The sequence below is a fragment of the Bufo bufo genome, chromosome 2 (genome assembly GCF_905171765.1).
Source record: "Bufo bufo chromosome 2, aBufBuf1.1, whole genome shotgun sequence".
NCBI classification, from domain to species: domain Eukaryota; kingdom Metazoa; phylum Chordata; class Amphibia; order Anura; family Bufonidae; genus Bufo; species Bufo bufo.
Genome location: NC_053390.1, coordinates 56,653,719 through 56,795,369, shown reverse-complemented (window position 1 = coordinate 56,795,369; position 141,651 = coordinate 56,653,719). Strand labels below are relative to the sequence as shown.

Below are 141,651 nucleotides of genomic sequence, written 5' to 3'. Positions count from 1 at the left end.
CATACAGTGAATCCCCCCAAGAACGAGACGAGGCTCCGTGTTGAGGGTCAAGCAGTGGTCAGCCAGAGCTGTGCGTTTATTGATCTTATATAACATTGTTACACACTAGTACCACCGACAGAGTTTTGTAAAAACAACCAATAAACACATACAATACAGTAAAACACTCCCACACAAAATCCTCCCCTCTGCCTGTGATACAATTACCTTACACAATGGGTTGATGTAATTATCACAGGCAGGAGAATACACAATGTCTTCTGTCCTGGAGACAACCGAGGAGTAATTCAATTATCTCTCAGGACAAAGGGAAATCGCCAATACACACGTGGGGACAATAGGACAGACATCACTATTTAAATATACAATGTCCCAACTATTAAAGTAACATAGACATTTAACATATCCCCAGATGGCTTGGATCTGAGCGCTCAAAATATCCAAACAGCGCTCAGATGCCACAAACACAGTCAAATCGCCATGGGGTTTTAGTTTAGCATGGGCTGATGAGAGGGCCCATAATCCTGGGGCAAGAGGCTGGCAACCAGGCCCCTCCAAAACCCAGTGGCGAAGTTAGTTTCGCCACAATGTTAAACATAATTTTTATAGAATGTTAGGTGATATATATTTTTTTAAATATAGTGACATGGAAAATTAAAAATAACAATATTAGGCACCACTTCTTGGTCTGTATAGATCACTTTTCAGCAGTCATCTCCTTATCATTACATGCAGGATTACAGTGACAGATATCACCTCTAGATAGATGCATCCAGATTCACAATAAGTGATATCACAGCTTATCTACTCCCTCCTGACCACCGCACAGGTCACAGAGCATACCTAGTAAACTCTCCCATAGAAGTCAAAGAGGTCTCCTCTATTCTATTGTGTCTATGCCCCGTGGAGGCTGCTGTAAAGTATTTCTCTAAATGCTGTTAAGAACAGACAAGATGGCCACCCCCATAATCATGTTCAGGAAATAAAATAAAAAAACATCTATAATAGGAAAAATAAGAACAGCTTAGAAAAAATTATAGTTGTCACATTCCCTTTTAATGGTGGAGCTACAGGTTTTTTTGACATCATCGGTCTTTCCTGAAGTTGCAGATTTCAGCTGATCGGGCCATGTTTTGGCAAATTCAGTATCTCAATCATAAGACAAGAAGTGGAGAACAGCGGGGATCGGTGGAGGGGAGTAATGAGTCTTTTTTTTAACAAAAGATTCTCCTTAGAAACCTCCTTTTATAAATGAAAAGTTCTACAACTTTCCAATATAATTTATGTTTGCCGTCAGTGAATGAAGCTACACAACCTGTACGTACCTAGTCCTGTTCCCATCTGAGGAATTCCATGCCTATACATGGTAGCAAACTACCAGAGAGATTAGTGCTGTGGATGTATTCACTTCTCAGCTGAGAGCAAGGCTAGTTATGTTCTGGTTTACTGTCCCTGAATGCACACACAAGTGTTTCCATTCAGTGACAGCAAACAAGTATCTGAAAATGGTGAAGAATTGAAACAAAGAGGGGCATTTACTAATTCTGTAGATGGCGTAAATGTAGACAGGCTCTCTAGACTTGCTCCAGATTTATTACAGGCAAGGCTGGATGATTCATTTGGAGCAGGGCTATACACTGTTGGTTTATGCCAACTATTGCAAATTTTAATTTTGGTGCAAAATTTAGCATTTTAGGCCATGCCCCTTATAATCTAAGCAATTATAAAACTCCCTACAAACACAGTTTTTTTTTTTTTGGGGGAGGGGGGTTGTGGTGTATCCTGGCGTGTTTTAGTCATTTGTCTTTTTTTTTCCACAACATGCTGCCGGTATTTGGCTTTTTTTTTTCAGGCTTTTCCAATAGACTGTTAATGGAAAATAAAACTTGGAACTAATGGAATTTTTTACAAGCCAAGGAAATGCACCACACCACAAAGAAAAAAAAATGTGTTCAAGCACATGTGCTAAAGGGGTTGTGCACCTTTTGGGGAGAGGGGATTTGGCAAACCCCCCTCCAGAGCAGACCTGTGAAGGGAAGCATACTAAGGGCTCATGCACACAGCCATTGGGCAACATCCGTGTGGATTCCGCAGACGGATCCAGACTCATTCAACTTGAATTGGTCCGTGATCCATCCACGGAAGCACTCCATAGTTTCGTGCTAACGTTCTGCACAAAACCTTCTGGATTGCGGACCTATTCAAGTGAATGGGACCGCATCCGTGAAGCGGGGTGCACACGGCCGGTGCCCGTAAATTACAGACCCGCTGTCTGCAGGCCGCAATACAGGCACGGTTGGTCAACGGCCACGTGCATGAGCCCTAAGGGAGAGTTCACATCTCCGTTTCATTTTCCGTTCTTCTGATCCATCAGAAGAAGAGAGAAACTTTTTTTTCAGTCTAAAAAAAACGGATCTCAGATGGAAATGGCTTAAACGGATGCCAAATGATGCAACAGGATTGAGTTTTTTCTTTACAGGGTCCTGTTTTTTTTTGTGTTTTTTTTCATGGAAAATTAAACGGTGACGTGAACTCCCCCGTGATTTAAAAATGTGCTAGTTACACCATTCTCTATTAAATGAAATTGTGTGAAAGGACAGCAACTCTGTCAATGGGCAGATTTCTCGTCAGGTCTGGTATTACCAGACATTGCGTACATGGCAGGATCATCGGATTTTGCTCCAGGACGGACTTCTTCTGGTAAGTAGCTATGATATCAGTGACATAACGGAAATCCCTCAGTGCAGTTCTGCATTGCAGAGAACGAGGGATGAATCTCATCACAGCACGGCAAATAAATCAATGTAACCTTCAGGAAGAGGTGAAATGGCTGATGTTGCCAGGGATCGATGTTCGGTCTCCCTCCTCGGACTGTTGAGTTAGCACTGCCACATTTAATCACAGAGGTCCTGATTTCAAATCTGACACGGGGCCGTGTTCTTCCCCATACCCCAAAAACATATGTAGGTTAACGAACCTCCAAAATATTAGCCCTGTGGAGAAAGCTCCAGTGATGGATGTGAGCTGCACTGCAGACACAACGGCTCTATAGGTTTATCGGGAGGACACATTCACCTGGGCATCTTGAAGAGAGGTGGAAGAAGACCCTGACCGTATTATGAGGACACTATGGCTGGTATTGTTATATGGGCACTATTAGTGGTAGCATATAGCAGCCAATTGTTCCATCCAGTAGGCAGATGAATAAGGGTATGGTCACATGTTCAGGTTTTCTGATGCAGTTTTTGAAGCCAAAACCAGGAGTGGATTCAAAAACGAGGAGATGTCGTATCTGTGTTTAAAGGGTTTCTCTGGGATTTACATATTGACCTATCCTCAGCATAGGTCTATGAGATAGTGGGGTTTCCGATTCCTGGAACCCCCACCAATCAACTATGATGGGGCCACGGCGCTCTGTGAGCACTTAGGCCTCTTCCTAGGCCATCTGAAGTCACGTTCATCGGTCACATGTCCTAGGTGCAACTCAGCCCCATTGAAGTGAATGGAGCTGCAATACCAAGCACAACCACTTTAGAATGTATGGCGCTGTGCTTAGTAAGCTGATCGGCGGGGATCCCAGGAGGATAGGTCATCCATATGTAAATCCTGGAGAACCTCTTTAATACTTTCTCTCCTTTTATGATCCACTCTTGATTTTGGCTTCCAAAAACTTCATCAGAAAATCTGAACACGTGGAAGCACACTAAAGCCATCAGAATAACTCCCTGGATCAACGACCCCTCTCTAGTAGCTATAGCCTGTATTATTATTACACTCCAGAAATACATGAACTCTTCTAGTGAACTCACCATCACCTCCTCCTCAGGCAGAGAGCTCCATAGTCTCACTGCTCTTACCTTAAAGAATCCTCTTCTATGTTTGTGTACAAACCTTCTTTCCTCCAGACGCAGAGGATGTCCCCTCGTCATAGTCACAGTCCTGGGGATAAATAGATGATGGGAGAGATCTCTGTACTGACCCCTGATATATTTATACATGGTTATTAGATTAGGGGAGCCTCAGTTGTCTTTTTTCTAAAGTGAATAACCCTAATCTTGATAATCTTTCAGGGTACTGTAATTCCCTCATTCCAGTTATTACTTTAGTTGCCCTCCTCTGAACCCTCTCCAGCTCTGCTATGTCTGCCTTGTTCACAGGAGCCCAGAACTGTACACAGTACTCCATGTGTGGTCTGACTAGTGATTTGTAAAGTGGTAAGACTATGCCCTCATCACGGGCATCTATGCCCTTTTTGATGCAACCCATTATCTTATTGGCCTTGGCAGCAGCTGCCTGACACTGGTTTTTACAGCTTAGTTTTCTGTTCACTAAAATTCCTAGATCCTTTTCCATGTCAGTGTTACCCAGTGTTTTACCATTTAGTATGTACGGGTGACTTGCATTATTCTTCTTTCCCATGTGCATAACTTTACATTTGTCAGTGTTAAACCTCATCTGCCACTTATCTGCCCAAGCCTCCAATCTATCCAGATCCATTTGTAGCAGTATACTGTCCTCTTCCATGTCAATTACTTTACACAGTTTAGTGTCATCTGCAAAAATTGATATTTTACTGTGCAAGCCTTCTACAAGATCATTAATAAATATATTGAAGAGAATAGGGCCCTATACTGACCACTGAGGTACCCCACTAGTGACAGTGACCCAATCTGAGTGTGTACGTTAAAGGGAACCTGTCAGCGGCAAAACCCATCCCAAACCGCCAGCAGTACCTTCAAGTAGCCGGCAGTGAGTTTCGAATTATGATTTTCTTACTGCATTCTGATGAGGCAGAAGTATGAAAAACTATCTTTTATCCTCCGTCCGCGCTATTTTCAAGTCAGGCTTGAAGTCAAGGAGGCAGCGGCCTCCTTGCTGCAATCAAAGTAACCGCGCCCCCTTCCCTGCCCCTTCTCCTGTGACTGACAGCCGCCTGTTCGGCAAAGCCAGCCGGCTTTCGGGCATAAGAGCTTTCAGTCACAGCGAAGGGGCAGGGAAGGGGGCGCGGTTGCCTTGACTTGAAGCAAGGAGGCCGCTGCCCCCTTGACTTCAAGCCTGAAGCCTGAACAGCTCGGACGGAGGATAAAAGATAGTTTTTCATACTTCTGCCTCATCAGAATGCAGTAAGAAAATCATAATTCGAAACTCACTGCCGGCTACTTGAAGGTACCGCTGGCAGTTTGGGATAGCTTTTGCCGCTGACAGGTTCCATTTAATAACCACCCTCTGTTTTCTATCACTCAGCCAGTTACTTACCCACATACAGACATTTTCTCCCAGTCCGAGCATTTTCATTTTATATACTAACCTTTTATGTGGTACAGTGTCAAATGCTTTGGAGAAGTCCAGATATACGACATCCATTGATTCGCCGCTGTCAAGTCTAGAACTTACCTCCTCATAGAAACTGATTAAATTAGTTTGACATGACCGATCCCTTAGCCATGCTGATATGGCGTTATTTGCTTATTTCCGTTGAGATGCTCTAAGATAGCATCTCTTAGAAAACCTTCAAACAGTTTACCCACGACAGATGTTAAACTTACCGGCCTATAGTTTCCGGGCTTTGCTTTTGGACCCTTTTTGAATATTGGCACCACATTTGCTATGCGCCAATCCTGTGGAACACTCTTTGTCAGTATAGAATCCTTAAATATCAGAAATAAGGGTCTGGCTATGACATTACTTAATTCTCTCAGGATATGGAAGTGTATGCCATCTGGTCCTGGCGATTTGTCTGTTTTAATCTTTTTAAGACGCCGCTGTACTTCTTTCTGGGTCAGACAGGGCACTTTTCATGGGAATTAACTTTTACATTCTGCATTTCATCTAATAGTTTATTTTCTTCAGTGAATACAGTGGAGAAAAAAAAGATTTAATAGCTTTGCTATCTCCTCATCGCTCTCTGCAACTCCCCCCTCATTACTCTGTAAAGGGCCGACACCTTCAGATTTAGACTTTTTACCATTTATATAATTGAAAAACATTTTAGGGTTAGTTTTGCTCTCTTTGGCAATTAATCTCTCGGTCTCTAGTTTGGCTGCTTTTATTTGATTTTTACATTTTCAATTTTTTTCCTTATAGTTTTTCAGTGCTTCCTCGCTACCCTCCTGTTTTAGTGATTTAAATGCAGTCTTTTTATCCACATTGATTTTTTCTTGTTCCTTAAACTTTTATTCTCAGCATGTATATGGCAAATATGCTTCCTTATTTATCACCTATAAAATGAATATGACATGCATTGGTGGGACAACCCTTTACACCACACTCACCTACAAGAGGGCATGCTGTGGGATCTCCCTGTATTCACCTCTTCCAGGTTCACTGCACTGCCAATTATATTACAGATCTATGGTTTGCATCAAACACTGTTCAGTATTTCAAAAGTCTAATCCTACTATATGGACCCAGGGTAACCTTATTTAGGATGGGGCTTGGTTATTGAAGGTCGGGGGTAGCAGCTTGGGAATCTACTGGCCCTTCTTAAAGGGGATATCCCCCCCAAAAATTTTTTGCAATTATTATGAAATCTGCTGGGGTGTGATATCCGGGACCCCGTCCATCAGTTGTTAGAAGCCTTGAGTGCTGCAGCCTCTTCCTAGGCCAGTGATGTCACCGTACATGAGTCAAATGGCCTAGTTGCAGCTTAACCCCACTAAAGTCAATTGGGCTGAGCTGAGCTGTAATACCAAGCTCTGCCACTATACGATGTACGGCGCTGTCCTTGGAAAGCTGCTGGAAACCTGCGTCGTTCACCGTAGCTCAGGTGAGCGCAGCGGGGGAACCGTGACTTGGACCCCTGCTGATGTGATAATGATGACCTATTCTGAAGATAAATCATTATCTTTTCCAGGACAACCCCTTTAAGGAGACCAGCTATGTATGGAAACTTGGTGGCAATGCTCAATGATAAAATAATATGCAAAGACGTATGTGCCAAAAAAAACATTTCACTAGCGCCACCTTTTGGAAGTGTCTCCCTATATCCTCTGTTTTCATAGCAGTTCAATATTCACTAGTACAGGAGCTTTACCCACCTTACTTTTGCTCACAATTGCACACATCGCATCAGGCCAAGTGTTTGGAAAACCAGTAAGATCCAGAAAAACCAAACTATATTGGATCCAGTGCTTCCAAAGTTTAAATATCATTCACTGAAAGTCCATTTAAAATGGTTGTAAAATGCTAAAAAAAAAAAAAACGCTTACAGGATTCTAACATCAAGTAATCATCTAGTGTAAGTAATTAGATGTGCATCAATTGAAAAGCATAGCCCTCCAATCTCCGCGGTGACTCACAACATGAATCCAAGCAGTAAATCTGTTTAGAAGGAGGATATTTCCAGATGACTGCACTGAGCGGAATTTGGCAGCCAGACTCCATGTGAATAATTAATCGCTTTATTTTAATCTACAGTTCTGTTCTAAGTGTCAAATCCAGGGAAAAAATCTGATAAACAACAGATTTATGTTTTATATGGTATTTCATTTAGTAATGTATGGCCTTTTGCTTCCATTAATTTTATCATGAACTACTATAACACTGCCCACAATGTACAAGAATACATCTACTAAAATACTGCCTACTATGTACAAGAATATAACTACTATAATACTGCTCCTATGTACAGTAATATAACTACTATAATACTGCTCCTATGTACAAGAATATAACTACTATAATACTGCTTCTATATACAAGAATATAACTGCTATAATACTGCTCCTTTGTACATGAATATAACCTCTAAAATACTGCTCCTATGTACAAGAATATAACCTCTATAATATTGCTCCTATGTACAAGAATATAACTACTATAATACTGCTCCTATGTACAAGAATATAACTACTATAATACTGCTCCTATGTACAAGAATATACCTACTATAATACTGCTCCTATGTACAAGAATATAACTACTATAATACTGCTTCTATGTACAAGAATATAACTACTATAATACTGCTTCTATGTACAAGAATATAACTACTATAACACTGCCTCCTATGTACAAGAATATAACTACTATAATACTGCTCCTATGTACAAGAATATAACCTCTATAATGAAAAAATGTGGGTGATTGAGTCAGCACAACCCTGTATGTGGTGCACATCACTATGGCGAAATACATATACAAACGCAAAATACAAATGTGATAGCATAACCTCTATAATATTGCTCGTATGTACAAGAATATAACTACTATAATACTGTCCCCTATGTACAAGAATATAACTACTATAATACTGCTCCAATATAGAAGAATATACCGTAACTTCTATAATACTGCTCCTATATACAAGAATATAACTACCATAATACTGCAACAAATGTAAACGATTTCCAGCCACCGGTATTGGTTAAATCCATTCAGTTTTATTTATTCTCCATTAAAAAGCAGTTACATCAGAGAGATGTAAGGCCTGGTTTGTACCCACCATTTTGTAACTGCTTTTTAATGGAGAAGAAAAAATAAACTGAATCGATTTTACCAACACTGGTGGCTGGAAATCGTTTACATTTGTTACTATAATACTGCCCCTATGTACAAGAATATAACAACTATAATACTGCCTTCCCTCCTATGTACAAGAAAATAACTACTATAATTCTGCTCCTATGTACAAGAATATAACTACTATAATACTGCTCCTATATACAAGAATATAACTACTATAATACTGCCCCTATGTACAAGAATATAACTACTATAATTCTGCTCCTATGTACAAGAATATAACTACTATAATACTGCCCCTATGTACAAGAATATAACAACTATAATAATGTCTCCTATGTACAAGAATATAACTACTATAATACTGCCTCCTATGTTCAAGAATATAACTACTATAATACTGCTCCTATGTACAAGAATATAACTACTATAATACTGCTCCTATGTACAAGAATATAACTACTATAATACTGCCTCCTATGTACAGGAATATATCTACTATAATACTGCTCCTATGTACAAGAATACAACTACTATAATACTGTTCCTATATACCAGAATGTAACTACTATAATACTGCTCCTATGTACAAGAATGTAACTACTATAATACTGCTCCTATGTACAAGAATATAACTACTATAATACTGCCTCCTATATACAAGAATATAACTACTATAATACTGCTCCTATGTACAAGAAAATAACTACTATAATACTGCTCCTATATACAAGAATATAACTACTATAATACTGCTCCTATGTACAAGAATATAACTACTATAATACTGCTCCTATGTACAAGAATATAACTACTATAATACTGCTCCTATGTACAAGAATATAACTACTATAATACTGCCTCCTATGTACAAGAATATAACTACTATAATACTGCTCCTATGTACAAGAATATAACTACTATAATACTGCTCCTATGTACAAGAATATAACTACTATAATACTGCCTCCTATGTACAGGAATATATCTACTATAATACTGCTCCTATGTACAAGAATACAACTACTATAATACTGTTCCTATATACCAGAATGTAACTACTATAATACTGCTCCTATGTACAAAAATGTAACTACTATAATACTGCTCCTATGTACAAGAATATAACTACTATAATACTGCCTCCTATATACAAGAATATAACTACTATAATACTGCTCCTATGTACAAGAAAATAACTACTATGGGGGCGGAGTCTGACTGCCAACCTGAACAGTCGCATGTAGGAGAGCTCCTCTCACTGCAACCCTGCAACCTGGTTAATTCTGCACTTTAACCCAGCAAAGCATGGGGAAAGTCGGCAGATACATCCCTAAAGACAAGACAGACTCCCCGAAACTGGATAGAGGGGTCTCAGATATGGAGAGATATCTAAACAAGAAGCCCTCAGGCAGCATGAGCGGCATGGCCAAGATGGCGCCGCTGGCACCGGACGACTGGTCCCAGGAATCAGAAGGGGCTTCAGGAGTGATTCCTGACCTGGATGAAGGGGCTCCGCTTCCAGGTACTGCCCCGATATCGAGGAAATTCCTACAACAAGCCCTCTCCTCAGCTATCGCTCCAGTGCTCCACGATCTACAGGGGATTAAAGGCGATGTTAAACAAATCGGACAGCGGGTGGAGACGCTGGAAGGCAATCAAGCTGCCTTACTTACATACGCCAACAATCTGGGGGATAATGCCGCGGCTTGTGTGGCTTCTCTGGACTCTGCCTTCTCCCTAATTGAGGACCAGGAGAACCGCAGCAGGCGGAAGAATATTCGGCTGCGCGGTCTCCCTGAGCTGATACCACATGAGGAGTTGCCAGAAGTAGCGGCCGCCATCTTTGCTAGCCTCTTGGGGTCGGAGAACGCCACTGAAATCGAAATCGAGCGCATCCACCGGTCACTTAGGCCGAAACCGAAAGAAAATGAAAATCCTAGGGATGTAGTGTGTGGCCTTTTAAAATACACCGATACAGCGGCAATACTAAGGGCAGCAAAGGATCAGAAAGAGCTCATATACAAAGATGCCAAGATCCTCATGTTCCAGGATTTGGCGCCAACAACGCTGAATAAACGGAGGGCCCTCCGACTACTTACGGATCACCTGCGCACATCAAGACCCCTTACAAGTGGCTGTTTCCCTTCGGCCTAACGTTCGCCATAGGGGGCAGAAGATGCACCATCAGAGTTCCAGGAGACCTAGCAGCAGCGTCGGGATTGCTCCAGATCACCCCTATGGACATACCGTCATGGCTGCCCTCAGCGGAGACCGGGATCCCACTGACAGAGTTACCGGGAGTTCAGAGGTGGAACAAAGCTGCACCAAAGAGGAAGACCGGTTCCAGGCTCCGGGACACTTGAGCACCTGTGGTTCTAAGGTTATTTGATAATTTTGTGTCGGTGTTCATGGTAGTGGCTTCTCCTAAGTTTCCATGATAGTTTTTTATGTAATATGCCGGCTCTCTGTTCTCTGTTCTTTCTCTATTATACAGCATATTATCTCCATATAATGCATGTAAGCCCAGTTGGGGCTGTCAAGAAATGCTATTTTATGCTTTCTATTTAATCTGGGTTATACCATATAATTTATTCTGTATTGCACCAGGTCTAGCAGGGTGAGCTGGATACCCAGGATCTTTCTTAAGATCTTGTGCTTTTCCCCCTGCATGCACCACATCAGGGCACTACTTGTGCAGCCCTGGTGCAAGCACACTAATAGTGGGGCATACACGCTGACCACACTGCTCGTTTGGGGTGTGCTCGGATGTGTTAACCCTCACTTATGTTATCTAGTCACAGTTCTGGGTTCTATAAGGATTGTGCACTATGTTAGTGTTTTATGTTACTTGGAATCTCCAATGAAATGGCCGGTCAGGCTGCTTTATGCAGATGCTTATAGATATGTACAATGTCTAAGTTAAAGTGTACCTCATTCAACGTTAGGGGCTTTAACACTCCCCAAAAAAGATCTCAAGTTTTACGACTAATGAGAAAATCCCATTCTGATATATGCTTTTTTCAGGAATTACATTTTAAAACCAAAAATATTCCTACCCTTCAAAAAAGTTACTATAATAATTGGTTTATTAGCACATTTGATAAGGCCAAAAGAGGGATGGGCATTGCCATTGCTAAGCGAATCCCTTTTAAAATGACAGACTCTCAGTCAGATTCTGAGGGCAGATTTGTGTTCGTGAAGGGCTTCATTGGCACGCAGCGGATAACTTTAGCCAGTCTGTATAGCCCCAATAGGGGACAAAAGTTATGGATTTCCCAAACCTTACAAAAATTCACACTTTTTGCTGAAGGAATTTGCCTGGTTGGGGGAGATCTAAACGTGCCTCTGAACCCCTTCGTGGACACATCAGATGGTTCCACACAGCAAACACAGACGACACTGGGTCACATAAACGCCCGCTTAGCGGAGGCAAAATTAACAGATGCATGGCGCCTGGTACATCCAAATGGTAGAGACTATACCTTTTTTTCTGCGGCCCACAATGTTTATAAGAGACTGGACTATCTTCTAGTTTCAAACACCTGTATAGATATGATTGAACAGGCAGTTATAGATCCCATCACAATTTCGGATCATGCCCCGGTATCGATGTTGGTACATTTGGCCAGTTTACCCCCCCAGAATAAACAGTGGAGACTGAATGAGACATTGCTAGATAAGAAGGAAGCAGTTGAATCACTGTCACAGAAGCTGTCGTGGTTTTTTAGGGAGAATTTAATGCCAGACGTCTCACAAGAGACTGTGTGGGAAACACACAAATCAGTAATGAGAGGAGAATTAATATCCTTAGGGAGTAGAGTTAAGAAAGAGAGACAACAATTGCTCCATTCTCTTCTTAAACAGATTGCTGATCTGGAGACTATACATAAGAGGTCGAAAGCCTTGAGGACACAGCAGGAACTTCTTCTCCTGAGAGCAAAACTGAAAGATCACCTCAATGCCTGCCACGCCAGGGCATATCAGTATGCTCAGTTTCGCTTTTTCTCTCATGGTGACAAAGGAACGAAGCTAATGGCTTCCCTCATTAAGCAGAGGAAAGACTCTATGTATATCTCCAGTATTAAGTCCACTGATGGTAAGCAGTTACACAGGACGGCAGACATAGCCAAAGAATTTAAAAAATTCTATCAGGAACTATACGGGCTGGATAATCGAACCTCCCAACCAGACCCAACTGTGGACTCAGTGATAACCAATTTTCTACACCGCCTAAAATTACCCCGGCTTAGTAGTGAGGAAGGGAATTCACTGACGGTACCTGTCACTGACTCAGAAGTAATGAAGATCCTGAAATCCATGCCCTTAGGAAAGTGCCCGGGTCCAGATGGATTTCCGGTGCGCTACTACAGAAAATTTGCGGATATTTTATGTCCACATCTTACAAATTGGTGCAATGCTCTTCTTACAGGGGGGCAGCTGCATAGTCAATCCCTAGAAGCTACAGTAACCATCTTGCCTAAGCCTGGGAAGGACCCTACGCTCTGCGGGAGTTACAGGCCCATATCTCTCTTAAACGTTGACATTAAGGTCTGGGCTAAGCTCTTGGCCTCTCGTCTAAGCTTGTTCCTCCCTAAGCTAATACATCCTGACCAAGCTGGATTCGTGCCAGGAAGAGAGGGGAACCATAACTCCTGCAGAGTAGTTACGGCCATTCAATGGGCAAAAAGACAAGGTTTCCCCCTGGTCTGCTTGAGCGCGGATGCGGAGAAGGCCTTTGACCGGGTGAATTGGAACTTCATGAAGGGGACGTTACACAGTTTTGGTATTCCAACACAATTTCAGGACGCGATTATGACCCTGTACACCAACCCGAGCGCTAAAATTAGAGTCAATGGCACTCTGTCGCCTTCGTTCCCTATTCATAACGGCACCAGACAGGGCTGCCCCTTATCACCAGCTCTCTATATCTTGGTAATGGAGACTCTCCTTCAAGTCATTAGGATACATCCTGATATCAGAGGGGTCAGAGCCAAAAATGACATGATTGAATACACCAATGTCGCCTATGCTGACGACCTTTTGGTGCTAATTTCCAACCCGGTCGAGGCCTTCCCGCATCTTCTCTCTCTGTTTGACTTATATGGTAAGATCTCCAATTATAAGGTAAATTACTCTAAATCTGAAGTTATGAATATATCAGCTCCCTCAAGAAGCGTTCTCTCCCTTAAAACCACAACACCTTTAATCTGGCAATCCTCTCATATCTCCTATTTAGGTATCAAAATCCCGTCAGATTTAGGGAATATTTTTCAGCTGAATTATAAACCACTGTTATCCGAGATACAGAGCCAACTTGGTTCTCTCCGCATTCCTTTTGCTTCTTGGATGGGGAGGAAAAACTTGTTAAAAGCTTTTATACTTCCTAAAGTACTGTACGTCATGCAGATGTTACCTGTTCTCCTCCCTTCCTCATTTTTCACACAGATACGCAGACTTTTCTCTAACTATTTGTGGGGAGGAAAGGGTGCTAGGATTTCACATGGCAGACTGATTTTACGGAAGAATCAAGGGGGATTCGCTTTACCGGATGTTCAGCTCTATTACAAGGCAATTCATCTCAGAAGATGGATGCAGCTACATGTACCTAGTTGCTCAACAGTCGGTAATGAGTTAGAATTGTTTCAGTTATCTCAGTCTCAGAGGGCTGCGTTATGGGGTTTGAACTCAACTTCGTTGCATACACATATACTACTCAGGGGCACAGGTCAGGTGGTCAAGCAACTCAATAGGGACCATGATTTACTACGTAATCCTTCTTCAGTCATGCCAGCAGACCTGATCCCTTATTCAGTTAGGCCGACGGCAACACACATTCCTCCTGGGTGGGGTTCCCTGAGAGACTTCTCAACAAAGGAATTTCTAGAAAATGCCTTAGGCAATTTACCAGATGAGCACATTCTCAGGAACACCATGAAATCTTGCAACTTCCTAGACGTGGCAGATTTTGGGTCTGTTGGTAAGGCCCTATTGGATAAAAAAGCTCAGGATCTGGAACAAACTTGGTTTGAGAAGATTATAATTCACCACATAAGAGATTAATCTCATTGCTCTACCTAGCACTGAACATACCAAGACCCAATGTTCGCCCGCAGTTTCTGAAAACATGGGAAACTGAGTTGAATAGAACCTTCTCTGAAACAGATGTCCTCAGGCTATACGCGCACTCACATGGCTTTTCCAGATGCGTCAAGGTGCAAGAGCACTCCTTTAAAGTACTAACCCAGTGGTACATGACGCCCAAACAGATGTTCTCAAGAGGGCTGTGTTCTACTGACTCAGAAGAGGGCAACCTCTCACATATTCTGTGGTACTGCTCAGGGATAAGACCATTCTGGGATAATATCTCTAATGCTCTGAAATCGATTTTTCATACTGATATAACATTAACACCTGATCTGGTCCTTTTGTGGCTACCTACAAAGGCGCTTTCCCCATCTAGAGGTTGCCTCGCCACCCAACTAATTCAGGCAGCAAGGCTGCTAATCCCCCAGAGATGGCTCAGTACTGAACCCCCTACCATTTCTCATTGGATACATAAGGTTGACCTCATCCAACGCTTAGAGGAACTAGCCAGCTGGGAATCCAGAACTCATGAGAAGCATGCTAAGATGTGGAGACCATGGTTGCAATTTAGGGCGTCAACACTATTAGCAGTCTAATAAAGGTCTATTGACCCAGTCATAGCTTACTATACTGCATACCTGACCTAATGCCACAGAATGCCTTATCTACATGAATAACTAGAGATTTGTTTTGTTTTGTTTATCATTATTATTGTTTATGTATGTTCTTGAGGTCGGTTGCCTCAAATCTCAGAGGTCTTTGTAGACCATATACAAGTAGTACTTGCACTTTATAAAATCTTAACCAATGTGAAGTATCACAACAAAGTAATACGTGTACTATCTGACCACCTACTAAAGACCTTAACTATGCTATATATATGTCAGACATGTGGTTTTATGATATGCGCACATTTGTATTACAGACTTAAAAAGAGGATGTGCCTATCCTCAGATGTGTTGTTATACGCTGTATATCTTTATACCTACGAGTATGAAATGTCAATTTTGTATTTTTTGATCTTGACCTTTTTCAATAAAAAGATAATTGACAAAGAAAATAACTACTATAATACTGCTCCTATGTACAAGAATATAACTACTATAATACTGCTCCTATGTACAAGAATATAACTACTATAATGCTCAGGGGCGGGCTGGGCCGGGGGGCAGGGAGGCAATTGCCCCCCAGGCCGCCCTAAATAAAGGGCCGCTGGGCCGCCCGTCTTTAAAAAAAAATTATTTGTATTTTTTATTCTTCAGGGCCGCACCGCCGATCACCACAGGCGGCGCGGCCCTGGATGTAAATGCGGCCGTGCTGTGTGATGTGGGGCAGGAGAGGGAGAGGCGTGTCCCTCCCCTGTTCTTCTGATAGGCCGCAGGCACTAATGCCTGCAGCCTATCAGAGGCCGGCTCAGGCAGTGCGATGACGTCATTATCATCGCGACGCCTGAGCCGGGCAGCACACAGCAGGGACACAGGCCGGAAGAGGCTTGCATCGCTGCTGATGGAGGTAAGTATTAGTGTTTATTTTTTTTCTTCTTTGCGGGGGGCTGGCACTATGGGGGGGGGGGGGATCTGGCACTATGGGGGGGGGATCTGGCACTATGGGGGGGGGATCTGGCACTATGGGGGGGATCTGGCACTATAGGGGGAGCTGGCACTATGGGGGGGGGTCTGGCACTATGGGGGGGGCTTGCACTATAGGGGGAGCTAGCACTATGGGGGTCACTATGGGGGGAGCTGGCACTATAGGGGGAGCTGGCACTATAGGGGGGGCTGGCACTATGGGGGGGCTGGCACTATGGGGGAGCTAGCACTATGGGGGTCACTATGGGGGGAGCTGGCACTATAGGGGGAGCTGGCACTATAGGGGGGGCTGGCACTATGGGGGGGCTGACACTATGGGGGGCTGACACTATGGGGGGGCTGGCACTATAAGGGGGCTGGCACTATGGGGGGGCTGACACTATGTGGGGGCTGGCACTATGGGGGGGCTGGCACTATAAAGGGGCTGGCACTATAAGGGGGCTGGCACTATGGGGGAACTGGCATTATAGGGGGGGCTGGCACTATGGGGAGCTGGCACTATGAGGGGGCTGGCACTATAGGGGGCTGGCACTATGGGGGAGCTGGCACTATAAGGGGGATGGCACTATGGGGGGCTGGCACTATGGGGGGGGGAGCTGGCACTATGAGGGGAGCTGGCACTATGAGGGGAGCTGGCACTATTGGAGGAGCTGACACTATGGGGGAATTTCTTACTGGCACATTATGGGGGGGCACCATGGGGGAGAGGAGCACTATGGGGGTATCTTGGGGCTCTAAAGGGGCTTTTTTTTTTAATTATTGGCACATTCTGGGGGGCACTATAGGGGAGAGCAGCACTATGGGGCATCTGGTGTTACTATAGGGGCATTATTTGGGGGCACTATGGAGAAGTGTGGGCTCTAAATGGGCCTTTTGTATTGGAACATTATGGGGGGGGGACTATGGCATTTGGTGGCACTAAGGGGGCATTTTTTACTGGCACATTATGGGAGGCACTATAGGGGAGAGCAGCACTATGGGGCATTATTTGGGGGCACTATGGGGGAGTGGAGCACTATTGGAGCATATGGTGGCACCAAGAAGGGGCATTTTTTTACTGGCACATTGTGGGGGAGAGGAGCACTATAGGGGCATCTGCTGGGGGCACTAAGGGGCATTTTTTTACTGGCATATTATGGGGGACACTATGGGGGAGGGGGAGAGGAGCAGTATGAGGGCATTTACTGGGGCACTATATAGGGGTATTTTATACTGGCATACATTATGGGGAAATTAGCTCAACTGCGGGCACTAAGCGGGGGTATTTCATGTACTGTCATATTATAGGGAAAATTATTACTACTAGGGGGTATTATGGGGAGCTTTACTACTACTGGGGGGCTATGAGGAACTTGATTACTAGGGCACTATAGGGGCATTATTACTACTAAGTGTGCTCTGGCAGAGTATTATTTCTATTGGTGGTATTTTGGGGAGCACTGTTACTTTGGGGGCACCCTGGCATAGTATCAGCTTAGCACAATTATTTTTGGGGGACATTATCTTTATACTATTAGTGTCTGGGTGCAGTTATTTTTTAGAGCACTGTGTGCCAATAATTGTTTAAGGGGGCGCTATCTGTGTGGTAGTAGTATTTCCAGGGGTACTGTTTCTGCAGTATAGTATTGGGGGCATAGCGGGTACAGTATTGGGGGCACTATCTGTGTGGTAGTAGTATTTCCAGGGGGACTGTTTCTGCAGTATATTATTGGGGGTGGCAGGAAACTAATGTCTGTTTCTCAATCTCTGCAGAGAAGGGAGATGGCAGAAAAATCATCATGGCGGTCTGGTCTGAATGGAGAAGATGAGGAAAGAGAACGTCTACAACAAAGGTGACATCACTGGATGTAAGAGATATGTGGTGCGATGTAGGAGAGGAGATGCTCCGGCTCCTCCCCCTGCCATTTGCAGAAGGAGGATTCAGAGCTGGGTGAGGACGGTCAAGGGGGGCAGCAGGCCACGGGCGGGTGGCAGATGGTGGGGGGAACCACAGGCCTTGAGCAGGATCAGGGGAGGGAGGAGAGCGGAGGAGCTTCCTAGCTGTAGCTTGTTGTATGAGCAGGCAGTGCAGCCAAGACAGGCCCCCCTCTCCGTATGATGTGTAGAGACAGGCCTCAACTATAGAATGTCAGCTGTACAGTGTGTGTTGGGAGTGGCCTATTATATGTAGGAGGAGCTTTTAATAATGGGCGGGGCTAAAAATGGGCCACTTGACTGGATTTGCCCCCCAGGACTCAGGCTGCCAGCCCTCCCCTGATAATGCTGTCTCCTAGTTGTGAGGACGTGTGTTGGTGGTTCTCCTGATGCCTGGAGCAAGCCCAGGGAGGGGCCTCCCTGGACAGGGATGTTCTCCAAGCAAGGCCCAGGCTTACAGGCCTACAATGGGAGAAAACTCCCAGGCTCTTTCCAGTATGGATACAAGTCCCAAAGTGAATCCCATGATAAGGAATGACCAGAATAGAAAAAACACCAGTGCATTAAGTGCAAGTAAGATGGAGGAACGGCTGTGGTTCCAGCAGAAAAGAAAGATTCAGCAGCAGTGAGTACACCTAAGAGATGTCAGGTGAATCAGACCTCCAGCCAAGGCCTGCAGCGTCCAGTACAGCATAGTGACTCCCAAAAGGTATCCTCTGTAAAAAGTGGCAATCCAAACCTGCAGGGTGCACAGTAGGTGAGGCAGGGCACAGCACATGCATCAGGTGTGCAGCTCACCCCTCCAGCACACAGCCAGCGGAGGACATCTCTGGAGTGGCTGAGTTCAAACAGCCTGAGAAGCTGCCCGAGACTGGACACCAAACGAAAGAGACCTGCGCACCTGAGCTGCCGCTAGCAGAGGAGATCCCTGCCCTGGTAAGGAAAATGGAGGAGCTAAAGGGAAACAAACAGATGCTGCAAATGGAGATTGACTGTGTGTACAAGCTCAAGACTGCAAACCCAAACTGTACAGCCGTATAAGTCCGTAAGCTACACTCAGTGGCGGATTACAATAGGGACGTTCGGGTCGGCAGCCCCGGGCCCAGCACCGCTGGGGGGCCCAACGCCGACCCGAACGCCCACATACTGCAGCGGGGCACGGGAGTGCATAGCTCCCTGTCCCGTCGCCGATCACCGCAGCACTGCCTCATCCCGCCTTCCTCTGCGAGCAAGCGCCTGGCCCTGGACATAGTTGAGTATTTAGCTTTTCATTTTTCATTTTTTGATTTCATGTGCCTACTTTGGGGGACATGTGGGGGGGGGACACACTGTAGGACATATTAAGAGACATCGAGTACATGGGGGGGAATGTGGGGGCTGTGGGGCCAAATTTTTATGGGAGGGAATACTATGTGGGGGCAAATTACTATATGGGGCAGTGTGGGGGCAAATTACTGTGTGGGGGCAAATTATTATGGGAGGGACTACTATGTGGGGGCAAATTACTATGTGGGGGCAGTGTGGTGGAAATTACTATCGGGGACAGTGTGGGGGAAACTATTGTGTGGGGGCAGTGTGGGGTAATTTCTATGTGGGGACAGTGTGGGGTAATTGCTATGTGGGGACAGTGTTGGGTAATTTCTATGTGGGGACAGTGTGGGGAAATTGCTATGTGGGGTAATTTCTATGTGGAGACAGTGTGGGGAAATTGCTATGTGGGGGCAGTGTGGTGGAAATTACTATATGGGGGCAGTGTGGTGGAAATTACTATGTGGGGGCAGTGTGGGGGAAATTACTGTGTGGGGGGCAAACTACCATATGGGGGCAGTTTGTGGGAAATTACTGTGTGGGGGCAAATTACTATGGGGGGATTACTATATGAGGGGTGTTGCTATTGGGGAGGCACTTTATTGGCAATTCTATTATTTTTGGGGACACCATACAGGGATTATTGCCTGGAGCACAATAGAGGGTGTTATTATAACTGGGGGTCTCTAGGGGACATTATAGCTGCTGTGGACACTATAGGAACATTTGGGGTAATTTATCAAACTGGTGTAACGCAGAACTGGCTTAGTTGCCCATAGCAGCCAATCAGATTCCACCTTACATATTTGACAGCTCTTTTGGAAATCCAGTTCTACTTTACACCAGTTTGATAAATGACTCCAATTATGTCTATTAGGGTCACTATTTTTTCAGCAGTATAGTACCTGGGGCATTGTGGAGCAAAACGGGCACAGTATTGGGGGTGGCAGCAGGATGACACTGTGGGGACACCAGGATGAGGAGGTTGATGGATAAATTAAGAAATCTAACATGTCTGTGTTACAAACTGTAGAGACGAGATGTGGCTGAAAGAATTTGCCATGGTGGTCTGGGTCAAATGGAGGAGAAGAGGAAAGAGAAGGTTTACATGACAGGAGATGTCACTGGATGTAAGAGGTATGTGGTGCTGTATTCTCCTCCATGTCTTTTTTATTATAATTATATGTATTTTAAATTTGGCTACCAAATTTTTCAGTTTAGGACCCAATTTGGGGTATTTTTTTTTAGTCTGAAGATGTCATATGGCCTAGGAAGAGACTGTGGCGCTCATGAAGCACCGCAGCCTCTTCATACAAAAAAAAAACTAAACTAAAATGGAGGGAGGGAATAAGGCATCTGCGTAGACAGTTATATAACCGAATAAAATATGATGGGGCCAGCCATAAGGATACTTAGTTGGAATGTGAGGGGAATGGCGGATGCCACCAAACTACAGGGTATCTTTCAATATTTGTCACGATTTCAACCTGCGATCTGCTGTTTACAGGAGACGCACATGACCAAGCAAAGAATACATTTAATGAATAAGGCATGGATGGGGTACTCTGTGCATTCTGTCTTCTCCTCATATTCCAGGGGGGTTAGTATTTTGGTCAATAGAAATGTGAAATTTGAGTGTCTGAAAGAATGTGTAGATTCAGAAGGTAGATTTATAGGAGTCACTGTATTTTGCAGGGAGTGAGAATGGTACTAGCGACAATCTGCATACCTCCTCCTTACTCTTCGGTACCTCTGAGATTGTTGCTGGAATTTTTGGCAGACTATCCAGAAATTCCAGTGCTGATAGTTGGAGATTTCAACAATGTATTAAGCGAAGCTTTAGACAGATGCCATGTAGCAGTAAGAGATGGAATTAATAACGAAACTCCCTTTGGAAGGCTAATAAAGGAAGAAGGGCTGACAGACGTGTGGAGAGAGGCACACCCTGGAGACAATCAGTACTCGTGTTGCTCATCGACCTATAGCTCCCTGTCGAGAATAGATATGGGTCTGGCGAATGCCCACATGTACCCACTTGTCCGGAAATCGGAGTATTTAGCCAGGTCTTTATCAGACTATTCTATATTTAGTGTAGAAATTGATATTTCTGGGGAAGCCAGGCCGGGGATGAAGTACTGGCGTATGAACGCTTTTTGGTTGACACTGATAGGGGACACTACTGATATAGCACAATCCCTGAGGGAATATTTTCAATATAATGAAGGTTCGGCCTCTATACATACAGTATGGGAGGCTATGAAAGCCTTTCTTAGAGGAACTCTGATTAAGACCATTAGTAAGATTAAATTCCGTTCTAAAGAAAAAGATATACAAGCACATGCAGATATGAGGCTGGCAGAGGAAGCCTTTGTAAATGCACCTTCTACGGAGACGAGCAATCAGTTAAAAGCCAAGCAGCAGGATTTGAGGTGTCATCTCCTGCAGGTGGCCGAGAGGAAGCGTCTCTTCTATAAACAACAATTTTTTGCGGAAGGAGAGAAAGTGGGACATATGCTCTCAATGATAGCCAAAGCGCAGCAGGGTTCTCCGTTTATTACAGGTCTGGTTGACTCTAGTGGAGTCTTGAGAAGAGATACTGGGAGTATTCTAAATATATTAGGAGACTTTTACTCTTCCCTATACTCATCTAAGACAGCATGTACTGACTCCGATATTGACGGGTTTCTGCAGGGTTTGGATCTTCCTCGGTTGTCGCAGGAGGATAGGTCGTTACTGGATGCCCCGATTGAATTAAGGGTAGCAATGGGTTCCATGGCCAACGATAAAGCGCCAGGACTTGACGGTCTCCCTGTGGAGCTATGCAAGGCTTTCGCGGACACATTGCTCCCTGAGCTGTTGAAAGTATTAAACCACTCTTTAGAAGTGGGTAAGCTACCGTCCTCCATGCAGGAAGCGTTGATAGTGGTCATTCCCAAGCCAGATAAGGACCATTCGCTGCCCGACTCCTATAGACCGATTTCATTATTATCAACAGATGTTAAGATGCTGGCGAAGGTCTTGGCCAATCGTCTCTCTAAAGTTATATTATCCATTATACACCCAGACCAGACTGGTTTTATGCCCCAAAAATCGACTGCAATTAATATAAGAAGAGTCCTTACTAGTCTACAAATACCCACTGATAATGTGGGGGACAGGGCGATATTTTCTTTGGACGCGGCCAAGGCCTTCGACAGTATAGAGTGGCAGTTCCTGTGGCGTACTTTAGAGCATATGGGATTTGGGGGCACGTTCATTTCATGGGTGAAAGTGTTATATTCTAACCCCAAAGCGAGTATTAGGGCGAATGGAGGTGTGTCCGCTAAATTCCATTCGAGGAGGGGCACACGCCAGGGTTGCTCATTGTCACCCCTGCTATTTGCAGTGGCGATAGAACCTTTGGCAGCGGCAATACGCAAATCCCCTAATATCCAGAGCTTTAGGTATGGGGAGGTGCAAAACAAAGTGGCGATGTACACGGATGATACTCTGCTATTTTTGGGAGACACTGAATCCTCTCTGGTTACAGTTATGTCGATCATTGACCAGTATGGCAAACTGTCTGGCTTGACCATAAACTGGCATAAATCTGCGCTAATGCTCATTGATGGGCAGGCTTAGTCGCGTGTGATAACAGACAGTAACATCCCCTGCGTGGAATCTTTTAAATACTTAGGAATATATATGTCTCCCAAGATTAAGGAATTTGAGCGACTCAATTTTGAGCCTCTGCTGCTTAAATTTCGGAACAAAATTAAGGCATGGTGCAAACTGTTCTGTCCCCACATGAAGGCGATTGAAGGTGTAACTGATAATGACTTTGTGACTGGCCTACCTTCGTATCCAAGCAGTGGAGCAGACCGGACCGGCAGATGCTCAGGTTAGATGGATCCAGACGTAGACATGAGGATGCAATCAAACGGGGGTTTATTTGATCCAGAGCAGTGACATACAGTGGTGTAATACAGGAATACAGTAGATGCTGTGGTGTGGATGTCTTTTCTGAGGCTAACTGCTGAGGCAACTGCTGAGGCTACTGCTGAGGCTACTGCTGAGGCTACTGCTGGTCAAAAACTGATGCCTTCACAAGCCGAGGTGTGTGTCTCCAGTCACAAAGGAATGCAGCACTGAAAAAGGCTACAGGAAGTGACCAGGCCCAAGGCTGCTAAAACCACGCCCAGACATAAAACTTTATAGACAACGAACGAAGCGTGCAGCATACAAATTCCGGCCAGAAGATGGCAGCAGAGAACAATAGATTTAAACAACATAGGTAAAACAAGAAATAATACAGTGCAGAAATTCAATATGAAAGGAACAGCACACTCCCCGTCTGAAATTCACTTAGGGGATTTCACTATGACGAATGTCCATAAAATATAAACAACCTGTAAAAGAAAACATGTTAGAATGCAAACATAGATAGTCCTGTTTTCCAACTTGGAATGGAGAAGATCTGCGAAACTAGATACAGTCCTGTTCACCCATCAGGGACGTTCTCGATGGGTCTCATCCAACTGGAGAAACGTTCAAAGCGCTGACAACTGAAGCTGGCGGTTTGCTTTGTTCCAGTGACTAATGCACTAACTTCAGCGCGGATTTCTGGATCATTATCCGGATCCTGAATGCTGAAAACTTCCTGTACACATTCGTCCGCCTCTTCAAGCAGAAACTCTGGACCTGTAAGCCAAGTAGAGTTAATAAAGGAACCTATAGACATAGGCCTAGTGGCATGATCTGCCGGATTAAGTTCGGATGGTACGTAGTGCCATTGTTCAGGTTTGGAGGACCTCCTGATTCTCTCTATGCGGTTACACATAAAATCGCTTGGTCCGATTGTGGATGTAACCTAAAACGACCTTACTGTCGGTGTAATACTGGACTTCAGCTATGTCGACAGCCAGTTCTTGTTGTATGAAATCCGCAATCTCCACTGCCAACACGGTCCCACAAAGTTCGAGTCTGGGAATAGTATGATCGGGCTTGGGGGCTAACTTAGCCTTACCAAAGACGAATCCAACGTGGTTTTGGTTGTTGGGTTCTGTCACCTTCAGATAGGCAACCGCTGCGATGGCCTCCGTGGAGGCGTCCGAGAACACGTGGAGTTCTTTCTTTATGCTAGAGGAAAGTGAAGTTTTAATATAGCATCTCGGGATATGGATCTCATCCAAGGCACACAAGGATCGCTTCCAGGCTTCCCATTTTTGCTCTTTCTCGGAGGGAAGTGGGGTATCCCAATCCTTGACTGTTTCAGAAAACTGTCTCAGTAGAGATTTACCTTGTATGGTAATGGGCGCTACAAATCCCAGCGGATCAAATAGGCTGTTTACTACTGATAGGACGCCTCGTTTTGTGAATGGCTTGTCTGCACAACTTATCTGAAAACCGAAGGAGTCAGCCGAGAGATCCCATCTGAGGCCCAAGCTCCTCTGCACAGGTGGACTGTCCAGTCCCAAGTTAATGTCCTTGAATCCTGGTGCATGATCGCCTGATTCGAAGGCCCTCATAACGGCCAGGCTGTTTGAAGCAATTTTGTGTAGTCTAAGTTTAGCTTGGTACAACATACTTTGAGTCCTTTTGAGCAGATCGATAGCCGCTTCTTCAGTGGGTAGTGATTTGAGTCCATCGTCTACGTAGAAGTCCTTTTCTACAAAGTCTCTGGCGTCTTTACCGTACTCGGATTCTCCCTCTAATGCAGTGCGCCGAAGGCCGTAAGTTGCCACGGCAGGTGAAGGGCTGTTTCCAAATACGTGTACCCTCATACGATATTCTGCCATCTCTGCGTTGGTGTCGTTATTCTTGTACCACAGAAACCTGAGGAAATTCCGGTGGTCCTCCCTGACTACGAAACAGTGGAACATCTGTTCAATGTCGGCGGTGATGGCAACGAGCTCTTTTCTGAACCTCATCAGCACTCCAACTAGGTTATTCGTCAGATTAGGACCTGTGAGAAGGACATCATTAAGAGATACACCTTGATGTTTGGCACTTGAGTCGAAAACAACCCTAATTTGATTAGGTTTCCGTGGGTGATACACTCCAAATGAAGGCAAGTACCAGCACTCGTCGTTCTTCCCTAAGGAAGGAGCTGGTTCTGCATGGTTGTTGCGGAATATTTTGTCGATAAAGGCAACGATGTGTTCTCTCATCTCAGGCTTACTGTTCATGGTACGCTGAAGAGAGTTAAATCTAGACAGAGCTTGTTCCCTATTGTTCGGGAGTCTCACCCTGGTAGCTCGGAAGGGTAATGGAGAAACCCAGTGATTGGTTTCGTCTTTAAGGAACTCATTGTCCATTATCTTGATAAATTCTCTGTCCTCTACTGACAAAGCTACTTTATCATCGTCCTTGCTTGTGTGAAAGACTAATCTTCCCAAGTTGTCAGCAAAGGGAGGAATGTCGTCAGGTGGTTGTATGAGGTCTGGAGGCTTCTCTTTCACCTCATAGTGATGAGGGCAAGGCTTAATGCAAGTCGTGCGTCCATCTCCACGCACATACGTTTTGAATGAGCGGATTTTTGGTTGATCCAAGCATACATTTCCTATGACTACCCATCCCAAGTCCAGTCTCTGGGCATATGGTGCATAGTCGGGACCATTACACTGTTGACGCACCTTGTGTACCCTTAGATTGTCTCTGCCAAGCAGGAGTAGAATCTCGGCGTTGTTGTCCATAGGTGGGATAACGTTGGCTAGGTGCCTTAGGTGTGGATGGTGAAATGCAGCTTCCGGGGTAGGAATTTCATCCCTATGGTTGGGTATTTGATCGCATTCGATCAGCGTCGGTAGAGGTATTTCTGTATTTCCACTGACGGAACAAGCGATGAATCCTTGTGCCCTCCTGCCGCTAGTCTCTATGCGACCCGAGCAGGTGTTTAAGATGTAGGGTTCTGACGGTCCCTTTATTCCAAAGGCTTCAAAGAATTTAGGTCCTGCTAGGGAGCGGTTGCTTTGGTCGTCAATGATGGCATACATTTTTACTGCCTTTTCTGGTAGCCCCTCCGGGTAGACCTTGATTAGGCATATGCGGGCACAACATTTCTCACTCTGGCCCTCCCCACATACGTCCAAGCATGAGCAGGAAACAGCAGTGGCTGTGTTAGCGTGGTTCTGGGGCTCCCCGCCATGACTTGGAGCAGGACTGGTGGTGACGGCAGCAGGTGAATCCCTTGTGAGTGGAGTTGGGTGCATAGCTGAGGCATGTCTATCACTATGACACTCCTCACACTTGATAATGGATTTGCAGTCCTTAGCCATGTGCTCCAATGAAGCGCAGCACTTGAAACATACCCCAAGCTCGGTCAGGACTTTCCTGCGCTCCTGTATTGTTTTGGATCTAAATCCTCTGCATTTGTTCAGTGAGTGTGGTTTTTTATGAATGGGACATTCACGATTGAAGGCCTTGTCTCCTGATGAGGTAGTGTACTGTCTACCAGTGGGTACTGCAGATGATGGTAGGTTAGTCTTTCTAACATTCACGCTGCTCTTAAAGTCTCTGTGTTTATGTACAATACTTTCATACCTTGATGATGGTGTCACTGAGGCTGTAGTATTGAACTCCAGGAAGTCGAGGCTGGGGTCATTCCTCATCTGGGACTGTTCATCGATGAATCTACAGAAATGAATAAATGGGGGAAAGGTGACGTCATGCACTCTTTTGTACCTTGAGACTGATGCCGCCCACTTCTCTTGCAGGCTGTATGGTAGCTTCACGACAATTGGGTTCACCCCATGGGCTGTATCGAGGTAGCACAGCCCAGACAGACGAGGGTCTCTTTTGGCGAGCTCCAGTTCCATGAGCAAATCACTTAAATCCTGAAGCTTATGGACATCCTTGAGACTGATCTTGGGGACGTTCTGCAGTCTCCTGAATAGTGCCTTCTCTATTGCTTCTGCGCTGCCAAAGGTGCGTTCGAGTCTCTGCCAGGCTGCAGCGAGACCTGCTTCTGCTTGTCCCACATAGACAGTTCTAAGGCTCTTGATGCGATTTGTGGAGCCTGGGCCCAGCCATTTGATCAAGAGGTCGAGCTCCTGCTCTGCAGTTAGGTTGAGGTTGGCGATGGCGGCTTTGAAGGTTGCCTTCCAGGCTCTGTAGCTCTCCGCACGGTCATCAAATTTTGAGAGACTGGTGTTAATTAGCTCTCTGCTCACCATAAACCTGGCAAACTCAGACATATCTGATTTCTCACTGCTTGTTGCCATGACAACTTGTGATGCCCCTGGGGCGTATAGGCTGCGTGGCGTGAAAGGGTGAGATGCTTCCGGGTAGAATGATGTTGCTGCAGGGTTGAGCTGTGGTCTAGCCTCTGTAGATTCTGATGACTGCTGCTTGAGCTGTGGAGGTAGGCCAGGAAACACCTGGTAGCCATCTTGCTGTAATAACTGTCCTTGAGAGGGTGCGTCTGGGCGACTGTTATTGGATTGCTCAGGTGCTGTGGGTGTCACTGGCACTGCAGGTAGAGCTGACTTGGAGGTTTCAGTGTTGTTGGCTTGGACAGTACTGCACACTGGGGGTGGTGCAGGTAACTGTTTCAGTACGTAGTCGCTGGTGCGATCAGCTGGATCGTCTATCTCCTCTGGTGGTAAGCAGACTGAATCAGGGCCTTGGCTCAATGCTTGCTCAAGTAGTCTTACTCTTGCTAATGCGATTTCCTCTTCCCTCTCTGATTCAAGGATCTTTATTCGAGCCTCTGCTTCTGCTTCTGCCCTCTTGGCTTTTGCCTCCGCTTCTGCTTCTGCCCTCTTAGCTTTTGCCTCCGCTTCTGCCCTCTTGGCTTCTGCCCTCTTGGCTTCTGCCTCCGCTTCTGCCCTCTTGGCTTCTGCCTCCGCTTCTGCCCTCTTGGCTTCTGCCTCCGCTTCTGCCCTCTTGGCTTCTGCTTCAGCCCTCGCAAGGACTTCTTTTTCGGTGAAGGAACGCCTCACTTTGGATTGCTCTGCATTTATGCGGGCCTCTAGTAATCTTTCGCTCAGGGTGGAGCTTCTAGAGCATGATGATCTGTAGGACCGCGAGGAATGTTTGGATGAATGCGATCTGTGTGATCTAGTTTCTTGCAAATGAGAGATACGGAGTTCCACTTTATCTTTAGCATCCAGCACCATGGCGTCTCTTTGTCTGTCTATTGATTCTGCCTTGCACAATTCTGACGGGGCTTCTTCAATATTAGAGTCTTTTAGAAAGGTTATATACCTTGTGGACAGTCTCTTGTATCTTTCATGGGCTGCGTTCAGCCGCCCGACGGCAACTTGTAAACTGGTGGCATCGCCTGAGGAGGACTTAAATCCTGATATGAGGGAGGAAACTCGTTCCCATAGCTCTTCCAGGTTGTCACATAGCTCATCTTTCCTGGTGTGATAATTTTCTGTGATCTTTATAGTTGGTTTGAGAGAGCGCGTTGGTCGCGTGACTTGGTCTGCTGGAAGTGTGGGTTCTACCTCCAGCTCTTCATAATGATCAGTATCAGGTAGCATTTGCTTTGTTTCATCACTGGGGAACTGTACGAGGTCCTTTTCGGCCATTTTGATTTAAGGTGCGCTGTCTCTTTAAGAAATCGAACTTTTGAATTGGGGGCTGAAAATTGCAGTGCGGCTCAGATGAGGCACCCCGATGAGTTTCCCAAAGTCCTTTTAGTGAATTGCGGGGTTTTGGTATAAGGGAGGCCCCGCGTGCGTGAACAGTTCTTATATCATGCGAGCAAGGGTTAATATAGGATGTAGAAAGTGGCTTGGCGAGTAGTGGAGGACTTCCAGGCGAGAGTATATCTACTGCGGACACGCCGTGCTTCCCCTTAGGCTTATGGGACATGCACTGTTGCAGGGGAGGTTCCTGAGTGTGGCACTGGGCTCTGAGGGAACCTGTAGCCGGCATTGGACATTCAGACGGGTATTTACTGGGGTATAAGGCTTTAAGGCAGTTTTTGACTGTTCTGTCCCCACATGAAGGCGATTGAAGGTGTAACTGATAATGACTTTGTGACTGGCCTACCTTCGTATCCAAGCAGTGGAGCAGACCGGACCGGCAGATGCTCAGGTTAGATGGATCCAGACGTAGACATGAGGATGCAATCAAACGTGGGTTTATTTGATCCAGAGCAGTGACATACAGTGGTGTAATACAGGAATGCAGTAGATGCTGTCATGTGGATGTCTTTTCTGAGGCTAACTGCTGAGGCTACTGCTGAGGCTACTGCTGGTCAAAAACTGATGCCTTCACAAGCCGAGGTGTGTGTCTCCAGTCACAAAGGAATGCAGCACTGAAAAAGGCTACAGGAAGTGACCAGGCCCAAGGCTGCTAAAACCACGCCCAGACATAAAACTTTATAGACAACGAACGAAGCGTGCAGCATACAAATTCCGGCCAGAAGATGGCAGCAGAGAACAATAGATTTAAACAACATAGGTAAAACAAGAAATAATACAGTGCAGAAATTCAATATGAAAGGAACAGCACACAAACTATATCTGTCAGTGGCGGGAAGGACGAATCTTCTCAAGATGGTACTAATGCCTCAATTGCTATATATTTAGCAAAACTCCCCGGTATGGCTTCCAAAGAATAGATTTGACAGGATTGACTCTATTTTTCGGGAGCTCATTTGGCGCAAGGGCCAACCTAGGATTAAACTGGAAACGCTGCAGTACGCTAAGTCAGAGGGGGGACTGGCGGTGCCGAATCCCTGGTTATATTATTTGGCTGCTCAGAGTTGTATCATGATATACTGTATGCTAAGGGTCTGAGTTCAGACCAAGTTTGTATGTGTTATTAGGAAAACATGTCATTGCTATACTATACTGTAAGATTGTATTATTACGGTAATTGGCGATGTTAATAAAAAGGATCTGATTAAAAAAAATAAAAATGGAAGGAGGGGCCCAAGTTGGGTAGACAGCCCCGGGCCTATCATGCACTTAATCCGCCCCTGGCTACACTCACTCAGTTTGGAACTTGGTGACCTGGTGAAGCAGATGGACACTGTCCTGGACAGGATGGGACCACTTGCTGAATCTTACAGAAACCAGGAACATTTTGCCAGCCATGGATTGAGCTTTGAATCTGGATTTTCCAGTGTTATCCATGAGGAGGCCCAGCAGGCAACAAGACCTGTGCTGCAAGCTGCAAAGTTTTCCTTTAAAAAAGGAGAGATCCATAAACAGGAGAGTGTGCAACAGCGGCCAAAAGAATCTGCAGCTGTCCCTGAGGAGACACATAGATCTCAGAAACCAGCACTACAAGTCCCAGGAGGCACGGGTCAGCAGCAGCAAGACAATGGACATGTATCCATCAATCTAGGTGATGGGGTAGCAGAACAGATCTCTACTGCTGGGGCAGAGACTGGGAATGATGGTGGACATGTACCTGAGGGGTCAGTGTCTGGAGGGAATTAACAGTCTGTATGGGAGATATCTGAGGATGGCATAGAGGTGCATGGGCTGGGGGAATCTCTGCAGAGTAATAAGGGTGATTTTTCACCTTTACCCTCAAGAACAGAAGGTTTGAGTGGCCCCTCTAGTGCAGACACCCCCCCCCCCCCCCAGTAAGTCAGGGCCCTGAACCTCGCCAGGTTCCCCCCAGTAATGCCTGGAGCCATCTTTTTCCTCCGGCGCTCACTATACAGGTCAGGCCTTTAAAAGGAGGAATGTAGTAAGATTTAAACATCGAGGCGCCAAAGAAGACCTCCCAGATCGGAGACTTGTGGTCCGGGAACTCATGTGTCACCAGATGGGGTTTGTGCCAGCTGACATCTTGGCAGTCATTAATCTACCAGATAGACAAGGCTATGATGTCAGCTTCAAGCTTATGTCTGATCTGGATAGATTCTGGGCTAATTTCCCCAAGTTCAGAGACACTGACGATTGGAGTAAATTTATTTTTATTCCAGTATCCGGGCCAGATACCGTTACGGTTAATATTATCTTCTGGAATGAAGCCGTCCCTCCTCAGAATATTGTGGTGTGGCTCAGGAGGCACTATGACATGGTCTCTGATCTCACCAAGAACAGAGATGATGATGGTATCTGGACTGGTGGGTGGAAGGTTTTGGTTAAGCTGTGCCAGCATAATAATGTCACGTGGCATCTACCAAACTCCTTCATTGGGAAAGATAAAGGCGTCTGCTTCTACCCAGGTCAGCCCAGGAAGTGTTTTAAGTGTGGCAGAGCCGGTCATGTCGCGAGTGTGTGCACTGTGGTCAAGTGCAACCTGTGCAGTGAGGTAGGCCACATAAGTGCAAACTATCTAACATTAGATGTAATCTATGTGGCACTATGGGTCACCCTTACAGGGATTGTCCAGATGCATGGCACAATATTTGTAAGGAGGTTCCTGATAAGGAATTGTTGGAGGCAGATGCTATAGAGGAGGAGGCCTTAATCTCAGGGTCCATTCTAACCAGACAAGAAGTCCAGCAGGGATCAGGTACTGCAGCTCCAGAACATGAGGTCCCAGATACTGTACTGGGAGTATGGAGGTTGTCCCTGAGGGTCAGCAACAGTCAGAGGTAGCTTCTTCTTCTTCATCACCAGCAGTATTTGAGGAAAGCAAAAATAACAAGAGGAAAAAAGACAAGTCCTCCCGTAAATCTGAGGGTGAGTATAGCATGCCCGAGAGTGTCAGAAAGAAAGTCCATAAAGGGTCAGAGATAATGGTCATATCCAACAAGTACCTGATACTAACAATTTGGACTTTTGTCCTTTAACATCAGAATTGACAGTGGAGGAGGTTAAAGTGGCCATTGATAAATTATATCTGAAGAAGGCACCAGGTCCAGATGGTCTAACAGCAGAATTCTACAAAAAATTCAGAGACCACTTAGCTCCAATCCTCGTGGACGTGTACAGAAATTGTCTACAGTAGAACATCACCTGATGCCTCCATCCATGAGGGTGTCCTCGTTATTTCTGCTGTCTAAAGGTAAGGAGCCTAGTGACATCAAGAACTGGAGGCCGATTGCCCTCTTGAATGTCGACAGGAAGATTCTGGCAAAAATTCTGTTTTGTAGATTAGTCTGTTTGTCCCAGACACTGTTGGCAGGCTGTCAGTTCGGCAGAGTAAAAGGGCGGAACATCTCTGGAGTAGTCATCTCAATAAGGGAGATGTTTGAGAGATGTAAAGCTCTATGGTGTGGGAGATATTGTGTTGGTCTTGACCAGGCTAAAGCCTTCGACAGAGTAGACCACGAGTATCTATGGGCCACTTTGTCAAAGTACGGCATTCCGGGACAATTTGTTTATTGGCTGAAAACCTTGTATAGAGAGGCAGAGAGCTTTCCTCTGGTCAATGGTTGGCAGGGTGACACGTTCAGGGTTGAGGCAGGGGTGAGACAGCGTTGCCCCTTAAGTCCACTACTGTATGTGTTTGCCTTAGACCCGTTCGTGAGGTCACTGCAGGAGTGTGATTTTCAGGGGGTACCGGTCCCCCACTGCTTGCCTCTGAGTGTTCTTGCCTACGCAAATGATGTGACGGTGGTGATATCTGATCCTCGTTTTGGTGCAGATGTTGTCTGCAGCCATCAGAAGCTACTCGGACGCCTCAGGGTCTCTGGTCAACCTTGAGAATAGTCAAGCTTTCTGGACACTGAATTCTAATCCAGACTTTGATCTGCCACAATTCTCGAAAAGCCTCCACCTATATTAAGATCTTAGGGGTTAAATTCGGGAGGGACGATAACGGCAGGATAAATTGGGAAGAGAAGTTGGAACCCGGAAATGAAAGGTTCAGCGATGGAAGAACTGGAGGCTGAGCTATAGAGAAACGGTTACTATGTTAAAGACTTACCTGGTTCCTGTCTTATATGTTTCTGTCATTTTTCCTTTGCCAGAATCTTTCTCAGCTAGGCTCTTTAGCCTGTTCTTTCAGCTTCTTTGGGGAAACAGGTTGAACAAATAATATAAATATACAGTCGGAGCACCACGGCGGTATGCCAAACAGATGTAGATAGTGCCAAAACCAAATATACACCAATGTAAGATGCTCGGCGGCACCAAGATAATAACAGGTTGGTCCTACCGCTCAGATGGGGTGTTCCAGGAACAGCAATTGTCCGGCCGGTGTTAATAGATATGCACACCGTTGCTGACGGCAATTGCGTAACACAGGGTGGTTTGCAGAACTGGCTGGCCCTAGAAATACCCTAGAACCCTACACTGGCCTATGTGACCGGATGACGGTAACCCGCCACCAGTCTCCTGCAGGAACCTCACCCTGGAATTGTGCGCCCTAGAAAGCCCTTGCTTACCTGGTCCCTACATGCATGTTTCGCTGGAAGAGATGAGTAACAAGCTCATCAGGGGAAACACGGGAGCTTGGGCTGAACCTGTGCAGGGTGCACTGACAATAATGTCAGAGGTGCGCTCTGCACAGAGACAAAATACACCACGATCCAGATATTGATCTAAGTGGGCAAATTAGCTGTGAAGGGAAAGGGGAGTCAGGATATAGAGCCCTCTCCTAACAGCTCACTGAGACGCATGGGCTGATGTAGCCTAGGTAGCACTTGAGAAACGCTACCTTTTGAAGTAAAAGCCAGCCTCAGAATGAGGCTTGGCTAAAACACGCCCACCTCAGTCTGAGTGAGCGGTGGACGCCCGCGCATGCGCGGAGCGGTACAACGCACAGAGAGAGGAAGGCAGGGAGGCGGACGTGAGTGACAGGGATGACGTCACCGCGTCCCATCTCGCAAGTACACGCGAGATGACGCGACGGTTGCCAAGCAAACGGGACGCTATTCCCAGGCACCGTCGGACCGCACAGCTCCGGATATGTTGCTGCGCTTGATATGAACATGGTATTAAGTGGCATAAAGATAAAACAATATATGAATCAAGGCTATGTTGGCAGTATATGGACACATGTAAGAGGAGCATAAGGGGAAATGGTGAAATATGAGGGAGGGACAGGTAAAAGAGGAAAGGGCAGAGGGGAAGGAAATGGTATACACTTAAATAAGAAATGTAACTATAAATATGCATATATAACTTTAAATATGCATAGGGGCACAGGAAGGCACCATAGAGATATACAATGGGTGACCCATCCTTGAGCTATATGAAACAGCTAAAGTTGAGCTGTTCATTAAGCCCCGTGGGTGAGACTGTGCCCAGCGTAAAAATCCAGCGGGATTCTCTCTGGAGTAGCGTGCGGTCCCAGTCTCCACCACGGGCCGGACGAACAACTTGCTCAATTCCTTTTGCCTTAAGGCAATTTGGATTCCCCTGATGGTGATCGTGGAGCAGTTACGCCTAAGGCGCAGATATTGACCACACGGAATACCCCTTTTCAGAGGGGTAGGGTGGCTACTGCTCCAGTGAAGGACCGAATTAGTGGAGGTGGGCTTTCTAAAGATAGTAGTAGAAAGCTCATCACTACCCTTCCTGGATATAGAAACATCAAGGAAAGGGAGGCTCACTGGATCAGATTCGTGCGTGAACCTCAGTCCTATGTCATTACAGTTTAATTTGGCGACAAAGTCGGAGAAGGATGACTTTGAATCGTTCCAAATGAGGAAGACGTCGTCGATGTAACGGGCCCACAGGCCTATGGGCCCGGTACTCGACGACATCTCCTCAGAGAACACACAAGTGGACTCCCACCAGCCCAGGAGCATGTTTGCGTACGCCGGCACACAGGAGCAACCCATCGCCGTGCCCCTGAGCTGGTGGTAGAGTCTCGGGCCAAAAAAGAAGAAGTTGTGCGTCAACAGATACTCAAGAAGTCTCAGGACAAAGATGTTATGCTGAGAGAACTGACAGCCCCTCATACTTAGGTAGTGTCCGACTGCCTTGAGACCAACTGTATGAGGGATGGATGAGTACAAAGCCTCGACGTCGATGCTACCCAGAATGGCCTGTGGTTCGATGCTTACCCCATCCAGTCTCTTAAGCAGGTCCATGGTGTCCAGCTCAGGGGCACGGCGATGGGTTGCTCCTGTGCGCCGGCGTACGCAAACCTGCTCCTGGGCTGGTGGGAGTCCACTTGTGTGTTCTCTGAGGAGATGTCGTCGAGTACCGGGCCCATAGGCCTGTGGGCCCGTTACATCGACGACGTCTTCCTCATTTGGAACGATTCAAAGTCATCCTTCTCCGACTTTGTCGCCAAATTAAACTGTAATGACATAGGACTGAGGTTCACGCACGAATCTGATCCAGTGAGCCTCCCTTTCCTTGATGTTTCTATATCCAGGAAGGGTAGTGATGAGCTTTCTACTACTATCTTTAGAAAGCCCACCTCCACTAATTCGGTCCTTCACTGGAGCAGTAGCCACCCTACCCCTCTGAAAAGGGGTATTCCGTGTGGTCAATATCTGCGCCTTAGGCGTAACTGCTCCGAGGGATCTGATTTTAAAAAGAGGGCCAATGACCTAAGGACCAGATTTCTTAATAGGGGGTACCCCGATGATGTACTTAGATAGGCCTACCATAGGGCGAACGGCACGGCCCGTTCGGACCTCCTGGTGCCTAGGGTGAGATCGCCCCAGGATCAGAAGATCCGACTACTAGGTACTTTTGATGGCTGTGCTGACAAGATAAGAGGGATCCTCAATAAGCACTGGCCCATCTTGTTGATGGACCCCGATATTAAAGAAGCTGTACACGACTACCCCCAGGTAACATTTAGAAGGGGCAGCAATTTGAAGGGTCTTCTTGTTCACAGCCATTTTACACCTGTCCCTAGGCAAGGCACATGGCTTGACCGTAGGCCAATGGGCTGCTTCAGGTGTAGTGGCTGTGTTGCCTGTGGGTTCATTCAACCAGGCAAAACCTTTTACAGCTCCAATTTGTTAAAAACGTTCCCCATCAGGGATTTTATCAACTGCAAGACGCAGGGCGTTATTTATAAGATCACCTGCGCCTGCGGTTTGGAATATGTGGGAAAAACAAAACGTGAGCTGCGTAGACGCCTGGGAGAGCATCTTGGCGATATTGCCAATAACAGGGACACAGCAGTGTCGAGGCATGTCCACGATCACCATCAGGGGAATCCAAATTGCCTTAAGGCAATAGGAATTGAGCAAGTTGTTCGTCCGGCCCGTGGTGGAGACTGGGACCGCACGCTACTCCAGAGAGAATCCCGCTGGATTTTTACGCTGGGCCCAGTCTCACCCACGGGGCTTAATTAACAGCTCAACTTTAGCTGTTTCATATAGCTCAAGGATGGGTCACCCATTGTATATCTCTATGGTGCCTTCATGTGCCCCTATGCATATTTATAGTAATATATGCATATTTATAGTTACATTTCTTATTTAAGTGTATACCATTTCCTTCCCCTCTCCCCCTTCCTCGTTTACCTGTCCCTCCCTCATATTTCACCATTTCCCCTTATGCTCCTCTTACATGTGTCCATATACTGCCAACATAGCCTTGATTCATATATTGTTTTATCTTTATGCCACTTAATACCATGTTCATATCAAGCGGTCGAGCTGTGCGGTCCGACGGTGCCTGGGAATAGCGTCCCGTTTGCTTGGCAACCGTCGCGTCATCTCGCGTGTACTTGCGAGATGGGACGCGGTGACGTCATCCCTGTCACTCACGTCCGCCTCCCTGCCTTCCTCTCTCTGTGCGTTGTACCGCTCCGCGCATGCGCGGGCGTCCACCGCTCACTCAGACTGAGGTGGGCGTGTTTTAGCCAAGCCTCATTCTGAGGCTGGCTTTTACTTCAAAAGGTAGCGTTTCTCAAGTGCTACCTAGGCTACATCAGCCCATGCGTCTCAGTGAGCTGTTAGGAGAGGGCTCTATATCCTGACTCCCTTTTCCCTTCACAGCTAATTTGCCCACTTAGATCAATATCTGGATCGTGGTGTATTTTGTCTCTGTGCAGAGCGCACCTCTGACATTATTGTCAGTGCACCCTGCACAGGTTCAGCCCAAGCTCCCGTGTTTCCCCTGATGAGCTTGTTACTCATCTCTCCCAGCGAAACATGCATGTAGGGACCAGGTAAGCAAGGGCTTTCTAGGGCGCAGAATTCCAGGGTGAGGTTCCTGCAGGTGACTGGTGGCGGGTTACCGTCATCCGGTCACATAGGCCAGTGTAGGGTTTGTTACGACACTCACCGCCAGGTAGATGAAGCCGCCGTTTAGTGAATAAGCCCCTTTCTCCAGAAATGCAGTTTTTAATCCAGCCGATCGTCAAACTCCCGAATGGAGCATACGAAGTGGCAACTCCCGATCAGCAATTCAGTCGAACTCCTTCCACAGCTAGCAATATACGAAAGCGCTGTCCCAATAATAAATCCCTCCACAAACGAGACCAAGCTCCGTCTTGAAAGTCAAACAGGAATCAATTTTATTGAGGGCTACCCACCCGTATTTATGCAGGTCTCCATCTGGTGGACACGCCCCTAGGGGACCAGAATGGAGACTGACACAGGACAGACATGCAGCACTACAGAGACAATACATCCCCCACAATGCATCATGGTCTCCTCCTCTCTGCCCTGGAGACCTGAGGAGTAATCCCATTATCTCTCAAGACAGAGGGTAACCACAATACACATGTGGGGACAACAGAACAGACATCACCATTTAAACATACAATGTCACAACCCTTTTCAATACACAGACATTTAACATCCCAAAATGGCACGCATTAGACCAGGAGTTCAAGTTAGTTTAAGTCCTTTGTGAACAATGAGGCCATTTGGGTTAACTAGCAGCACACTCTTCTCCTGGGTGGCCGTCCGTTCAGTAGTTCCAATCGGTATTTGGGGAAACACACGAACAGGGGCATACGGGCAGGAAATCCAGCGAAATGAAGGCAAACAGACGAACCAGCAATATAGGCCTATACAGATGGATCTGTCACACGGCTCCCCCCTTGTGGGACACTCCGGCAGACCCGGCTTGACCCTTTAGCGGGTCAACTTGGGGATGACCGGACTAGGAGGTAGCAAGAACGTCGGTTTGCCGGGACAATCCATCTGCATTCCCATTCTGCTTACCGGGTCGGTAGCTGATGGTGAAGTTATACGGTTGTAAAGCTAAACTCCACCGCAGCAGTCTACCATTGTCTCCTGAGACCCGGTTAAGCCAGACAAGGGGATTGTGGTCCGTCACAAGGGAAAATTCCTGTCCATACAAATAAGGGCTTAACTTTTTCAATGCCCAGACCAGGGCCAAGCATTCATTCTCCACTGCCGCATAACTCACTTCTCGGGGTAACAGCTTTCTACTGAGATATGCGACAGGGTGCTCTCCTCCATCTTCCCCGACCTGGCTCAGCACAGCCCCCAGTCCATACATGGAAGCATCTGTATGGACGAGAAAACGTTTGCTAGGGACTGGGGCAGCCAGGACAGGGGCATTTACAAGAGCCTGTTTGAGTGCTTGAAACGCAGCTTCACAAGCCGGAGACCACAGGACCTGCTTAGGGAGATTTTTCTTAGTCAGGTCAGTCAGGGGCTTAGCAATAGTGCTGTAGTCTGGGACAAAGCGTCTGTAATACCCTGCTGTCCCTAGGAAGGCTAACACCTGGGTCTTAGTGATAGGTGTGGGCCAGTTAGCTACTGCCTCTATCTTAGCCGGCTCCGGTCTCTGGCTCCCACACCCCACTCTGTGACCCAGGTATTGCACTTCAGCCATGCCTAGATGGCACTTCTCTGGCTTCAATGTCAGGCCAGCAGCCCATATTTTGTCCAAAACTACCCCTACATGTACTAGGTGTTCCTCCCAGGACCCACTGTAGATCGCAATGTCATCCAGGTATGCACACGCAAATTCCTGGAATCCATCGAGAAGTCTATCCACCATACGCTGAAAGGTAGCCGGGGCATTCTTCATCCCAAATGGCATGACCTTAAATTGGTACAAGCCAAATGGGGTGACGAAGGCCGACTTGGGGATAGCATCCTCGGCCGGGGTAATCTGCCAATAGCCTTTACACAGGTCTATGGTGGTCAGATAGCGTCCCCTGGCAATACGATCTAATAATTCGTCTACCCGGGGCATCGGGTAGGCGTCAGTGGTGGTCCGCTCGTTGAGTCGCCTGTAGTCTACACAGAACCGCGTGGTCCCATCTTTCTTAGGCACCAGGACTACAGGCGAAGCCCAAGGACTATCGGAGTGTTCGATGACCCCAAGCAGGGTCATCTCCTGTATCTCCTTCCGCATTCCTTCTCGGACTGCTTCAGGGATACGGTAAGGGGGCTGTCGCAGGGGGTTCTGTCCAGGGGTCTCTACCTTATGTACAGTTAGGGTAGTGTAGCCAGGCTCTTGGGAGAACGTCGCCTGCTTCTCCCACAGAAGCTGTCTTGCCTGTCCCTTCTCTGTGGGGCTTAATCTATCCCCTAGCTGTACAAGACTAGTAAGGTCAGTCTGGGAGTCCCTCTCTAACAAATCGGGTAAGGGTAAACTCTCTGTATCGTCTGCAGCAGGGGCACATACTGCAGCGACATCCTCCGGTCTCTCCTGATACTCCTTTAGCATGTTCACATGAAAGGATCGCTGGATCCTCTCATCTGAACAGCTGGCTATGAGGTAGGTAGTATCACACACCTGAGCTACCACCTTATACGGGCCCTGCCAAGATGCTTGCATCTTGTTCGCCTTCACAGGTTTGAGCACTAGCACTTTCTGCCCAACCTGGAAGACTCGCTGCCGGGCACCCCGATCGTACCATCTCTTCTGTCTCCCCTGGGCCACCTGGAGATTCTCTCTTACCATCAGGGACAGTTTCTCCATGCGGTCCCGGAGTTCCAGGACATACGGTACTATGGGGGTCCCTTCCTGCTCTGTCTCCCCCTCCCAGTGGCCTCTAATGAGATCTAGGGGTCCGCGGACCCTCCTCCCATAGAGCAACTCAAAGGGGGAGAACCCAGTAGATTCCTGGGGCACCTCTCTGTAAGAAAACAACAGATGAGGCAGGAATCGCTCCCAGTCTCTGCAAGTGTCAGAAAAGGTCCTCAACATCTGTTTGAGGGTGCCGTTAAATCGCTCGCAGAGGCCGTTAGTCTGTGGATGGTACGGGGAACTAAGTATCGGTTTAATGTCGCACACCCTCCACAGTTGCTGGGTGAGCACAGCGGTAAATTGGGTTCCCTGGTCAGAGAGAATCTCCTTAGGGAACCCGACCCTAGTAAAAATTCTAACCAGGGCATCAGCAACTGTCTCTGCCTCTATATTAGACAGCGCTACTGCCTCTGGATAGCGAGTGGCATAGTCCACCACGGTGAGAATATACTTCTTACCGGATGGACTAGCCCTGGCCAGTGGACCCACAATGTCAACGGCTATGCGGGCAAAGGGCTCCCCAATGATAGGCATAGACATAAGCCTAGCTCTTGGGTGGTCCCCCCGCTTTCCTACCCGTTGACAAGTGTCACACGTACTACAATATATCCGCACAGCCTGATTAAAATTTGGCCAAAAGAAGTTCTGCATGATCCTATAGGCTGTGCGGCGGGACCCTAGATGTCCGGCTAATGGAACATCATGCCCTATCCGCAGAATCTCCTGCCGGTATTTTGCGGGCACCACCAGCTGTCGATTCGGCGGATGGGCAACACTTTTCTGGGACGGTTTAGGGATCCTATATAACCTGTCCCCCACCCATTCATACCGCTCCCCATCTACTCCTACCTCTCCAGTATCTGCTCTGTCTCTATACTTCTGGAGAGTCGGATCTGCCTGAGTTTCCCTCCCAAACTCCTCTGGGGAATCCCAGCTAGCAAAGGTCTGTCCTAGGGTATCAGTCGGGGAATCGGGTCTTACCTGGGTCTCAGCAGCAGGTGGGCTGGTTCCAGCAGCACGGGTCTGGGCCCGGGTAGTCACTGGGTTGACATCAGCAGGTCCCATTGGAGCATAAGCAGAAACCAAAGGGGCCAGGTCATTCCCGAGCAAGACATCAGCAGGCAAGTCTTTCATAACCCCCACATTCACATGTCCAGAGCCCACTCCCCAATCCAAATGAACCCGGGCAACAGGTAGACGGAACACGGCGCCTCCTGCTACCCTCACTGCCACAGTATTTCCAGTGTGTTGGTGTTCCGAAACAAGGTTCTTTTGGAGCAGGGTCATAGTGGCTCCGGTGTCTCTCAGACCAGTGACCACTTTGCCATTTAGTCTAACGGTCTGCCTGTGTTGCTGCCGGTTATCCTGCTGGGCTGCTTGTACTGGACCCGCCTCATGTAGTATACCCCAAAATTCCTCCTGCTCAAGACAGTGAGCGGAAGACTGGGGTGGCTGCTGATGTCCGCCGGCTGGTTTTCTCCACGACTGCGCTTGGTTGTTATTGTTCAATGGGCACTCCGGTCTCTTGTGCCCCAACTGTTTGCACCCATAGCACCGGATAGGCTGAGAGTAATCTTGGGCGTTGAACCGAGCTGGCTGAACATAATTGTTCGCTGGTGGTATTGTGGGGGTGCGTTGCGCTGGGGGGTGATACACAGTAGTGGTTGGAGGTGCTGCCGGTTTGTACTCCACTCGGGTAGGGACCTTGGCTGCTGTCTGGTCTAGCCTTCGTGCATCTGTGTATTCATCGGCCAGACGAGCAGCTTCAGGTAAGGTAGCGGGTTTGCGGTCCCTAACCCACTCTCTGACTCCTGCAGGTAACCGATCAAAGCAGTGCTCCAACAAAAATACTTGCAGCACCTCTTCCCCAGTTACCGCTTGACACCCTGCCATCCAGTGGGCTGCGGTGCGGTGTACCCTGCATGCCCACTCCACATAAGAATCGCCAGCCTGCTTGTTAGTGTCCCGGAATCGCCGCCGGTACGCCTCAGGGGTGACAGCGTATCTGGCCAAAAGGGCATCTTTTACTGCCCGGTAACTTGTAATTTCCTCCTCTGGGATGGCCCGAAAAGCCTCACTGGCCCGGCCGGATAATTTCCCAGAGAGGATAGTGACCCATTCCTCTGTGGGTACCTGGTGTAAGGCACACTGCCTTTCAAAATCGGCCAGGAACCCGTCAATCTCTCCCTCCGTTTCCACAAAATGTCTAAATGCAGCAAAAGGTACCTTTCTCCTTCCATTATTATTATGGGGTACCTCTGCTGCTGCAGCTCCTCTTCCCTGGAGCGCCTGTTGTGCTGCTACTGCTGATTGCACCTGGATCACAATATCTGCTGCAGGGTTGGGGCCAAGGTGTGCCAGCCTTATCTGGACTGCCCGGTTAAATTGTACCTCCTCGGGTGTTAAATCCAGTATGCCAGGCACATTAGCTCTCTCCGTTCCCTGTGCTGCATCCATCTCCAATAATATAGAAATAATCTCTCTCTTCTTGAGATTACTCGCTGATCGTCCTCTGCGTTCCAATATATCTTTAAGGGTAGCACGCCTTAATTCCTCATACTGCATTTCCACCCTGGGATTTGTAGCTGGCCTTCTGGGCGGTGGGATTCATCCCGTTGCTTGCCACCAATTGTTACGACACTCACCGCCAGGTAGATGAAGCCGCCGTTTAGTGAATAAGCACCTTTCTCCAGAAATGCAGTTTTTAATCCAGCCGATCGTCAAACTCCCGAATGGAGCATACGAAGTGGCAACTCCCGATCAGCAATTCAGTCGAACTCCTTCCACAGCTAGCAATATACGAAAGCGCTGTCCCAATAATAAATCCCTCCACAAACGAGACCAAGCTCCGTCTTGAAAGTCAAAAAGGAATCAATTTTATTGAGGGCTACCCACCCGTATTTATGCAGGTCTCCATCTGGTGGACACGCCCCTAGGGGACCAGAATGGAGACTGACACAGGACAGACATGCAGCACTACAGAGACAATACATCCCCCACAATGCATCATGGTCTCCTCCTCTCTGCCCTGGAGACCTGAGGAGTAATCCCATTATCTCTCAAGACAGAGGGTAACCACAATACACATGTGGGGACAACAGAACAGACATCACCATTTAAACATACAATGTCACAACCCTTTTCAATACACAGACATTTAACATCCCAAAATGGCACGCATTAGACCAGGAGTTCAAGTTAGTTTAAGTCCTTTGTGAACAATGAGGCCATTTGGGTTAACTAGCAGCACACTCTTCTCCTGGGTGGCCGTCCGTTCAGTAGTTCCAATCGGTATTTGGGGAAACACACGAACAGGGGCATACGGGCAGGAAATCCAGCGAAATGAAGGCAAACAGACGAACCAGCAATATAGGCCTATACAGATGGATCTGTCACAGGGTTCTAGGGTATTTCTAGGGCCAGCCAGTTCTGCAAACCACCCTGTGTTCGCAATTGCCGTCAGCAACGGTGTGCATATCTATTAACACCGGCCGGACAATTGCTGTTCCTGGAACACCCCATCTAAGCGGTAGGACCAACCGGTTATTATCTTGGTGCCGCCGAGCATCTTACATTGGTGTATATTTGGTTTTGGCACTATCTACATCTGTTTGGCATACCGCCGTGGTGCTCCGACTGTATATTTATATAATTTGTTGTTATCTCTTATCTTGGGACCTATTTTTCTAAATATTCTAATTAAACGTTAAGTTTTATTCTGACCACTTACTACATAATTTTTCTGTTTGACTCAGGTGGTCACCCTCATTATCTAAATTGCTATTTTGAAACAGGTTGAACCCAGTAAAAAGAGGGATCTCCTACCTACGGAGGAGAGAGGGTGGGCTGGATATGATAAATCCAAGGGTGTCCTTTGACTCCTTGTTCCTAAAAGTTAATTTTGGTTGCCTGGACTCAGAGAACAGCTCCCTGTGGGTAAACAGTATCAGGGACTGGATATTGCCTTTTGCAGGGTCTTGGGTGTGCGGCGGAAGTCTCAAGAGGGGTCGGTTGACTCGTGGCTTTCTCCCTCAGTAGTGGAATATGGTCTTAGATGCTTGAGATTGAGAAATTGGAGGATTGATAAAGCGTGTATTGAGAGTAAGACCAGGAAAGAACTGTACCTGACCATATGTAGGACTTAGGATGTCAACAGGAGGAAACCATGGCACATTTTATATCTGAGTGCGAGGAAGGGCAGAAAATATGGCAGGAAGTATCCTCCAGGTTAAAGATTCCAAGTCTGCGGTGTCTTACATCCCCAGACATCATCTATGGGGTACCAACTAGTATACCTGACATTGGCAGGGGGACAATGTACCTGATTATAACAATCATTAAATACTACCACTGGCATACCAGAACAAAAGTGTCCGTACATAACGAGCCGTTCCATCACAGGCGAGCGGTGAACCTGATCCTGTCAGAGCTGAGGTGGATAAGGAACTTAGAATGTAGGAAAAAGGAGAGAAACAGGATGCTATGGAGGAATGTACATATGGTGGATGTGGACTTATCTTAATAATGGACTTGTGTTTATTGCTGATTTATTTACTTTTTTCCCTTTAACCCTTTCAGGACCAAGCCATTTTTCACCTTTCTGCCCAGGCAATTTCTAGCAAATCTGACATGTGTCACTTTATGTGATAACTTTAAAACGCTTTTACTTATCCAAGTCATTCTGAGATTGTTTTCTCGTCACATATTCTATTTCATGACAGTAGTAAAATTGAGTAAAAAAAATATGATTTTTATTTATAAAAAAAATACCAAATTTACAAAAAAATTTTAAAAATTTGCAAATTTCTGTTCCCTTACGTCTTACCAGCAGCACAGATGGGGTTAACCACCCCCCATGGACTGGTAGGATCGGCAGAATTTTAATGAGCCCAAGTAATAATTAAACACTTAAACCTCCCCTATAAAGGAGGGAATCACCTCCAGCCCATTGTGTTATAGCAAGAAAAAAACTAGTCTTACTAGAGTGGGAACATTGTGTGCTGCTGTTAGGACTAAGGGAAAACAAATTATCGTTAGAAATTAACGATTCCCTTACGTCCTACAAGCAGCACAGATGGGGAGATAGCAAGAAGAACCCCTAGGGAGGGCCATCATGCCTGGCAGAACTAAGTATAGTCTGCTAGGCATGAATCACCTCCAGCCCATTGTGTTTTTTTCTGTCCTCCGGACAGGTGGACTGGTCGGTAATTCCCCCTCTCTTAGGGGGGAATCTTTTTTTCATTTTATCTGCGGGCTTTGCCTCCGCTTTTACTATGGTTTGTCCGGCTTACCTGCTGCCGGCGCTGCGCAGCAATGCTTCGCTGTGGTGCGTTTTTCGGCGTCCTCGGTCCTCTTCCTTGCGGCAGCTGGGAGCTGCCATCTTCCGGAAGTGATGTTGGAATCTCTGACGTCACTTCCGGAATTTTTCCTTGCGACTCGATTTTGCATCCTTCTGCGATTTTTTTTTTATATATAATTCGCGATTTATTGTATTCCTTCCTAGGGGGGAAACTTTTTATTTACTGATATGTGTTTTCTCCTGGGGGCGGGGACTCTGTTCTGAGCCCATCTCCTCCCCTATTTAAGGAAGCATTGTGCACCAGGTCATTCTCTGGCTGCACATGCTTTTTAAGCTAGCTCCCAGAGTCCTATAAGCTGGTGAGGATATTCTCTTCTTGGTGTTCCTCAAAGGAGGTGGCGTCTCCAGATCCGCCCCTCCCCATCATCTTTCAGTTTTTGCAAGATGGCCTTGACAAAAGCCTTGCTCCATCTACCTTGAGGGTTCAAGTTTCAGCCATTTCAGCTTGTCTCAACAAGTCTTTTTCTCAGGACCCGCTCATCAAATGGTTCCTTAAAGGAGCGGAAAGATTAAAGCCTACAGTACTGAAACCAATTCCCCAGTGGGATTTATCGGTAGTTCTCAAGGGGTTAGCATCTCCCCCCTTTGAGCCTTTGGAGGAGGTAGATTTCAAGTTTGTCACATGGAAACTTGTCTTTCTCCTTGCTGTGACTTCGGCCAAGAGGGTCTCTGAGCTTCAAGCTTTATCAGCGCACGAGCCCTATACCATTTTTTTTTTTTTTTGCAAGACCGGGTCCTTTTAAGATTTCTCCCATAGTTTAGGCCTAAGGTTCCTTCTTTCCAGAATATCAACCAGGTAATATCCCTCCCGGTTCTTTCTAGACCTTCTACCTCCTCCGAGGAACCTGCTATACATCCTTTGGATGTCTCAAGATGCCTCCGGATCTATGTGGATAGATCAAAGGAGTTCAGGAAAGATGAAAATCTAATCCTGTTTGCCGGTAAGTTTAAAGGCTGTAAGGCATCTAAACCATCCATCAGCCGATGGATTAAGGAGGCTATTAGGGAATCCTTTGTTTCCCAATCTCTAGACCCTCTGGGGTTTGTAAAAGCCCATTCTACGAGGGCTGTAGCTACTTCTTTTGCCGAGAGGAGTCTTCTTCCACTCGACATGATTTGCAAATCTGCCTCCTGGAGTTCTGAATCAACATTCATCTCCCATTATAGACTAGATGCCAGATTAGCTGAGTACTCGGCCTTTGGGCAGACTATACTTAGTTCTACCAAGCATGATGGCCCTCCCCAGGGGTTCTTCTTGCTATCTCCCCATCTGTGCTGCTGGTAGGACGTAAGGGAATCGTTAATTTCTAGTAAGACTAGTTTTTTTCTTGCTATAACACAATGGGCTGGAGGTGATTCCCTCCTTTATAAGGGAGGTTTAAGTGTTTAATTATTTCTTGGGCTCATTAAAATTCCTCCGTTCCTACCAGTCTACGGGGGGTGGTTAACCCCATCTGTGCTGCTGTTAGGACGTAAGGGAAAACAAATTATCGTTAGAAATTAACGATTTCTCTACTTTTATAATAGATAGTAATACCTCCAAAAATAGTTATTACTTTACATTCCCCATATGTCTACTTCATGTTTGGATCATTTTGAAAATGACATTTTATTTTTTGGGGACGTTAGAATTTTTAAGAACATTTCCAAATCCAAATTTTTTCACTTTCTGTGGCTTACATTTTAGAAACCACCTATAAATCCCCCCATTTTAGAAACTACACCCCTCAAGCTATTCAAAACTGATTTTACTAACTTTGTTTACCCTTTAGGTGCCCCACGAGAATTAAATGAAAATGGGAATGAAAATTCAAAATTTCACTTTTTTTTAGCAGATTTTAAATTGTAATCTATTTTTTTCTGCAACACATCAATGTTTAACAGCCAAACAAAACTCAAAATCTATTACCTTGAATCTGGAGTTTACAAAAGCACCCCATGTGTGCTCAAAAACTGATGTATGGGCGCACAGCAGGCTTAACCACCTCCGGACCGCCTAACGCAGGATCGCGTTCCGGAGGTGGCAGCGCTGCGCACAGTCACGCATATACGCGTCATCTCGCGAGACGCGAGATTTCGCTCAAAGCCGGCCCGCGCATGCGCATCGCGGGCCGGCAAAATTTAAAGAACAAGTTCGTCACCAGCCTGCCAGCAACGATCATTAGCTGGCAGGCTGGCGATTTTCAAAAAATCCAATCACAAGTCATATAACAGATCATATTAGTAAATATGATCTGTTATATGGCTTGTCTGCTCCTCTGCTGGTCCTTTTCGTCGGTTGGATCCAGCAGAGGAGCAGACTGAACTGTGAGTACACCAAACAGTACACTTTAGCCCCAGATCACCCCCCTGCACCCCAATTAACCCTTTGATCACCCCTTTGATCGCCCCTGTCAATCACTAGTGAAAGGAAAAAAAGTGATCAGTGTAAACTGTCACTTTTTTTTTTCCACTAGTATTGGCTGTTAGGTTTTAGGGATAGTTTAGGCCCCTTGGTTAGGTAGTTAGCGTCAGTTAGCGCCCAGCCCACCGCACCGCAGTCACTTTTATTCGCTGATTAGCGTATCGCTAATCAGCATTTGTACTTTTATAGTATCTGTAAGTGATCAAAACTGATCACGGTCAGATCTATAATTGTATTAGTGTCACCTTAGCTCGCCCTCCACCCAAAACGCAGTGTTTGCCCGATCAGGCCTGATCGGTCGCCCACACGTGCGTTCACCCACGCCCGCCCCACCGCAGTGACAAAAAATATATATTTTTTTGATCACTGCACATTCATTTTACACGCACTGCGACGATAAAAAAATCAGTTTTGATATTTTTTATCAACCGCAGCAGCCTCCGGTACTTCGCTAGCCTCCCCTTTGTAAGACAGGTTTGCTTTTTTTCTTGGGTAGTCTCAGGGAATACCCCTAAATTTAGTAGTCCAAAATGTCAAACAGGGGGTATTCTTCTGAAGAGGCCTACAGGATTCTGACCCAGTCGGATGAGGAGTGGGAACCCTCATCTGACGAATCTAGTGGGTCAGAATATGAACCTGTGGAAAGCATTGGCTCTCTGACCCAAAGTTCGGACGAGGAGGTGGAGGTCCCTGATAGCACCAGGCGTACCAGGCCCCGTGTCGCTAGACCACAGGTTATGCAGGATCCGCTTCAAGAGCAGCAGAGTGGGGCTGGCGCTGTCGGATCACGTGGTGAGGCATACACCAGCAGCGCAGCCCTCCCTGGACCTAGTACCAGCACTGCCGTACAACATGGTGACGTGGCGAGCACCAGAAGGGCAGTTGAAGCTGGTACGGTGGCACGTGCAGTAGTTACCCCGTCGCAGCCACCGCACAGACAGGCCCGTAGAGCCCCTAGAATCCCTGAGGTGCTGGCAAACCCTGATTGGCAGTCACCAACTTCAGCCGCACCTGTAGTTCCCCCTTTCACCGCCCAGTCTGGAGTTCGGGTTGAGACGGCTCAAATCGGTTCGGCCCTGGGATTTTTTGAGCTGTTCTTGACTGCGGAGCTCTTGGACTTAGTCGTGGCAGAGACAAACCGGTATTCCACACAATTTATATCCGCCAACCCGGGAAGCTTTTATGCCCAGCCTTTCCGGTGGAAACCAGTCCAAGTTTCCGAACTTAAATTTTTTTTGGGCCTTCTCCTCAACATGGGCCTGACAAAAAAGCATGAATTGCGGTCATATTGGTCCACGCACCCGATTTATCACATGCTCATGTTCTCTGCTGCTATGTCCAGGGCACGATTTGAGGCCATCCTCCGTTTCTTGCATTTTAGCGACAACACCACCTCCCGTCCCAGAGGCCACCCAGCTTTTGACCGGCTCCACAAAATTCGGCCCCTCATAGACCATTTCAACCAGAAATTTGCAGATTTGTATACCCCCGAGCAAAACATCTGCGTAGACGAGTCCCTAATACATTTTACCGGGCGCCTTGGCTTCAAACAATACATCCCAAGCAAGCGTGCCCGGTATGGGGTCAAATTGTATAAGCTCTGTGAAAGGGCCACAGGCTATACCCACAAATTTCAGATCTATGAGGGAAAAGATCAGACCCTGGAGCCGGTCGGTTGCCCTGACTACCTGGTGAGCAGTGGGAAGACAGTCTGGGACTTGGTGTCACCCTTATTCGGCAAGGGGTACCATCTTTATGTGGACAATTTCTACACAAGTGTGGCCCTCTTTAGGCATTTGTTTCTAGAACGGATTTGCGCCTGTGGCACCGCGCGAACTAGTCGCGTGGGCTTCCCCCAACGGCTTGTAACCACCCGTCTTGCAAGGGGGGAGAGGGCTGCCTTGTGTAACGAAGAACTGCTCGCGGTGAAATGGAGAGACAAGCGTGACGTTTACATGCTCTCCTCCATTCACGCAGACACGACAATCCAAATTGAGCGAGCAACCCGTGTCATTGAAAAGCCCCTCTGTGTCCACGACTATAATGCGCTCATGGGAGGGGTGGACTTCAATGACCAGATGTTGTCTCCGTATTTAGTTTCCCGCAGAACCAGACGCTGGTATAAGAAGGTGTCTGTATATTTAATTCAATTGGCGCTGTATAATAGTTTTGTTCTCTACAGTAAGGCTGGGAGAACACGATCTTTCCTCAAATTCCAGGAAGAGATCATCGAGAACCTCCTTTACCCAGGAGGTTCCGTGGCCCCATCCACCAGTGTAGTTAGCCGTCTACATGAGCGACATTTCCCCAGTGTCGTTCCTGGTACCTCAACCCAACCGTCACCCCGAAAAAGATGTCGTGTCTGTAGCAGGAGTGGAATAAGGCGTGACACCCGCTATTTCTGTCCTGACCACCCTGCCCTATGCTTTGGTGAGTGTTTCCGGAAGTACCACACACAGGTACACCTAGCATAGGGATTGCATCTCACAGGACAGGCACACAGGGCTATTAGGGCCCTTTTACTCACAGCTGCTGCAAACCTCTCCTTTCACCTGGGATAAAGTGCATAACGTACTTCGCCACATCTTTGGGCGATTTGCGCTTTGCACATTGTCCCATGGGGAAGGAGAGGTTTGTTCTATAAAGGTAAAAAAAACTAAACAAAAATAAATTACCGGTAAGTAAAAAAGTTAAACGTTCAGTTAAAAAAGTAAAAAAAAAGTTTCTATGTTCTGTTCAACAGTTAATAAATTTATTGCGTTGCGGCCTGGTTTTTTCTTTTTTTTTTTTTTTTTTTTTACCTTCCAGGTGGACCAACCGATCGACTAGCTGCAGCACTGATGTGCATTCGGACAGAAGCATTGCGCTGCTGTCAGATTACACGCAAGTCGGTGTATGCGGCGCTGCAAGACGAGATTTCTCCTCTGCAGTAAAAGATACGTTTGACGAGGCATATGAGCTGAGGAGGTGGCGGTGTTCATATACTTTGGCAAACACTTTGTATATATAAAAAAAAAATCCCGGCAATGATTTATTCATCCACATCGATTGATGTGAATGGAGAAATCTGGTTTGCCAGGGCATACGAGCTAAGTGGGTATGGATGTTGGGCGGAGCTCCTATGTCCTGGCAGACGCCTTTCCCCTCCTTATTCTTTTTTTGGCAGAGATTTTTTCATCCACATTGATCGATGCGAATGAAGAAATCTGTGCCGTTCATTTTTTTCTTTCAGCCCAGAGGCTGAACGGAAAAAAAAAATCTCATTACCTGTATGCTCAATATAAGGAGAATAGCAGAAACTCCTAATGCTGGGCATACATGTAATGATTGCGGAGACCCTCAAATGCCAGGGCAGTACAAACACCCCACAAATAACACCATTTTGGAAAGAAGACACCCCAAGGTATTCGCTGAGGGGCATATTGAGTCCATGAAAGATTTCCGCTAACTTGTGCCAAAAATTTTTTTTTTCTATGAACTCGCCATGCCCTTCATTGAATACCTTGGGGTGTCTTCTTTCCAAAATAGGGTCACATGTGGGGTATTTATACTGCCCTGGCATTTTAGGGGCCCCAAAGCGTGAGAAGAAGTCTGGTATCCAAATGTCTAAAAATGCCCTCCTAAAAGGAATTTGGGCACCTTTGCCCACCTAGGCTGCAAAAAAGTGTCACACATGTGGTATCTCCGTATTCAGGAGAAGTTGGGGAATGTGTTTTGGGGTGTCATTTTACATATACCCATGCTGGGTGAGATAAATATCTTGGTCAAATGCCAACTTTGTATAAAAAAAATGGGAAAAGTTGTCTTTTGCCAAGATATTTCTCTCACCCAGCATGGGTATATGTAAAATGACACCCCAAAACACATTCCCCAACTTCTACTGAATACGGAGATACCAGATGTGTGACACTTTTTTGCAGCCTAGGTGGGCAAAGGGGCCCATATTCCAAAGAGCACCTTTCGGATTTCACTGGTCATTTTTGACAGAATTTGATTTCAAACTCCTTACCACACATTTGGGCCCCTAGAATGCCAGGGCAGTATAACTACCCCACAAGTGACCCCATTTTGGAAAGAAGAGACCCCAAGGTATTCGCTGATGGGCATGGCGAGTTCATGGAAGTTTTTATTTTTTGTCACAAGTTAGTGGAATATGAGACTTTGTATGAAAAAAAAAATCAAAAAAAAAATCATCATTTTCCACTAACTTGTGACAAAAAATAAAAAATTCTAGGAACTCGCCATGCCCCTCACGGAATACCTTGGGGTGTCTTCTTTCCAAAATGGGGTCACTTGTGGGGTAGTTATACTGCCCTGGCATTCTAGGGGCCCAAATGTGTGGTAAGGAGTTTGAAATCAAATTCTGTAAAAAATGACCAGTGAAGTCCGAAAGGTGCTCTTTGGAATATGGGCCCCTTTGCCCACCTAGGCTGCAAAAAGTGTCACACATCTGGTATCTCCGTATTCAGTAGAAGTTGGGGAATGTGTTTTGGGGTGTCATTTTACATATACCCATGCTGGGTGAGAGAAATATCTTGGCAAAAGACAACTTTTCCCATTTTTTTATACAAAGTTGGCATTTGACCAAGATATTTATCTCACCCAGCATGGGTATATGTAAAAAGACACCCCAAAACACATTCCCCAACTTCTACTGAATACGGAGATACCAGATGTGTGACACTTTTTTGCAGCCTAGGTGGGCAAAGGGGCCCATATTCCAAAGAGCACCTTTCGGATTTCACTGGTCATTTTTTACTGAATTTGATTTCAAACTCCTTACCACACATTTGGGCCCCTAGAATGCCAGGGCAGTATAACTACCACACAAGTGACCCCATTTTGAAAAGAAGAGACCCCAATGTATTTCGTGATGGGCATAGTGAGTTCATAGATCTTTTTATTTTTTGTCACAAGTTAGTGGAATATGAGACTTTGTAAGAAAAAAAAAAAAAAATCATCATTTTCCGCTAACTTGTGACAAAAAATAAAAAGTTCTATGAACTCACTATGCCCATCAGCGAATACCTTAGGGTGTGTACTTTCCGAAATGGGGTCATTTGTGGGGTGTTTGTACTGTCTGGGCATTGTAGAACCTCAGGAAACATGACAGGTGCTCAGAAAGTCAGAGCTGCTTCAAAAAGCGGAAATTCACATTTTTGTACCATAGTTTGTAAACGCTATAACTTTTACCCAAACCATTTTTTTTTTACCCAAACATTTTTTTTTTATCAAAGACATGTAGAACAATAAATTTAGAGCAAAATTTATATATGGATCTCGTTTTTTTTGCAAAATTTTACAACTGAAAGTGAAAAATTTCATTTTTTTGCAAAAAAATCGTTAAATTTCGATTAATAACATAGAAAGTAAAAATGTCAGCAGCAATGAAATACCACCAAATGAAAGCTCTATTAGTGAGAAGAAAAGGAGGTAAAATTCATTTGGGTGGTAAGTTGCATGACCGAGCAATAAACGGTGAAAGTAGTGTAGGTCAGAAGTGTAAAAAGTGGCCTGGTCTTTCAGGGTGTTTAAGCACTGGGGGGCTGAGGTGGTTAAGAGTGGAAGGAGCACCATATGGCTTTTGGAGAGCGGATTTAGCTGAAATGGTAATTGGGGGCTATGTCGCATATGAAGACACCCTGAGGTGCCCCTACAGTGGAAACCCTCAAAAAGTGACCCCATTCCAGAAACTACACCCCTCAAGGAATATTTCAAGGTGTGTAGTGAGCACTTTGACCCATCAGGCGTTTCACAGAATTAGGTAACGCTGGGCTGTGAAAATAAAAATTACAATTTTTTCCAGAAAAAACATTTTTTACCCACATTTTTTACTTTCACAAGGGGTAACAGGACAAAATGCACCCCACGTTTTGTTCCTCATTCCCCCCCGAATATGCCAACACCCCATATGTGCTCAAAAAATTATGTGTGCGCATGGAAGGGCTCTAGAGTCAAACAGCTAAATATGGATTTTGTTGACCTGAATTGGCAGACATGTATTTTAGATGCCATGTCGCATTAAATAAATTCCTGAGGTCCCCAGAAATGAAAAACCCCAATAAGTGACCTCATTTTGGAAAGAGCACCCCAGTACAAACATTTTAACTGGTGGAGAGGGTACTTTTTAGCAAACAGGGGTCTTAGGCTACTTTCATACTAGTGGCACGGACCTCCGTCAGGCTCCGGACGACATGTCCGATATTAATTCCGGCAGCCTTTCGCCGTGCGCTGCCATGCCTCGCTGGAACTCCGCCCCACTCCCAACGGCAGTCCGGGGGCACACGTTCACTAGCGGCAGGACGGATCCGACAAGCTGTTCACCCGACGGAACAGCCTGCCGGAGGTCCGTGCTGCTAGTGTGAAAGTAGCCTTACAGAAGGCAGAAATACTTGTGAAAGCATTTCAAAGCACACATTTGTAAAAATGAAAAATTACTAGCAGACCCCAATTTTTCACTTTCACAAGGGGTTAATGGAGAAAATGCACCCCAGTATATGTTCCCCATTTTCTCCCTTTTTTTGAAAACACCCCATATGTGCTTGTAGCCTGCTGTACGGGCGCACAGCAGGGCTCTAGAGGAAAACTGCAAAATATGTTTTTTGCAGGCCTGAATAAACAGACGTGGATTTAAGCTGCCATGTCGCATTAAATAAATTCCTGAGGTCCCCAGAAATGAAAAACCACAAGAAGTGACCCCATCTCGGAAAGAGCACCCCTGTACGAACATTTTAAGTGGTGGAAAGGGTACTTTTTGTAAGGCAATATTGACTCTTTTGCCTAACGTGTCCCTGACACATGATTTCGGTGATCAGCTTGAATTAAATCTTATCCGGTACCAGGAGAATGAATCAGATGAACACTGAACACGTGTCTAGTTCCAATCCATTCTGGTTTAATTCACAGTTGGCAAACAGTTATAATAGAGGGGGTTGAGCTTCCTTGACATCCAATCATATGTTAGCATTTGTTTGACCTATAGTATGACCACACATGAGCTCTGCATTAACATAATAAATGACTCATAGGAACAGCATTTGACCAATCAGGTATACACACATAGACTAGCAGGCATTTGAGCCAAGATAACCCTATAAGGTAGGACTGTTCAAACTTACAAACTAAGGAATGTATGGGTATCTTGAAACCGCACAGGAAGTTTCTCACATTCCAAAAGTGGGGAAGGGAGAAGGGAGATTTTGTAAGTGCACTGGCCAAATGTAATACACGTTGCTGAAAGGACAAAATGGAGTTACTTATAGTCCATCAATCCCCTCTTAGAACCTTATATATATACCTTATACTATATGGTTCTTTCTCTGCTCTTCCTTTGTTTGCTTGTAAGCCTTTAGGTATTCCATATACCCTTCAGGAGTATAATCCTCAGGCTTTGTTGAGGTTGTGTTTACCTCTTCTACCTCTACTGGAGTATAGAGGAATGTTGAGTGTACCCCTCTTTCGGCCACCTTTTGACATACGGCAAGAAGGGAGGGCACACACTGTAGACAACAGCAGTGACACACTATTGCAGCGATCGCGGCGAGTGCCACTCCTAAAACATATCTTATTTGACCAAAGTTAGGTATCCAGCCAAAAAGCCAGTCCCACCAACCTTGGTCAACATCTGGTTTTATATGTTTTATCATTTCTTCTAGTTGGCCTATTTTATCTTTTATTCCACAGGAGTGGTCTGATAAATTGAAACAACACATCCCTGCGAACGCTGAGCATCCTATACCATGTTGGAGCAATAGTCAATAGTTGCCCTATTCTGCAAGATAGCCTTTTTATATGATTGTATATCCAGCAGCATATCCTGCAGAATTGCACTAGTGACATTTATCTGTTTTACCATAAAACAGGCAAGTTTTGATATTGTCCTGTGGTTATATATGGCCAAACCTGGTACTCCTATCAACTCATATATTCTTATCTAGAGAGGAGATTCACATTATAATCACAATTTTCTGGTAACTGTAGGGAAGTGTCTCTCGTGTGTCGTGTCTGCATTGCTGGAAATAGTGGTATCATTGCTAATGTCAACCTAGCTATTGTACAGGGTCCCTCTATAATATTGGCCGGTATGTATGTGTAACTAGTATTCCCACAGGCCAATACCCATCCTGTTGGTAGAGGTACATGTTTGTCTACGGATGGTACTGTTTTTGTAATATTACATTGCATATTCTTTCCTGATACTATCTTTTTACAACTACCTAAATCTCTATCACAAATATTTGGTTTAGTCTTATTCTGCATTTTTGCTTGTATGCAGGGGGGCAATAGTGTCTCATCACAGGTGAAGTTATAACATATTCCTGCTGCTGTGACAAGACCTGTAATTATTTCTATCATATTACTTTGCAGAGTCTCATATGTAGGACAGTCATAACAAGCATGATAAGGATTTACATATCCATATTTAACATCATGATCCTCCAACTCTGTGTCATTCCATTGGGAATGTAGGAGCCCCGTCCATACATCCACTGGGGTGGGGGACTGCTACCAGACATGTCTCCAAAATGTTAGATGCAGATAAAGTGGTTCGGAGACAAAAGTCAGTTAAGTTCAGAGTTTTGGCCAGGTACAGCCATAAGTTCTCCTTTGTCTTCCACAGATTGTCTTCCCCTCTGCATTCTGTTTTCAGGTATGTCTGTCTGTTCCACAGCCATGGGACAGTGAATAGGAGACACAAAACTGCAATTATCAAAGCACTACATTTCAGCCATCTCGAGGAATTTCCCGACTGCGTCATCTTGTTGGGGGTCAAGGCTGTCTGCCTCCGTTAGTACCCCTTCTGTATCTTCTTCGAGGTCAAGGCTGTCTGCCTCCAATAGTACCTCTCTTTTCTTCACCAACTTAATCCTTGTGGCGTGGATCCACGTGGGCGACAGTGAGGACTGCTGTTCTGGTGATCGCGACTACCTCGGTGGGTGGTCCGTAGGTGAAGCTTCCTGGTTCCTTTCCCTTCTTTAAGATCTTGATCATTACCTGGTCGCCTATCCGGAATGGACGGGTTGGTTCCTGTGAAAGAGAAGGAGACTTACAAGCAACTTATTCTTCAGTTTTACTGAGGACCTTGATCAGATTATTACTCCTCTCTGATCAGGTCCAAGTCCCCTTCCTGCACTACCAGGGGGCGTCTTGCCCATGGTGTGGGGAAAGGCCTACCCATGAGTATCTCAATGCTGTTTATGTCCTACTCCGTGGAAATGTGCTATTAAGATGGAAGCACTGTGTTGGGGAATGCACAACTTCCCCTCTTCGCAGACTAATCCTATCTCAGGATTTTTCTGCAATACTGAATAACACCGGTCTTACTGTTCCTGTTCAGTGGCATACCACCGAAGATCAGTAAGCATTTGCAACATCTCAGGGGTTGGAGGTGCCAGACATGGCATCACCCAATGGTTACACAAACCTGTGAGGTTGCATTTGGCCACTCATTTCGCCACCTTATCTGCCAGTGCATTGCCCTGTGAGACATGATCCTTACCATCTGCTGCCGTGAATCCTCTCCTCTGCCAGATCATACCATGGTCCCACACTACCCCATGTGTGTACCTACTCTCAGTATAAATCGTGACAGGTCTATCAGTATGTAGAATACATGTCCTAGTGAGTGCAATGAGCTCAGCTGCCTACTGTGTTGAGTGTGGATGTCCTTGAGTAGGCCTACAACATCATGAGTGGTGTGCAAAATGGTGTAATGTCACATTGTGAAAGAAGTTGCCGACTCTACCATCATAGCACAGGCTGCAAGAGAACACAGACATGCCGGCATCCCTTGAACAGGGGTGGGCATTACCTTTGAAAAAAAACACACAAGGACGCAACTTGCCTTCGTTTTCTTGTGTCAGTACACCCGCCATGGTTTTACAATTTTGGCGTGCAAACATGTGGAAGGGCATATTATAGTCAGGGAGGCCCAGCCCTGGACTCGACATGAGTGAACATTTCAGATAATCAAATGCATTGTACATTTTCAGAAGACCATTTAATCAAATCTGGATTTTCTTCCAGAGTGGCTTGCCTCAAAACATTGTCATAATAGGAGCAATCAGGAATCCATTGTCTACAGTAGTTTATCATACCAAGGAAAGATAACATTTCTTTCTTGGTGTGTGGGGTGACCAAACCCGCAATAGACTGGACTCTTTCTGCACTGATTCTCCGTTCACCTTTTGTGAGGACAAAGCCCAAGTATTCAACCTGCATTTTACACCATTGCATTTTCTTAAGTGTCACTTTGTGACCACATCCTGACAACCATTTTAACAGTGATAAACCATCCTGAATGCTGGCCTCCGCTGACATGCTACACAGTAACAAATCATCGACATATTGCAGCAGCACAGAACCTGGGGGGGGGGGGGGGTACCATGGTTCTAACATCGCTTGGAGGACTATGCTGTACACTACAGGTGAATCAGCATATCCCTGGGGCATTTCTGCACCAGGTCAGTTGACGTCTGTCAAAGGAAAAAGCAAAAGGTAGTCTGGTTATCTTATCAACTGGGGTAGAAAAGAATACATTTTTCAGATCTATCACACTGAACCAAACAGCATCTGCTGGAATGGCAGATAATAATTAAGTGACATCAGGTACAACAGGGGCTATAGGCACAATGATGTTGTTGATGGCCCCTAAATCCTGTACAAAGCGGGTAGCACCATCTGCCTTTGTCACTGGATTCACGGGCATGCTGTAGGGTGAAATCACCTCTGCCAGGATTCCCTTTTGTAGGAATTCTTCTATCATTGGCCTAAGTCCATCAAGTTTCTCTTTTGACAACGGGTATTGTTTCTGGAACACTGAGATGACACCTGGTTTCACAGTAGCTTTGTAAAGTGTGCAATCTATGAATCCTGTGTCATATTCATTTGAAGACCATAATGCAGGGTTAATGTTGTTAAGTTCTGGGTGGTCCTGTATGTTTGCAAGAATCAGTGGCAATGGTGTAGAGGTTGGAATGAGATCTGAGTGTACTCTTATGTCCTGATTCTTTGCTGATACCTGCAAGTCAAGCTTAATGAACAAATCTCTCCCTAATAGGCTGACTGGGCAATCTAGTATAATGCTAAATACATGATCTGTGATGTATTCTCTGTCCATGGTCTCGAGTGGTAGTGAGTCAGTTTTGAAAGTTTTTTTTTTTTTTTTTCAAAACCCCATTAATTCACATAGAAGGCTCACACTTCCTTCCTCCCACTCTGAGTCATCTAAGTCCACCCCTTTTAGTCGGACTCATCATGGGAATAATCACTGCAGGCACATTTTAAACCATCGGAACATACAATTTGGAAAGGTTATTTTTGCAAACATCATTGGATCTAATCCAATACTGGAGCCCTGTCTGGAAGATCTTATAGATAACACAGGTTAGTATCTTCACAGTCTGCAGATGCATTACCAATTACCAGCCAGGTGGGGGGTGTGAGATGGGAGGGAGTTCTCTCTGAGAGCACATTTCAGAGAGAACAGGAAAAGTTCCTGTGGAACTATTTGTCACATTTTGGAATTTACAGCAGATGTGGTGGGGGAAGGGATGCCACATGGCAACTTCTTTGTTCTCTATATCTTTGTTCTCTATAGGATTCAAAATCCTCCATATTGTAATAAGAAATGCTACTCATTTCTCCAACTTTCAATTTCTCTCAGTTACTTCCATGGACACTTTAAACCATAACTCAGTATGCACCAGCCTATTATTATCCTTCAACAACTTCTCTTTTCAATTATCAATACACTTATGCATTAACTGACCATCTTTTAGTGCTGTAATCTCTAATTCTAGGGCTATAGATCGTCCCTATTTAAACACACACATATCATTAGGGCAACAAAACTTAACCAGTTAATTTCTGAACGTTTAACACAAGCCCTTTCTGATTGCAGACAATGGGGCACTTTTTCCCTTGCCATCAAATAACTTCCTGACACTGCTGTGTTTTCTCATTTAACATCACAGGAGTTCTGATGTACACTGTCTGTAAGCTTCTAACTTCACAGATTTTTACAGCTTTTCATCTCTGTTGCCAGCCGGGCATAACATTCTGTTTCACATTTTAACTGTCAATTCTCACATCCTGCCAAATTGTCTACCCATGGGTTAACTAGGAAGTAATTTGTGGGACTAGACCGTGCAACATAAAGTTTACATGTTGGCAGTGATGGAAACAGAATGATTTCACAGTGGGATGTGACCGTACACTTACCACCCGGTCAACATCTCACACAGACAGATAATCTTAATACTTCTAAAATACTTATACTATATATACATAAGAGTTAATCCAAGCTTGTAACCTTCTGTTCCCTGAACAGATTTCTATTTTCATAGTGCACTTTTATCTACCGATATGGACTCCCCGAGCCTCTTATAATCAACTTTAAGCTCCCTGGAGCTTTTGCGTGTGTCCCGGACACCGCAATCCACCGAAATCAACAAATAGATGGTACAACTTACTTGGGTCGAGATTTTGGTCAGTGCCTCCAGATCCGAAGAAGACAAAAATTGATGTCTCTTGCAACAGACCCAAAGATGACCCTCTCGATCCCGGACGAGCCCCCAAAGCTGTAAAGCAATATTGACTCTTTTGCCTAACGTGTCCCTGACACATGATTTCGGTGATCAGCTTGAATTAAATCTTATCCGGTAACGGGAGAATGAATCAGATGAACACTGAACACGTGTCTAGTTCCAATCCATTCTGGTTTATTTCACAGTTGGCAAACAGTTATAATAGAGGGGGTTGAGCTTCCTTGACATCCAGACATATGTTAGCATTTGTTTGACCTATAGTATGACCACACATGAGCTCTGCATTAACATAATAGATGACTCATAGTAACAGCATTTGACCAATCAGGTATACACACATAGACTAGCAGGCATTTGAGCCAAGATAACCCTATAAGGTAGGACTGTTCAAACTTACAAACTAAGGAATGTATGGGTATCTTGAAACCGCACAGGAAGTTTCTCACATTCCAAAAGGGGGGAAGGGAGAAGGGAGATTTTGTAAGTGCACTGGCCAAATGTAATACACGTTGCTGAAAGGACAAAATGGAGTTGCTTATATACTTTTGACCTAACAGTTGTCTCACAGAAAAGAATATGTAGTGGTTGTTGGAAAGTGGATATGCAAGCGAGGTGGACTAAATCAGATATAAAGTGGAAATATTACAGGGAGCATAAAGGATAAAATTAAATTAATACTCCATGGATGTGTGGTAGATTGTGAAACACTCCTGCATGCACAGGCCAGGTTTTTCAGGTCAGGTGGTGAATGGTGTCTTTCCTTATCCCCCTTTTGGAACACACCCTGCATCTATTTTGGGTCGTTCCCTTCCTTGCTATCTGGGGGACTTGACCTGGAAAATGCTGCCCTGGTACAACATGGGCACTGTAACTTCCTGAAGTACTGGGACCCTCCCCGGCCTGGGTTTGAAAAATTAGGGCCTTGATAACCACCTCTTGGAACTGGAGGAAAGTTCCTCTGTGGCCTGCAGAATAAAATAGTACGTATGCATTGCACATTGCCATCTGTACAATGTGTATGGCCAGCTTTTTGTATCACACTTTTGCTTTTCGTGTGACACTGTAGGGCACAATATGTAAAGCATCATTACTGGGGGGGCACTATATGTAAAGAGGAACTACTGGGGCACTATATGTAAAGAGGCATTACTGGGGGGCACTATGTGTAAAGAGGAACTACTGGGGCCACTATATGTAAAAAGGAACTACTGGCGGGGCAGTATATATAAAGAGGAACTACTGGGGGGCACTATATTTAAAAAGGAACTACTGGCGGGGCACTATGTGTAAAGAGGAACTTCTGGGGGCACTATATGTAAAGAGGAACTACTGGCTGGGCACTATATGTAAAGAGACATTACTGGGGGGGGGGGCACTATATGTAAAGAGGGACTACTGGGAGCACTATATGTAAAGAGGCATTACTGGGGGGGGGGCACTATATGTAAAGAGGGACTACTGGGAGCACTATATGTAAAGAGGCATTACTTGGGGGAACTATATGTAAAAAGGAACTACTGGGGAGCACTATATGTAAAGAGACATTACTGAAGGGGGGCACTATATGTAAAGAGGGACTACTGGGGAGCATTATATGTAAAGAGACATTACTGAGGGGGCACTATATGTAAAGAGGAACTACTGGGGGGGCACCATGTGTAAAGAGGCATTACTGGGGGGCAATATATGTAAATAGACATTACTGGGAGGCAATATATGTAAAGAGGAACTACTGGGGGGCACTATATGTAAAGAGGAACTACTGGGGGGGACTATATTTAAAGAGACATTACTGGGGGGGGGCACTAGATGTAAAGAGGGACTACTGGGAGCACTATATGTAAAGAGGCATTACTTGGGGGAACTATATGTATAGAGAAACTACTGGGGGGCACTATATGTAAAGAGGAAGAACTGGGGGGCACTATATGTAAAGAAGAAGAACTGGGGGGCACTATATGCAAAGAGGAACTATTGGGGGCACTATATGTAAAGAGGAACTACTGAGGTGCACTATATGTAAAGAGGCACCATGGGGGGCACTATATGTAAAGAGGCATTACTGGGGGGGCACTATATGTAAAGAGGAACTACCAGGGGGGGCACTATATGTAAAGAGGAATTACTGGGGGGTACTATATGTAAATAGGCACTACTGGCAGGGCACTATAAGTAAAGAGGCATTACTGGGGGGTAACTATTTGTAAGGAGGCATTATTGGACGGGGTACTATATGTAAAGATGCTCTACATGTAAAGAGGCACTGTTGGGGACATTATGTGCGAAGAGGACACTACTGGGGGGCATTATATGTGAAGAGGGTACCACATGTGAAGATGGCACTTATGGGGCATTGTATGCAAAGAGGGCACTACTGTGGGGTGCATTATATGTGAAGAGGGCACTCCTGGGGACATTATGTGCGAAGAGGCACTATATGTAAAGAGGCATTACTGGGGGGCACTATATGTGAAGAGGGGACTACTGGGGTGCATTATATGTGAAGAGAGCACTTCTGGGGACATTATGTGCAACTGGGGCCTAAGTGGGGATTATTACTAAGCAGGTGTGTCCGGTTATGCAGAAACAAGTTGTGGTCTGGAGATGTCATCATGGTGATCTGTGCAGGACTGAGAAAAATGGAAAGAGAAGGACTCCAGCCAGAGGAGACATCACCTGCAAGTCACTGACAAAACAAAGCTTTTAATGCTACACAATTAATCCACACGCCGCCCCCCCCCCCACTGCTCACATGCTTCGCGCACATAGTGGCAGATTTATCAAAACCGATGCAAAGGAAAATTTGCCTAGTTGAGCATAGCAACCAATCACATTGGTCCTTTCATTTTCCAAGGGAGCCCTGAAAAATTAAAGGTGTAATTTGATTGGTTGCAATGTGATAAATCTTCCCCATTGTGTTTTAAAGGGCATCTGTCAGCAGATTTGTCCCTATGACACTGGCTGACGTGTTACATATGCACTTGGCAGCTGAAGGCCTCTGTGTTGGTCCCACGTTCATATGTGCCCTCATTGCTGAGAAAAATGATGTTTTATTATATGCAACTGGTGCTCCAGTAGCAGTTACCATTACACCTAGAGTCTCTGCTCTCTCCTCAAACTGCAGCTCCCTCTCCGGTTTGATTGACAGGGCCAGGCAGTGAAAATGTTGCTCTTAGAGGCTCATTTGCATATAATAAATCATCATTTTTCTCAGCAATGCAGGCACATGTGAACATGAGACCAACACAGATGCCTTCAGCTGCCAAGAGCACATGTAACAGGTCAGCCAGTGTCATAGGTACAGAACTGCTGACAGATGCCCTTTAAAGGGGTTCTGCAGTTTGTTTAAACTGATGATCTATCTTCTGGATAGATCAGCATCTAAAGGTGGGGGTCCGACACCCAGGACCCCCGCCGATCAGCTGTTTGAGAAGGCAGCGGCGCTCCAGCAGCGCCGCGGCCTTCTCACTGTTTACCGCAGGCCCAGTGACGTCACGACTAGTATCACTGGCCTGGGCGGGGCTAAGCTCTGTTGAATGGAGCTTAGCCCCGCCCAGGCCAGTTGATACAAGTTGTGACGTCACTGGGCCTGCGGTAAACAGTAAGAAGGCGGCGGCGCTGCCTTCTCAAACAGCTGATCGGCGGGGGTCCCGGGTGCCGGACCCCCTCCGATCAGATGCTGATGATCTATCCAGAAGATAGATCATCAGTTTAAACAAAGTGCAGAACCCCATTAAGGGTGAGCTGGGGCCTATTTTTGCTTACAGCTGCTCACCATTATACCTACCTGTAAACTTACCTCTGGAAGCACTCCTTCACAGCCATGGATGTCCACAGGACCAACCACAAGCCCCAATAATCACAAGGAGCCATCTTTAAATAATTCACTCTATTTTATTCGGTCTTAAAATAGTTGTAACTTTTATTCTACAGACTTGTTTCAAAAACAGAAGTTCTCATCTTGCACCAAAAAATATATGTATTTATTATAACACTCTTATTATCTCCCCTCCCTGCCCCCGACGACCAAAACTAAGGAAAGATACAAGTGATGAAATGGCAAAAAAAAAGGAAAAATAAAACCCCAAACCAGACTGTGGATATTTACCGGGTGACAGTGGAACTGCTCCCCGGCATTTCTTGAAATGGTTAAAGACGCCAATAAACAACCGTTTTGCAAGAAAGGAGGGGGAGGGGCAAGACTGTTAACCAAGGGAAGGGGAACTCCAATCAAATGGAGGGTGAGCGAAATTTGGGCGTTACCCACAACAACCAATCAGAAGGCTGCTTTTCTGCTAACTGTAATCTGATTGGTTGCTGTGGAGGACGGCGCCGCTTCTGCTTGCGTCAATTATTTCTTTTTTAACCCATGTTGCCCCTTGTTCTGTATCTGCAGGTTATCACTAGACCAGGGATCAGCAACCTCTGGCACTCCAGCTGTTATGAAACTACAACTCCCAGAATCCTTCTTTTACGTCTATGGGAGTTACTATAGCAGTGAAGTACGTGTGCATGCTGGGAGTTGTAGTTTCACAGCAGCTAGCGTGCCGAAGGTTGCCGATCCCTGCACTAGACAGTGGAGGCAGCCATGGTGTGAACTGGAAACCATCAAGGGGAAGGTGCCAGCACTATCAACGTCGCTTAAAGTTGGAAGAAAGGCAACACATAACACAGATGCCCTACTGTGCATACATTGCTTTAAGTGGGCAAAGTTGGGGTACTGCAGTGACAATAAGGTGTAGCTAGACAGGTCAACTTGAGTGTAGGATTTAAAGGGATTGTACAAGATAAGGAAAGTATCTGATTTTGCTGCCAACAGCGCCACTCTTGACTGTAGGCCATGTATGGTATTGCAGCACGGCAACATTCATTTGAATAGCAATAAGTTGCAATACCAAGACAAGGCCGATGGACAACAGTGGCTCTTTTTCTGGAAAAAAAAAATAATACACAGATAATTTCTAATTCCGTACAATCCCTTTAAGTGAGCGATGGCCACTTGTGCATTGACCTTATAAATTAAAAAAAACAAAGTTCATTTTAAAAAGGATACAATGAAAAAAAAATAATATATATATATATTAAAATAGGAGGGTAAAACAAAAACTAAGAGTCAGACATGTCAATATTTGTGCCCGACCCCCCCCCCCCCCACAAATATCCAGTGATTGCGTTAACTCGTCTGAAATTGTTAAAATGAATAAAAAGTAAAGTAGTGTCTTAAATAAAACGGGGGGGAAAAAAAATAAAAAAAACGAAGACGAAAACACGTAAAAATCTGAAAGGAAAAAAACCCAGACAGAAACAGTGGCCGGGCCCAGAGGAGCCTCCTTGTACACACTGTCCAACACATCTGTATATACACGCATTCAGTGCGCCCTAACAAGCGATCTGTCCATCCATGGGGGACCGGGCGAGCACTAACATGGTGCCAGGGCTAGGAAACAATATGACCCAATAAGCGGAGCTGGCATATGAAGCGGACATTTTACCCTTGGACATCAGTGGTTTATTAAATCCACGGTACTTGGGTGCAAAAGAGGCGAGGAGCAGGCACAAAGATGGTGGAACTGGCGCTGTAGACCAGTGAAATGTCTGGACTTACCTGCACTGAGCATAAGAAATAATTAAGGTCGATGGAAGAAATCTACGATGTAAAAAGAAGTTGCCTCAAAAGACATGGGGGAGGTCCCCCATTCAGGACCCTCATCTATTAGCCAGAACAGAAAACTGCTACAAAGGTTCCCTCACTCTGGAGGACCCAACATGTCCATGCATTACAAGGACAGCCCATTGAATTCAACAGGTAGTGCTTCATTTCCCCTCTGGTGGCGCTGCATGACTTCGTATACAGATTGCAGAGATTAAAGAGAAGTCATACCTGTCCTGTATAGTTCCTCTCTCTTTATGATCCACTCCTGATTATGACTTCCAAAACTGCATGCAGAAACCTGACCGTGTGGCTGTACCCTTATACTGATCACCTATCCTCTGGATAAGTCATAAGTAACTGATTGGTGGGGGTCCAATACCTGGCACCCCTGCTGATCAGCTGTTTGAACAGGCTGCTGAGCTTACTGGAGCTCCACCAATAAGGAGCACTCATTTGAGAATGGAGCTCCACCAATAAGGAGCACTCATTTGGGACTGGAGCTCCACCAATAAGGAGCACTCATTTGGGACTGGAGCTCCACCATTAAGGACCACTCGTTTGAGACTAGAGCTCCACCAATAAGGAGCACTCATTTGGGACTGGATCTCCACCAATAAGGAGCACTCATTTGGGACTAGAGCTCCACCATTAAGGACCACTCGTTTGAGACTGGAGCTCCACCAATAAGGGGCACTCATTTGGAAAAAATATTGTAGACCACGTTTGGTGTTGTGGACCACCATTTTCTGCTGCAAAAAGAACTGGTGAGGAACTTGAACCTCTTTAAGACCCCCTTGTTTTTCTTTTTGACAAATGCCATGTTTGGAGATATTCTGCTTCCACAGATGGTAACTCAAGGTAAGTTCACACTTGCGTTGAAAAGGTTCCAGCAGAGAACAGTCTGGCTGGGTTTGCCAGATCCCACCTAAGTGTTCACTGCTGAACCTCATTGTCAATAATGTGATTTGGTGGGGATCTGGTGGTCCAGCAGTGAATGGCAGCATCCGGCTAGGCGGGATACGGCTAACTTAGGCAGGCTGTTCTCTGGAGGAACAGCCTGCCGGATCGGATTAAGCCATGTGTGAACCTACCCATACACATCTGGTGAGAAGTTATAACCGCCGGCAGTCGTGGCTTGCATGTATGATAACCAACGGTCACAGGATCTCAAGGTTGTACGTTTTTCAGGCTACCACTTCCTCCCATTGGCTATGGCTTGAGGTGATAGTCCGCCAGCTTCCCTCCTGATGCACTAGGTTGCCATATTCTGATGGCTAGCACAGAGGGAAGATATAAAGGAAACGCGACTGCCCTCAACTACACCAAGATTCATTTAAGGACAAGATGACGACCAGTCAGATGGGCCTGAGGGGTTCATGTCTCGGGTGTATGTATGGTCTAGAGTGGGGTGTGAAGGGATGATCAAAAAACCCTGACATCCGAGGTATCAGAATAAACCCCTCTATCTAATTCTGCAGATGAAATCAGGCCCGATGCTTACAGCCCCAAGAAGCAGAGAACCATGTATTGGACAAAATCACTGATGGAGTATGGCGCTGTTTTTGGAAGAAAGCTGCCGTATTTGTGTAATCCTGGACAACCCCTTTAAGAACCCGGTTACCTCCTAATACCTGGGTTCTATTACTGTATCTCTTCTGGTGTAAGATCTGGTGTCAGCTGCAGGGGGAGGGGTGGGTTTGTCGCCACATTGCTTGCCAGCGTAACCAATTCTGCCGTGTCTAAATGGGATTCCCTGATTACACACCACAGTATATAGACTGCTGACCGATACTCCAAGAAGCCATGAGGAGTCTGTATTTAAAGGGTATGTCCACCAGAGTAACTTTCTCAAATCTACAGTCTTCAGAGCTGAAATCTTCCAGCAGTCCCTGTTCATGTCTGCACAGAGCTTACAATGATGATCTGCATTTTGGGAAGCAGGCACTGTATGGTCATTTGATGTAGGGAAAGTTAAAGGGGCATTCCCCTGGTGAGGTTTAACAGCTTCCAGTGCCTAGTAACAGAACTGTGAATATAGCTCTGAAGTAAAATACAGCTTATTGTAATGTATGTAGTTTGTACACAGTAGAATAGTGAGTGCAACTCTGAAGTATAATACAGGATGCAACTTAAGATTAAAAAGTAGTGTATGTACAGGTGAAACTCAAAAAATGAGAATATCGTGCAAAGTTCATTTATTTTAGTAATGCAACTTAAAAGGTGACACTAACATATGAGACTCATTACATGCAAAGCGAGATATTTCAAGCCTTTATTTGTTATAATTTGGATGATTATGGCTTACAGCTTATGAAACCCCAAAGTCACAATCTCAGGTCCCCTTTGCTTAGGGGGTATGGGTTATTAGCTGACTAGAGTGTGACACTTTGAGCCTAGAATATTGAGCCTTTTCACAATATTCTAATTTTAAGCTGCATTAATGCAATTCCTTTTAAGTTGCATTACTGAAATAAATGGACTTTTGCACGATATTCTGATTTTTCGAGTTTCACCTGTACATAGCAACTTTACCAGCAGAATAGTGAGTGTAACTCAGGATCAGTACAGGATAAGTAATGTATGTACACAGTGACTCCACCAGCAGAATAGTGAGTGCAGCTCTGGATTGTAATACAGGATATAACTCAGGATCAGTCCAGAGTAAGTAATGTATGTACACAGTGACTACACCAGCAGAGTAGTGAGTGCAGCTCTGGAGTATAATACAGAATATAACTCAGGATCAGTACAGGATAAGTAATGTAATGTATGGACACAGTGACTCCACCAGCAGAATAGTGAGTGCAGCTCTGGGGTGAAATACAGGATGTAACTCGGGATCAGTACAGGATAAGTAATGTATGTACACAGTGACTCCACCAGCAGAATAGCGAGTACAGCTCTGGATTGTAATACAGGATATAACTCAGGATCAGTCCAGAGTAAGTAATGTATGTACACAGTGACTACACCAGCAGAATAGTGAGTGCAGCTCTGGAGTATAATACAGCAAGTATAGGATAAGTGATGTAAATTACGCCATTTCATATGTAAATTATATCTATATATAAACTGTATAATGGTGAGAAGGGGTGGACATACATGTCAGTCTATATACTGAGATACATACTCAGAAAGGCATCCAGGATGTCACACATCAGACTACTGTCTGCAGCCCCCAACAGGAGCGCTGCCAGTAAAAAAATTAGGAAATGGCTATTCCAGTAAGACCACCTGACCACATCTACCCTTCATAGACTCCTCCAAAGGGGATGTATGTAACAGTATCAGCAGTGGGATCGGCACCGAGTCCTGGCCATAGTGGTTGAGCCTGCAGGAGGCGACAATGTATGTGCTTGTGACTTACTTCAAGATACAGGTTCCATACATCATGTGAAGTCACATGACTAGAGCATACAGTATCTGTCATGGCGGCGGCCATTTTAATCGGAGCAATATCCAGACTATCAATTATCCAGTCTCTAGTGACAGCCAGGGGCATGGCTGAACTGGCAGACAGCGGTGCTGATGGCTACTGACTCCGCCCATACAAGATGGCTGCCTCCGATTCCTGTACATACCCCGTGAGTGCTCAGTGTACGCGCCGAGTCCTTATCTAAAGATACATTATAAATATTTCTGCATATATTACATTTTTTTCTTTTTTTTTTTTAACCAAAGCAATTAAATTATCTAAGCACAAGAAAAGGAAAGTGGGGGCAGGGAGAAAAAAAAACATGGAAAGTGCTTTATCTCTTTTTTTTTTTTTTGAGGATAGGCATCTCAATGGGAAGGATGGAGGGGAGGGGTGGCAGCAGGCAATTTGGCTGGCTGCTTGATGAATGATAAAATAAAATTACCCATAGGTTAGTTAATTCAGGATACCTTCCAAGAGACGTGTCCCGGGCCTCTGGGAAGAGAGTGACGGTTGTGCCACAGGGAAGAGGGGAGGACACAAAACAGGGAGGAGTCAATGTTACAGTAAGTATTTGCGCCTCGAATCCTCGTCCAGCGTTAGGTCAACTACTTCTGGGGGTGAAGTCCAGTTCTGCTGGGTGTTGACGCTTGTCCATGATGGAGTTTGGTGCGAGCTGTGATACTGAGAGCCAGCGGCATGCTTCCAGGAAGACACACTCTGTATGACGCCCCCCCGGGGGTGGACAAACCTGCGAGGATGGCAGAAAAATGGCAGCGTTACGAAGGGAGGAGCGGACATAAAGAGCTAATGGGGCTCTCTCTTGCCAGGCATATACATTGAACCCAACAATAAATCTGTATGCAGTTAGCTCCCCCTAGTGGTGGCTAATGCAGGCAAACATCTTCTAACACTATGGAGGACATTTATCAAAAATTGGTGTAAAGGAAAATTCAAGTAGTTGCCTAATCAGGTGGCTTTTGTTTAAAGGGCTGCCCCCAATTAACATCTATCAGCAGGATCTGAAGACTAAACTGTAATGCTTATGGCCATGCTTCACCCTCAGCATCTACAGTACATCATTCAAGGAAGGTGAAGGATCACCCACAGGTTTACTGTATATAGTAACAGAGGTAACTGGCATGTTCCTGCACCTCCACAATCTCCACCTCTCCCCTGCAGGTTTCCTGCATGTAGTAGTGGACGTACCTGGCATGTTCCTGCACCCCCACAATCTCCACCTCTCCCCTGTAGGTTTACTGTATGTAGTAGTGGACGTACCTGGCATGTTCCTGCACACCCACAATCTCCACCTCTCCCCTGTAGGTTTACTGTATGTAGTAGTGGACGTACCTGGCATGTTCCTGCACACCCACAATCTCCACCTCTCCCCTGTAGGTTTACTGTATGTAGTAGTGGACGTACCTGGCATGTTCCTGCACACCCACAATCTCCACCTCTCCCCTGTAGGTTTACTGTATGTAGTAGAGGACCTACCTGGCATGTTCCTGCACCCCCACAGGTTTACTGTATGTTGTAATGGACGTACCTGCCATGTTCCTGCACCCCCACAATCTCCACCTCTCCCCTGCAGGTTTACTATATGTAGTAGTGGACGTACCTGGCATGTTCCTGCACCCCTACAAGTTTACAGCATGTAGTAGAGGACCTACCTGGCATGTTCCTGCACCCCCACTTCTCACCCTCAGGTTTACTGCATGTAGTAGAGGACGTACCTGGCATGTTCCTGCACACCCCCACTTCTCACCCTCAGGTTTACTGCATGTAGTAATGGACGTACCTGGCATGTTCCTGCACACCCCCACTTCTCACCCTCAGGTTTACAGTATGTAGTAATGGACGTACCTGGCATGTTCCTGCACACCCCCACAGGTTTACTGCATGTAGTAGAGGACGTACCTGGCATGTTCCTGCACACCCCCACAGGTTTACTGCATGTAGTAGAGGACGTACCTGGCATGTTCCTGCACACCCCCACTTCTCACCCTCAGGTTTACTGCATGTAGTAGAGGACGTACCTGGCATGTTCCTGCACACCCCCACTTCTCACCCTCAGGTTTACTGCATGTAGTAGAGGACGTACCTGGCATGTTCCTGCACACCCCCACTTCTCACCCTCAGGTTTACTGCATGTAGTAGAGGACGTACCTGGCATGTTCCTGCACCCCCACTTCTCACCCTCAGGTTTACTGCATGTAGTAGAGGACGTACCTGGCATGTTCCTGCACACCCCCACTTCTCACCCTCAGGTTTACTGCATGTAGTAGAGGACGTACCGGGCATGTTCCTGCACCCCCACTTCTCACCCTCAGGTTTACAGTATGTAGTAATGGACGTACCTGGCATGTTCCTGCACACCCCACTTCTCACCCTCAGGTTTACTGTATGTAGTAGTGGACGTACCTGGCATGTTCCTGCACACCCCCACTTCTCACCCTCAGGTTTACTGCATGTAGTAGTAGACGTACCTGGCATGTTCCTGCACACCCCCACTTCTCACCCTCAGGTTTACTGCATGTAGTAGTAGACGTACCTGGCATGTTCCTGCACACCCCCACTTCTCACCCTCAGGTTTACTGCATGTAGTAGTGGACGTACCTGGCATGTTCCTGCACACCCCCACTTCTCACCCTCAGGTTTACTGCATGTAGTAGAGGACGTACCTGGCATGTTCCTGCACACCCCCACTTCTCACCCTCAGGTTTACTGTATGTAGTAGTGGACGTACCTGGCATGTTCCTGCACCCCCCCCCCCCCCCACTTCTCACCCTCAGGTTTACTGCATGTAGTAGAGGACGTACCTGGCATGTTCCTGCACACCCCCACTTCTCACCCTCAGGTTTACTGCATGTAGTAGTGGACGTACCTGGCATGTTCCTGCACCCCCACTTCTCACCCTCAGGTTTACTGCATGTAGTAGAGGACGTACCTGGCATGTTCCTGCACACCCCCACTTCTCACCCTCAGGTTTACTGCATGTAGTAGTGGACGTACCTGGCATGTTCCTGCACCCCCACAATCTCCACCTCGCTGCCGGAAGATGCAATGTTAATTTCGTCATTTTTCTGCGCATTGCTGGGGGGTAATTTATCACAAGATGGCAGCGCTGGATCTAAATGACCTGCACAGAAAAATAAAAATAAAAAACCTTAAGAAAATATGTATCCTGACAGCCAGGGAGCATTCATAGGAGATTTTATCCTAAACATGAAAAACAAGTAAGAAAATGTCCTGCGCCAAGAGCTTCTTTCCACCCGTGAGTCCACCGATATCTGCAGACAATGTAATAGGAAACATCTAGGTCAGGGATCAGCAGCCTCCGGCACTCCAGCTGTTTTGAAACTACAATTCCCAGAATGCTCCATTCACTTCTATGGGAGTTGTGAGAACAGCAGAGCACGTTTGCCTGCTGGACGTTGTAGTTTCATAGCAGCTGGAATGCCGAAAGTTGCTGCCAGGACTTCACTACTTAAAGGGGTTTTCCAGGCTCCTGATATTGATGACTTATCCTTGGGCCCCACGATCAGCTGTGCCCTGCAGCCTCTGGTGTTGGAGCTCTGTTGACAGTGGCGGTGCCCAGTTACTGCAGCTTAGGTTCCATTATAGATTGTAAGCTCTTGCGGGCAGGGTCCTCTACCCCTCTGTACCAGTCTGTTAATAGTTTCTTGTTTACTGTGTTTTTTTGGTTCTGTGACCCCGGCTGGATGTACAGCGCCATGGAATTAAGGCGCTTTAAAATAAATAATAATAATAGTAAGAATAAATTGAAGAGAAGTGGGGCTGCAGTAACCCGGCACGGCCACAGTGAATGGCGCTGCGCTTCTTGATCCATTCAAAGTGCTAGTTCCAGCACCAGGGGGCACAGCTAATCATGGGGGTGCGGGGTGTCTGACCCAAACCGACCTAGTCATTAATATCAGGAGCACACCTTGGTGTAGCACACTGCGGGCTCTGTTTTTCTTTCCACTCTACAAGAATCTGGGGGCAAGAGCCCAGTACATACAAAGACCCACAATCTGACACCCATAATAGGGGTAATATTACTCCTGAGGGGCTGTATTATTACTGGGATAGATTATAGGGAGGGTATTATCGCTACTGGACGAGCACTGGTGGGTTTATTACTACTGAGGACACTCTGTGGGCTGTATTACTGGGAGGGACTATAGGGAGGGTATTATCACTTCTAGGAGGGCACTATGGTGGGCATTCTGGGGGCCATTACTACAGCTGAGAGCACTTTGGTGGGTTACTACTGGGGGTACTGAGGGGACTTTATTATCAGTGCTTCATACTACTAAGGGCACTATGGTAGGCTTTATCACTACTACTACTACTACAGGAACCACAAGGTGGCTTTATTACTTCTGGGGACACTTTGGGAGAGCATATTACTACTGGGGGACTACAGGGAACCTAATTATTACTGGCAGCATTATTATTGGGCACATAATGGAGAACATTATTACTACTGGGGGCACTATTACTAATGAGGGCACTCAGAGAGGATTACCACTGCTGGTGGGACTTTTGGAAGCACTATTACTAAAGGGACACACTGGCACAAATATTTTGTGGGGACACTGTTTGCAGCACTATTACTGTCAGGGACACTATTTGCCGAGCACAATTTTATTTGAGAGCACTGTGTAGTAATAATTACTGAAGGAGGCACTCTGTGCGGTGCTAGTATTTTCAGGTGAACTGTGGTACGGCACCATTTTTTTTGGATAGCAGATTAGTAATTGGGGTGCAGAGCAGGCACATTATTGGGAATAGAAGCAGAAAGACACTGTGGGGACACCAGTATGGTAAGCTTGTGTTGAGAAGGTGGGGAAGATTATGGAAAAGTGAGGAACCTAAGATGTCTGTGTGGAAAACTTGGCAGCAATAAGATTTGCCTGTAAGAAGTCATCATGGCGGTCCGGGCCAAATGGAGAAAATGAGGAAACGTCTACAAATCAGAGGAGACGTCACCTGTGAGTCACTGTATGTAATAGGTATGTGGCACAGTGAGAGGTTTGGTCTGGGAAAACAGGTATTTTCCTCCCAGCATGTGCTGCTGGGCTGATTTACAGCCAGGTGAGGTCAAATACCGGACCGGACTTTAAGTGCCGGTCCGGGTTATGGCAGCACTGGGCTGTCCTTAAATAGGCAGCTGGGCTCAGAAGCGAGGTCTCTGTTTTGGGATCTGGGAGCCTGGTGTATAGATGAAGGCTTGCTACCTGTTTGCCGTTAAAACAGGTTGGTGATTCTATGCTCAAGGACTCTGAGGCAGAATTGCCGCATGGTGTGAATTACTACCAACACCGCAAGGTGACTTTGTTTGAATATGACGGCTTGTTTTGTCACTTGCCTAAAGTGTGAATAAAACACTGAACTGTTTGATCCAAAGAACTTGTTGTTGCCTCTATACTGCGTCCGCTAATCCTGTCTACCAGAGCGAAACCCCAGAGTATGTAGTACTGTATTATTCTGTAGGTTTGGTAGCACAGAATGTAATATAAAAAGTAATAGCCATCTATCATGGGTCCAAATGTGAAGTCTGTCATTTTGACAGGAAGGATACAGCTGCACTGTTCTTTCTGTCAGATATGTAAGAACTGCTGATGGAGGCCCTAAACAGAGGTGTAAGCAAAGCCTTATTTTGTACACATATATCACCGTTTGCTTCCTTGCAGGCACTCTGTTAGAGCTTCTTGTCACTAGAGGGTATTCGGCATGAAAAGGTTGAGAAACTATGCTCATGAATGCAGAAGAAGCTCATATTCTTGTGTACACCATAAGCAATCCTGTGTAACATTACATTGTCTGGACCCTGGTGTGTCTTATGTCCTCTCATAAGGACATGCCCCCGCCATAATACTGTCAGGTTACTAACAGCTTTGGCAATGGGATTTGGAGAGTGAGCTGATGAGAAGTTCAGAGACATAAATAATGGGGGAGAGTTCCTGCTGCAGCCAGACAGAGCACTTATGTGAGGGATTCCCCCTGAGACAAATATATATATATACACAGTACAGACCAAAAGTTTGGACACACCTTCTCATTCAAAGAGTTTTCTTTATTTTCATGACTATGAAAATTGTAGATTCACACTGAAGGCATCAAAACTATGAATTGACACATGTGGAATTATATACATAACAAACAAGTGTGAAACAACTGAAAATAAAACCTTTTGCTTTGATTACTGCTTTGCACACTCTTGGCATTCTCTTGATGAGCTTCAAGAGGTAGTCCCCTGAAATGGTCTTCCAACAGTCTTGAAGGAGTTCCCAGAGATGCTTAGCACTTGTTGGCCCTTTTGCCTTCACTCTGCGGTCCAGCTCACCCCAAACCATCTCGATTGGGTTCAGGTCCGGTGACTGTGGAGGCCAGGTCATCTGGCGCAGCAACCCATCACTCTCCTTCATGGTCAAATAGCCCTTACTTTCAACGTTTTCCCAATTTTTCGGCTGACTGACTGACCTTCATTTCTTAAAGTAATGATGGCCACTCGTTTTTCTTTACTTAGCTGCTTTTTTCTTGCCATAATACAAATTCTAACAGTCTATTCAGTAGGACTATCAGCTGTGTATCCACCTGACTTCTCCTCAACGCCACTGATGGTCCCAACCCCATTTATAAGGCAAGAAATCCCACTTATTAAACCTGACAGGGCACACCTGTGAAGTGAAAACCATTTCAGGGGACTACCTCTTGAAGCTCATCAAGAGAATGCCAAGAGTGTGCAAAGCAGTAATCAAAGCAAAAGGTGGCTACTTTGAAGAACCTAGAATATGACATATTTTCAGTTGTTTCACACTTGTTTATGTATATAATTCCACATGTGTTAATTCATAGTTTTGATGCCTTCAGTGTGAATCTACAATTTTCATAGTCATGAAAATAAAGAAAACTCTATGAATGAGAAGGTGTGTCCAAACTTTTGGTCTGTACTGTATATATTGTGGGGTTCCGCTCTGGTAGACCGGATTAGCGGACGAGTATAGAGGCAACAACAAGTTCTCTGATTCAAAACAGTTCAGTGTTTTATTCACACTTTAGGCAAGTGACAAAACAAGCAGCCATAATTAAGCAAAAAGTCACCTTGCGGTGTTGGTAGTAATTCACACCATGCGGCAATTCTGCCTCAAATAGTCCTTGAGCATAGCAGCATGCCAAACAAGTAGCAAGCCTTCATCCAGACACAAGGCTCCCAGATCCCAAAACAGAGACATGGCTTCGGAGCCCAGCTTCCTATTTAAGGACAGCCAGGTGCTGCCAAAACCCGGACCGGCACTTAAAATCCAGTCCGATATTTGACCTCACCTGGCTGTCAATCAGACCAGCAGCACATACTGGGAGAAAAATCCCTGTTTTCCCAGACCAGACCTCTCACTGTGTGACATACACACACCCCCCCTTGTTCAACCCTGAGGGGGTGAACACACGCCAGACAGTGTACCCGGGACAGAGCATCTGCATTTCCCTGTAACCGGCCTGCCCTGTGTTCCACCGAAAACCTAACGTTTTGTAGGGAGAGAAACCATCGGGTGACTCAGGCATTTCTGTCCTTGGCCTGGTTCATCCACTTGAGAGGAGTGGTCAGTCACCAGGCGGAATTTTCTTCCCAATAAATGATAGCAGAGAGATTCTACTGCCCACTTGATAGCCGGCACTCTCTCTCCACTATACTATACTGGGTCTCGGCTGGGGTGAGCTTACGGCTGAGGAAGACAACAGGATGCTCCTCCCCGTTGACTTCCTGAGACAGTACAGCACCGAGGCCTACTTCAGAGGCATCCGTCTGTACTATAAACTCCCTTTTAAAGTCGGGTGTCACCAAAACCGGGGACCCGCACAAGGGGCCGACTTCAAAGCAGAGAAAGCCTATTCCGCCCGATCATCCCAGCGAACCATCGTTGACTTGTGTCCCTTCAAGAGTCCTGTCAAGGGCGCGACTAGAGTAGCAAAGTGGGGAACAAACCTCATGTAATAGCCCACCATTCCCAGGAATGACTTTGCCTAGTGGTGACAGGTCGGGGCCAATTCCGTATCGCCTCTATTTTGTTCACTTGGGGTTTGATGACTCAGCACCCAATGACATACCCCAGGTACTAGTCTCTTCTAACCCTATCGCACATTTTTTTGGGTTAGCGGTTAGGCCAGCTTTCCGAAGGGAGTCCACTACAGCCTGCACTTTGGGTAGGTGACTTTCCCAGTTGGTACTGTGGATGACAATATCGTCCAGGTAAGCCGAAGCATACCGAAGATGTGGACGAAGGACAATGTCCATTAGTTGCTGAAAAGTGCCGGGGGCACTATGCAGACCAAAGGGTAAGACCTTATATTGATACAGCCCCTCAGGTGTGATGAAGGCAGATTTCTCTTTGGCAGACTCCGTTAAGGGCACCTGCCAGTACCCTTTCGTGAGGTCCAAAACAGAAAAATACCGGGCTTGTCCTAACCTCTCGATGAGCTCATTCACCCGGGGCATGGGATAATGGGATACGCATCGAACTTGGAAACCTCGTTAAGTCGTTACAAAACCGCAACCTCCCGTACGGCTTGGGTATCAATACTCACTTTTTGACTCCTCAATGACGTCTAGCTGCAACATTAGCTGCACCTCGTCCGATATGGCTTGTCGCCTCGGGTACCCGGTATGGTTTTAATCAGAATTTTGCCTGAGGCTCAGTGACAATGTCATGCTGGATTATGGAAATGCGTCCAGGGAGGTCCGAGAACACATCCGTGTTCCGACTAACGAACTCCCTGGCCTCCTGAGTCTGTTTAGAGGAGAGGCTGTCAGCAATTTTTACTGTGGCAGCTGCCTCTATTGCATCAGACAGAGGGGTCAGTACCTCTTCTCCTAGAAAACCCGGCCGCGGGCAGTCTTCTGTACAGGTTTCCCCATCTGTCAACGGTTTGAGTAAATTCACATGGTACACCTGCTCCGGCCTTTGCCGCCCTGGCTGGTGTACCTTGTAGTTTACATCTCTAATTTTCTCGAGTACCTTGTAGGGCCCCTGCCACCTAGCCAGGAACTTATTGTCCACGGTCGGCACCAGAACCAAAACCCGATCACCCGGGTTAAAGATCCGGACCTGAGCCTGCCGATTATAAACCCGACTCTGGGCTCGCTGAGCTGCCTCCATATGCTCCCTAACAAGAGGCAACACTGTCTCTATCCGATCTTGCATTTGGTAACGTACTCAATAACACTTTTATGTGGAGTGGGTTGTTGTTCCCACGCCTCTTTGGCCACGTCCAAGAGACCGCAATGGTGTCTGCCATATAGCAGATCGAATGGCGAGAACCCTGTGAGATAGGGCAGAAGGATGTCCCAGTCCTTCCCATCTTTAGACACTACCTTTTTCAACATATTTTTTAATGTTAGGTTAAACCGTTCTACCAGACCGTCCGTTTGCGGATGGTAAACGGACGTCCGTAGTTTTATATGCAGCAACTTGCAGAGTTCCCTCATCTCCTTGGACATAAAAGGGGTCCCTTGGTCGGTCAGAACCTCTTTAGGTAGTCCTACTTGGGAAAACATCTCCATTAACTCCTTAGCTATGAGTTTGGCCGAGGTATGTCGCAGTGGCACCGCCACCGGGTACCGAGTGGCGTAGTCTAGAATGACTAAGATGTGTTGATGCCCTCTGGCAGACTTCGGTACTGGGCCTATGAGGTCCATAGCTATTCGGTCAAACGGTACTTCGATAATCGGGAGAGGTACTAGGGGACAACGGAAATGTGGCTGGGGGCTAGTTATCTGGCATGTCGGGCAAGACTTACAAAACTTTTCCACTTCTTTGAATATGCTGGGCCAGTAAAACCGCTGTAGAATATGATACTGAGTTTTCTGCAGCCCCAGGTGACCCCCGAGAACGTGTTGGTGGGCTAGATCTAACACAAGCTTGCAATAAGCCTTGGGGACCACCAACTGTTCAATAGGCTCACCCCGTAGTTGGTTTACACGATACAATATATCCTGATGAACCACAAAACGGGAAAACACTGACTCTGCCCCAGGTTGCTGTGGTTCACCATCTACTATTAACACATTTTCCCAGGCGTGGGATAGAATTGGGTCCAGACGTTGGGCGGTACCAAAATTATCCCTGGAGACATCGAGGTCTGCCAATTCAGGACCCGGCGGCAAGTCCTCCACGTCTCACACCATCACACTTAGCGGGGTTGTCTCCCCCTCTTCCACCGAAGTGGCGGTCACCCCTACCGCTGGCCCTTAAGTCTCAGGTTCCCAGGGTTCTGGTCTCCCCCCTGAGACGGGCCACTCTGCTAGGGTTACCTCTGTCTCATAGGTATCAGTCACTCTCATAGCAGGCCACAGTGCCGGGAAGTCTCTCCCAATTATAAGTTCATAATGTAGATTTGTGGCGACAGCCACCTCGTGGGTCCATCTACTGGCCACCGTGGTTAGAGACACCAGCGCGGTGGGGTAGTCTTTTAAGTCTCTGTGGATGCACATCACCCCGACTTTCCGGCCAGTATAGTCAGTAGACCGCACCAGGGTAGCCCTTACTAGGGTCACCAGACTCCCCGAGTGCAGCAGAGCCTCTGCCGGAGTGTCTTCCACCTGGCACAAATGATCTAGAGACTCTGGGGTACCTGTTGCACACAGCCTCCTGGCATATAGCGACTGACGGTAGCCATAGTTATTGTCCATGGGCTCAAGCCGATGGGGACAGTCAGCCCTTACATGGCCAGGCTCCTGACACCGCCAGCAGACTAATCGGAGCCAGGTCAGCCGTGGGTACATCACGGGCGGGTTTTAATCAGCTCAAATCTCCAGGCCTGGGGTGAAGATTTCCGGGGTTTGCCGACCCTCTCTCAAAAGAACTCTCCTTTAGATTCCTGGTAGCTTTATAGCGTTCCACCATCTCAAGGGCATTGCCAGGAGACACCTAACCGATCCAGTGCTGGAGAGGGTATGGCAAAGCCCTCCAGAACATATCGGCTAACAGACGATCCAGCATAGCAGTGGGACTCAGCACATCAGGCTGTAGCCATTTTTGCAGAAGGTGAAGTTATAATACTGGGGTCTTGCAGGCTCAGCCGGGTTGAACCCCCACTGATGCACCCGCTGGGCCAGGACCAACAGATTCACCCTTAGTCTTGCCAGAATCTCACCCTTGACTTTCTGGTAGTCGGCCGCTTGATCGTCCTGCTAGTCGAAATACACCCGCTGGCAATCGGATGCCAGGAACGGAGCAACGACCTCAGCCCACTGGTCATGGGGTAGCTTTTCCCTGATGGCCACTTTCTTGTACATCGCCAGGTAGGTTTCGATGTCGTCTGCGGGGGTCATCTTAGGAATCGCGGCACGGACTGCTTTCCGGGCATTGTGGATGCTCGGGGTTGCTCCTACTGTCTGCAAAGCCATCACGTGTTGTAGCAGCAAATGGTTAGTCTCCTGCTGCTGCTTATTAGCCTCCCGTTGCTTCAGGTTTGTCTCGCTGCTGCAAATTAGCCTCCATGAGGGCCTTCACAACAGCCTCCATTTTGTCGTGGGGCACTGGTTGTAATAAAGCTGGTTTAATGTACGGCATACAACTGTGCCTGAAAAATGCAGAAACCAAAAATACAGGCGATCACGCTAGTCTCACTGCTCTTGCCCGCATCCTCCACCAATAGTGGGGTTTCGCTCTGGTAGACAGGATTAGCGGATGCAGTATAGAGGCAACAACAAGTTCTTTGGATCAAACAGTTCAGTGTTTTATTCACACTTTAGGCATGTGACAAAACAAGCAGTCCTAAAAAAAGTCACCTTGCGGTGTTGGTGGTAATTCACATCATGCGGCAATTCTGCCTCAAAGAGTCCTTGAGCATAGCAGCACCAACCTGTTTTCACGCCAAACAGGTAGCAAGCCTTCAACCAGACACAAGGCTCCCAGATCTCAACACAGAGACATGGCTTCTGAGCCCAGCTGCCTATTTAAGGACAGCCAGGTGCTTCCAAAACCCAGACCGGCACTAAAAATCCGGTCCGGTATTTGACCTCGCCTGGCTGTAAATCAGCCCAGCAGCACATGCTGGGAGGAAAATACCTGTTTTCCTAGACTGAACATAAGTATTTGAACACCTGGGAAACAGCAAGAATTCTGGCTCTCAAAGACCTGTTACTGTGCCTTTAAAAAGTCCACCTCTACTCCACTCATTAATCTAACTTAGTAGCACCTGTCTGAGCTCTTTAAAGACACCTGTCCATCCCACAGTCAGTCAGACGCCAACTACTACCATGGGCAAGACTAACGAGCTGTCAAAAGACACTAGAGACAAAATTGTGGACCTCCACAAGGCTGGAAAGGGCTACGGGGTAATTGCCAAGCAGCTTTGTGAAAATAGATCAACTGTTGGAGAAATTGTTAGAAAATGGAAGAGGCTAAAGATGACCGTCAGTCTCCCTCGGACTGGGGCTCCATGCAAGATCTCACCTCGTGGGGTATCACTAATAAGAAAGGTGAGGAATAAGCCCAGAACTACAAGGGAGGAGCTGGACAATGACATGAAGAGAGCTGGGACCACAGTTTCAAAGGTCACTGTCGGTAGAACACTACGCCATCATGGTTTCAAATCATCCATTGCACAGAAGGTTCCCCTGCTCAAGTCATCACATGTCCAGGCCCATCTGAAGTTTACCAATGACCATCTGGATGATCCAGAGGAGGCATGGGAGAAAGTCATGTGGTCAGATGAGACCAAAGTAGAACTTTTTGGTCTAAACTTCACTCGTCGTGTTTGGAGGGAAAAAAAAGGATGAGTTGCATCCCAAGAACACCATCCCGACTGTGAAGCATGGGGGTGGTAACATCATGCTTTGGGGGTGCTTTTCTGCGAAGGGGACAGGACGACTGCACTGTATTAAGGAGAGGATGAATGGGGCCATTTATTGTGAGATTTTGAGCAACAACCTCCTTCCCTCAGTCAGAGCATTGAAGATGGGTCGTGGCTGGGTCTTCCAACATGACAACGACCGAAGCACACAGCCAGGATAACCAAGGAGTGGCTCCGTAAGAAGCATATCAAGGTTCTGGAGTGGCCTAGCCAGTCTCCAGACCTAAATCCAATAGAACATCTTTGGAGGGAGCTGAAACTCCGTGTTGCTCAGCGACAGCCCCGAAACCTGACAGATCTAGGAGTAGATCTGTGTGGAGGAGTGGGCCACAATCCCTGTGTGTGCAAACCTGGTCAAGAACTACAGGAAACGTTTGACCTCTGTGATTGCAAACAAAGGCTTCTGGACCAAATATTAACACTGATTTTCTCAGGTGTTCAAATACTTATGTTCAGCAGTGCAAGACAAATACATTCTTTAAAAATCATACAATGTTATATCTCTCAGAGTGGGAATGCACCTACAATGTGAATTTCAGACCCTCCATGATTTCTAAGTGGGAGAACTTGCAAAATCGCAGGGTGTTCAAATACTTCTGTTCCTCACTGTATATGTATATATATATATATATATATATATATATATATATATATATATATATATTAGTTAATTGATACCCCAACTTTAATTGGACCTTAAATGGGTCCCACCTTCTGGACAGCTCCTGTTTAGAATAAGGTAGCCATGATCACTACTAAACAATGTGGGTCCACCTTCCCTCACCAATTGGTGGACCCGTCTCTGACATCCATATGTCCCATTAGGAAAAATGCCTTTCAACAGTTTAAAGGGAACCTGTCATCAACTTTACGCTGACCTCACTGAGGGCAGTATAAAATAGTGACAGAAATGCTGATGTCAGAGGTGTGTCACTTATCAGCTAAAAGTCAGTGGTCGAGAACCAGAATCATAATCATTGCAACCCAGACCTTGAAAAGAGTCCAATCTACTTGAGAAGAGTCCTGGTTATTATAATCTCCTGCTCTCTCCGCCCATCTGCTGATGATTGGCAGTTCTCTCCTAGATAGAAAGTGAGAAAACTAGGTAGAAGACTGTCAGTCATCAGCAGGTGGGCAGGGAGAGCAGGAATTCATGAATAACCAGGACTCTTCTCAGGTGGCCGGGACTCTTCTCCAGGCCCAGTCTGCAATGATTGTGATGTTGGTTCTCGGCAACCACTTACTTTTAACTTATAAATGACAGACCGCTGAAATCAACTCACCTGTCTCTACTTTAGTCTGCCGTTAGTATGGGCAGCATAAAGTTGATGACAGGTTCCCGTTAAGCAAAACCAGAAAAAAAAAAAAAAAGAAGGCAGGCGGACGTACCAGAATCAGCATTGAGCTCTTCAAGTAGTCCCCTTGTGCGCCATGATGCCAGGGGCTCCTGCTTGGACACAGAACTATTATGTTCCTTGACAACTGTGGCGGCCAGCATGTTGTCAACGTTCAACACTTCTGGGTCCGAGTTTGTGTCGGAGATGTCGTAATGGGTGACGATGGGTGGGCCATCTGCAAAGAGAGAGGAGGGTACGGTAAATCCAACGCATGCAGGGGGCGCGTCACACTATAAACCTCTGCCCTATGAAATGCATAGGATTGAAGAAGTCTGACCCTACACATCAGCTATCTGCTTAGAGCAGCCGAGGTCCCCCTCAGGACCAGCATTTTATAGGTTAACCCTATATAAAATGGTCAACTTTGCTCTAGGCTACAGTCACACGACACATATTTTGGGTCGGCGTCTGATCTGCAATTTTTTTTTCATCTGTGCGGCCGTTCCGCAAACTATAGAACACGTCCTATTCTTGTCCGTCTTTCTATAAGAGTGGGATGCACATGGACAGCAACCATAATTTGCGGAACCGCGGATTACTGACCGCAAAACGGACACGGTCGTGTGAATGGAGCCCTACTTTAACGTTGCATCTATCTAAAGTTACATCTCAAATTCAAGAGCAGCATTCAAAACTCACAATGGAATCCCTCGAGCCGAGAGTCAACACCCCGTCCCCCTCACTCCCAGCAAGATCCTCTAACGCTATATACCCTGGTGCAGTGCATTGTGGGAGACGTAGTCCATACTGGTGCGAATGTCTCATCTGACAGTATACTATGGGCATAGCTGCTCTGTACAGACCCAAGGAACCGGCAGGGAGATGTGACATTAGTGTTGTCCAGTTTTCCAGCTTTCTTTAAACTTTAAGACCTCTGCTTGCTGTCAGTGACTGAAAGATCCCATTCTTTTCCAGCTTTCTGTAAACTTTAAGACTTCTGCTTGCTGTCAGCGACCGAAAGATCCCATTCTTTCCTGACCTATGAGAATGCTATAGCCATATCTACCAGAGAGGGGTCTTACCAACTTAATGACAGGACATGGTACTGTACTGGGCGTACCCGCTCAAAGCGGGCATCTCACCATTCATTCTCCACCTACAGGGATAAGGGTAAGAGGCCACTGCCTCGAGAAAAGTCCGCAGAACACCTATATTTCGGCAGGACTGTCCAACTGTCTTATGTGTATGGGTGTGTCCTCATACCCCTGATGATGTATGGAGGAGAGGGGGGGGGGGGGGGGGGGGGTGGACACCTTAACATTGGAAAACACCTTTCCTTTAGACACAATTGCAGCAAGCTCCTGGCTGTGAGATGTATTAGGCCTCCAGTCTCCCATGATTTTGCAGGCAGCAATGCATTCCCTCAGCAGCGGCCACTGCAGGAGAAATGTAGTATTACATGGCGGTCTGCCACATAGGACATATAGACAGTAGACAGGTACTGCCTTCATGAGAAGACCCCCCCTCCCTCCCAGGATCTTTCTTTAGTTGCTAACAGCAAGCAGAGATCTTGCAAACATTAAGAAACCAAATACATTAGAAAGCTGGAAAACTTTTCATGATTAACCTCTCGTATATGCCGCAGGTGACACAATTCACTTATCCTACTGACAACACCTCATTAATAAGCAATGCCCGTTACATCATACAGAAATCGAGGCCTCGTTTACCTGGTTACATAACCAAATAATACAACCACCCACAATGCTTTGGTACAGAACATAAGAAAGCACATGGACACGTAAAAGGAAACATGACATGGCCATTAGTGCAATACATAACATGATGTTAATACAATGGTCAATAAATGCCAACTCTGAGGCCGGCGCCACAGCCGCACAATACAGCCGCTGCTCTGGACTTTGGGGCCGAGTCTAAGATTCGGATATTGGAGTTTGCACTGAAGATGGTTAAAGTGGAACAGACTGAAGTTTTGAAACCTCATTAGTTCTTTTTTCTAGCCTGCAGCGCCCCTGCAGGAAGAACAATGTATGACCATAATGAACTGAGCTCTGCCTAAGGGGGACCTGTCCGCTCCCCTGACAGGTTTTAGTAAATACTTGTACTCCCCATAAATAGTGATAAGTGAATCGATTTGTACATATCAAATCGGTTCACAAATCAGCCTCCTTAAGCAGCGAGGGGCTGGCCCCGCCACCCAAGAGACTTCCCCTTCCCTCTTGAGCAGCACATGAACAGTCAACATCTGGAAGCCGCAGCAGAGCCTCTGTGCTTGCTTCTTGGAGCAATAGTGCAGGTGTGAGACTGACAGGTCCAGGGGTGACTGCTACCCCTGCACCCCCTATAGCTATACACCTGGTACTGCGGCTTCAGGTGGTGACTGCTACCCCTGCACCCCCTATAGCTATACACCTGGTACTGCGGCTTCAGGTGGTGACTGCTACCCCTGCACCCCCTATAGCTATACCCCTGGTACTGCGGCTTCAGGTGGTGACTGCTACCCCTGCACCCCCTATAGCGATACCCCTGGTACTGCAGCTTCAGGTGGTGACTGCTACCCCTGCACCCCCTATAGCGATACCCCTGGTACTGCGGCTTCAGGTGGTGACTGCTACCCCTGCACCCCCTATAGCTATATACCTGGTACTGCGGCTTCATGTGGTGACTGCTACCCCTGCACCCACTATAGCGATACCCCTAGTACTGCGGCTTCAGGTGGTGACTGCTACCCCTGCACCCCCTATAGCTATATACCTGGTACTGCGGCTTCAGGTGGTGACTGCTACCCCTGCACCCCCTATGGCTATACCCCTGGTACTGCGGCTTCAGGTGGTGACTGCTACCCCTGCACCCCCTATAGCGATACCCCTGGTACTGCGGCTTCAGGTGGTGACTGCTACCCCTGCACCCATTATAGTGATACCCCTGGTACTGCGGCTTCACGTGGTGACTGCTACCCCTGCACCCCCTATAGCTATACCCCTGGTACTGCGGCTTCAGGTGGTGACTGCTACCCCTGCACCCCCTATAGCGATACCCCTGGTACTGCGGCTTCAGGTGGTGACTGCTACCCCTGCACCCATTATAGTGATACCCCTGGTACTGCGGCTTCAGGTGGTGACTGCTACCCCTGCACCCCCTATAGCGATACCCCTGGTACTGCGGCTTCAGGTGGTGACTGCTACCCCTGCACCCATTATAGTGATACCCCTGGTACTGCGGCTTCAGGTGGTGACTGCTACCCCTGCACCCCAGGTACTGTGGCTTCATGAAGTGACCGCTACCCCTGCACCCCCCCATAGCTATACCCTTAGTGCCAAATAAGCTAATACTGAACATTTCCATAAAAGAAATCAAATATATTCTGGTCTTTGTTCCATTTTAATCAGCAGAACCAGCAACTCGACTTTGGAAACTTTGTTTCACTGCTATCAAGTTATATCACATGGTATACTCCAGTTACCCCCAAAGCTGCATTCCAAAATCTGCTAAACGCTTAGCCAACTTCCTTCAGTCCATCCTGGGAGATGTACAGTAATTGGCACTGGAACATTAGGAATGTCCTAATATTGTCTTCTCCATTCAGATCTCAGGCTACAAAGATAATCCTGCAGATTTCGTGCTTGCAGAGCAGTGTTAGGTCACATGTCTGACCTCAGGGGTGGGGCTAAACTGCTGTCGGTTTCTAAGGGCGACAAGCAAAAATGTGAAAGAAGCTCTGGATAGAAACAGAGAAAAGGGGCAGAAATCAGGCAAAATGCATTTAAAAAAAAAAAGTTAATATTCAAGCAGGGAGCGTTATGTGCGGCAGGATTGTGGCGGCCGACCTCAGAAGTGCGGGTGTAAATTAGGTCCAACATCCATTACAGTGACATTAGCTCAGTGCAGAAGATACAAGGGTCAAGTACAATATTGACAAGCCGATCGTGAATACGGCGCTTGCCGCAGGCTCAGCAGTGTAACCCTATCTGATTACAGTCCGCGGGGTTACACTTTACATGCAGGATTTTGATTCTTCTTAATTTAAGGACTAGGATTTGATAGATTCGATGAATTGAGAATACGGAATTACTCTGCATGTAGGATAGAAAAGCAAAAAGATCAAGTCAAAATTGTACCACTCCTACATGTACATTCATGCAAAAAATGTATCCGAAATGTATATACATGCAGAGTGATTGAGATTTTACCACCTACCCAGAGGATAGACTTGGAAGGGGAGGGGGCTACGTCAAATCTTCATCAGTATTAACTGCACTCTGGTATCTTCCACACTCCCAAACAGAAAAGCTCATGACTTATCATAAATCATGTGTACAGAGGAGCAGACACTTCTATACAATACAGGCGCCAAGTGCACGTCAGAAAGAAATCAGGTGAAGTAAAGATCCAGATGACCACCACCTCATATACAGAACCAAGCGACATAAAGCATCGGGTCACTGTGTACAGACATTACTTATCCTGTATTATACTCCAGAGCTGCACTCACTATTCTGCTGGTGGGGTCATACATTACATTACTTGTCCTGTACTGATCCTAAGTTACATCCTGTATTATACTCCAGAGCTGCACTCACTATTCTGCTCGTGGAGTCACTGTGTACATACATTACATATCCTGTACTGATCCTGAGTTATATCCTGTATGATACTCCAGAGCTGTACTCACTATTCTGCTGGTGGAGTCACTGTGTACATACATTACTTATCCTGCACTGATCCTGAGTTATATCCTATATTATACTCCAGAGCTGCACTCACTAGTCTTTTGTTTAATTTCTCTTATTGCTCTTGAAAAATAAAAGCTGCACTGTGATGAGTTTTTCTACTGGATAGGATAAGTAATGTATGCACATAGTGACTCCACCAGCAGAATAGTGAGTGCAGCTCTGGAGTATAATACAGGATATAACTCAGGATCAGTACAGGATAAGTAATGTCAGTGACGCAACGCTTTATGTAGATTGCCTTTTTATGGTATAATCTTTATAATCGGCGGTGAACATGGGGAATTAAAAACCATTATACAGCAGCAGGAGACAAATCATAAAGACATTGTTATCAGCATACATAGGATACAAGAGGTCTCTGCCACCATCTGATGAGGCAGTAGACTGCAACTGCTGACATCATGCGATTGCAAAACCACAACCCCCAGCATGCAGTTAGACATGACAGGAGTTGCAGTGTTAACAGCTGCAGTGCCGCAGGTGGCAGAGCACAGCTCTCAGGACATATTACATGTACAGTATGCAGTCTCATTTAATATTACACAGTCAGAAGCATCACAGTGTCACTGAAGAGAAGATCCATGTGTTATGTAATAGGCGAGGGGACCATGGGGATCCAATAAGGAACATGCCACAACCCATGGGGTGACCATGGCACCCATCTTTGCCAACGAGACACTGATCTGACAACCACTAACCAGGTGCATAGACAAACACATACTTTCCCGACCCTTGGGGGATCAATTCCTAGGTAGACCACAGCATCATAGTACATTTTTCCAGAAACAGCGCCACCCCATGCATTGACTGTCTGCTACTGCATCTTCTCCCCATTCAAGAAGCTGGGACTGAGCCGTAATACCAGACACAGCCCACGGACAAGAGTGGTACAGTTCCTGCAAAACCAACCTCATAAATTTCCCTGTGACGCTCTGTTCTGGCTCCACTTCTGTCTACCCTGCATTTTGGTCCCCTGTGTAACCTTCCAGCATGGACGTGGTCATGTGCGCCGTTGCAGCCAATGACTGACTGCAGTGGTGAAGCGTCCCCAGGCGGCACATCACTGCTGAGGCCCGTCACAGTGAAGAGAGAGGGGAGCCAGAACAGAGCGTTGAGGGGCAGGCAAGTATGCTTTCCTCAACAGATTTAATTTGTTGGGGGCATTTAAAATAAAAAAAAGAAAAGAAATATATAGTAAGAAGGTACAAGGAATCATTGTGGATGATAGGTAAGTGTTACCGAGGTTTCTGGTCTCGGTGGAGTAAGAGCCGGTTTTTGTGTGTCAGCAGCAGTTCCTGTTTGACACCTTAATACTTAGTATGGCTGTAAAGCTGATCTGGGACGGCTCTTACTGGGAGTAGTCAAAGTGCTGGGTGGGTGACTATTCCCCATGTTCCAGGCCGGGTTTTTGCCAGGCCTAAAAACCAGCCAGCAATGCCAGGTGAGGAGGATTACCTCAGTCTGACAGTGGAGCTCAGGGAGTGTGTGTGCTGGGATCTGAGGCTTGTGCTGTGCTGGAGGGCTGAGACCCGTCTGTAAGGGAAACAGGCCCCCCTAAACGCCTGCTATGGACTGCTGGAGGTAGAACTGCCAACAAGGTGATTTTTGCTATGTGGACTTTCCATTGTGTGTGAACGAACACCAAGACTGCAAAGTGATCCTTAGTTTTTGCTTTGTGTGTGAATAAACACGGAAGTTTGATTTAAGAACTGGTAATTTGACTCTGTACTGCGACCGCACACCCTATCTTCCAGAGCGAAGCCACACAATTGGTGGAGGATGCGGGAAAGAGCAGTGAGGCTGGCGTGAACGCCGATATTTTTGGTTTCTGCATTTATCAGGCACGGTTGTATGTCGTACATTAAACCAGCTGTATTACAAACAGTGCCCCATGACAGGATGGAGGCTGTTGTGAAGGCCCTCATGGAGGCTAATCTGCAGCAGCAAGAGACAAACCTGCACCAACCCGAGGCTAATAAGCAGCGGCAGGAGACTAACCAGTTGCTGCTACATGTGATGGCTTTGCAGACAGCAGGAGCAACCTGGAATGTCCACGATGCCCAGAAAGCAGTCCGTGCCGCGATTCCTAAGATTACCCCCGCAGACGACATCGAAACCTACCCGGCGATGTATGAGAAAGTGGCCATCAGGGAGAAGCTACTCAGAGACCAGTGGGCTGAGGTAGTCACTCCGTTCCTGGCATCAGATTCCCAGCGAGTGTATTTCGACTTGCCGGACGATCAAGCGGCCGACTACCAAAAAGTAAAGGGTGAGATTTTGGCAAGACTGAATGTGTTGGTCTGGGCCCAGCGGGTACCCCAGAAACTCTAACCACTTGTGCCGGGTGGAAGTGGGAGACACTCCTGCAGAGGCTTTGCTGGACTCAGGGAGTCTGGTGTCCCTAGTAAGTGCTCCCCTGGTACGGTCCACGGAGTATACTGGCCGGAAAGTCGGGGTCATGTGCATCCATAGAAACTTAAAAGGCTATCCCACCGCCCTGGTGTGTCTAACCACAGGGGCGGCAGGTGGACTCACGAAGTGTCAGTTGCCACAAATTTACACTATGAACTTATAATAGGGAGAGACTTCCCGGCACTGTGGCCTGCTACGAGAGTGACTGATACCTAGGAGACAGGGGTAACCCCAGCAGAGTGGCCTGGCTCCAGGGGGAGGCCAGAACCCTGGGAACCCGAGGCCGGAGGGCCAGCGGTAGGTAGCGCCAGGTCGGTGGAAGAGGTGGGGACAACCCCACTGAATGTAATGGTGGGAGATGCAGAGGCCTTTCCGCCAGGGCCTGAGCTGGCCGGCCTTAATGTCTCTGGGGATAATTTTGGTACTGCACAACACAGAGACCCAAACCTATTCCGAGCTTGGGGAAATGTATTAATAGTAGATTGTGAACCACAACAACCAGGTGCAGAGTCAGTGTTTCCCCGTTTTGTGGTTCATCAGGATTTGTTGTATCGGATAAACCAACTGTGGCGTGAACATATTGAACAGTAAGTGGTGCCCCAGGCTTATCACAAACTCGTGTTAGAGTTAGCCCACCAACATGTTCTCGGGGGGCATCTGGGAATTCAGAAAACACAGGACCAGATACTACAACGGTTTTAAAGGCCCAGTGTGTTTTGAGAAGTGGGCGAATTATGTAAGTCTTGCCCAAACTGCCAGGTAACTAGCCACCAGCACCTTTTCATCAGTCCCTTGGTACCTCTCCCAAACATCGAGGTACCTTTTGAGCGAATCGTGATGGACCTCGTAGGCCCAGTACCGAAGTCCGCTAGAGGACACCAACACATCCTGGTTGTCCTAGATTACTCCACTCAGTACCCGGAGGTGGTGCCACTTCGACATACATCGGCTAAACTCGTAGCTAAGGAGCCAATGGTGATGTTCTCCCGAGTGGTGCTACCTAAAGAGGTACCCCTTTTATGTCTAAGGTCATAAGTGAGCTCTGTAAGTTGCTGCATATCAAACAGTTACGGACGCCCGTTTACCATCCGCAAACGGACGGTCTGGTTGAAAGATAATAAAACATTAAAAACCATGTTAAAAAAGGGTGGTGTCTAAAGATGGGAAGGACTGGGACCTTCTGACCTCTCATGTTCACTGTGCGAGAGGTGCCCCAGGCTTCTACTGAGTTCTCGCCCTTCGAACTGCTATATGGCAGACACCATCGCAGTCTCTTGGACGTGGCCAAAGAGGCGTGGAAACAACAACCCACTCCACATAAAAGTGTCATTGAGCACGACACCCAGATGCAAGATGGGATAGAGACAGTGCTTCCTTTTGTTAGGGAGCATATGGAGGCAGCTCAGCGAGCCCAGAGTCGGATCTATAATCGTCAGGCTCAGGTCCGGATCTTTAACACGGGTGATCGGGTTTTGGTTCTGGTGCCGACCGTGGACAGTAAGTTCCTGGCCAGGTGGCAAGGGCCCTACAAGGTACTTTAAAAAATTGGAGAGGTAAATTACAAGGTATACCAGCCAGGGAGGTGAAAGCTGGAGCAGGTTTACCATGCGAATCTACTCAAAACACTGAAAAGATAGGGAAACCTGTACTGACGACAGCCAAGGCCGGGTTTTCTAGGAGAAGAGGTTTCAGCCCCTCTGTCTGAAGCAAGGGAAGCGGCTGCCACAGTAAGAATTGCTGACAGCCTCTACTCTAAGCAGGCTCAGGAGGCCAGGGAGTTTATTAGCCGGAACACGGATGTGTTTTCGGATCTCCCTGGACGCACTTCCACAATTCGGCATGACATTATCACTGAGCCTCAGGCGAAAGTCCGGCTAAAACCATACCGGGTACCCGAGGCTCGGCTGCAAGCCATCTCAGAGGAAGTGCAGATGATGCTGAGCCTAGACGTCATTCAGGAGTCTAAAAGTGAGTGGGCGAGACCTATAGTGCTAATACCCAAGCTGGACGGGACTCTCCGGCTTTGTAACGATTTTCGTAAACTGAATGAGGATTTCCAAATTCCGATGCGTATCCCATGCCCCGGGTGGATGAGCTTATCAAGAGTTCAGGACAAGCCCGGTATTTTTCTGTTTTGGATCCCATGAAAGGGTACTGGCAGGTGCCCTTACCGGAGGCTGCCAAAGAGAAAACTGACTTCATCACACCTGAAGGGCTGTATCAGTACAAGGTGCTACCCTTTGGTCTGCATGGCGCGCCCGCCGCTTTTTAACAGCTTATGGACATTGTGCTGCGTCCACATCGTCGGTACGCTTCGGCTTACCTGGACGTTATTGTCATTCACAGTACCGATTGGGAAAGTCCCCTACCCAAAGTGCAGGCTGTAGTGGACTCCCTTCGGAAGGCTGGCCTACCCGCTAACCCAAAATAATGTGCGATGGGGTTAGAGGAGACTAAATACCTGGGGTATGTCATGGGGCGCGGAGTCATCAAAACCCTAAGTAAACAAAATAGAGGCGATAAGAAATTGGCCCCGACCTGTCACCTCTAGGTAAATAGTCATTCCTAGGTATGATAGGCTATTACATGAGGTTTGTCCCCAACTTTGCTACTGTAGCCGCACCATTGACAGGGTTATGGAAGGGACGCAAGTCAGTGACGGTTCACTGGAATGACCGGGCGGAAGAGGCTTTCTCCGCTTTGAAGTCGGCCCTGTGTGGGTCCCCGGTTTTGGCGACGCCCGACTTCAAGCGGGAATTCATAGTGCAGACAGACGGCTCCGAAGTAGACCTCGGTGCTGTACTGTCGGGGAGAAGCATCCCGTTGTCTTCCTAAGCCGCAAGCTTACCCCAGCCGAGACCAGGTACAGTATAGTGGAGAGAGTGTGTGCCTGGCTATCAAGTGGGCACTCGAGTCTCTCCGCTATTATTTGTTGGGAACAACATTATGCATGGTGACTGAACACTCCCATCTCAAGTGGATGAGCCAAGCCAAGGACAGAAATGCCCGAGTCACCAGGTGGTTCCTGTCCTTACAAAACTTTAAGTTCTCCGTAGAACACAGGGCAGGCCCGTTGCACGGAAACGCGGATGACCTGTCCCAAGTATACTGTATAAAATGTGTTCACACCCTCAGGGTTGAACAAAGGGGGCAGGTATGTAAGAAGGTACAAAGAATCATCGTGGATGATAGGTACGTGTCACCGAGGTTCCTGACCTCGGTGGAGTAAGAGACGGTTTTTATGTGTCAGCAGCAGTTGCTGTTTGACACCTTAATACTTAATATGCCTGTAATAGCTGATCCGAGACAGCTCTTACTGGAAGTAGTCAAAGTGCTGGGTGGGTGACTACTCCCCATGTTCCAGGCTGGATTTTTGCCAGGCCTAAAAACCAACCAGCACTGCCAGGTGAGGAGGATTACCTCAGTCTGACATTGGAGCTCAAGAGGTGTGCACGCGCTGGGATCTGAAGCTTGTGCTGTGCTGGAGGGCCAAGACCCATTTGTAAGGGAAACTGCCCCCTAAAAGTCTGCTATTGACTGCTGGAGGTAGAACTGCCAACAAGGTGATTTTTGCTATGTGGACTTTCCGTAGTGTGTGAACTAACACCAAGACTGCAAAGTGACATTTTGTTTTTGCTTTGTGTGAATAAACACGGAAGTTTGATTTAAGAACTGGTAATTTGCCTCTGTACTGCGTCCGCACACCCTGTCTACCAGAGAGAATCCCCACAATATATAAACTTTCTTTTTAAGATGGACAACCCTTTTAAGGCCTCTTAATAAGTGACCATTAACCATGGTGATTTATGTGAAGTAGCACTGAGCAGCGTGACGTCACAAACTTTGGAGATGGGCCCGGGGGCAGGGTGCCTAACAGGATATGGCCGGGGAGCTGCTCAGTGACCGTGTTGTGTGTCCTCCATGATCTATACATGTATGGATGTTCTGGATCTTCCAGAATAGGCGGATCGGATGTCAGAAGCGAGACAAATCCCTATAAAATCAGATACTGAAGACTGTGGATGCTTGGTGGCCTCTAGCCGCAGCACAGCGCCACCTGGTGCCCCACCTACTCCTCCCAGTCGGCGGCCAGTAAAACAGTCAGACACAAGGTGGACACAAGGTAGGTTTCTTTATTTCTAGTTACATGGGAGGATTACAGGCTTCTCTGGAGGTTCCACAATAGAAATGCATTTACACACGAGTCCTGATTAACTATTTATCCCCCATCGCCTTCCCTCACACGCTCTGCCTCCAGGGCGGTACGACTTCACGCCTTGCATTGTTTTGTGAACCCCTCGCAATGATAGGATTAACTGCTCCGACAGAGACCTCAGGGCATTCCTCATCGGTCCACATTATCAATGTTGTATTTTTAGTTTAGTTTTCTTTTTCTTCAAAAAAATAAAATAAATACGAAACAAACCCCATCAAAGCAGGCGAAGGTCTGCCCTGATGGAATCCACTGTAATTTTTGCCATGAAATGTAGGGCTATAATAGATGGTAATACAGCGCTTGTAATGCGCCCATAAAAACAGTAGCAGGTAGAATCCCAGCGCCATAGAACACGAGGTATATATAGTACGCTCACGTTTCTTTATTTTTTACTTAGGTATTTGCTTCTAAAATATTCCAACCTCCAGTCACATCCAAAGCTGCATCTAGAACACAAATGTCTGGTGTAACCACCGCTCTCAGCAGAATATGGCAGGAGCGGGTCCAGTTAAGAAAATGTCTTGCATCCTGATAAGAATTTTGAATGCAGCTCTGGATGTGACTGGAGTACAAAATGTGACAACTGAAGACTTTGCAGATCTACATTATATTTTATGAAGGGGATACTGAGCTGGGAAAAATATACCGAATTCGAGACAGGGGTCAACCGCAGTGTCCATCACATAATTAACAATGACCTCAAGAGGAGTACAGTGAGAATAATAGGGGGCCAACAGTTACCAGGGCGTGTAAACTGGCATCACAATTTCACCGTACGTGGCCAAATTTACATTGCTCCATCAAGATCATGTATGAAGAATGAGTGGGTGGGTGTGAGGGGAAGGGGTAAGCCCCTCTACTAATCACTTCTTACATGCAGTATAGCACCGAAAGACCAATGATTCACCTGGTAATCCCCACCGTGCCAGCACCGCCGCTGAGGTCAGTGAATGGCTGCAGCAGTCACATGTACTCCCTGGAGCGGTGAGGAGTTTACCGGGTAAGTAATAGGTCTGTTTCACAACAGCTCCTTGTTCTCTCCCTGACAACCCCTTTAAAGAGCTTATTTCCATCTTGGAAAAGAGTTATTACTAGGCCATATCCAACCTCTGGGACCCCCACCGATTCAGAGGCCAGCGCCGCACCCCGTTTAAAGGGAGTCTGTCAGCAGATCTGTACCTCTGACACGTGCGCTTGGCAGCTGAAGGCATCTGTGTTGGTCCCACGTTCACATGTGCCCGCATTGCTGAGAGAACTGATGTTTTATTATATGCAAATGAGCCTCTAGGAGCAACGGGGGCGTTACCATTACACCTAGAGGCTCTGCTCTCACTGCAACTGCCGCACCATCTCCACTTTGATTGACAGGGCCAGGTGTGAAGTTTTTTTTTTTTACTGTCTGTCCCTGTCAAAGTGCAGAGGACGCGGCAGCTGCAGAGAGGGCTGAGCCTCTAGGTGTAACGGCAACGACCCCGTTGCTCCTAGAGGCTCATTTGCATATAGTAAAACATTTCTCAGCGATGCGGGCGAATATGAACATGGGACCAACACAGATGCCTTCAGTAGCCAAGCGCACATGTAACAGGTCAGCCAGTGTCAGAGGTACAGAACTGCTGACAGATGCCCTTTAAGACTTCCCTGCTCAGTGCTGCCCCGGCCACTCACTGGTCAGGAAACTGAAGTGCAGCCATATAGATTCCTGCACAACCAAGTGACCGGGAGCACCACATGGAGAATAATCAGCCTGAAAATGTGGGTCACGTGTACTGATCCCTGGTTATAGCTGCACAGCTGAAATCTCTCAATATACCTCGCAGGAAATTTATGGATAGAAAAAGTAACTGCACCCCTGCATTACAGCTGCTTCACTAAACTGGTAGAGTGTGTGTCTGACAACCAGCTTGCTGACTGTTTCTTATGTAAACCAGCAGAAGGGTTTTTGCCTTTAAACAGTAGCTATGAGATATTAGATAGATTATAATCATCCAAAGGGGGAGTCGCATTATAAAATACATTACTTACACTAATAAGTCAAAAAGCCTGGATTGTACCCAAGAACTGCAAAAACAATTCTGCTGCCTGTCAATGGAAGTCGGGGAGTCATGTCTACAAACTTGCTGACTGTTTCTAAAGTAAACAAGCACAAGCGTTTCTATCTTTGAATGGTATTTTATACTTTTTTTAAAAGTAGATTACACCAATATAGAAAAGGGAGTTGTTTTATAAATTACATTTCAAACTTCATAAAATACTAATCCTTAGTTATACCCTCAGAGGTGCATTCACAATTCTGCCGATTGTTATCAGCAAGTTTGCTGTCAGACATACCCCTAGCAGCTCAGCTAAGTTCCTATGATGCAGGGGCAGTTTTTGCAACATAAGAGGACTGTGAATAGTCTGGGGCAAATATGACAATTTCCCACAGTGCTGACCAGAGAATGTACTGTGCAGATACTGGACCTATAGGAAAAGTGGGAGATTTCAACTTTGAAGCCTGTAGAATTGTGAGTGCAGCTCTGGAGTATAATACATATAATCTTTGAACCTATCTCTGCATTTAAATATTCAACATTTAGAGCCCGTCACAAGACAGTTTTAGACACGGTCAAAAGCCACCATGCTTTTCTGGCAGGGTTGCTAATTTTGGATACCGCAGACCCGCTTGTGACTTAGGGCCACTGAATGGCACTAAACCGGGAGCGGACAACTCACCCAAGCAGTGGATGTCCGCACACCACGCCAAGAAAGGAAATGTCCCTTCTTGGAGCGGTCGCGGCTTTAAACTGCCAGTCCGCTAAATGCAGCACTGCCTCCATTGCAGACAATGGGATGTAGACACCAGGTGGCGGTGGAATTTTGGCCTGGTATGCCACGTGCTCCTATAAAACCGCTTTAGACGCTCAATGACAGTAAGTATATTACTATAAATTAGGGGAGTTATTCACAGGGAAAAGGAGCCTAGGCGTTATATTCCTGTACATAGGAGGCAGTATTATACATTCTTCCCAGGGGCAATGTCCTAAGTGACATTTTTGTACATGGGCAGTATTATAGTAGATATATTCCTGTACATAGGAGCAGTAGTATAGTATATTATTCTACATAGGGGGCAGTATTATAGTAGTTATATTCTTGTACATAGGAGCAGTAGTATAGTATATTATTCTACATAGGAGGCAGTATTATAGTAGTTATATTCTTGTACATAGGAGGCAGTATTATAGTAGTCATATTCTTGTACATAGGGGCAGTATTATTAGGTATATTCTTGTACATAGGGGCAGTATTATAGTAGTTATATTCTTGTTTATAGGGGGCAATATTAGGTATATTCTTGTACATAGGGGCAGTATTATAGTAGTTATATTTTTGTACATAGGGGCAGTATTATAGCAGTTATATTTTATACAGTGGCGGTATTATAGAATATTCCTGTACATAAGTATTATTGTAGTTTTATTATTTATTTTTTTTACCATAGGAGAAGCATTATGTTAATTTCAACAGCTCTACAGCTGAAGAATGATAGGAGCCATCTTCAGAAAAAATAAATCCCTTTAAAATCAGGTCTGAGACTGCAATATAGGCAAGTCCGTGCTCCTCTCCCGTCCTGCCTGAGCATCTACATGTATTGAAGGATCTGTCAATGGCTGGTCTCAGCATTTTAAGGTGTTACAGAAAACCTAAATCAAATGAAAAGACCATTAGGAAAAAAAAAATCTAACAAAGATAATAAAAAGGGACCAAGTGACCATGTTTTTTTTTTTTTTTTTAACATGCATTTAACTTAAATATCTGCATCTTGAGCATCAAAGTCAACATTCAACAAAATATACTAATACATTTTTTAAAAATGCCAATACTAAGCCAACCTACATCCTGGCATTTACTTCTTTTTGCCATTTCAGTTTGATAAGTATTTCTAGGGTCGGCTGCGACTAAGAGGGAGGTGACAATTTTTACTTCTAGGGGTAAGTGCACGGTTCCAAGTACCTAGGGCAGTGGTGGCGAACCTATGGCACAGGTGCCAGAGGAGGCACTCAGAGCCCTCTCTGTGGGCACCTGCACCCTGGAAAGTCTATGGTGTACAAATATGCCTTAGACTTTTCCTGCCATTCATCAGTGCAGGACATGCTATGAACAGCACAGGCAGCACATTGAATGTAGGCGGCTATTATAGCTAAATGATAAAGTACATGGAGGATATACTATATTGGACTGTAGTATTCAGGTTACATTGCAGTGTTGGCACTTTGTGATAAATAAGTGGGTTTTGGGTTACAGTTTGGGCATTTGGTCTCTAAAAGGTTCGCCATCGCTGACCTAGGGGATTCAAAACTTCATAGGATACAAGCCCGGACCTGCACATTAGTTACTGTGCATTCGCTGGGGGATAAGCTGCAATACCAGACATAGCCAGTAAGCAAAAGTGGTGCTGTTTGAGCTAAGAAATTTAAATATATATATTTTTTTACTAATACTGAACAACCCCAATCAATTTTTATGTGAACCTGGCTGCCAAACATTTGTCTAGGTCTCATGGAGGTGTTAAAGGGCATCTATCGGCAGATTTGAACCTATGACGCCGATTGAGCTGTTACATGTGCACTTGGCAGCTGAAGGGATCTGTGTTGGTCCCATGTTCATATGTGTCCGCATTACTGAGAAAACTGATGTTTTATTATATGCAAATGGAGCAACAGGGGCATCGCCGTTACACTGCTCTCTGCAACTGCTGCGCCAGCTATACTTTGACAGGACCACGTGTGATGACGTTCTCACTGCCCAGCCCTATCAAAGTGGAGAGAGCGGAGCCTCTAGGTGTAATGGTAACGCCCCCGTTGCTCCTAGAGGCTCATTTGCATATAATAAAACATCATTTTTCTCAGCAATGCGGGCACATATGGACATGGGACCAACACAGAGGCCTTCAGCTGCCAAGCACACATGTAACAGGTCAGCCAGTGTCATAGGTACAGAACTGCTGACAGATGCCCTTGAAGGCAAGTCAGCCGCTGCAGACACTGAACCAGCAGGGGTGCATATTCTAGAAATATGAAATGACAGAAACAAGGCAGAACTCTGACGTGTAGAAATGGAAAAATTGTCTAAAGACACTAATTGTGCTGCTGGTAATGGGAGTCTGCCCATTATGTTGCCTTGGAGGTAACCATTCTGGAGCTGGTAATCCTAACCAGTAGCTGCAAACGCAAGAAGGGAAATGACTGCAATTATATTTTTAATTAACAGCGAGCATACTTGGAAGTTGGTTAATTATGGTCGCCAATGGTGAAGAGCCCCCCAGACTCAAACACACTGCCACCCTCTTATTCTCGAGGGGATCTAAGACTATGTTCAGTACACGTGAGGTCACACAGGAGCTGCGGCAATACATTCTTACAGGGCTTTCTGGGACTCTTAGGCCTTATTCACACATCTGTGATGACACCCATGACAAGACGGTCAGTGGTTCACCCATGAACAATCCGTGTCCGTTTCTTGCCCTCCTTGTGTCATCCATGCTCTGCTGATGCGACTAGGCTGAAAATTTTATTTTCAGAGCATCTCTTAGGGTACTTTCACACTAGCGGTTTTCATTTCCGGCACCAAGTTCCGTCGTAGGGGCTCTATACCGGAAAATAACTGATCAGGTATATCCCCATGCATTCTGAAGTCTTCAGTTCAGTCATTTTGACTGATCAGGCAAAAGATAAAACCGCAGCACGCTACGGTTTTAACTCCAGCGAAAAAAAACTGAAAACTTGCCTGAATGCCGGATCCGGCACTTTTTTCCATAGGAATGTATTAGTGCTGGATCCGTTTTGCCGGATGACACCGGAAAGACTGATCCGGCATTTCAATGCATTTTTCTGACTGATCAGGCATTTTTAATACGTTTTGCCGGAACCGGCAGGCAGTTCCGGCAACGGAACTGCTTGCTGGATCGCTCTGACGCAAGTGTGAAAGTAGCCTTACCAATCGTCCATAAAACAGACCAAACATGGACACCATCCGTGTCAGGTCTGCAACATGAGCAAAAATGGAAAAACCACTTGGTTTGAGGCATGCTCTATTAGCCACTGTCAGTGGAAAAAATAAATCACGGATGTGTGAACGTACACATTAAAATCATTGGATATGCGTGCCGTCTGTGGAGAACACGGACTGCACACATACATGAACCACTGACTTTTGGATGAAGCTAATACTGATGACCTTACCTTAGGATAGGTCATCAATATCAGATGGGTGGGTGGGTGGGTGGGGGGGGGGGGGGGGGGGTCAGGTCTGACCCCCGGCAATAAGAAGGGAGCTGAAGCCACCCAGAGGATAGCACAAACTTTTAATTTAGCCAAGATCAATGGAAGGCGATGGGGGTCATTAAAAAAAAAAAAATAGAAACCTGCAGGAGAACCAAACTCCTGATGCCTTAGAGGTGTCATCCAGTAAAACTCTTCCAACCCATCTGACAGTGGGCATGGAGGGACACATTTACCCCCTGGGCAGGACAGCTGAGGTAACCATTCGACACCCAGCAAGTATAATGTCCTGGGACCCTCTACGACACTGTCCCACCCAGCGTCAGATCAGCCGGAGAGAGGTGCCTGGGCAACCCCTATAATATCAGGTAGGTCTACAGCAAGGTTGGCAGAACCTCAGGAGAACCCAACGGCCGCTTGTATGTACATAGACCTTAGAAAACTGAATGTTTAGGTAGCAGACAGTAAACTTGAGAAGAAAGCAGGTTACAGTAAGGGCAGAACATTCTTTACAGGTAATTCTAATACATTTCATACAGTTTTATACAAGAGGCAGCTTATTGAGGCACACACATCGGGAGAAGACATTACCGGGGAACTAGAGTCTGGACACGCGGAGCAATGCAGGAACCATCCCCTACGCCTACCGCAGCATTATCTTGCATAACTTAGTAGGGTTTGGTGCTCGGTCAAATTATTACATCCGCACAATATTAGAATAATAGTATATATATGTAACAGCCGAGTTCCAAAAAGAACAAAAAAAATAAAATAAATTGTCTGTTTGCCCCCGAATAGAAGCTTGCTTTTCTAGACGTCATCCCTTCATCAGGTGGTTTGGCATGCACGTGGCGTGGACAGTTTTACTCGATTATGCATTCGGCCAAGCTTTGGTAAAAGGACTTGGTCATCATCGGCCTCCACGTCTGAAGAAAGGGGGGCCGTCGTCTAGTGCAATTCAAGAACGTGGAAATTCGGTGGGGGGGGTATTAGGACTGGTTTATTTCCTGATCGGCGATGTTGTTACCATTCTCTGGGAAGGGGTCGGGGGGTATATTGTTGTTATTTAATGTGGATGGTGGGAACTCTAGCGTGTCGACGTTCTGGTAGCTGATGTACGAGCTGAGGGCCTGCTGGGGGAAGGTGGGACTCTCTTGCCCCGCCACAAACGTACTGGATGAGCTGCTTGGCGTGAAGCTCTGGCCGCCCAGATGGAGCTTGGAGTCGCCGGGCTCCAGCTGCTGCTTACTCTCCTCGTCAGTGTCTAGCCGGGTCAGTTTCTCTATCCACATACGGAACTTCTCCTCCGTCTGTCTCTGCATCTCTGCAAAACAGTTCATGGCTTCTTCCAGGACATTGCCTATGCAGTTCCTATCCCACACGGTGCCCCTTTCAAGCAATCTCGGAATATCCCTGGGCGTTCCTGCAGATCCCCCAGCACGGATGAAGCCAGCTTTAAAGACATTGAGGCCATTGGGTAAGAAAACATAAAAGCAAGCAGACAACATAACAAGCTGTGTTTATCCAGAGTAAGCATGCCTTAGTACCAGCACGGATAGGACGCACGGGACTAGCCCGATTTGCTCATTATGGACGGGACAGCAGTATCTCACCTTCAGTCATATAATGCAATACCTACAAAGGCAGTACTATAATGTAAACTATAGCATAAAAGTGCAATAAAAGTTCACAAAGACACAATGGCTTTATAGACCGTGCTCGGGAAGAGTCTGCTGAAGCTGAACTGAAAGCCGAGTCAACCAACTGCATCCACTAGACAGACTGTAAGATCGGGGAAATCCCTGACTGGTTATGGACTGTACATTGGGACTGAAAACAGTCTGCTGGGCCCGCTCCACCCGCTGTGGTCACCGGGACAAGGCCTACAGATAGGCCGGCACACTGCCCTGATGGGGGGAAAAAAACTCACCAAGAGCCTTGGATGGTGTACAAGGTTACCCGATGTGTCAATGTACTAAACTAGACAATCCCTTTAAAGTTACATTTCTCACCATAGACCATTCACTAGGAAAGACAACAATGAAGTGACCACAGGGACACAGTAATGGCTTCTTTACTTAGGAGGCAGTATTATAGTAGTTATATTCTTGTACATAGGGGACAGTATTATAGTAGTTATATTCTTGTACATAGGGGACAGTATTATAGTAGTTATATTCCTGTACATAGGGGACAGTATTATAGTAGTTATATTCCTGTACATAGGGGCAGTATTATAGTAGTTATATTCTTGTAGATAGAAGCAGTATTATAGTAGTTATATTCTTGTACATGGGAGGAAGCAATATGTTGAGGGCAGGAGTTGTCCAAATTGACAAAACTCAAATTGACAAAAAACTTAACTTAACCCTTCCCATAGCTTTCTAGCAGCCTTAGGGCTGTTTCATACGAGCGAGTCCATTGCGGGAATCACGCTCCGTGTGTGAGTGTGATCCTCCGCTCTGGACTTGCAGGAGCGCACGGCATTATCCTGATTTATAATGCTATGTGCCTCTGCTTGACCTCATTTCTACAGAATCATACTGACAGCTTTATGTCAGTATGATTCTGTAGAAATGAGGTCAAGCAGAGGCACATAGCATTATAAATCAGGATAATGCCGTGCGCTCCTGCAAGTCCAGAGCGGAGGATCACACTCACACACGGAGCGTGATTCCCGCAATGGACTCGCTCGTGTGAAACAGCCTTTACAGTTAAGGCTACTTTCACACTAGCGTTCGGAGCGGATCCGTCTGATGTTTCATCAGACGGATCCGCTCCGATAATGCAGACGTTCGCATCCGTTCAGAACGGATGCGTCTGCATTAAAACTTAGGAAATTTTCTAAGTGTGAAAGTTGTCTGAGCGGATCCGTTCAGACTTTACATTGAAAGTCAATGGGGAACGGATCCGCTTGAAGATTGAGCCATATCTTCAAGCGGATCCGTCCCCATTGACTTCCATTATAAGTCTGGACGGATCCGCTCGCCTCCGCACGGCCAGGCGGACACCCGAACGCTGTTCAGGTGTCCGCTCACTGAGCGGAGCGGAGGCTGAACAATGGCAGGCGGATGCATTCTCAGTGGATCCGCCTCCACTGAGAATGCATTGGGGCCAGACGGATGCGTTCGGGACCGCTCGTGAGCCCCTTCAAACGGAGCGCACGAGCGGACACCCGAACGCTAGTGTGAAAGTAGCCTAATAAAAACGTTACCTTTATGAGCAATCCTGGACTTATAAATCCGGCAAAAAAACATCTTAGTAGCATATGCAAATTAGGGCTCGCAAGTGCCCAGGGGCGGCGTTACCCTCGTAGGTGCCCAGCTAGCTCAGCCTTATCGTCGCTTCCCCCCGCCCATTCTTTCCCTTTGCCCGCCCATCCTTTCCCTCTGACCGCCCATCTACTTACTTCTTGTTTCGCCGAGATCCCGCGCCTGCGCACTCAGTCCGTTGGCCGGCACATGTGCACTGCGATGCCCATTGTACGGCATCACAGTAATTAATGCGCATGCGCCGGCTAACGGCGCGGAAACTACACAAAGGAGGCGGTTTATCGGTGCATACGCATTAATTACTGTGATGCCGTACAAGGAATGGGCATCGCAGTGCGTATGCGCTGGCCGACGGACTGAGTGCGCAGGATCTCGGCGAAACAAGAAGTAAGTAGATGGGCGGTCAGAGGGAAAGGATGGGCGGGGGGAAGCGACGATAAGGCTGAGCTAGCTGGGCACCTACGAGGGTAACGCCGCCCCTGGGCACTTGCGAGCCCTCATTTGCATATGCTACTAAGATGTTTTTTGCCGGTTTTATAAGTCCAGAATTGCTCATAAAGGTAACGTTTTTATCAACTGTAATGCTGCTAGAAAGCTATGGGAAGGGTTAAAAAGGTGTAACTGTGATGACAGACTCCCTTTAAAAGCGGACTAATGGATCCTGTTTATCCACTTGAACAGCGACATGCATTCAGTCACTGTGGTTGGCCAGTCACAACACGACTCGAAGAGACATGTCCTAAGTGTTTTACGTGCAGCCTGCGCACTGGTCGCCGCCTCCTCCAATTATCAATAAGAACGTAGATCCACCCCCCCCATTTGATTTTTAGATTAAATCCAATTGAAAAGGTAAAGTCTACATGTTATCGGACCACCTCTTTGCCTTGTAAATCTCCTGCGCTGTCTGCACAGGCTGAACCTCTGAACATGCCACGACACGAAGATGTCTCACCTGGAATCTGGTTGCTCCGGTTAAGCGGTAGGATAGGGACACGTGCGGCCGAGGTTCACGCGGTAAGTCATCTGGACCAATTTGCCAGATGTAAACATATTTTGAATCTGTAATTACATAATTACGCGGTCACATGGCTCATAATCCGTCTCCTTTAGGCATCATTTTACCTTTTAAAGGGAACCTGTCCCATTGTACACAGTGTCCAAACAACAGGCAACGTGTCCTAGGGCAGGAGGAGCGGGAAAAGATTTAGTATGACCTGTAAAGAACTTTTTCCTTTTGGTATGCTTAGGAGTCCAGTGGGCGGTCCTATCAGTGACTGACAGCTATGTGTGAACACCGATATGAGAAAGGATGTCCATCATTGATGTGACCACCCACTGGACTTCTAAGCATAGCAGGAGACGGAACTTAACTATTTTTTTACTTTTTAAAGGAATTCTCTCCCCCCCCCCCCCCCTCTACTTATCTGCACCCAAACCACACACATTGAAATGTAAAGCAAAGAGTTAAAGGGAACCTGTCAGCACCAAAATGCCTCAAACCGCCAGCCGTGCCTTAAAGCTGTTAACATCCGGCTTCTAATGATGTTCTTGTGTAAGATGTCTGAGGCGCGTGATCGCTGTAAAACCACTTTTATTCCCCCTGCGGGTGGGAAGTCTAGGTCAGCGCGTCCCCTACCCGTCCCCTCTTATGTTAGATTGACAGCCTGCAGCGCGGCCGAGATAGCACAAGTCTTGCTCATGCGCAGTGAGCCGCTGAAACCCGGCTAATAGCGGCAGCTGGAGACAGGATCGTGCCTTACCAAGGAGTGCACCGCGCATGCGCGAGACCTATGCGATCCCGGCCACAGCGCAGGTTGTCAATCTAACAAAAGAGGGGACGGTTAGGGGGCATGCTGACCTAGACTCGATGCAAGGAAGCTCACGCGAGATTTTAACTGTAGGGCGCGTTTCTTAGGCGGAGCTGAGGAGCTTGACTGAGAAAATATGACTCTTCTCTGGTCACACAAGTAAGATATGACTCTTGTGTTAATTAGCATAAAAGGGGGAAAGCGTTATAGGGCGATATAATAGGATAGGCAAGTCCTGAGAGGATTACGGATCAATCGCTGGGAACTATCTGGGTAATCAAGCATTAAAGGTACATTTGGTTTTACATGTCAGAACTTGGTGACAGGTTCCCTTTAATAGTCGTTCCTCAGTATTTCTTCTCATTAAAGGGGTTCTCGCAGATGGCATTTATCATGTAGAGGAAGTTAATACAAGGCACTTACTAATGTATTGTGATTGTCCATGTTGCCTCCTTTGCTGGCTGGATTCATTTTTGCATCACATTATACACTGCTCGTTTCCATGGTAATGACCACCCTGCGGTGGTCGTGCTTGCACACTATAGGAAAAAGTGCCCGCCTCTCTGGTGGACTAGAGCGCACAATGGTACGCATGCGCAGCAGCTCCTGTCCACCTTGTACCTGCGCTGCACTTATAAGCTAGTAATGGCCTATCCTGAGGACTGGACAGCCCCTTTTTAAAAGGGGGTCCCTAGTTTAAACGGAACCGATCACCTCTATTTTGGCACCCAGGGAACTAGGACTGGCACATTTAGCAAAGGAATGATAGTCGTTCCTATTTCTTTCTAATCTGTGTGTGATACTTTTGTATTTTGCGCACGTCGTCCCATATGTAAAGCAGGGTTTCCGCATTATCGGGGCATCTACCTTTTAGCCTTCACCTCTTCACCCTTTGACACCCATGTTCTATCCCACTTCTCGCACGCTGCTCCCGAAACGTCACAAGAGCGTGCGCAGAGTGATTTACACCGCATGCACAATATTTCAGCGAGTAGACCCCTTTAAGTATCCTATTAGGGACTGGATAGTACAGTAAGACTCAGTTTGGTAATTCTGGGCACGTAAAAACCCCACATGTCATGTGACCCCAGCAGCCAATTAACGTCACGGGACAAGACATTACTAATTACATAACGTCATGACATAGGACAAGACTAATTCCCCGAATGCCTGCAGAGTCATGTAATGCATTCCTGATCTTGCCCAGCAGCCGCTGATGCTGAAGGAAATACCTTCCGTTCCTCAAGTGCCCGGGTCCAGTCCAGGAACCTAGTGGTTGTAGTGGAACTACTGAATGTGCTAAGTATGGGGAGTGACCGCTCAGACTTGGAGGGACGGGGTTACAGTATCATTCCCTATTAAAGCTAAACTCGGGGAACACTTTCCTAAAATAGACTTTTTAGGTACCTTTGAATTAATTTCCTTCCTTATTCCTTTTTCCTATGAATGACAAATGAAACAGCAGATCTGCTTAATCCTCCTGTCTCCTGCTGCAGCCAGAACAGCGGGGGGAGAGCTCCTGCTGCAGCCAGAACAGCGGGGGGAGAGCTCCTGCTGCAGCCAGAACTGCGGGGGGAGAGCTCCTGCTGCAGCCAGAACTGCGGGGGGAGAGCTCCTGCTGCAGCCAGAACTGCGGGGGGAGAGCTCCTGCTGCAGCCAGAACTGCGGGGGGAGAGCTCCTGCTGCAGCCAGAACTGCGGGGGGAGAGCTCCTGCTGCAGCCAGAACTGCGGGGGGAGAGCTCCTGCTGCAGCCAGAACTGCGGGGGGAGAGCTCCTGCTGCAGCCAGAACTGCGGGGGGAGAGCTCCTGCTGCAGCCAGAACTGCGGGGGGAGAGCTCCTGCTGCAGCCAGAACTGCGGGGGGAGAGCTCCTGCTGCAGCCAGAACTGCGGGGGGGAGAGCTCCTGCTGCAGCCAGAACTGCGGGGGGAGAGCTCCTGCTGCAGCCAGAACTGCGGGGGGAGAGCTCCTGCTGCAGCCAGAACTGCGGGGGGAGAGCTCCTGCTGCAGCCAGAACAGCGGGGGGAGAGCTCCTGCTGCAGCCAGAACAGCGGGGGGGGAGCTCCTGCTGCAGCCAGAACAGCGGGGGGAGAGCTCCTGCTGCAGCCAGAACAGCGGGGGGGGGGGGGGAAGCTCCTGCTGCAGCCAGAACAGCGGGGGGGGGGGGGGGGGGGGGGGAAGCTCCTGCTGCAACCAGTTGCCTTAGAGTCAAAAGGTAAAATAGTGCATTGTCTATGGTGGGAAAAGCTCTCTCAGGATTGTCAAGGATAGCTTATAAGTAGGGATGAGCGAACGTCATATTTTGAAGTTTGTGTTCGAGTAAATGCTGAATTGCGTTATGGATTCCGTTACCACGGTCCATAAAGCAATTCCATGACGGAATGCATAACAGAATGCCTTTAGAGTTCTCTCCTGCATATTGGAAACGGGACAGAACCGTTATGCAGGCCATAGACTTCTATTATGATGGAATGAATAACGGAATGCCTCTAAAGGCATTGAATTGCGTTATGGACCGTGGTAATGGAATTCAGCATATACCCAAACCCGAACTTGAAAATATGAAGTTCGCTCATCCCTACTTATAAGGGTTGAATGAAGGAAGAAACCGGTCCATTGCTTTGATAAAGGCACTTGCATGTGTCGAAACGCGTGTCACCTCTTCTATGAGTGGCGAATAAACTTGATATAATTGCAGTACAAAGGAGTGCCGGTTCCTTCCTTCATTCAAGCATTCGGAGTGACGTCCGCTAACCGCGCACCCATACCTTCACGCAGTGCCGCCCGACTATTCGTAACCTACTTATAAGGGTTTTCAAAGATTAAAAAAAATATATAAATAATAAAAATCATGTCTTTTCTACTAAAATCAGCACCACGCCTGTAGACTCAGCCCAAGGACAAGCGTCGCTCTGCCTAGGAGAAAGCATCTGCATTTATCCCCATTCTGGACAACTTTACATTTCCGTACATGGCCCTCCAGCTTGCAATTGCTAACATTACCGCAGTTGTCTCACGGGCCAGATCATATTAGCATATTACTCATTACTGATAGACAGACCATCATGGGTCATCAACCTACAGCACGCTCGGAACTACAAAACCCAGCATGCTCGGCTGCTCTGGGAACTCGGTCAGAAGTTAATAGAGCATGCTAGGACTTGTAGTATGACACCAGCTGGAGTGGCAGAGGTTACTGACCCCTCCATATTAGAGAGTTTTACCAATTATACGGGAAGACACACAGAGCACATTGACAACAATGGAGAAGAGGTCCACATGGACCCCACCCAAACGCAGACAGTGTATAGCGACTGGCCTTTTAATGACCAGTGATCAGGGGACGGGATTTTCTGTGATGTGGATGCAAAATGGTTGAGTCAGCAACTAATCAGTTCAAGAGCAAAACCCATTTCTGATATCTACTTGTGCTCTGGCCGGCCTGCCTAGGACTCACAACAAGCAACAGCATCTAGACTGAAGGAGACTGTCAGCTCTGCAGCCTAGCTGAGAACCATATTAGGCCAGGGAAGCCATCTTACCTGGAATCTCCGCTGTGATTGTCTTACTGCTCCCTGAAACTTCTTCGTCCTCGTCCGATGAGCTGGTGCTCGAGTCGCAGGTGAGGTCGCTGTCGCTGGTACTACTGTCCTGCAGCAAGTTATACTTCTTCCGAGCGGCCGCCTCCCTCTTCTGCCTCAGCAGCCGGATCCGCTCTTTGTGCTTTTGGCTTCGGTGACCTTTGATCTTGGTGACTCGACCGTTTTGCTTGTCGCTGGACTGGCGGTTTTTCTTGGCGGCCATAGTGGAGGTTTCACTCTCTGACCGAGACCTCCGGGACTTGCGAGCCACAGCAGCTCCTTGGCTGGCAGTGTCGCAGCCTTCGGTTATTGCTTCGGGACGTTGCGTCTCGTTCTCTTCTGCGGAAGACAATGTGTCGGAGTCGGCCAGGTGTCCGCTGGAAGAAGGAGAAAGCATGCAGTGGTTAGAGGAGTCGCTCTCGTACACCCGGCCGGCCGTGGGTTTGTCGCTTTCAGTAGACGCTAGCTGAGACTCCGAGGAGTCCCTTCTCAGTTCCATCAGCAGGCAAGGCATGGAAGCGAGTCCGGAAGAGTCTGCGACGTCTTCGTCGCCATCTTTCAGAGAAGGAGGCTGCAGGTCCAGAGCTCCTTCTTCAGCCTGAGAGTCGGCTTTCTCCTGGGTGATGTGAGGAGGCACTTCAGAGTCCAGAAGTTGTTCATCCTTGCCGACTGCCTCCATCTTCATGACAAATATGCAAGTGTGTCCAGTTTTCAAAGCATGGAGTATGAGCTGGAAGACTTCTGGTCAGGGAGCTGAGCAGCAGCTATCTCTGGCATATGCTAGAAACAAAGAAAAATAAAAATAGTCTTAAATTCTACAAAAAGGAGAAAAACATTAAAGCCGACGTTACCTTTACAAAGCCAAGTCACATACACCCCGAATCGGAACCTCATCTCTTGGCCAGAGCGGCTATAAAGGGAGTCTCTTGCTCTGGAGGACACGTCCTGCGCTGCGTTAGGTCCCATGCACATGACCGATTCAGCTTTGCGGTCCGTGTGTCGTCCCCGCACTATATTTGCGGGTCAGCGCTCCGCATGTTGTGGGCATGTTCTATATTTTTGCAGAATGGACATACTAATGTGGAACGCACGCGGATGATCTGTGCGCTTTCCTAATCCGTATGTCCGTTTCGCAAAAAGATAGAACATGTCCGCAATGCGCAGACCCACTGAAGTCAACGGGGTCCTTAAAAACGCAGATACCACACGGAACGCATCTATTTTGTGGATGCACAAAACCGAGACGGACGGGTGTATGAGGCCTTACAAAGACAACACTGATATAAATATGTATTGTGTAATGCTTCATTTCTCCTGTAGGGGCGCTTTAGGGAAACCAAACACTGACTGCCAGGTTTTTCTAACAGATTATGGGCCCATTCATGTGTTTTGGGGTCCGCAAAACACGGATATCGGCACATGTGCGTTCCGCATGTTGCAGAACGCATACGGCCAGTCCTATGATAGAAATGCCAATTCTTGTGGCATTTGCGGACGAGCTCTATCTTCTTTTGCGGGGCCGCAGAACGGAAGTACGGAAGGGTATGCATTTGTTCCGCAAAATTGCAGAATGGATGCGGACCCATAAATACGGTCATGTAAATTGGGCGTCCCCACGTAGAAACACTTTGTGATCGGATTATCTGACGGCCCTTCTGACAAACTAGGGATTGTTCGAAGCAGAGAACCTCTAACTTCCTTATTAACAATGTGGGCGCACACTGCGCGTCCACGCTGAACAGAAAAACGTGGAAGAAAATAAATAAATAAATAAATAAAAGTATAATATGCATTATTATTAGATGTTAATTGCTCACAATGTCTATTATCTCTGCCTCCTTTCAGTAAATGGACACATTAACTGTTTAAACTGTATTGCTATGAACCCTTTCATGACCTCTTCTTATACAGCAGCAGTTCTTCCAATGTTTCATTGTATTCGATCCGCTGACCTGAGCAGCCGCACAGATAATCCCGGTGTCCGATCGCTCCGGCCATTAAATATTTACATCACATGAAACCGGCGGCTTTCTCTAAAATGGGAATCTCTCACAATGTGCAGGTGAGTGGCTCTTCTAGGGCATCACTTTGTGATGGGTGGAGGTCTGGGACCCCCACTGAGCCTGAGAACAATTGGGCGCTACACCCACTCCAGTCTGTGAACAGAGGCGCCCTGAACAGATGCGCCCAGCATCTGTGCAGGGTAAAAAGCGAGGGGGCCGCGGCACTAAATCTGAGCTGTCCCTACTTTCTCAGGATGGCAGGGGGTCCCAGAGCTCAGACCACCGCGCATCATAAGGTAATGGTATATCCTAGTGAGGTGTCAGGGAAATACCACAAGACTAGCACACTACGCTCCTCAAACACTCTGTGCTGCTGGGACACTGCATTTTCTACTAACCTTTCAGTCTGTCAACTTCTCTCCAAGCGTGTCCTCATCACACACAGTACCAAACCATCCCCACGAGTAGCTAGCCAAAGCCTCCCACAAGACCCTTCTCTCCTGAGATACTCTGTGCTGCTGTGTACTCAGCTCCTGTCACACCAAACTGCTTCCCACAGGACCCTTCTCTCCTGAGATACTCTGTGCTGCTGTGAGCTCTGTTCCCATCACACCAGACCCTTCTCTCCTGAGATACTCTGTGCTGCAGTGTAGACCACACTGCTTCCCACAGGAGCCTTGTCTCCTGAGATACTCTGTGCTGCTGTGGGCTCTGTTCCTGTCACACCACACTGCTGGTAGACGCCTGTGGCTGCGAATATTTCATAATCTGACTTCCTCTGCTGCACTGAGGAAATCCCAGACAAGCAGCAGATGATGGCTGAACACTGCGCAGCTCGTCCAACGCTGCCGCCAGCTGATATTCTCTCCCCAGCAGTATATGGCGACCAGGCCAAGACCTGAGCTACCAGGTAACATCCTGTGCAATAGCCACAGAGCAACTCAGGGGGCAGGCTGCCTGCCTAACGTACGTGCGGTTTGATTATTCGGCGCGTGCTACGACTAATAGAGGCCAAGATGGATAACTCCCTGGGGAGATGAATCATCCGGTGACAGATGTGGTGCTGCTCTCACGTAAGAAGCAGAAACATTGTGACAGGCTGAGACACGGAGGACGAAGATGTACTAACAAGTCACCTTATATAACACATGGGGCACAAAGGTGAAAATAAAGGGGCATCCACTCTGCAAAGTGAGCGATGCTCTGGAGGACTCTGGGTGCCCCTGCATTATACTCCCACACCCTAAATAGCAGAAGCTGCACTGATGCCCCATGATCCGAAAGTCGCCAATACAAACCGATCACTGAGGACAGGGCGTCCAAATGAACTTTGGAGAGAATATCCCTTTAAAAGGGATTATCTGAGTGTACAAATACTGATGACCTATCCTCAGGACCGGTCATCAATATCAGATCTGAGGGGGTCCAACTCCAGGGTCCCGTCGATCAGCTGTTTGAAGAGATGTGGCCTCTTCCTAGGGCAGTGATGTCACCTTCATTGGTCACATAGCCTATGTGCAGCTCCGAATGGGCCTGGGCTGCAAACCCAAGCGCAGCCGCTATATAATGTATGGCGCTGTGCCCAATGGAGCATCGGGAGCTCTTCAAACAGCTGATCGGTGCTGGTGCCCGGAGTCGGACCTTAACTGATCAGATATTGAGCTATCCTGAGGACAGGTCAATATTGTACTCCCAGAAAACTCCTTTAAGCAGCGCCCCTAGCTATGCATTTGTCACCGAGGGTCTGGCTGCTGGAACGCCGGCAGAAGCGGCAAGAGCCACCATGTACTAAATAGCAGGGCTTCTCAGACTTTCTACTTCGCCTCCCAAGCACCGCCATGTGCCCCCCAGCCCTAGAAGCACAAAACTATAACTAGAAAAAACATGCAGCTGCATCCCCCTCCTCTATACTGGTTTACACTCGGTCAGTTTTGGGGAGATGGGGGTCTCTGAACGCTTACAGGCCGCCTGTGAGCAGGACCCGCATCTATCGGCCACCAGTAACAGCCACAATGATCAGAGATTTCACATGGACGATCAGTTTGTTATCCAGTCAATGCAGATGGCTAACAAACTGAAACCAATTGAAGTCTATGGGGTTATTCACACGGCCAGTGAATAGCAGCCAACTAAAAATAGCACGTCCTATTTTTGGCCGTTTTCATGGCCAGACGGACCTCAATAAAATCAGTGGGAGCTTTTTGAACGGCCAGAGTAGTGCGCCTCTTAACACTCATCTAAGGGGTACTTTCACACTAGCGTTATTCTTTTCCGGCATTAAGTTCCGTCCTAGGGGGCGCTATACCGGAAAAGAACTGATCAGGCATATCCCCATGTATTCTGCATGGAGAGTAATCCGTTCAGGACGCGTCAGTTCAGTCTTTTTGCCTGTTCAGGACGGAGATAATACTGCAGCGTGCTGCGGTTTCATCTCTGTCCAAAGTTCCGGAACACTTGCCGGAATGGCGGATCCGGCATTTTTCCACCATTGACATGCATTAATGCCAGATCTGGCCCCGAGTGTTCCAGCAAAACGGTTTCCGGCATTGCGGTCTGCGCATGCTCAGAACGCAAAAAATGTAATGAGGTCACATGATCCCACTGGTAGCACAGGTCCTGCTGCCTCCGGGGAGGAGTGAGTGCTCCGGAGCGGGCAGCTGGCTCAAATGAGTTTTATTTCCGACTGGCACTATAGTGGGGTCCACTAAGAAAAGAATTAGGCCTCATGCACACAACCATTTTTCAGGTCCGCATCCGAGCCGCAAGGTGCGGACCCATTTACTTCAATGGGGCCGCAAAAGATGCGGACAGCATTCAGTGCTCCGTTCAGTGGCCCCGCAAAAAAAATAGAACATGTCCTATTCTTGTCCGTTAAGAGGGTCATTAAATATACCGGGGTCACCTGAAGTTCAGGGGGTAGTATGGGAGACATTAGGTATACTGAGGGCACTGCAGGGGTAGGGTTTGATAGAGAAAGAGAAATTTATATATATATTATATATATATATATATATATATATATAAAATAGCTAACAAACTACATCCATTTTTAATGGCCGTTAAAAACGGATGCAGAACGGCCATTAAAACCAGATACACGGCAAGAAAACGGATACACAGACTGGTGCAAAACAGCCAAGAAAAACTGGCTTTCGTTCTTAATGGCTTTTTTTTTGCTGTTATGTGAAAGTAGCCGTAAGTCTATATAACCTCATTCTTTCACCGATTTTGAGCTCGTCATTTTGTTCTCCGTTCACAGGCAAAGTGAAATTCTGCTGACTTCTACTGCCGGTCATCAATCTCTGCTATAGCGGTGCTTCTACTGACGACATGCAGAAAAGCGGGGGCTCAGCCTGGAAACCAGGACACTGGCAGGTGCCCGCAGGAGGACAGCCCAATGTGCAGAACAGAAGAAGCGAACAGGCAGCTGGAATACGAAGAAAAGCTAGAAGGGCAGAGCAATCGTCATCCAGCTTCCTACAGACCCTGAATAGGGTCTAACAATCTCCCTTGACACCCCACAGTAGTAATGAACCAGGAGGCTCTGGATATACAAGGCCAGCATATTGCACTGCAGATAACCAGAGCTGACTATGCAGTGGTTCACTAGCCTCCATAGACACTTTGGGGTTCATTCCCGATCGCCCACTACACCCGATTTATATGACCCATTATCTCATGGGATCTCTAATAGGATTAACTATTGCTATTCCTCAATTCGTCTGGTTTGCCGTGGGTGACGATCGCAGCCTGGTCTATGGGGAAGCTCCAGGAATAGACCAGCAATGTCCACACGGTACTCCCAGGTCAGTGCCCGGGGCTGCTCCATTGTGGGTATCATGAGCAAAGTGCCCTCCTCCCCTGGCAGCTGTGACTACCAGATACTGCGCTAATGCCCTGTGGGAATGCGAGACGAGACATAAGGTTACAGCGCCGGGTTTCATGAAATAAATACACCCGAGATGCAGAGACTTCACAGCCAGAGGGACACGACAGCGGCCGAGGCGGCTCCCAGTGCCTCCTTTATAAAACATTTAAAGGGGCGGATTGTGATGGCAGGAGACGCTCGCAGCGCGCCGGCCGCGGCTCAATTAGCTAATCTGCTTGGTTTCCTATTTTGAGACGTGATAGCTCCTGATGCATGTGATGTTAAGCTGAGGCCAAAACCTCTACAAATGTGGCAACTGCTATTTAAAGCTGCGTTATAGCGGCAAGTGTCACCGGAGCTCTTTACGGAGACCGCCGCCTCCCAGGGCGAAATCCTGGGGCAGCCAGAACCAGAAGTGATGGAGATAGATATATATATATTTTTTAACCCATCTCCCTGCAGAGAGAGACTTTTAGAAATTACAGGCGTTTGTCACCACCACTAGGTGGCGAAAATTGGGACTCTCCTAATCAGGGCAAATAAAGAAGTATGCAAAACGCCTCCTAGTGGTGACAGGAGGAGCAGAGCCCTTCTTGTCGGTGGCTTATGTAGAGGTAACATGCCATGTGACCATTTAAAAGGGGTTCTACAGGGGATATGCCATGACAGATGTAAAAAACATCAGCCATCATATCGTACATGACAACCAGCCCTGTACCTTACAGAGATCTCCCCATTTATTTCAGGCTGGCAGCTCAGGGGATGTAACCATTCTAAGAGGGCGTGTCCTTTCTGCTGCAGCTCTTTCCCTGTAACTGCCACAGCTTCTAACATAACAAATGGTGAAGATGCAAAACTGAGCGTGTGCGACCACCTCCGTGGACAAGAAATAAGGAAAAGAGTAATAGCTACTTTCACACTAGCGCTCGGGGCTCCGCTTGTGAGCTCCATTTGAAGGCTCTCACAAGCGGCCCCGAACGGATCCGTCCAGCCCCAATGCATTCTGAGTGGATGCGGATCCGCTCAGAATGCCTCAGTCTGGCTCCGTTCCGCCTCCGTTCCGCTCAGCAGGCGGACACCCGAGCGCAGCTTGCAGCGTTCGGGTGTCCGCCTGGCCGTGCGGAGGCAAACGGATATGTCCAGACTTACAATGTAAGTCAATGGGGACGGATCCGTTTGAAGTTGACACAATATGGTGCAATTTCAAACGGATCCGTCCCCCATTGACTTTCAATGTAAAGTCTGGACGGATCCGTCTGACTAACAATTAGACTTAGATTTTTTTCAGAAATATAATGCAGACGGATGCGTTCTGAACGGATCCAAACGTCTGCATTATAGGTGCGGATCCGTCTGTGCAGACACCAGACGGATCCGCCCCGAACGCAAGTGTGAAAGTAGCCTAAAACTGCATGTGGCGCTATACAGATACATTTTATTGAATAGCTCAGTGGCTATGCTAAATTGTTAATTACACATAATTACAAGAATATTCAGATCTAGTCGCTGGTTTGAATTTTTTTTTTAATATTTTTTGTGGCACAAACCCTTTAAATTAGAGTTGCAGCGGGTATCGAAGCATACCCAATCAATACTTTTAGACCTGGATCGACACGATACTGGTTTTTACTATTTAACGATACTAGGCTGCGCAGCTTGGTATCTGTTAGAGCAGGGATGCCCAGCCTACGGCCCTCCAGCTGTTGCAAAACTACAACTCCCAGCATGCTCAGACAGCTTACAGCTATCAACCTACACCAGGGCATGGTGGGAGTTGTAGTTTTACAACAGCTGGAGGGCCATAGGTTGAGCATCCCTGTATTAGAGAACATGACACGCCACTCTCAGCAGCACAGTGGAGGAGTCTCCCCCTACCAAGAGATTTAAAAAACCCAGGTTCTAGCCCCTAAGAGGGCTAATAAATAAAAAGTAAAAAAATACCCCCTTTCCCAATTTTACATAAAAAAAAATAAACAAAAAAATTAACATATTACATATCGCCACCCCTGAAAAAGTGCAATATTTTAAAATATAAAAAAAAAATAAAATTCCTATGCGGTAAACGTAAGAGAAAAAAAAAAAGGAAAAAAACATGCTATTCGACTTTGTCACCTTGTCCCCCCAAAAATAGGATAGGACTATTGTATTATGGGCCAGATGTTCTATCAAATGCGGAATGCACGCTGCTTTTTTTGCGTTTTTTTTTTTTTTTTTCGCGTGGTATCGAGTATCGCAATACGTTTTTATTGTATCGAAATCGAATCGACCCTACTTTAAATATTGACGACTTCTCAGGAGGTGTCATCAACAGCGGATCAGTGGGGGACCGACTCCCAGCGAAGCCATCCAATCAGCTGTTTAAAGCACAGATTGTCGTATACAGAGCGCAGCGTGGAACACTGCGCACAATGTTTTACATGGGAGTGCCCCTTTAACATTTTCCTGACCCTTAGGCCTCATGCACACAGCCGTTGACTGGTCCACAATATGCACACGGATGCGGACCCATTCACTGAGCTGCAGTGAGGAACGGGGGCACGGAAGCACTACGGAGTGCTTCCGTGGTGTTTCTGTCCGTGCCTCCACACCGCATATTCTATTCTTATAATGTGCGGACGGATCACGGACCCATTCAAGTTCAAGGGGTCTTGATCCGTCCCGGCCGCCGCACGGACGTTGCCCGTGCATTGGAAACTGCAAATTGCTGTCCCCAATGCACGGAACGGCCGTGTGCATGAGGCCTTATAAAAAACGGAATCTACTATGACTGCCTGTATCTAGAACAAGAATCTCCAGCTGTTGCAAAACTACAACTCCCATCATGCCTGGACATCTTACAGCTATCAGGGCATGCTGGGAGTTGTAGTTTTGCAACAGCTGGAGGGCCAAAAATTTGACACCCGTGATCTAGGCGCGATAATCCAGCACCTACCAGCTGGTGACAATGAGCCTGCAGTGAGAAACACTTAAAAAGGCTATTCCCATCTTATAAAGGCACATTGCTGAAGCATGATCTGTGGGGGTCCGACCTCTGGGACCACCCTTGGCAGTGTTCAGCAGTGCGTTCCCTAACCGGTTCCCCTGTACAGCAGCACCTTGCTCACCTGCAGCGAGCCTCGTTCACATAGGTGGGGATAGACTGCAGCTCCCCAACATCAGGGGTGCTACTGTACAGGGAGAAACGGTGCTGCAACATAGCGCTGCATTTCTTAAAAGCTCATTCACTTGCTGGTACCGCAAGACACTGCAGATTTGCCACATACCAACTCAGATTTAGGGCTCATTTACACAAACGTGTGCGCTCCGTGGCCATACTGCGGACCGCATTTGCCGATCCGCAATACACGGACACCGTTCCGTGTGCATTCCACATCACAGATGCGAACCCATTCACTTCAATGGGTCCGCAGATACGGAACGGAAGCATGGAACACTACGGAGTGCTTTCTGGGGGGGTTCCGTTCCGTGCCTCCGCACCGCAAAAAGATAGAACTTGCTCTTTTTGCGGAACGGACGGATCGCGGACCCATTCAAGTGAATGGGTCTGCGATCCCCGAGCGGCTGCCCTACGGTCGGTGTCCATGCATTGTGCACCGCAATTTGCGGTCCACAGCACGGGCTTCACACAGTCGTGTGAACAAGCCCTTATTAAAGGTGCCTGCACCTAAAGTCTGTCTAAAAAGTGGCGCAAATTAGCACATCTAGGGTTTCAGTGCGTTTTTCCGACATGCCAAGGGGGCAGGGCTTCGCTAGCAAAGATGCAACATTTTGCACCACAATTATAGTGTAGATCTGTCTCAGCCAACTAATAGCTGGTAGTCGGAGAAGTGTCTGCACCAGATCTCTCATCCAGCCCGAGCCCCTGGGATCAGACTGCTGCAGGTCTAGACGGCCGATGTCCGCTTACACCGTCTAGAGGTTTAGTAAATCTGGGCCAGCGTCTCTGTCCCCCGTGTAGGTGCACCCTAAAAGGGATGCCGTGCTGAACACGCACTAAGGCCACTTAAAGGGGTTTTCCAAGACTTTACCACTAATGACCCACCCTCTGGATCAGTATCCGATTGGTGGGGGGTATGACACCAGGGACCCCCACCGATTAGCTATTTGAGAAGGCACCAGCTCTTCAGCCTTGTCTCAGCTTAGTCTGGGCCAGTGACATCATGTTCCTCGGTCACCTAGTCCAGGTACAGCTCAGACCCATTGAAGTGTATGGGGCAGAGTAAGATACCAAGTACGGCCGCTACACAATGTACGGTGCTTGGTGAGCCGAGAGACAGGCGTGGGGCTACTGCGAGCGCCGGCACATTCTCAAACAGCTGATAGGCGGGGGTCCGGGCGTCAGATACCGGTGACATATCTAATGAATAGGTCATAAATCGTAAAGTCCTTTTAAATCTCAGGACTGAGTGTCCCAGTGAACAGACCCCACAGAGCATACGTGATGAGATTGTGAGCCCCATCGGAGACAGCTAATGTGGAATATAGTAGCGCTATAGAAAGGAGTAGAGTTGTTGCGATACCAAATTTTTGATTCGGTTTCGATACCATGAAAAAGTATTGCGATACTCGATACCATTCGATACCACGCGAAAAAAATAAACAAAAAAAGCCACGTGCATTCCTCATTTTTAAAAATGGCGAATCGCGCAGTTTTTATTTTATTTTTTCTGTTCCGGCATTCACCACCTAGATTTTTTTTTTATATTTTAATAGTTTGGACTTTTCTGACGTGGCGATGTAATATGTTTATTTATATATTTTATATGTGAAATTGGGAAAAGGGGGGTGATTTATACTTCATATTTTAGTGTTTTTTTTTTTTTCACTTTTTATTTAATAACTATTTCCCCCCTTAGGGGCTAGAACCTGGGATCTTTCATCCCTTTTCCCATTCACCCTGATAGATCTCTATCAGGGTGAATAGGACTCCACACTGTCCCTGCTGCTCTGTGCTTTGTGCACACAGCATCAGGGATGTTACCATGGCAACCAGGGCTTCTGTAGCGTCCTGGCTGCCATGGTAACCGATCGGAGCCCCAGGCTTACACAGCTGGGGCTCCGATCAGAAGCTGCCATTGCACCACCAATGAGGGGGAGTGGAGAGGTCCCTGTGGCCACTGCCACCAATGATTTTAATACTGGAGGGTTGAGAGGGGCCGGCGCACTGTGCCACCAATGATTTTAATGGGATGGGGGGATTGAGGGGGGGGGCACACTGCACCACCAATGATTTTACCCCTTTATACAGGAGGCGGGTACTAGCAGATCAGCGGCAGTTAACTGCCGCTGATCGCAGCTCCCTGTCAGGGGCAGGGTGCCGGCAATGCGATTCTGCTGCCGGCACCCGCCTCCTGTATGTGTTAAAGACTGACTACTGTATATGAGTCCAGACTTTCACTATTAGGCCACACAGAGCGGCGCCCAGCGATGTCTCAGCACTCACCATTTAGTCCTGGGCGCCGCTCCGTTCGCCCGCAGTGCCCCATTACTGTCTCCTTTCCTGCTCCACATGCTGCTGATTACTATCGGAGCGATGGGAGGAGACATCAGCTTCACTAGTGGGCGTTCCTTCTCCCTGGCTGTAGCGCTGTCCAATCGCAGCGCAGGGAAAAGGAACGCCCACTAGTGAAGCTGATGTCTCCTCCCATCGCTCCGATAGTAATCCTATCATTGGTGGCGCAGTGCGCCCGCCCCTCCTCCGCCCCTCTCTTCTCATTGCCGCCCCTCCTCCACCCCCTCTCTTCTCATTGCCGCCCCTCCTCCGCCCCTCTCTTCTCATTGCCGCCCCTCCTCCGCCCCTCTCTTCTCATTGGTGGCAGCGGCAGCAGCACAGGGGGAGGGAGGACAGCTTCCTTCTCCCCGTGCTGCTGAGAGAGAACATGAGCGCGCCGATAGCAGCGCGCTCATGTTCAGAGATACTAGACTGCGCAGAAGCGCAGCCCAGTATCGAAAAAACGGAAATCCCGGTATCGTATCGATACCGGGACAAAAGTATCGATTGGGTATCGAAATTTCGATACCCGCAACAACCCTAGAAAGGAGTATAAAAATTAATAAAAAAATGGCACGGTGATGGAATAGCCCTTTAAGAGACCAATAAATGAGTGATTCAGGCGGATGCCTAATGACACCGTACCACTGACCAGACCCCCATAGATCAAAACCGATGTCTTTGCCATATCAAGTGTTTTCTAAAAGCTCAGGTCCACTAATAGTTTCAGGCTGTTAGGCCACATTCACACTTGGATTGTTCATTCTGGTATTGAGATTCAGCAGAGGATCTCAATACCGGAATTAAACGGATCCGTTTTGATTTTGCACATTAGGACGCATCCGTTCCGTTAGGTTGCGGTTGTGTGAAATCAAAATGGAAAAAAAAAAACGTATCAGTCACTAAATACATTCTCCGGTCCTATAGGCGGCCTCTCTCCGGGATGAAGGGGCTGATAACAGGGGGCAATAGACTGCATTCTCCGGTCCTATAGGCGGCCTCTCTCCAGGATGAGGGGCTGATAACAGGGGGCAATAGACTGCATTCTCCGGTCCTATAAGCGGCCTCTCTCCGGGATGAAGGGGCAGATAACAGGGGGCAATACACTGTATTCTCCGGTCCTATAGGCGGCCTCTCTCCAGGATGAGGGGCAGATAACAGGGGGCAATAGACTGTATTCTTCGGTCCTATACGCGGCCTCTCTCCTGGATGAGGGGCTGATAACAGGGGGCAATAGACTGTATTCTCCAGTCCTATAGGCGGCCTCTCTCCGGGATGAAGGGGCTGATAACAGGGGGCAATAGACTGTATTCACCGGTCCTATAGGCGGCCTCACTCCGGGATGAAGGGGCTGATAACAGGGGGCAATAGTCTGCATTCACCTGTCCTATAGGCGGCCTCTCTCCGGGATGAGGGGCTGATAACAGGGGGCAATAGACTGTATTCTCCAGTCCTATAGGCGGCCTCTCTCCAGGATGAGGGGCAGATAACAGGGGGCAATAGACTGCATTCTCCGGTCCTATAGGCGGCCTCTCTCCAGGATGAGGGGCTGATAACAGGGGGCAATAGACTGCATTCTCCGGTCCTATAAGCGGCCTCTCTCCGGGATGAAGGGGCAGATAACAGGGGGCAATACACTTTATTCTCCTGTCCTATAGGCTGCCTCTCTCCTGGATGAGGGGCAGATAACAGGGGGCAATACACTGTATTCTCCTGTCCTATACGCGGCCTCTCTCCTGGATGAGGGGCTGATAACAGGGGGCAATAGACTGTATTCTCCGGTCCTATAGGCGGCCTCTCTCCGGGATGAAGGGGCAGATAACAGGGGGCAATAGACTGTATTCTCCGGTCCTATAGGCGGCCTCTCTCCGGGATGAGGGGCAGATAACAGGGGGCAATAGACTGTATTCTCCAGTCCTATAGGCGGCCTCTCTCCACAATGAAGGGGCAGATAACAGGGGGCAATAGACTGTATTCTCCGGTCCTATACGCGGCCTCTCTCCGGGATGAGGGGCAGATAACAGGGGGCAATAGACTGTATTCTCCGGTCCTATAGGCGGCCTCTCTCCGGGGTGAGGGGCTGATAACAGGGGGCAATAGACTGTATTCTCCGGTCCTATAGGCGGCCTCTCTCCTGGATGAGGGGCAGATAACAGGGGGCAATAGACTGTATTCACCGGTCCTATAGGCGGCCTCTCTCCGGGGTGAGGGGCTGATAACAGGGGGCAATAGACTGTATTCTCCTGTCCTATACGCGGCCTCTCTCCAGGATGAGGGGCAGATAACAGGGGGCAATAGACTATTCTCCGGTCCTATAGGCGGCCTCTCTCCAGGATGAGGGGCAGATAACAGGGGGCAATAGACTATTCTCCGGTCCTATAGGCGGCCTCTCTCCTGGATGAGGGGCAGATAACAGGGGGCAATACACTGTATTCTCCGGTCCTATAGGCGGCCTCTCTCCGGGGTGAGGGGCAGATAACAGGGGGCAATAGACTGTATTCTCCGGTCCTATAGGCGGCCTCTCTCCAGGATGAGGGGCAGATAACAGGGGGCAATAGACTGTATTCTCCGGTCCTATAGGCGGCCTCTCTCCAGGATTAAGGGGCAGATAACAGGGGGCAATAGACTGTATTCTCCGGTCCTATAGGCGGCCTCTCTCCAGGATGAGGGGCAGATAACAGGGGGCAATAGACTGTATTCTCCGGTCCTATAGGCGGCCTCTCTCCAGGATGAGGGGCAGATAACAGGGGGCAATAGACTGTATTCTCCAGTCCTATAGGCGGCCTCTCTCCAGGATGAGGGGCAGATAACAGGGGGCAATAGACTGTATTCACCTGTCCTATAGGCGGCCTCTCACCAGGATGAAGGGGCTGATAACAGGGGGCAATAGACTGTATTCACCTGTCCTATAGGCGGCCTCTCACCAGGATGAAGGGGCTGATAACAGGGGGCAATACACTGTATTCTCCGGTCCTATAGGCGGCCTCTCTCTGGGATGAGGGGCTGATAACAGGGGGCAATAGACTGCATTCTCCGGTCCTATAGGCGGCCTCTCTCTGGGATGAGGGGCTGATAACAGGGGGCAATACACTCTATTCTCCGGTCCTATAGGCGGCCTCTCTCCGGGGTGAAGGGGCTGATAACAGGGGGCAATAGACTGTATTCTCCGGTCCTATAGGCGGCCTCTCTCCGGGATGAGGGGCTGATAACAGGGGGCAATAGACTGTATTCTCCGGTCCTATAGGCGGCCTCTCTCCGGGGTGAAGGGGCTGATAACAGGGGGCAATAGACTGTATTCTCCGGTCCTATAGGCGGCCTCTCTCCAGGGTGAGGGGCAGATAACAGGGGGCAATAGACTGTATTCACCTGTCCTATAGGCGGCCTCTCTCCTGGATGAGGGGCAGATAACAGGGGGCAATACACTGTATTCTCCGGTCCTATAGGCGGCCTCTCTCCGGGGTGAAGGGGCAGATAACAGGGGGCAATAGACTGTATTCACCTGTCCTATAGGCGGACTCTCTCCGGGGTGAAGGGGCAGATAACAGGGGGCAATAGTCTGCATTCAGCCCCGGTACTTACACGCAGGTCACGGCCCTCTGACTGCAGTAACCGGGGGCAGATCCCGAGGCCTGCGCTGCAGCCCCTGCCGACCCCGTCCTGTGTCATCCTCTCCCTCAGTCAGCGCCCTATCCCCCGCTAAGGCCTCAGCCCGGCCCGCACTTGCCTGGAAACCTACCGGCTCAGGAGTCAGTCAGTGTCCAGGCTCCTCCGTACGCCGCCGGCCAGACACATCTCCCCGCCCGCCTCAGCCGCCGCCGGACACCTAGCTCCGCCAAGATGTCATCGCACTGCCGCTCGATCTGCTCTAGGAGTCACTTCCGGTGCAGAGGGGAAGGGCGGGGACAGATAGCCGTCGACCAATGAAAATGAAGTAAGAGAGCGGAGATGAGGACCTTCCGCCACAAAGGGCATTCAGGGACGAGCGTCTACAACTCGATGGTATTAACTGCCGAGGAGGATGCTACATTTTGATGACGTACTACGTCCAGGAGGTAGGGCGAAGGCGCCATATTGGAGGAGGCAAGATGACCAACCGGAAGCCGCTTCCAGGTGAGTGTTATGCCATAATGTCGATGACAACTTTTTTTTGGTAATCGTACGTTACACTCTGCTGTAGTAATGGGCGGCTGTACCCGGGTGTTAACGTGTCCCTTTAAGGTTAACTATATCTATATAGGGACCCTGAGGGATGGCACATGCTGCTGCCTGGCAAGAGTGATGGTTACAAAAGAGAGTCATGTGACTGGAGTTGTGGTCCACCTGCTGTGCGTTTTGAGTCACCTGAAGATGTCGATTTCGTTGTTTTTAGGAATTTTGTGTCTCCTAAGTCACATGACTTGTCTTTTCACACATCTTGAGTTATGCTTTCCAATTATTATATTTTTTTCCCCCTTCACTTTCTTCTAAGTGTTGCAGCTTGTAGATGTCCGGAGGGCTTGTCTGGTCAGAATGGCTTAACCGGCATCTGTCAGCAGCATCAACCCTATCAAAGCAAGCATGATGCTCTGTAGGGCTGCCCTAGATGACTAAAACCATACCTTTCCTCGCCCCAGGCCCTGGAGGCATTTAGGAGAAATCTGTTTTTTAAACAATATGCAAATTAGGGCTTGAGTGCACCAAAGGCGTGGCCTAGCCACTTGGTGCACCTTCCTTGGACAAACTGCTGGAATGACTGGGGGGGGGGGGTCGTCACGTTATTGGCTTTTCCAGTACCATCTCCGATGACGCCCGGCTGTACACCGCACCCCAGTGACTGTCCGTTGTCTTTAGCATCATGTGTCCCCCCTTCCCATATGCCGGGCCCCTCACATTACCTCGCTCCCCACTGCCTGCGCTGCTCCTGGTCCCTGCACCGCTGCTGCTTCTCCACGTGCGATGATGAAGACATCCGGTGTCGGGGGGGACAGCCAATGGCAGGCGGTGACTAGCCTCCCTAGCGTCACCCGCTGATCCTTCCTTCACTCCCTACATTCATCTCTCGCCTGCACATCAAAAACATGTCCACCATCTGCTCTTTTCTTACTGAAGGTTCTCTGCTGCCCTGATCCATTCCCGTCTTGATTAGTGTTGAGCGAACTTCTGTTTTAAGTTCGGCGTCTAAAGTTCGGCTTCCGGTTAGCGAAGAATCCCGATATGGATTCCGAATTCCGTTGTGGTCCGTGGTAGCAGAATCAATAATGGCCAATTATTGATTCCGCTACCACGGACCACAACGGAATTCGGGATTCTTCGGTAACCGGAAGCCGAACTTTAGACGCCGAACTTAAAACAGAAGTTCGCTCAACACTAGTCTTGATTACTGCAACCCATTACTAATTGGTCCCCCCCCCCTTCATTAAACCCTCCCCTCTCCAATCTATCCTGAACGCAGATCTATCTGTCTAACTGCTACTCTGATTCGTCCACCCTGTACGAGTCACTAAACCAGTGCCTCCACCCTGTGCTAGTCATTACACAGATGCCTCCACCCTGTACAAATGACTAAACCAGTGCCTCCACCCTGTGCTAGTCACAGCACTGATGCCTCCATCCTGCGCCAGTCTTTGCACTGGATTCCCGTCCACTATAGAATAGTTTACACTTCTCATCCGCAGTGCCTCCCCCCACATCTCCTCCCTGTCTACCGTCCTACCCGTGTTTTGCATTCTGCCAAACTTCTCGTCTCCGAGACTTCTCTCGCGTTGCACCAGTTCTATGGAATTCGCTACCCCAAGTATTCGGGTTATATCCCAATTCCCACAGTTTTAGGTGCTCCCAAAAAATACATCTTTTTAGGGGGACCTATCACATCCTGTAATCTAAAGGCAAATTTGCGCGCGCTGAGGAGCAGCCAGTTGTCGGGAAGGAAGTGAAGGAGACGGCTGCACCTACAAGCAGCGATCTCCTCCACAGTATGAGCGGCTCGCTCGTTCATCAGGTGATCCGCGTCACCTTTACACGGGCAGATTGTCTGGAACGAGCGCTCGCAGGAATGTTCGTTCCTAATAATCTGGCCATGTAAATCCACCTTTAGGGCTCATGCACACGACCGTGCTGTGTGCGTTCCGCAATTTACAATAGAAATGCCTATTATTGTCCTTAAAACAGACAAGAATAGGATATGTTCTAATTTTTTTTTTTTATTATTTTTTTTTGTGGCCCCACGGAACGGATCAACCGATGCGGCAGCACATGGAGTGCTGTCCACATCTTTTGCGGCTCCGTTGAGGTGAATGGGTCCGCATCCGAGTCGTAAAAGAAATGCAGCTCTGATGCGGACCCAAACAACGGTTATTTGGGTCCGCACTCTTCTCCATTCACCCCCCCCCACCTCATTCTTCAGAACCTGATCAATCAATGTCAATCACACCCCATGCTCTCAGAAGCACTGCAGATAGCGGCTGGTGACTGCTCGTGCAGTTTTAGATCTACTCCCTGGACCATTAATCCTATTGTGTAAATAGTCGATTCATTTGTTGCTGTGTATTGTATGATTTTGTTTGTGTATGAACCCTCTGATTGTAAAGCGTTAAATGTAAATGACCTCCAGTGTCTCCACCAGCAGAATAGTGAGTGCAGCTCTGGAGTATGATACAGGATGTAACAGGATCAATACAGAATAAATAATGTATGTACACAGTGACTGCACCAGCAGAATAGTGAGTGCAGCTCTGGAGTATAATACAGGATGTAACCCAGGATCAGTACAGGATAAGTAATGTATGTACACAGTGACTGCACCAGCAGAATAGTGAGTGCAGCTCTGGGGTATAATACAGGATGTAACTCAGGATCAGTACAGGATAAGTAATGTATGTACACAGTGACTCCACCAGCAGAATAGTGAGTGCAGCTCTGGAGTATGATACAGGATGTAACAGGATCAATACAGAATAAATAATGTATGTACACAGTGACTGCACCAGCAGAATAGTGAGTGCAGCTCTGGAGTATAATACAGGATGTAACCCAGGATCAGTACAGGATAAGTAATGTATGTACACAGTGACTCCACCAGCAGAATAGTGAGTGCAGCTCTGGGGTATAATACAGGATGTAACTCAGGATCAGTACAGGATAAGTAATGTATGTACACAGTGACTCCACCAGCAGAATAGTGAGTGCAGCTCTGGAGTATAATACAGGATATAGCTTAGTATAAATAATGTATCCGCATCTTTATGTGTATACTCTACATAAAAAAACCCGTAAAATACTACACAAAGGTGGACATACTCGTGCATCGAAATTGCACCACCAAGAAGGACAAGCTGTAAGGTTACGCAAATCGAGGAAGTAGCTGGTGTCGCTAAGATGTGCAGATGATGACATTTTCAAGCACCTAGCTCCAATCTGTGGCATGTGGGAGGGGCATAAAAGCCAGATTGAAAGTAACATTTTTTTAACCTAAAAAATCGGATCAAGTTGTGTTGGTAGATTGTGCAATGCTTCCTGTTCATCCGCACACCAGTTATCGCCATTTGTTGTAAACTAAGAGACCTTGGTTTATCACTCTAGCAGATCGACAAGAGGTCCGGTCATTGGTCGGCAATTGCAAAGGGTTCTGCTAGCAGCGGATCTTGATGATTTGCGTGGCCAGGTGCGTCCAGTGTGGCAAAACATTCCTTAGACAACCATTTATAACCTTATTGAGATCTTGCCAAGGCGTGTATTTCTGCGGGTGGACCTCCTACTCCATACTTATAGAAACATAGAATGTGTCGGCAGATAAGAACCATTTGGCCCATCTAGTCTGCCCAATATACTAAATACTATGAATACTATGAATAGCCCTTGGCCCTATCTTATATGAAGGATGGCCTTATGCCTATCCCATGCATGCTTAAACTCCTTCACTGTATTTGCAGCTACCACTTCTGCAGGAAGGCTATTCCATGCATCCACTACTCTCTCAGTAAAGTAATACTTCCTGATATTACTTTTAAACCTTTGCCCCACTAATTTAAAACGATGTCCTCTTGTAGCAGTTTTTCTTCTTTTAAATATTCTCTCCTCTTTTACCTTGTTAATTCCCTTTATGTATTTAAAAGTTTCCATCATATCCCCTCTGTCTCGTCTTTCTTCCAAGCTATACATGTTAAGGTCCTTTAATCTTTCCTGGTAAGTTTTATCCTGCAATCCATGTACCAGTTTAGTAGCTCTTCTCTGAACTCTCTCCAAAGTATCAATATCCTTCTGGAGATATGGTCTCCAGTACTGCGCACAATACTCCAAATGAGGTCTCACTAGTGCTCTGTAGAGCGGCATGAGCACCTCCCTCTTTCTACTGGTAATGCCTCTCCCTATACACCCAAGCATTCTGCTAGCATTTCCTGCTGCTCTATGACACTGTCTGCCTACCTTTAAGTCTTCTGAAATAGTGACCCCTAAATCCCTTTCCTCAGATACTGAGGTTAGGACTGTATCACTGATTTTATATTCTGCTCTTGGGTTTTTACGCCCCAGGTGCATTATCTTGCACTTTTCAACATTTAAATTTTAGTTGCCAGATTTTTGACCATTCCTCTAGTTTTCCTAAATCCTTTTCCATTTGGTGTATCCCTCCAGGAACATCAACCCTGTTACAAATCTTTGTGTCATCAGCAAAAAGACACACCTCACCATCGAGACCTTCTGCAATTTCGCTGATAAAGATATTAAACAATATGGGTCCCAGAACAGATCCCTGAGGTACCCCACTGGTAACAAGACCTTGGTCTGAATATACTCCATTGACTACAACCCTCTGTTGTCTGTCCCTCAGCCACTGCCTAATCCATTCAACAATATGGGAGTCCAAGCCCAAAGACTGCAATTTATTGATAAGCCTTCTATGTGGGACAGTATCAAAAGCCTTACTAAAGTCCAGATAAGTGATGTCTACTGCACCTCCACCATCTATTATTTTAGTCACCCAATCCAAAAAATCGATAAGATTAGTTTGACATGATCTCCCTGAAGTAAACCCATGCTGTTTTTCATCTTTCAATCCATGGGATTTTAGATGTTCCACAATCCTCTCCTTAAGTATGGTTTCCATTAATTTCCCCACTATTGATGTCAGGCTTACTGGCCTATAGTTGCCCGATGCCTCCCTACTACCTTTCTTGTGAATGGGCACAACATTTGCTAATTTCCAATCTTCTGGGACGACTCCTGTTGCCAGTGTATGGTTAAATAAATCTGTTAATGGTTTTGCTAGTTCACCGCTGAGCTCTTTTAATAGCTTTGGGTGTATCCCATCAGGCCCCTGTGACTTATTTGTATTAATTTTAGACAGCTGACTTAGAACCTCTTCCTCTGTAAAGACACATGTGTCAAAAGATTCATTAGTCTTCTTTCCTAACTGAGGTCCTTTTCCTTCATTTTCCTTTGTAAAATCTGAACAGAAGTATTCATTGAGGCAGTCAGCTAGTTCTTTATCTACTTCCATATACCTTCCTTTTGTTTTTAATTCGGTAATTCCTTGTTTTAGTTTCCTTTTTTCATTTATGTATCTGAATAATGCCTTATCGCCTTTTTTTCACTGACTGAGCTAGTTTCTCTTCTGCCTGTGCTTTAGAAGCTCTTATAACTTGTTTGGCCTCTCTCTCCCTAATCTTATAAATTTGCCTGTCATCCTCGTTTTTTTTTTTTTATAATTACTAAATGCTATCTTTTTGTTTTTAATGATTTTGGCCACTTCTGCTGAGTACTACAGTGGTCTCTTCCTTTTTTTGCTTTTACTGACAAGCCTAATGCAATTTTCTGTTGCCTTCAATAGTGCCACTTTTAAGTAGTCCCATTTCTTCTGGACTCCATTGAAACTGTTCCAATCTGATAGGGACTCGTATACCACTAATCTAATTTTTAGAAAAGTCAGTTTTTCTAAAATCTAAAACTTTTGTTTTTGTGTGGTGTGACTCAGTCACTGTACTTATAGTAAACCACACTGACTGGTGATCACTAGATCCCAAGCTTTCCCCTACAGTAATATCAGATGCCAAATTCCCATTTGTGAATACTAAATCTAAAATGGCCTCCTTCCGGGTTCGCTCCTCAACTACTTGCTGTAGAGATAATCCCAGTAGGGAATTTAGATTATGTGTACTCCTGGCAGAACTAGCTATTTTTATGATTTTTTTTTTTTTTGATAATTTTGTTTCTATTTTTTTTTTATAATGTGCATATCATTAACATGTCTATCTAGGCTGTGATTTCCATAATTCCACCACTTTTCATCTTGACGTTGCTGTTTCAGTGTTGAGGAGTTTTCTTTGTATTCGGTGATGTGTAATATTTTATTTCTTGCAGTTCTTTATTTCTTGGGTTACGCATCCGGATCTTACTAAAAGGTCTGAAGGAGAAAGTTTAACCAGAGCTATCCGAAAGATGGCCGTGTCCCTGATAAGAAGAGGCATAAAAGCCGGGGGTCTGACCTCCTGGTGTTACAGGAGTAATGTGGCGTTCAGGACGTCCCAGGTCTCCACAGGCTTCAGCCAACACAGTCCAAGCAATCTGCAGAGTGATGGCAGAGCGTATCAGACCACAGGTAGAGATCGGATTTTGTAATGGTTGGGTCCTAGGTCCTGCCTATGTGTGATTGATCGCTGGGGGATCAAGCGTCCAGGACCACCCCTGATCACCCAAAAAGGGCACTCCAGCAGGACCCATCAGCCTGCCGTAGTAAAGGGGTTTTCTGAGACTTTTTTTCTACTGATGACCTATCCTCTGGATAGGTTATCAGTATCTGATCGGTGGGGGTCCAACACCTGGGACCCCCGCCGCTCAGCTGTTTGAAAGGGCATTGGCGCGCACAGAAGTGCCGCCGACTTTTCGCAGCTTTGCCTAGGCCACGTGACATTATGTTCACGCGCTTCTCAGCTGAGAGAAGGCTGCGGCGATACTGCAAGCACCAGTGCCTTCTCAAACAGCTGATTTGCAGGGGTCCCGGTTGTCAGACCCCCACCGATCACATACTGATGATCTATACAGAGGATAGGCCGTCAGTATAAGTATATATGGAAAACCCATGGAATGTTAAATGCTGGTAACCCCTTAAAGTGACTTTTTTGTGCCCTAAGAATTTACATGCCTATAAATGTCCAGCGCCACGTCATGTGGCCGTGGCAGACCCTCGCTCAATTTCAGGACCTCACCCCGTCAACGGGGGGGGCACAATCTGGTGCGTCTGTTCCGAAAAAAATCTAGACCCACAAAATGCATAGAGTCCCTTAGACACCAACCTTGCTTAAAAGGGTTATCCCATAATTAATGTAAAAAATGAAAATCAGGCCTCATATAGCACATGACAATCTCTTTCTAACAAAGCTAGAACCACATGGATCCAGAGATCTCCATATTCATTGCTCTGCTAGATTTATATGAAAGCTGGGAGCTCAGGGGGAGTGTCCTCTCTGCTGCAGCTCAGGGGGCGCGTCTCAGCTCTCCCTATCACGGCTCAGGGGGCATGTCCTTTCTGCTACAGCTCAGGAGACAGTTATAGGATGAAACTGAGCATGTGCGGCCTTCTCAGTGAGCAAGACAAAGAAATAGGAAAAAGAACAAACAGCAGGTGGCGCTATACAGATATATTTTGAATAACTCAGCGGCTATACCAAATTTTTTAATTACATGCAATTACAAAAGTATTCAGATCCAGGTGCTGGTTTGAAAACTGTAGAATATTTTTCATAGGACAACCCCTTTAAGTCCTAAGCTAAATCTAATGGTGATGCAATGGCTGCCTCCTCTGTCCTAAGGCCTGACCATGATAATTGGAGTCTGTGGGAATCCATTCTTGGGGATCATGCAGCCCCATTAAGGGCCCACTCACGGACCGTATGTCTCGGAGGGCATGCGGTCATGTGCAGAGCCCCAGAATCTTCTTTGAATTCAGTGGAAACTTAATAAATGGAGTCTTGAAGGACGGAGGAGAAGCTTGGTGACTCTGTGGCTGCTGCAAGAAGAGAAGGAATAGAACTGCAGTTTATTGCGGTTATCTGAACATTATTCTTCCTTTATTACCATTTTAGATTATATGCATTTTATAACTTATTTGCCACAAGGAACTGAACTGCTTATTTTTTGTTTAGTCGCCCCCCAGTCAGATGAGGACGGTCCAGCAAAAGAGCCACGTGAGGAGACGTAAGTGAAAAATCCAGACCTAATCTATAAGGTGAACGGTGTAACAAAAGATCTAGAGAGCTGCATTCCGCTAACGATGCCTGAAGGGGGAGGGAAAGGAGGCAAACAAATAAGCCTCCTCCGCTCAGCGCCCCTGTCATGTCTGCTTGTATTCCCAATGAAATGACAGTTCTGAAGCATCTTCTGTTATTCCTCCTGGAAATTTATGAATAAGGGCTCATGCACACGACCGTATGTATTTTGCGGTCCGCAAAAAATATGGATGACATCCGTGTGCACTCCGTATTTTGTGGAACGGAACAGCTGTCCCCTAATAGAACAGTGCTATCCTTGTCCGTAATGCAGACAATAATAGGACATGTTCTAATTTTTGCGGAACCGACACAGAAACGGAATGCACACAGGGTAACTTTAATTTTTTTAAGCGGACCCATTGAAATGAATGGTTCTGTATACGGTCCGCAAAAAAAACACCCGGAATGGACACGGAAAGAAAATACGTTTCGTGTGCATGAGGCCTAAACTGAAACGTGATCATCACCGTTCCCCTTGTCAGTGGGTTGTGTCACTGCACAGTCTGACGTGGTGAGCACTGATTGGACAGTGTAAGGGTCCATTCACACGTCCGTATGTGTTTTGCTGATACGCAAATTGCAGATCCGTAAAACACGGACACCGGCAATGTGCGTTCCGCATTTTGCGGACTGCACATCGCCGGCACTCTCATAAAAAAAACGCCTTTTCTTGTCCGCAATTGCGGACAAGAATAGGACATGTTCTATTTTTTTGCGGATCAGACAGCACATTCTGGCCCCATTGAAAATGAATGGGTCCGCACCTGTTCCCCAAAATTGCAGAACGGATGTGGACCCATTTTGCGGACGTGTGAATGGACCCTTAGAATGTGAGGGGACACGCCCATTGACAAGAGGAGCAGTAACAGTCCGTTGTCTATTTACACATTTCCAGGAGGAGTAACCGAAACGGCACAAGAAAAAGTGCTCTACAATGATGTTATGCTTCTCATCCCCCCTTCGCCGGCATCTATTAGATCAGTAACATATGTGGGGCTAGATTAAAGGATAGGTGATAAATAATTGCTGGGGACCCCATGATCACTAAATACAGGGGTCCTGCCCCCCCCCCCCCCCCCTTTCTCCACTGTGCTGGGTTTGAATGGAGCAGCTGTTGAGCAAACACGCTACCCCATCATCTAAAGTCTATGGGATTGGGGGAGAGTCCAGTATGGCTCCCTCAAGGAGGTCCCACGACACGTCCAACACGTGCCAACTCTTTGAACCCTGTAGGTCATATAACTCGTCTTAGCCTATTAATCCAGACGGATGTAGTGTTTATCTCCCCCCCCCCCCCCCCCCTTCATGGAAACCAACATTTATATTAATGAGTTAAGGGCCCTTTACACTGGCCGAGAATCTGCCAGATAATCGCTAATGAGCGTTCTTAGGAATGCCCGTTAGCGATTATCTGGCGGTGTAAAGGTGCTGCCGATGAACGAGCAAAACGCATGGAATAGCAGCGGTCTCCTCCACTGACGAGCAAGCGCTTGCCGGGAAGGAACGCTTCCTTCCCAACAAAATTGTCCAGTGTAACAGGAAACGATCAGAATTGTGATTGCAGCTCCGGCTAGACAAACGTCCTCACTGCTCTACACAGAATACATAGGCCTTTACTTCGCTCCTTAGATCACGTATCTTATGTCCTGTCTGCAGGGTGGATGTCCTATTTGTGGACCGGGAAGGCAAGAGAATCCCTGTGAAAGGGAAGGTCGGGGAAAGTGTATTATATCTTGCTCATAGGTATAACATTGACTTGGAAGGTATGTAGACCCATCATCCGCTTAATGAACTGTAGCCCAGCGCCAGTACTGGATCATTTATGTTACATATTGGACTTGAAGGACTGGTAATGGTTTATACAGGAATCCAGCAGATCTACAATGAAGGCGCGTGCTCAACACCCTTTACTAGTGGCTATCGGAAGCGAGAATTCAGAGCAGTTGTCAACCCCGTTCTTCAGCAGGAGGCGACCATGAGCACAGGAGAAGTCTCCATCATGTTTACTGTATCATTGTCATTGACCATAACGGATCTTTTTCTTTAAAGGCTATGGACACCTTTGCACAGAGATTTTTTTATTATTATTCATTTGCTTCTTGGCTGCAAAACTGAGAAACTTTCTAAATTAGTCTTCATTAAAAATTAGCTTTGTTTTTCTGCAGTACAGTGTGTGCAACACCTTCACCTAGCTAGCTACCTGCTGCTTCTGCCATAGATCCCACTGAACATTGCTGCTGTCCCCCTCTTTGCCCTCAGTGATGGGCCTCATGCACATGACTAAATATTTGTTCCGCAACCGACCCGCACTTTTTGTGGCTCGCATGCGGACCGATTAATTTCTATTGGGCTGCAAAAAAAAGTGTGATGTCTGCATCCATGCCGTAAATGATAGAACATGTCTTATTCTTGGACGTGCATTTTTAAAATGGGGCCCACAAAAAGTGCAGGATGCACCACATCCATATGTAGCAGCAGGGAGGGGGAGGAAGTTATACATGGCAGATCAGAGTGTGGAGAGGGAGAGAGCATCTGTGTCTTTAGACGGAGCCAGTCACTAAGGGCTCATGCACACAAATGTATTTTCTTGCTGTGTCCGTTCAGGTTTTTTTTGCGGACCGTACTCAGAACCATTCATTTAAATGAGTCCGCAAAAAAACGGAAGTTACTCCGTATGTCCGTTCCGCCAAAAAATAGAACTTGTCCTATTATTGTCCGCATTACAGACAAGGATAATACTGTTCTATTAGGGGCCAGCTGTTCCGTTCCGCAAAATACGAAATGCACACAGACGTCATCTGTATTCTTTGCGGATCAGTTTTTTTGCAGACGGAAAGTAGACACAACTCTGTATAATTGTCCACAGAAAGGCAGGCTGTGTAGACCTTGCTGCAGTGCAGACCGAGATATACGGTTCGTGAGCGGGCCATATGTCCCAGAACGGCATTGATCGTGCGCACGGGAGCGCACAGCATCATAGATTACAATGATGCTGTGCACGTCAGACCGCCCACAGGACTATTATCCCGCATTCATAAGATCGTATGAGTGCGGGACAATTGCCTCGCAGGTGGCCCGACGTGCACAGCATCATTGTAATCTATGATGCTGTGTGCTCCCGTGCGCACGATCAATGCCGCTCCAGGACATTTGGCCCGCTCACGGAGGGCATACGGTCGTGTGGAAGGGCCCTTACCTTACCGACTTTCGCAGAGTTTCTTACAGTCGTTACTTTTTTGCTTCCTGTTCGGATTACTACATTGCTCAGTAGCTTTCTTCCTTGTATTACAGGAGCCTGTGAATCCTCACTCGCCTGTTCCACGTGTCAGGTCTATGTGAGCACAGAGTATTTTGAGAAACTTCCCGATCCAGACGAAAGGTAATTCTGTCGTTTTGGCAAATATTCTTATGGATCAGTTTAGTATGAAGAGATCAAGACCTATTGCCTTGGAAAAGTGGAACAGGTGCCCATAATAACCAATCATTTTGGACCTTTCATTTTTCAAAAAATAAAATTATGATGAGAGCTGGAATCTGATTGGTTGCACCACCTTTCTCTTAAAGGGCATCTGTCAGCAGTTCTGTACCTATGACACTGGCTGACCTGTTACATGTGCGCTTGGCAGCTGAAGGCATCTGTGTTGGTCTCATGTTCATATGTGTCCTCATTGCTGAGAAATATGATGTTTTATTATATGCAAATGAGCCTCTAGGAGCAATGAAGGTGTTGCCATTACACCTAGAGGCTCTGCTCTCTCTGCAACTGCCGCGCCCTCTGCACTTCAATTGACAGAGCGAGACAGAGAAAATGTCCTCATTGCCAGGCCCTGTCACTCAAAGTGCAGAGGGCGCAGTTGCACAGAGAGATCCTCTAAGTGTAACGGCAATGCACCCGTTGCTCCTAGAGGCTCATTTGTGAGTGAAAGACGCCACTGCACATAAGGGCTCTTTCACACGAGCGGATCCCGTGCATGGAATCCGCTGTGCGAAAGAGCGCCAAGCCCCGTTCCGGACAGCAGAAACACGAAGCAGTAACATGATTGATAATGCTCCGTGCCTCTCTGTGACCTTTTTACTACAAAATCAGTGACCACTTTATCTCACTGTGATTTTGGAGTAAAAAGATCACAGAGAGGCACGAGCATTATCAATCCTGTTAATGCTCCGTGTCTCTGCTGTCCGGAACGGGGCTTGGCAGCAGATTACCCGCACGGCATCCGCTCGTGTGAAGGAGCCCTAAGGGCGGCTGGAGGACAGGTAAGGCTTGATGTTTGGGTTCACTCATCATGTGATAAGTTTTTTTTGTTTTTTTTTGTACAGATTCAGGAGAAGGGAACTGTCAGTACTGTCAGAAATGTAGTGTCCACGCGCCACCTAGTGGTGATATGTGGATCAGCGTTTCTTCTGCCTTTCTCATTTAGTGTCTCACCATCTTTCTCAGGGAAGATGACATGCTGGACATGGCGCCGCTGCTTCAAGAAAACTCCAGACTCGGATGCCAGATCATCCTCACTAAAGAACTGAACGGAGCCGAGTTCACGCTCCCTAAAATAACTAGAAACTTTTACGTGGACGGTCACGTGCCAAAGCCGCACTAAGCGGGAAATTCAAATGGTTGATCCGTAACGTAACGCACAAGAGAAGATGGGAGCCTCTGAAGCGTGTGCAGACCTGGGGAAGGGCGATTTTTCTACTAGCGCTTATTCTAAAAGCCCACCAGGGGGAGCCTTCACCAACATAATCTTCAAAGCTGCCATCTTGGCTATAACCAAAAGTATTTCTTATTCTCTTTATTGTGAATTTTCGACTACCTGACTCTGACATCGAGCAAAGACGCACGGACTGGTATGAAGAAGATGCTGGACTCGTCAGTATTTATTGTCAAAGACCATGTGAGGGCGGGAGAGCAAGCCAATATGTACGGCAAAGAGGATACGTGATATTTTAAGAGCTATATAGAATTTTCTAACAAATTTATTTATTTTTCAAATGCAGTAAATTAAGGTTTGCAAATAGTCTTTAGTTTAAAATGTAAAAATCTACCCTTTTTGTGTATACAGCTCCTAGGCAGACCTATGTGTCTACGGGATTACAAACGCGCGGTCTGATCCTGCAATGTCTTAACTCTTCCCTCATCTTGATGACCTATGGAAGGGAAGTAACACAGGACTACAGGATGAGGGTTTGTTTGTAACCTGTAACCATGGAGACACGTACGTCTGCATAAAACCTGTATATAAAACTTATTTTTTTTATATTTTTTTATGAAGACTATTTTGAAAGTTGTTTGTTTTGTTTTAGTTGCATCGGAGCAATAAAAATAAAAAAATGGTGGCAGAAGTCGACATCAATGGATACTGTTTAAAACGCCAAACCATTTTCTAATTAAAACTTAAAAAATAAACTTAAATATAGAAAATCAGTATGCCTACATCACACCGCTAACGGACATGCAGCCCTAACTACATCCGTGTTTTAGGATCGTCAATTCATAGGCGAGCGCTGATCTATTAGGCTACTTTCACACTCGCGTTTGTTGCGGATCCGTCATGGATCTGCACAGACGGATCCGCACCGATAATACAACCGCATGCAGCCGTTCAGAACGGATCCGTTTGTATTATATTTAACATAGCCAAAACGGATCCGTCTTGAACACCATTGAAAGTCAATGGGGGACGGATCAGTTTTCTATTGTGTCTGATTGTGTCATAGAAAACGGATCCCTCCCCATTGACTTACATTGTGTGTCAGAACGGATCCGTTTGGCTCAGTTTCGTCAGACGGACACCAAAACGCTGCAGGCAGCGTTTTGGTGTCCGCCTCTTGAGCGGAATGGAGACTGATCGGAGGCAAACTGATGCATTCTGAGCGGATCCTTTTCCATTCAGAATGCATTAGGGCAAAACTGATCCGTTTTGGACCGCTTGTGAGAGCCCTGAACGGATCTCACAAACGGAAACCAAAACGCCAGCGTGAAAGTAGCCTTAGACGACACACGATGATGTGAGTACAGTACAATAGACCCACGATGAGATAGGGACGGACTGTATCGTAAAACAGGGGAGCAGCGGTCGGCCTTGGAGACACGGATCCTCCCTTACCTACAGCATTCATTTTCAATGGGGCCGGAATGAGCTGTCCGGATCCGCACTTCCGTTCCGCAAAAAAAATAGAACATGTCCTATTCTTTTCCGCAATTGCGGACAAAAAAAGGCATTTTCTATGAGAGTGGCGGCGATGTGCGGTCTGCAAAATGTGGAACGCACATTGCTGGTGTCCGTGTTTTGCAGATCCGCAAAACACATACGGACGTGTGAATGGACCCTTAGGAGTTTTTTTTTTTTTCTCTCTAAAAATAGGTCCATATCCGGACATGGGGCAGTATTTTTTTTTTTGGGGGGGGGGAAGAAAAACATTTTTGGTGAGAGTATAGAAATACAAAATAGGGGATCCATTTATTTTAACATCTGGACTGTACAGATGCATATAGTCAGGAATGACGGGGGGGCTAATAACACTGTCACTGGGACACGTCAGGTGAGAGATTTTAGGTAACTTTCTCCTTTGTATATAGACCGTAGTTAGCAGGCAACACCATGTCATATAGGATTGTGACTATGGAAGGCGTTGCGGAGTGCTGGAGTGCGTCCTCTGATGTGACATCTGTTATACTATGATTCCAGACGGGTCTTACACAGCTCTTTGTGTCAGTGAATTAATGGAAACCATGTAGAGATTAAAGGATATCGATACCTTCAGGGTCATTTTTTGTTATGATTTTACTCAAATTTAATTTTTTACATTTTCAGCTTGTTTTGTACAACAGGGTTGTCTCACTTCAGTAAATGTCATTTTACATGTAGAATAATAGCAATAACAATAGCAAAATAGCAATATATTCCAGTATCAAATCTAATTGGACGCTCACCTTATGGGGTTGTGCTATGAATAGGCACAACCCTATTGTAGACTTGTAAAGTAATCCCAATCCGCTGACAGAGTATTCTGCTGCAGCAGTATGTCCTTGATGAAAAGAGGCCCAATTCCTCAAGGAAATCAATAGGAGAAGCGACTATTCCTGGTTCTAGCGCAAAAAAACTCCGGTACCAATGGATTGTATAACAAGGGAATCTTCTTGATTGTAGAATGTAATACATTTCAGGATAAAACTACGTGTTTTGGGGAAACTTAAGTCCCCTTCTTCAGGTAAGTACATTCATGATGTCTGATTATGAATGTACTTGAAGAAGAGGACTTAAGTTTTCCCGAAACGCGTAGTTTTATCCTGAAATTTGACATTTTGCCAGGAATACTCGCTTTTCCAATTTATCATGTAGAGGAAGTTAATACAAGGCACTTACTAATGTACTGTGTCCATATTGCCTACTTTGCTGGCTGGATTCATTTTTCCATTACATTATACATTGCTCATATCCATGGTTACGACCACCCTGCAATCCAGCAGCGGCCTCTCTGGCGACCCCGGACCGTGGGAGTGCACATAGTCCAGCACTTTTTCCTATAGTGTGCAAGGGCGACCACTGCTGCTGGATTGCAGGGTGGTCGTATTCACAATACATTAGTAAGTGCCTTGTATTAACTTTCTCTACATGAGTAGCGTCCATTCACATGTCCGCATCCGTTCCGCAATTTTGTGGAACGGGTGGGGACCCATTCATTTTCAATGGGGCCGCAAAAGATGCGCACTTCAATGGGGCCGCAAAAGATAGAACATGTCCTATTCTTGTCCGCAGACACGGACAAGAAAAGGCATTTCTACTATAGTGCAGGCCATGTGTGGTCCGCAAAATGCAGAATGCACATGGCCGGTGTCCGTATTTTGCGGATCCACAATTTGCGTACCGCAAAACAGTTGCGGACGTGTGAATGGACCCTAAATGCCACTCGCAGAAGTGAGACAACCGCTTTCAGTTTCACATTGAACCCGCCAGGTTGCTGCTGTGAGGGCTTATAGCACTTATCTATAAAATTCTGACAGTTTATAAACACTCACTAACTAAATTCTGATAAAACTGAAAACAATATGACTTTAATGAGTGTTTATGAGCTGTCAGTAGGTCAGA

General features: G+C 46.9%; 2 protein-coding genes and 1 long non-coding RNA gene across 7 annotated transcripts; 2 read left to right on the top strand and 1 right to left on the bottom strand.

The window, feature by feature from the left end:
• Positions 1–43,872: 43,872 nt before the first annotated feature.
• LOC120992270 lies at positions 43,873–68,181 on the top strand. Its single transcript, XR_005776951.1, has 3 exons — positions 43,873–43,885; positions 46,203–46,209; positions 65,096–68,181. It is a non-coding gene; the product is annotated as an uncharacterized LOC120992270 (long non-coding RNA).
• A 1,620-nt stretch (positions 68,182–69,801) lies between these two features.
• On the bottom strand, positions 69,802–125,202 carry C2H18orf25 (chromosome 2 C18orf25 homolog). Of its 4 annotated transcripts, none has more exons than XM_040421131.1 (5): positions 125,050–125,202; positions 109,925–110,743; positions 83,714–83,896; positions 72,476–72,602; positions 69,802–70,211 (listed from the first exon to the last, which is right to left on the bottom strand). In XM_040421131.1, exons 2-5 carry the CDS (start codon positions 110,646–110,648, stop codon positions 70,022–70,024), a joined length of 1,224 nt encoding a protein of 407 aa, XP_040277065.1. In that variant the 5' UTR covers positions 110,649–110,743; positions 125,050–125,202; the 3' UTR covers positions 69,802–70,021. The 4 variants fall into 4 exon arrangements, with proteins under 4 accessions (XP_040277065.1, XP_040277063.1, XP_040277067.1 ...); XM_040421129.1 differs by having other exon boundaries at positions 125,062–125,202; XM_040421133.1 differs by lacking the exon at positions 83,714–83,896 and having other exon boundaries at positions 125,062–125,202.
• Positions 105,512–138,881, top strand: FDX2 (ferredoxin 2). Of its 2 annotated transcripts, none has more exons than XM_040421135.1 (6): positions 105,512–105,617; positions 131,658–131,895; positions 133,439–133,490; positions 135,221–135,327; positions 136,856–136,943; positions 138,006–138,881. In XM_040421135.1, the coding sequence occupies exons 2-6, from the start codon at positions 131,736–131,738 to the stop codon at positions 138,160–138,162; spliced, it is 564 nt and encodes a 187-aa protein (XP_040277069.1). In that variant the 5' UTR covers positions 105,512–105,617; positions 131,658–131,735; the 3' UTR covers positions 138,163–138,881. The 2 variants fall into 2 exon arrangements, with proteins under 2 accessions (XP_040277069.1, XP_040277068.1); XM_040421134.1 differs by lacking the exon at positions 105,512–105,617 and adding an exon at positions 125,342–125,435.
• Positions 138,882–141,651: the final 2,770 nt, after the last annotated feature.

Excerpts from the sequence above, each read along its gene's own strand:
- C2H18orf25 (XM_040421131.1), bottom strand. The coding sequence starts at position 110,648 with ATGAAGATGGAGGCAGTCGGCAAGGATGAACAACTTCTGGACTCTGAA. Across the intron at positions 83,897-109,924 it reads AATCACAGCGGAGATTCCAG|ATGGCCCACCCATCGTCACC; the intron begins GTAAGATGGCTT and ends CTCTCTTTGCAG. Across the intron at positions 72,603-83,713 it reads AGAGCTCAATGCTGATTCTG|GTCATTTAGATCCAGCGCTG; the intron begins GTACGTCCGCCT and ends TTTTCTGTGCAG.
- FDX2 (XM_040421135.1), top strand. The coding sequence starts at position 131,736 with ATGGCCGTGTCCCTGATAAGAAGAGGCATAAAAGCCGGGGGTCTGACC. Across the intron at positions 131,896-133,438 it reads CAGAGCGTATCAGACCACAG|TCGCCCCCCAGTCAGATGAG; the intron begins GTAGAGATCGGA and ends TTTTTTGTTTAG. Across the intron at positions 136,944-138,005 it reads CTTCCCGATCCAGACGAAAG|GGAAGATGACATGCTGGACA; the intron begins GTAATTCTGTCG and ends CATCTTTCTCAG.